Source organism: Ictalurus furcatus, chromosome 1 (genome assembly GCF_023375685.1).
Source record: "Ictalurus furcatus strain D&B chromosome 1, Billie_1.0, whole genome shotgun sequence".
In the NCBI taxonomy this organism is placed as follows: domain Eukaryota; kingdom Metazoa; phylum Chordata; class Actinopteri; order Siluriformes; family Ictaluridae; genus Ictalurus; species Ictalurus furcatus.
The window spans coordinates 32,936,153-33,080,331 of NC_071255.1; the positions used below are offsets into that span (position 1 = coordinate 32,936,153).

Sequence of the window (144,179 nt, forward strand, 5' to 3'; positions counted from 1 at the left end):
TTAGTACGTGCATTACTGTGCTCACTTAAACCTCAGTGCCTGTTGCCACCAAGTCTTGCTGCAGGTCTTCTGCAGTCATTCAAGGGTTTTTCACAACCTGCCTTATCAGAAATCTTGTTGCAGCCATTGAGAGCTTCATTTTTCTGACCTGTCAAGGTTATTTAATATATTTTCTGCCTCTAGCCAGTTCAGGTATTTCATGTGTTCCAGCTCAAGCACACCTAGTGCAACTAATGAAGCCCTTGATTAGTTGCATCAGGTGTGCTTCAGACAACACCTCTTTTGCATATTTGGGATTCTATTCAGAGGGTTGAATCATTTTGAAGCATTTTCAGTTGAATTTGGGGAAACCACTTGAAGCATGTGTTGTATTGAACTATTTCAATTGCTTTTGATTGATTTGTTCATTGCAAACAGCTGAAAGTCTATACATTTTGACTATAAACCTGATTTCCAATGGGGGTTGAATAATTTTGATTGCAACTGTATAACATCAACAAAACTACTTGTATAAAACTCCTGCAGAAGGTGTGTAGTCACAGCTTGGTTATGAGGAGAATTTACCTTGTAAAGAGAAGAATTCAAAACATGATTTTGTGAAATACACTATTGGTGTAGTGCACAATACCAAAATGTCATTACATAATTTTACATATTTGTATAAACAGTCTTAACCAGTTTGTGGATCATATTTTTGAGGGCTGTTTTCTGAATTGTGAAGGCGTCATCCTGCTTCCTGTAAAAGGTGAACTTGAAAAAGTTTTGAATGGATTTTACCAAGTTCTCTAGCTAAAGAGAACTCAATGAATAGGAACGTCTCTTACCATTTTCTTTATGGGATTACCACACTCCATCACATCACTTTTTTATATTAAATTGTACCCTTATGTTCCCTTTTGTACCTTTTTGGGTTATTTGTGGGCTCTTCCTGTGTCCTCTGTTGCCGCATCTCCACTTTTCTTTCAAGCACCTCTAGACACCGCAGACTCAAAAATGCAGAGTGGAAAACACATCTAGCCTGGAGGTCAACTGTTGTGATAAAGCATTCTGACCTGAAACCAGCTGCTTTATCAAGACATTTGTGCTGACTGGACTTGCTGTTGGTTATTGGACGACTTTGCTCAATTGAGAAGAAAAATTAAGATTTCTTCTGCATGCCATTGTAAAAACATTTGCGATCCCGAAATCGAACATTAACTGTCCTAAGTATGGAGAATACGCTATGTACTGCCGTAAACAATGGTGGGGATTTAAGTCCTGTTCTTTTTCGCAAATTTGAAAGACAAGCAAAAGTCTCATTAAGTACTGCCCCAAAGCGAATGAGTGGAGGGCATTCCAAGAAGAGCATTCCCATTGGGTGCTATTCGCTGGCAGTGCAGGAAGCAACCAGAGTCATGTTTGAAAATAATATCTTTGATAAAGAGTTAGAACACGGTCCATGTGCTGAAGAACCCATTGCATTGCCATTTAAAATGAGAAATGTGGACTTGGAGGATTATATTCTGTTGGGTAAGTACTTTAATTTACTGGTAATGTAAAAAGAAGTGGTATTTTGAAGGGTAATTATTAATTTGTTATTTAGCTGTGGTATGCTTACATAAGGGTTATTGTATTCATATTTTCAAGAAATCTTTATATTGTATTTATTGCAGCTTATAAACTTATGTTAGTTAAGTTATATAGGTTATAAGTTACCTAACAGAGTAAGACCAAAGACCAAACAAAAGGTCCTGACTACACATCAGTACATGCATATGATAACAACGTGCTCAACTGCAGGGTGATTAAGAGGTGCTCTCAAAAGATATTCAAATAATCACTCAAGGGCGCATGGTGGCTTAGTGGTTAGCATGTTCACCTCCATGTGTCTCATGCCCCCAGGGTCTGGGGTTTGATTCCCGCTGGGGCCATGTGTGTGCAGAGTTTGCATGTTCTCCCTGTGCTGTGGGGGTTTCCTCCCCCAGTCCAAAGACATGCATGGTAGGCTGATTGGCGTGTCTAAAGTGTCTGTAGTGTATGAATGTGAGTGTGTATGTGAGTGTGCCCTGCGATGGACTGGCACCCTGTCCAGGGTGTACCCTGCCTTGTGCCCAATGCTCCCTGGGATAGGCTCCAGGTTCCCTGTGACCCTGAAGAAGGAGTAAGCGGTAGAAGATGGATGGATAATCACTCAATCAAGGTGTAAAATTGCAGGTATTAACCCATGGCTTTACAACAATTGATATTGTTATCTTCTATCATAGTTGAATAACTAGGTACATAAGAAACTTTAGCTGATTCTAAATTTATTTTATTTTATTACAGGAAACTGTAGAAATCCACAGGAAGGGAATTTGTCCATGCCTAATGAAGACATGCAGTCAACTGAAGTTCCAGATCCACCAGGAGGTGTGCTTAATTTATCAACAACCACTGAAGGTATGCATAGAAAAATGTAGAAATGTTATTCCAAGATATAATGATATTACATGATTTTCTCAGTTGTTTCTTCTGTAATTGCTAAAATGCTTTTTTTTTTAATTATTATTGTGAAGATGATGACAGTGATGAGGTCATGCTTTTCCTGGAGTCCAGTGAAACAGATGAAGAGAATGATTATGACCATGAGCCAGACTTTGTAGAGGAGCAGCTCCTTGAACATTTGGGTTTAACAGCAGATGAAAACAAGGGGAGACAACTGGAAATAGCTGTGGGAAGTTACTTCAATCAATGATGCTTTTAACCTGGCAAGCTGCATTTAATATATCTGATAATGCCATCACAGTACCGCTGCTATGCCTATGGCGGTTTATGTGTCTCATGGGAAATATTCTCTGTGTTCATTCGATTAGCAGTTTTTCCAGTATGATTCCCAAGATTTTATATTCACTGAGAAAATTTAGTAGCATAAACAGAGACAACTTCCGTGAATATGTTGTGTCCTAAGTGTATGACAACATATACGCTTACTGAGTCTTACCACGTTACCTGGGATGGATCAGCAACCAGTAACACATGTAGATATGTTCCATTTCACAAACATCCACACAAGACATCTGCCCTGAGAAAGAAATGTGTCTCTCTCTTAATGACTAAGTTGATAAGTTTTAATGGCAAAGAATACTTCTACCCAATACGAACCTATTGCTATAAGAAAGTGGTTCAGTCTCTATAGGCCTTGTTCAAAGACCCAGGTTTTTGGAAAAGTGTGAAAAGTGGCGACACAGAAAAATTCCTAATGATGTTATGGCAGATGTATACAATGGAAAAATTTGGGCTGACGTTCAGTATGTTAAAGGACAGCCTTTTCTAGCAGAAACAAACAATTTTGCTCTCATGATGAATGTTGATTGGTGTCAGCCATTCAAACATTCCCCATATTCTGTAGGGGTCATTTATCTGGTGCAGCTCAGAAAAGATTGGAAGCACTCTATGATGCCAGATGGTTGGAACATTTTCACCTGAAATACTATGATGCCATAAGATTTGTTGTCATTGATTAAATGCACAATCTACTACTTCGAACAGCTAGGCACAATTTTAGGTTATGGATTGAGCTTGGTGTTTTAAGTACAGATTTTAAGTGTGTGAATTAATCTCTATTGAGTGAGCCGGTGGCAATGGTGGAAAAACTCCCTAAGATGATATGAGGAAGAAACCTTGAGAGGAACCAGACTCAGAAGGGAACCCGTCCTCATCTGGGTAACAACGGATAGTGTGAAAGTAAAAGAAGGTGTATTATGGTTTTTGCATGAAGTCTTTGTTGAACTAGTCCACTGTTCACTAAAGGAAACCTGAGTGCAAAAGTGTATGTAGTAATTGCAGTCCCAAGGCCATAGTAGCAACCGTAGTCCCAGCAACTACAGCGAGAATGTCCATGAAGAATTGAGGTCCAAAACCATTTCAAGGTACTTCAAGTGGTACTATCCTCAGCAATCTCCAGGCTGTAGCCTCCAGTTGATGAGGGATAAATCACCTTATTTTAGAAAAATAGTTCAAATTTAAATTTTGTGCAATGGTTGTCGAAAATAGATAAATATGTAGTTATTTTATAGCAGCACTGTTTAGTTAATTTTTGCACTAGGTTGATTAATTTAGTCTGTATTTCTTTGCAGTAATGTAGTTTGCTGTGACCTACAATACAGTCAGCTTTTTTCCCTCCCCTGTGCTCTAAGACTGCAGCAAACAACTAACACCTTTCTCTTACAGTTGCCAGTTATTAACATATGAAAGGCCCACACACAGCAGGACAGCCAGCAGTCCTCACAACTTGCTGAATTTCAACTGTAATTGTCCATCAAACTTCACAAATGTCCTCTGACTTGAGGTATATGGATGTTTGTGGACATTTATTGTTTTGTGTAACCTGGGTCTGTTTGTACCCTCGTACATCTGGCAAACTTGCAGTTAAGTGCGACTTTAGTATTTCCACTTACATCCAGATTCCACCCTTTTCATGCAGTGGTACAAGTTGCGACATAGACTTTGTTTTTTGTCTTTGGCAATCCCAAATGCAGACTACTGTTCCATTCTAGTGTGGAGAGTAATTACTTTTCATATGTGGAGTATAGGGGGAGGACAGTGATTATCATATTTGCCTCACACCTCCGGAGTTGCGGGTTCAATTCCTGCCTCCGCCCTGTGTCCACAGAGCTTGCATGTTCTCCCTATGCTTGGGGGTTTCCTCCAGGTACTCCAGTTTCCTCCCCAGTCCAAAAACATGCATTGTAGGCTGGCTGGCATCTCTAGATAAATTGTCCATAGTGTGTGAATGTGTGTGCAGTGCAATTGTGGGTTGATGAGTTGGCACCCTGTCCAGGGTGTCCCCCAACTTGTGTCCAGAGTCTCCTGGGATCTCCATGACCCTGTGTAAGATAAGCAGTACACAAAATGGATGGATAGATGGCTGGATGTGCAAGTTGGCCATTGACATCATCCATTGTCACATCTGTAATGTATTCACAAAAGAGCATCAGTTAAGTAATCCTAATGGTCTTGGTCGACGCTAGTTTGTCGCACACCATTCCCTGGTACTTTACTATTCACTGCATCCTTGAAGCTCATCTCAGAGTTATTCTGACTATGCATTACAAATAAACTTGGCCTTTCAAAGAATCTGAGCAATGAAAACTGTCTGCTTGCTCGATCACACCTCAGTCTCAGCACACACCAGTATCAAGCTGCATTCTGTCCGGTATGACGATGCATTCTTGCATTTCTACCTCTCGCCCAAAATGCCCAGCATCTGCTTTGAGACATGCTCTCGCATGCTAATGCTAGAATAATATTACGCTCATGAACTGGCACTGACTTCACATGTTAGCCAGCACGCTGTCAAATTAATGTCAGTTCCATTAACGCTACCGTCCATTTGCGCCCTCGTCGCTCCCCCACGGCAGCAGCTGAAAGTTTTTCTCGGTGGTGCCAGCGCAGCAGGTCTCCTTTCCCCCACTAAGATCTAAGAGCCAGAGAGTAATGGATGCCCAAGGACATTTGTCAAAAGCAGGACCCAAAAGTGCGGACGAAACTGCAGATGAAAATCGGTCCTGGGATGTGCCAGTGACAAATTAACTCCAATGGATCAAATCTGAGACCTGCACAGTCCTGAACATTTTATAATGTTCCAGTGTGAGCAACTGTAATGGAGCAATTCTGGGAAGAAAAGAGACACAGCCGAGGTTTAAAACATAGCATACCGCTCCAGCATATACTGCTTATGGTATACTATTAATTTCAGGACTATTCTGTGTTTACAGTAAACATTATTTGGTAGGTTACACTGCACAATAACATGACTATCTGTTTCTTCAGAATCACCTCAGACTGTTACAGTGATGCCAAAATATTTCATATTTTAGTCGCTAAGGCCAAAAATTGTGCAAACAGTGCCAGAAAGATGTCATATGGCAGCTTTAAGCCAGTCAAAGTCTACATGAGCCTTAATTGTGAACCAGGAGTGCGATGTAAACAACACAGTTAGTATAAATAGCTCATTTTCTATGCTGTATCAAGTAAGCCATTACAATCAACTGTTAGTGGTAATGTATCAATTTATTAATTACTGACATAATTACAACAACATATAAAACAAGAGAAAAACAGACTAAGGCTAAATTGAAGTTAGTTAGCCAATTTCAGAATCTTCTAACTAACTAGCTTAGGTTGCTATATAGATTAGATTTATTATTATTATCAGTAACAAAGATGCATTTGGTGTAGCTTTGGAGGCAGAAAATCGAGAAAATTAATCAAGAGCTGCTTGTACCACTTGACTGTATGCAGGCACAGTTATAGTACAATGTCACATCACGCACCTGTGAACGTCGCAAAAATAAACATGTTACTTTTAGCTACAATGTCACATTGCAACGTTGCCAAGTCAGAATTTTTATTCTGTCACAAATCTCTTTTTTTTCACTGCCACTTTGTCCTTTGTTTTCATGCTTGCCCCTCAATTTGCGAGCTGATTGGTCAGGAGGTTTTTTTGTTTGTTTGTTTTTTTAAAAAACAGGCGTTTGTTATTACTCAGTGCTTTTCTTTTTCAAAACTCTGCTGTCACCAAAAAATGCTGACACGGAGAATTTGTAAAAGCTGCTTTCCATAGGATTAAATTGAACTCATTTGGCCGTTAAAAAAAAAGGCAAGTGTGAAAGCAGCCTAACAAGCTATTTAGCAGTTGCTAATAGTTGTCACTTAGCATTCGTTTATTAACATCTGTTTTTACATACAGTGTATACAGTAGTTGCTTTTTTTTAAATCAGTTTTTTTTTCACAGGATTTTATTTATAAAATAAAATGACTGCATTGCATTGTGAAATACAATAACACAAATAGAGCAACCTCAAGGTACTGGGAACATTTGTGCTCACATACTGCATGCTACAATACACATTGCTTTCAGACAGTGTTTAGTATGAGTTGTGTGCACACGACTGTTTGTTGTTTCAAACATATCCTCAGATATAGCCCAGAGGCACATCGGTCAGTGGGTTGTCACGAGCTATGTTATAAATACGGCAACTCTTTAATGTTGTGCTTAAAATAATCCTGATAGTGAACCTGCTTCGTATGACCTTTATATGACCTTTCTATCACTGCCCAGTTTTACCAGGTGTCTAAATTCGACCCTAAAACCTGTTTCACTGTGCTGCTAAGAGCTTGTGAATCTGTAAAACTGCACCTCAGGGTGTATCGGTGTAGGATTTTAAGGACAGTGGCTCACTCCCTCTCTTCTCTCAGATGGATTTTTCCTGGCCTGTAGATATCCAATGACTGCAGTTCTGAGATTTCAGATATTTGGTGATTTCTGAGATATTGTTCTATATTATGTTCAGAGCTGATTGTAAAAAAATGGAGCCTCTTTACTCATAGTGTGCATCTGGTTTGAGGGAAAGAAGCGCTGCTTCTGATGCTATCTCCAATACGAGCTCGTGAAAGCGAGCGACTCTGCAGCCTTTAATCAATGAGGGAAATCGAGAGTCAGATACTGCGCACACAGTACAATACTGTACAGATCCGTTCAATCAGTTTGAGAGGAAAAGTGAGAGAAACTCGCATCCATCACAGCACTTCCTATTGAGCCACCACAGCTATGCTGTTACACCATTTTAAAAAATCTTTCCTATGGATATATACCATCATAAATATTCATTCTCTACTGTACATGTGTCACACAGTCACACTGTCTTGGTTATACATGCACATGATTTATATGAAAGAGAAATATTGCTTTTCTAATATCCCAGGCGAAGATTTATTGTCTCTCGTTACCATTGTTATTGCAATATCTTTCAAGTTTTTTTTTTTTTGTTTTTTTTTTAACGCTATGGATATTCAGCATTTAGTGCAGTCCGATTTCATCCAGGATCATACATCTTTCTCTGGAAATCCATACGTGCAGAATCAAAGGCAGAAATCTCCAACCCCAAGCATTCTCAGCTCACAAGCCCTGAATTAAGAGTCTGTTTAATGGAAAATAGTCTGTTTGCCAGGCCATTTGAATGCTTACTGGCTTTGAGGTTTAATTGGTGCAGCGCTTAAGGTGACTGAGGTATTAAATGAAGATAAAGTTGAGGAAGCACACATCTGGCTCAGCTATGTAACCACAAACAGCGCCTTCATTTACAAGCCCTAATCAGTCTGACGAGATCAGATCAGAGTCTGATTTAAGAGAGGGTAAGAAAGAGCGAGGGGAGAGATGAAATGGTAATTACTATTGATTCCCTATGTGCATATGACCCCACAGGCCTTGCTTTGCATTCTTAAATCAACTCAAATGATTGGATTTGCTAATTCTTTTGCATGCATCGTGTGCCATTAAGGATGCTGCTATGAAATACCACCATGAAAAAAATAACCACACACACACACACCTTGCCATATTTATCCCAGTGATCCCAGTGTTTGATTATTTTTATTCCTTAATCCACTCTAAAGGTGAAGGTGATGCCCACAGGGTCATGTTATCTTTCTTTTTTTTTCCTTGATGGTCTCATCAACACCACACACAAGATTTAAATGACTAGCAGATATAACAACTTATGATTCGGATCAGCATATATGTGCTGAGTAAATCCATTTAAGTGTGACACTTTGCTTCAATTACAAGCACAAACTGACACAACAAGCCCCTTGGGGGGTTAGAAAAAGGATGAAAAACAGCTCTGTTAAAGGACACAATGTATGCAGAATATATAAAACATGCACGGGCACACACACACACACACACACACACATGTACGTCCTGAGAGTAAGCGCATTTCCATTGCAGTCAGCAGTCAGGAAATTTGTCAGAAAGTGAGAAATGAGGCATTGCAGATTTTAAAGCATGCTGCAAAAGCATGGCAGGTCCATGCTGCAGAGCACGTGCAGAGCCCATCGCTGAGACAGAACTCTCACACCCTCTACTGGAGAAATCAAACAGCCTGCATTCACATTTTCATCCTGCTGTAATAAACAATTGATAAACTAAACGCAAAATTATGGCCGAAGACCAAAATCTGGGCACTTTACCAATTCTGTTTTACATTTCTGACTATTTTTTTTTGTACAGAGTTTTTAGAAGGAAGGAAGTAGCCATAGTTATAATAATGTTTCTCATTTTATATGCACATATATACATATGCAGTACAACATAATTGCAATTGCAACTACAAACAGGTGACTAAAGAATAAACTATTGGCTCTGTTATGCTGTGGGGGCCTTTTATTTATTCATTTATTTAGCTGGCCTGGTTTTAGAGTGAAGCATCACTGCAATATCAATATAAAGTTCTTCTGAGTGATCACCTTCCTATCCAATCCTATCCTATCCGATCTTATCCAATCCAATCTTATCCCAGTTGGTGTTGCGGGAATGCACAATTTAGGGTCACTTTCAGATCAACTGATCTTCTGTTTAAGCCATATCATCAAAGGAAATATCAGAGTGATATACATTGTTTACGGGCTTTCAAGATAGCATCTGCTGAATGGTCAGGTTGAAACTGAGACTTTACATTTAAATGGGTCTGCCTCTTTCTTTGATCACTGTCTGAGTCAAATGTGAATGCGGTACCCTAGGTGTGTATATAGGCCTGGTGAAACTCGCTGCATTCTCCTGTAGCTTCTCACTTCCTTTGTAACACCTCTAAGGATAGCCCACTGAAAAGTTATGAATACCTATATTACAGTGTGTCTCCCTTAGTTAGACTTGACGACTACGGCGTGAAACCACATATTCTGATGTTGTAGACTGATGCTCTCATCTACAGTAAACAATCCTGCTGAAGATACTTCCAAGTCTCTTCTCTTCTCTGCAGATTCCCAACAGCATGGTCTCTTCCATGATGACCCCACACACATGCACAGATCACAAGGTTCACTGAATGGTTTGGAAATGATGTACAGTAACTCATACTATGACCGTCATTCTCATCAGATCTCAACCCACTTGAGCACCTATGGGAGATTTTGGAGTCATGTGTTAGACAGTGCTCTCCACCACCATCATCAAAACATCAACTGTTTTTTATTGAAAAATGGTGTTCAGTGTTCCAGTACATTTCCAGAGACTTGCATAATCATTGGCAGTGAAAACCCCCTTTCATTCAACCACAACCACAGAAGAAGCATGATTATCATAATCACTGAATTGCATATAGACTAATATCACTTTAATATGTTTTTAATTATGCCAATTAGAAAATTGATAGGTAATTTAAAACAAAATTAAACTGACATGCATGTACAGTGCCTTGCATAAGTATTCACCCCACTTTGAACTTCTTCCCTATTTTGTCATGGAAAAAGTAGAACCAAAACAGACTAAATTGGGATTATATGTCATGAATCTACACAAATTACCTAGAAATACTGAAGTGTTCCAGTCTGTAAGAGACTTGAACCTGGGGCAGAATTTAAAAACTAAAGCCAAAGCTACCCTGGACTTGTTCAAAACCAAGAATCTGAATGAAATGGAATAGACCAGTCAAATCCCAGACCTCAATCTTATTGAGAATCTGAGACAAGACTTCAATACTGCTGTTTACCAACAGTTTCAATCCAATCTCAGAGTCCGAGTAATTTTGCAAAGAAGAATGGGCAAAAATATCAGGATCTAGATGAGCAAAGCTGATGGGAACTATACCAGATGGCTTGCAGCTGTAATTGTAGCCAAAGGTGGTTGTACAAAATGTTCACCCGAGGGTAGAACCTCCTTTGGCTGCAATTCAGCTCCCCCCCCCCCCCCCCTATTAATTGTAGCCAAAGGTGGTTCTACAAATTGTTCAAGTGGTTTTATTGTCATTTCAACTATATACAGTTGGTACAGTACACAGTGAAACGAAACAACATTCCTCCAGGACCACGGTGCTAGATAAAACAACACACTAACCACATGAGATGACACAGAACTAAATAAGATCTACAAACATTCTACATAAAGTGCACTTGCAGGTGCAAGTGTTGACCCAGTGATAGGTACTTGGTAGTACTTCCTTTGGCTGTATTTCTGCTTTTTTTTTTTTTTTTGCTTAATAAACCTTTGTGTCACAATAAAAGTATATCTTCATATGTTAGACATATTGCGTAAATTACAATCGAATCCATTTCAGTTTATAGCATGGCAGAATTTTGAAAACCTAAAGGGGTTGGGGGGCGGAGGGGCTGGTATTTATGCAGGAAATGTATTTTAAACCCTTTTTCTGTATGAATGGATTATTTCATAGTAGAAGGTAGGATGTTGAGGATTTAAATGCTGATTTTATTTGCCTTCATGTACATAAATATGAAAATTTGAACTGTGAAATTTGCTCATTACCTGGAAATATCTTAATCTGAATAATTTTCTTGCTGGAAGAAAATGATAACCAGTTAAAAATCCATACTGGATCATGATCAAATAAAATGCATGCCGAGCCATAAATAATTTTATAAATGTATAGATTAATGCGGTGTTCATGGTGCCTTGTAAGTGCTCATTTGCAAGTTGTAATCGCATCATTTCCCACCTTGGGACTTTCGACATGTGAAGTGGAAAAAACATGGACGCCTGCATGAAGACGTGTCTTTTGTTTGCTTTGTCAGAGCATGTAAAGCTCTTAAAAAGCTCCATTAAGTGTACTTTTACAGTTACATCAGTTCTGTTGTACTATGGTGAACTTCAAACATTCATGCAACGTTTTGGACTGAAATTTCAGCACAGTAACAACAGCAGACAATAGTGAGAAGCTTAGCAACAAGTGATAACTCTAATGTTGGTGATTATCTTCTCAAAACACTGATGATTAATGTGGTCGATGTTATAGAATTAACCAAGTACTGTGTCTGTATATGAACTGATCTAAAGTCAATACTGCTGTAAACTAATTTGAAAGTAGAGAAGGGGGACTTCACACTGTTTACAGTGTGAGCGGCCATGTTGGTTTGATGTCACTCTGTAAACAGGGAAGGAACTCATAGTTGAGAAGACTACCCCAAGTTGACGAGTTGAAATTCCAAGCTGACGGGGCGTTTTCGGTGTTTGTTTCCGGTTGTACGAAGGGAATTACAAGTTACAACTTCACCTTGAACTCAGCATAATATTAAAGATTAAAGATAAATAGTTCCACTCCTAAGGACACAGTGTACACGGATAGTGAGTTGTATCAAAAAGTTAAAATAACTCACAAGAAGCTTCAAGCAGTTCAACAAGCAGGTGAAGGTGTACTTTATTGTTTAAGCAATATGACAGTCACATTTCCACACTAAACTGTGCTCGAGAGACTGTATTGCACTCATAAATAAGTTACAGTATCTGGATACTAAAACGTGGATCTACATTACAGCTCCGACTTCACAGAGAGAAACATTAAGTTTACACAGCAGAGGTGAAAAGTTCAAGTCAAGGGACAGTGGCTTACACCATGGGCACACACTAAAAGCTGAGGATGTGTCCGACCTCTTGCTAAAAACACTCCGTGCAGCACATTCAGGACACAACCGGGGAGAGATGAGTGGGCTTTAACGACATTCACGATGAAGATGAACAGAAGCGTCTGTTTCAGCACACACACACACACACACACACTACAGGGTGACCTTTGACCCTGCTGCAACCTTGAGGGACTTCAGATGGAGGCAGTGACATCGGTCTCCTTGCCTCGGCTGCGCTCGACGTGTTCCAGCTGGCCCGAGTCTGACACGTCGTAGCTCGTCTTGTACTTGGCCAAGATCTTCATCAGAGGACGAAGCTTCAGCCACCACTGCTCCTTAGGAATTCTGTGACTGAACACACACAGACACCGCTGTTTTACTGCATTTGTTACAATAACCCTAACCTCATATGGAGATAAGTATATTATGAGATACACTCATTGGCCACTTTATTAGAAACACCATACTGATACTATATTAATCCAGTCCATTGCAGGGTACATACACACACACACACACACATACACTTCTTTATACCTAGGGGTAATTAAGAATAACCAATGCACGAAGATATTAATCACTCAACTACACAGTCTCCTCTAGAATGATTATTTCTATTTTCCTAGAATAAATGAACTTCAATTATAGGTTAGATTTTTTTTTTCCATCTTCACATTTTCAGCATGAGATTAAACCAATTACATTACAAAGACATTTTTCATTTCAGAACCTTTTGTCATTACCAGTCTTAACCAAGGGTGGTAATAATTCTGGAGTTGAGTACATTTTTTTTTTTGCCTTTGATTATATAAATATTATGAAAACTTGAACTGTAAAATGTGTTCTGACAGCCCTCTAATGCTAAGCCTAGTGCGTTACCAGATGGATAAAAATTATACTGCTTTAAAAACGCAGCAAGTGGTTATACTTAGACTGAAGAAAAAAAAAATACATCCCTAAGGGGACAGGAAGAACATAATTCACTTAAGTGACTAAATATATCTCAGTCTAAAAGCATAAAATGGCCCCGACAGCAGAAGCTCACATGTACCAGTGTGACACACACACACACACACACACACACACACACACACAATGTCAGTGTCACTGCTGTACTAAGAATGATCCACCATCTGAATCATTTCTGTGGAGTAGTGGTCTGTTTCCATTGAAGCACGATGAAAAGGGGACTGAAAAACCGTGTGCATCAACGGTAGAACCCACAATGTGACCGATGTGGTAGGTAATGTTGATAAAATGACTGCAGAAGCTATGCTGTGACATGAAAAGCTTCAGAAAGTGCTTCACAGAGCAAGTACTCGTACACATCAAGGAACATGAGGCATTTAGCCAAAATGTTCACAAGTAAAAGTAAAATGTGACATCTTAAGCATTCAACTCTATAGAAATACGGGCAAATTTATTCTACTATTTTGGGTTAAATGCTAAATTTCTCATGTTTTTAGGGTGACATTATCCTAATTTCCAATAGAAATGTTTTCCCTAAACTTTTTTCAATCCATCGTTACTAACGATCCCAATAATTTTGGAGCAGGCTGTAGATTCTTTCCTTTAAATATGTAATATGATAATCTGAATGTAGAAAACAGAGACACCAATTAGCTGGAACAGAAAAATGTAGATCAGACCAGTCTAGGGTAGTGTGGGAGGAGAATCAGCTTCATACGTACACAAAGTCAGTGTCATCCTTCAGCTGAACCACAGGCTGGAAGATTAGGTTACGGCGACGCATCCCCAACAAACAGGCTGAGTCCTCAGTGTTAGCAAACACTCTCCCTGAAGGACACAGACAGAGACACACACACACACACACACACACACACACACACACACACACACACACACACACACACACACACACACACAGACAGACACAGACAGACACAGACAGACACAGACAGACACAGACAGACAGACACACAGACAGACAGACAGACAGACACACAGCATTAGAGCTGACTCGAGTGATTTCGGTCATAATGTGTAAGAACATCATTGCTTGACATCCACGGTAACTGGATTAATATTAAAGGGTTGCTGAATTCTTGATTCTGATTGGTCAGAAGGTGTGTTTTTTTTTTTTTTTTTTTTATAACAGCAGTTATGACTGTAGTTCTTCCTGTAATTCAAATCACAGGTTTATAACTCATTCAATGTGTTCATTCATCCATCCATCCATTTTCTGTACTACTTATCCTACATAGGGTCACAGGAAACCTGGAGCCTATGCCAGGGGACTCAGGGACACCCTGGGCGGGGTGCCAACCCATTGCAGGGCACTCAATGAGTTCATCCTAATACATTATCGTTTCGATAGCAACGGCTAATTCATAATCTACTAAGTCTAAGTCTCATAAAAAAAATAATAATAATAATAATTAATTAACAAAGGAAAACAATTATTGATATTGTGAGATATCTAATGAGCTTATTTAGCATTTTTGGAAGGAGTCTCCAGTATCAGTGCTTGGTATCAGAGGTAAAGATGTAACTTGTTGCTTTCAGGTTTCTCATTAACATGACATACTGTATTATCTTTACTCCAAGAGAGAAAATAAAAAAAAAGAGATGTTGATGGAATGATGGCTTACAGCTGCTGTAACTTAAGTGACAAGTTGAACTAACTTGTTTCCCGGAAGTTCTGCAACATTCAATGCAACTACAAATGGACAAAATTTACGACACACTTTCAAATTGTAATCGTTGGCAACCTACTGTGGTATAAGAGGAATAAAACATTTCATGACGTGATGTTATAGCAGAATAATCAACTTCAGGGTGGTAACAGTAATTCTGCTATGCATCAAGACGCACCACACCATGCCATCGTTGATTACTTTCCTATAACAGCACACCCCAAATGCTGGGCTATAAAACATGTTAGCATACCTTGGTCAAGCGTATGAATTATCATCACAAACGTCACAAGTGTGCAATATGACTACAATATTATCACAATATATTATCAATGTGCTTTTCAGAGCAGGTATCAGCTGTAGGTCTAAAACGCATCAGAAGAACTAAATATTATTATATGAAAAAGTGTTAATTTTGAGAAGTAAAAATTTTGCTTCCATCCTGATTTCTTCTGTTTTTGTGTACATCTCATATTAAATAGTTTTAGATCTTCAAACGAAATACAACATAAAACAAAGGCAACCTAAGTAAACATTTTGTTTTATTGAAACAAAAAAAAAGTTATTCAACACCTATTACCCATGTGAAAAACTAATTGCCCCCTTAAACTTAAAATCTGGTTCTGCCACATTTAGCATCAATAACTGCAACCAAACACTTTCGATAACTGGAGATCTAGGACTAGGACTAGGACTTACTCCTATGCTTTGGATCATTGTCTTGCCGCATCATCCAGTTGCGCTTGAGTTTCAACTTACAGACTGAAGACCGGACAGTCTCCTTTAGGATTTTCTGATAGAGAGCAGAATTCATGTTTTCCTCAATTATTGTAAGTTACCCAGGTCCTGAAGCAGCAACGCATCCCCACACCATCACATAGCCACCACCATGTAGACCGTAGGTATGATGTTCTTTTTGTGGAATTCTGTGTTTGGTTTACACCAGATGTAACAGGACCCCTGTCTTCCAAACAGTTCCACTTTCGACTCTGCAGCCCACAGAACATTCTCCCAAAACGTTTGAGGATCATTAAGATGTGCTTTGGCAAAATTCAGACGTGACTTAAATGTTCTTCTGGGTTAGCAATGGTTTTCGCCTCGCCACACTTCCACAGATGCCATTTTTGCCCAGTGTCTTTCTGATAGTGGAATCATGAACAGTGACCTTTATTAATGAAAGAGAGGCCTGTATGTCCCTTTGATGTTGTCCTTGGCTCCTTTGTGACTTCCTGGATGAGTTGTTGCTGTGCTCTTGGAGGAATTTTGGAAGGTTGGCCACTTCTGGGAAGTTTCACTACTTTGCCGAGTTTTTCCATTAGGACTTAATGGCTCTCGCTGTGGTTCTTTGGAGTCCCAGAGCCTTTGAAATAGCTGGTTGTGTCTAATCCAGCTGAACCCCAGTATGAATGCAGTTTCATAGATTTGGGGAATTAGTAACTACAGGCCCAAATACATTTTCACACAGGCCCTGTTGGTATTGGATAACTTTTTTTTGCATCAATAAATAACTATCATTTTTTTTTTAATTGTATTTTGTGTTTACTCTCTATTTGTTTTAATTTCTGAAACAATTCAGTATGAGACATACACAAAAATGTAAGAAATCAGGATTTAGCAAATACTTTTTCACAGCACCGTATGTAGACCTACAGGTATGTATGTAATTTTATGTCTTTGATAGCATTCAATACATGCATGATTAAGAAATGAAGCCTATTTTGTGGAACAGACATGAATTACATTCAAATGAAACTGATGATGACTGCTCACTGATACTAATGATTAATCTCTTTTAAACGTAACGTTTCACTTCACGCATTGTGATATTATTTGAGTCATATCACCCACCTCAAATAAAAAAAAAAAAAATCCATGCCAGTCTAATTCTTGTCTAATGTTATACCATGGCATTCTATGATGTGGATGAAAGCCTTATGAATATTATGGGTGAGGTTTTAAATGTAAGTAAACAGTTACCTTCGTCTTTAGTCAGCCACACGCACAGCAAAAAAAAGGCAAAAACACACACAGTGGAGAAATCAAACACAAGACTTGTGTACAGTTAATAATCTCACTGATACTCTTACAAAAAGTATTAATAACAATGTTATAAATAAATGTACAGTATACATTGAAGTCAATTAGGGTGTCTCTTGTCATAAGAGGTTTTAAAATAGTAGCTAAGAGACAGAGTTATTTCAGCTTTTATTTACTATTTCAGACGTTCAGTGGGTCAAATGTTTACATCCACTTCGTTATTATTTGATGGCACTGCCTTTTAATCGAACGCGAGTCAAAGCTTCTCACAATACTTATACACTGCTACATACTAGCTGGAATTATTTGCTCATTCCTCCTGACAGAACTGGTGTAACTCAGTCAGGTCCGTGGACCTTCTTGCTCAGACACACTTTTTCAGTTCAGTCCACAACGTTTCTATGGAATTCAGGTCAAGGCTTTGTGATGGCTGCTCCAGTACTTCCACTTTGTTGTCGTTAAGCCATTTTGTTACAACTTTAGAAGTTTGCTTGGGATTATTGTCCTGCTAGAAGGTCCAGTTGTGTCCTTTTAAGTTTTACCTTTAAGGTGCTGCTTCGGTATTACTAGATAATCTTCCTTCCTCATGATTTGCATGGTATCAATGGCAAAAAACGGACTGGCTCTAAAATACAGCCACAGGTGCACTCCTAATTTTCTCCTAACGGTCACCACTAGCCAATCAGAATCTTCCCGACTGTTTAAAGAGACAGTCAAATTGATGTATTTAAACATTTGATACACTGGAATTCTGATATAGCGAATTAAAGCTGAAATAAATCTGTCTCTAATCGATTATTTTAAAATGGAGTGTGCAGTATACGCCGTAACTGACTTGACAAAAGAAATGTATGGAGTTGTGAAAAACTGTATGTAAACTTTTGGCCTTAACCGTACAACTTATACAACTGAAATGAAAACTGAAGTGTAATTGTGGGTATGAATCTACACAAAATCGCTCATAATAGTGAAGGAGAAAAACAATACATAATAATTTGGAAAATTATTTAATAAAAGATGTCAAATTTATGACTGCATAAATATTCACCCCAACTTTTATCATATTTATTTGTAAATAATTTCCCAAACTACTTTGATTTTCCTTCCACTTTAATATTATGGGAAGAGTATTGTACTGTATATTTTGGGTTGAACTGTCTGATACTTAGTTAAATTTGATATTTATTAGACTTAAAGTCACCATGAAAACAAAATTTAAGTTTTGTGGCTTTTAGTATGAATTTGTCTGCCTTAAGGTTATCTACAAAGTTAGTGTTGCTCCAAAACAACAATAAAATTCACATTTAGAAGATATATGCATTCAAAATGTACAGTTTCTCTCTACCACGATATAGATCAACAATTTTGATGACATCATTCTGCACTTCAGCGTCTCATCAGATTTTCTGTCCAATCAAATGCTCTCTAGAATCTGAAGTGTCCCACCCCCAACAGTTGTAGGTTTCCTGGCTGTGCTGTAAGCTACATGCTATAGGCTATTTAATAAGGGTGAGGGGCTACTCAATATGTCCCACCATGACTTCCTGTTTCAGTAGAAATTACGTCAACACATTGAATAACATTGTGCGTTTCAAGGCACTTCACAGGCACTTAAAGATTTTTGCCTAGGATTGTAAAAATGCAAAAATATGAAACTGTAATAAACTTGACGGGCTATTTTGTGTTGATGTTCATGGCATATAATCCCAATTAAGTCCATTTCAGTTCCAGGTTCTAACGTCACAAAAGTTCATAAGGGGGTGAATACTCATGCAAGCCACTGTATACTGCTATTCTTACAGTTGATTGTTAACCGTAACACCAACAATGGAAATATGTAGGTAAAAGAGGCAATTATTTATTGTGTAAGTGCCTTGGGCTGTCTGTGTGGTTGGTGTGTTCCTGCGTCAGTGCTGTGTCTGTCTCTGGTCAGAAGACTGTCTCAGCATGTTAGCAGCCTTTCAGAACACTCTCTGCGTTCACTTACCTTTCCTGTAACACTCATTCAGCTTCTTCGAGATCCACTGCATGGCCTTGGCTGAGATTTTAGTTCCAAAGTTGCGGTCGAACGGGGATGGAGCGCCTCCCTGAGGAGTGAGAGAGAAAGACGGAGCAAGAGAGAAAGTGCTTAGTGTCTAGATGTTTTAGAGTAATAAAATCAGATCGGTCTGTCTGAAGGAATTATTCCAATGTTTATCTATGGCATTTCCATTGAACAAAAATGATCATGTGGATGCGTGTATGTTTTTAATCTCTTTATGGTGACCAAGCAAAACCCATAATGATGACAGTTTTGACATAGTGGCTGGTCCCCATTAGGGAAACCTGCACTGTTAGAAAAAAAAACCCACAGGTTTAACTTAATACAGAAAAAATTAAATAGACAAAAATTTTCCTTTTAAAACTTTTCCTTTTACTGATGTAGGGTTATGGGTCAGTGTAGACAGCATTATTTAGTTACAATTTAATAGAAGTACAACACAAAGAGTTACAAAGGTGTGTAAGGCATGTATGTGTGTGTGTGTGTGTGTGTGTGTGTGTGTGTGTGTACCTGCTGCATGTGGCCAAGTACATTCTTCCTGCAGTCGAACACGCCTTTGCCCTCCTCTGAGTAGAGCTGATAAATGAAATCTGTTGTGTAGTTCTCGCTACTGTTCTCATTCCTGGAGGATTACACATGCAGAAAACAGACACACACAACCACCCACACACACACCCACACCGAGCAACATGCCTTGAGGTGCCAATCAAAACCTCTCCAAAAATATCCTCATGTCATGTGACGTGATCAGAGTGGCTGTTTAATATATTCAGGGAAAAACTGAACACAAATCCTGGTTCCAGTTCTGTTTACGAGGTGAGATCCACACACACACACACACAGATGGCTACTTTTACTTCTGACATTCTAACGGTGAAAATGTTTAGCAATGAGAAGGAAAATGAAGGTGTAACCTGAGGATGAGTCCTCGCTGAATGCTGGTCTTCATCTTCTCTGTTAAATGCTCCACGTTAGACTGGGATATAACACACAACACGTTAGCCTTTATATAACTGGACGATTAAACTACCTGAAAACGATGATAGCCCACTATGCCTAAGGAGTTAGCATCTCTAGTACTAAAACTGTACTCTACTACTTTTTTCTTTTCATTCCATAAAAATAAAAAAAACCTGAAAATGATTTGCAAAAATTAAAATAAATAAATAAATAAAGAAAATAAAATCAAATAAATCACACCATCCCATAACAACATAAAACAAATTGCATTTAAATGAGAAACACTTAAACATTTAGCATTTTAATGCATTCAAATACGAACGAGTCAACATTAGTGACAGCACTACACCATGTGAGATGCCATTGCACAGCTAAATATTTCTGTTATTTCTCTTTTTCTGTATGTTGTCTCTTTCTGTACTGGTTGTATTCCAGTTCGGAAGTGATAACGTGGGTTTATTTTAAAAAAAAAAAAGAAAAAAAAAAGGGGGGGTTTTATTTATTTACTTTTTGAATCTTCAACAGCAATATGTTTATTTTGCCTTACTGAAATAAGCTGAAATGGCAAACAACTGAACTGAACTGTCCAAACTGTTAACATGCAAAACTACCACTTAAATTGCCTTCTGCTTTAGGTGTCACATTCATACAAGCAGCTGGCATGACTTTCACATTAATGACCCCAACTGGAAAAGTTGGAGCTTATAGGAAAACGAGTTCCCGGGTTGTAAGTACGGCATTGTGGTTGCGTTCAAGTGCGCACACCTCGTAATTACGACATTTCTGACAGGACTTGAAGGCAGCATTAAGTGCATAATTTACCATCACGCATGAAGCAAGCAACACAAGTTAATTGAGTCGGTGATGGAGAAAACCAATTTAAGCATTTTCTTATCAGGTCTTGGACAAAATTTGTCCACAAGTATAGTACATTCAAAAAGTAGATAATATCAATCCTAACTTTCCCCAGTTTTGTAAAAACCTGTTATGTATGTTTGTACAGGGGAAGCTCAGGAGAATCTGTCTGTCTCCTTCCCGAGTCCTCTTTCACAACTAGACACACACACCGTGTTCTACAGCATACTTCTCTAACTAAAAAAAGTGTGTAATATAAGAGGAATAAACCCTCTCGCTGTCACTGATTATCTTCTTAGTGTTTTATTCTTTACCTTACATAGCATATTAACTGATAAGTAACAACACACTCGTTTTATCATACCTGCTGCTGTCGCTCGAGTGCATTAGCCTGATGAAATAATACACAGGGTTGTTTTGGTCGCTGGTGTGTATGAGGTGTACCTGAAGGTCTCGGATGTCGAAGGGCTCTTCATAAATGTAAGCGGCGTCAGCACCCGCTGCCAGACCGCCCACGCTGGCCAGATAACCACAGTACCCTCCCATCGTCTCAATGATGAACACACGCCGCTTTGTCCCGCTGGCTGACTGCTTGATACGGTCACATGTCTGAACACACACACAAACACACACACACACACACAGAGTTTGTCAGCAGGTCCTGCATTAATGCAGTGTATCTAAGATAGATCCTTGTTCCTACTGGCTCAAAATAATAATAATCAGCATGAAAACTGAACACTCTGCATTAGCACTCCCTGTTCTTAGTAACACTAAAGGAAATACTGCTGAGGAACAATAATGGAAATATCTTCCTCTAATGAAAAGACGTTTTAAAAAGATTCAGTTTTCGTCAATTGTAACTGTAAGCAGATTCCACCTCAGCGTTGTATATATGATGTAACTAGAGCAGGGTTGTGAATGAGCCTAATGTTTTATCAATTTTTTCACCCTCAATTAATTAAACTTAGTAATCTTAGCTAGAAAAACTAAAGAGCAGTAGACACTGTGTTGGCAAATAAAGAAGTAAAAAACCTCATTAATAAAGCGGTCATGTCTAATTGGTTAATAAATTAATTTTGAGTCTAACTGTTTTTGTATTAAGGGTTTAAATAAAGCAAGTCTAGAGCAGTTTCATTTTCATCTGATTTAAAGATCTTTCTGAAGATTGAAGGAGGTAATTTCTCTCATTTCATGAAAGCTGCATACTACGTTCTTAAAATGTTAAACATGACATACTAAGAGAAATAAAGCTTTAAATCGCAAAACTGTAAATTCAGAATAAAAGTCTAAATACAATACGTAAATAATTAAAAATAGAATTTATATTTAGGCTTTAGTTAGGTTTAGTGTTTGATCCTCGTACATATGTTTATATGTATAATTGTGTTTTCATTGTTTTTAATATATATATATATATATATATATATCTTTAGATTTGCTTTAGATCAGTTATTGATCCTCATGCCATTATTTATTTATTTATTTATTCATTCATCTATCTCTCTATCTATCTATTTACTTGTTCTGACCTCTGATCATCATCATTATATATATATATATATATATATATATATATATATATATATATATATATATATATATATATATATATATATATATATATTTACAGTTTACAATATACCAAATAAAAACGGTCAGGTATTTATTTTTTTTATTTAAACTGATAAGGTGAAATACAACCATTTTATTTCTAAACTGACTAACCATTTTAACTAACCATGATTTCCATGATTTAGTAAATTATTTGTAGCCATTATTATTCATATTATTTGCAGCACTATACCCTGAAATTCCATTTTTTTCCCCCCACTGCTTGTGTGTATTACTGTAGGCTGGAACGTTTTCTCGTATAAATGATTTTCTAATATGAACGAGGCGGTGTTTTTTCTCTTACCTCCACGATGGCATTAAGGGCAGTGTCTGCCCCGATACTAAGGTCAGTGCCAGGTACATTATTACTAATGGTAGCTGGTAGCATACACAGCGGGATGCAAAACTCCTCATAGTGGTTGCGAGCCTCATAGAGCTGCAGCAGACACTCAAGCGCCTGAGACGACCCCATGCACACACACACACACACACACACACACACAAACACACCACAGCACATTGCAATGCACACGTCAGACCAGCTGAGGCACGTTCTGGTACAGGAGTGGACCCCGTCGATCACACACTGACCGCATGATAGCAGCGCAGGCTTCCCATCGACCAGGAGAGGGAGAGAGGGTGAGGGGGAGGGGGATGAAAACATCATGCATGCACACGGGTCGGTGAATGCATATGCACAAGTGCACACTGTGTGAGGTGGGATCGCATGATGCTAAGAGACAGATCGGGGTGGGAAAACATACAAACCACCAAGCGCTTGTTGCCATGACAACAGCAGCAGGATGGAGAGTGCAAAACAGAGTTTGTGTTGATCTATCTATCCCTGTTTTCCAATCTATATTTAATTCTGCTTAGCCGTAAATTGTGTTGCATGGTACTGCAATCATTTCTAAACATTATTTTGTCTTTTTTTTTTCCTAGTCTAAAAAAATTTGTCTTTTTAAAGTGCAGCAATGACTCAGCTTGATTATTTATGCAAATGTTTGCCGCGTGTCAAGGCTTGATTACAAATTAAGAGCTGAAAATTATAACTCAATCAAGAATTTGGCAGGCTTCCTGCGGTGTGATGAGGTTAATCGACACCGTTTACATTACTGGGGTGTTTGCTCGGCTCCGTCCTGATCCTGAGTGCATTAAAGGTGAATTAGGACTAAGTGCTCTGTGGATTGAGTTAGATGAGTGATCATGTCGAAGTCCTCTCTGAAGGTTCGTGCTGCTTGCTGTAATTCAGGCTCGGGGAATCGGCTCTCTAATGAGGCTGAAAGTGGTGCGTTTACAGTCAAGGAACAAGACGGCATGCACAAAACCAGCAGAGTGCCTTCATGCCTCATAATCATCATCATCATCATCATCATCATCATCATCATCATGACTTACCTGTGAGCTAGAAGTAAGCCGTTGAGTTTACCAGCCTGCAGTCTCCAACAGCACCTAAATCTCGGTTACTGCTGCACTTATGATTTAATGATCAGTAATGGCTAATGGCTTTATGAGTAGTGCCGGCTCACAGTAACGACCAGCAGGCTGTTATGGCTCAATAATCAGCACGGAGTGTGAAATTTAGCGCGTGTTTATGAAAGACAAATGGAATCCTGCTATTAATGCCTATAATCTGTCGTTTAAATCACACCATTTACTGATCCTGTGTGCTCAGAGATCAGAACAGAGATCCACACCTAAAGTCTGAGTCTATAAGCAAGAACTGTTTTTGTAAGTATATTAGTTCCTAATTAATATTGGAGATGAGCGTCACGGAGCGGTAGCGTCATTGTCATCATTTTCAGCTGGACACTCGAGCTGTCAATCCAAATCTCACTAGCCAATGAGAATAAAGCGCTATTAAGCCCTACTCATACAAGAGATCTGTGCCAGAATGCCAAAAGTAAACTTTAAATGAAACATTTAAAAGCATAATGAAAACTCTGGCAGCGCATTCAGAAACCATGATTAGCGAAAACTAAGCTTAGAAAACTATTAACAAAGAATGCTGTTTATTTGAAGACCATGCTACATTTTTGCCACTGAGGTCACTGTTTTCAGTCTCAGAATATTTTTCTTCTCGCTCATTGTACATTTTTGTTCGTTTCTTGAAAATTTACGTAAAATACTTTTGGCACAAATTGAATTCCATATCAGCCTACATTTTACTTTTCCTAAATCATGACATTGCATTCTTTCTTTTGTGTATGTATAGGGATGATTGGCATAAAGCTGGTAAACTGAAGGCGTAGCCCCCGTTATGTCTGGCTAGTGTGATTGTGGGCGGGACGACCATCCGCACTTACATGAGTGATGGCGTTCAGAGCGGTGTCTGCACCAATGCTGAGGTCTGAGCCTGGTACATTGTTGGAGACCGTGGCTGGCACCATGACCATGGGCACACACAACTCCTCACATGTTCCACGGGCTGCGAACAACTCCAAGATCCCCAGGTAGGCCTGCAGGGTACGGCAGAGCCACGGCTTTAGCATTGCTGGGAGGTAGGAGGGCCGTGTGAAAGGAAGTGTGTCAGGGGAGTGTGCAGGGGGACAACGTGAAAGAGAGAGGAAGGGGAATGGGACGGAGCCGAGGGAAGAGCCAGGTCTATCACGACGGACAGCACGAGATGGACAAAGGTTCCACTCCAAAACACAGGAAATGACATACTTGTTCATGTAGAAGATTCATTCAGAAATCCTAATATGTCAACCACACAACACACACACAGATTGTAGGCCTGTCTGAAAAATGTCTTTGAAGAGAAGATGAGATTAGAATAAAAGGCCAGTTCACTAGAGACTTTATGCTCATGGTTCCTTTCTCATATCTGATGTTTAAATGCTATAAATCAAAGTGTAGCCACATTTAAACCTTTAAAAAGCAGAGGACAAAGGAACCAATGCAGGCAGAATAAAATGATCCACATGTGCATTAAACACTTCTGGAGAACAAAGAAGAAAGAGTCATATCACACATGAAGAAGAGACAGTCAAAGAAACATCTCTGTGTCATTCAACATGATTTAAAAAAAACAAAAAAAAACACCACGTTATATACAGATCTCCTTTATACCGACTTCCCTAGTCTAAAATTCCTTAATAATACATCCTGCTTATAAACTAAATATTGATAACACTTTATAATAATAATAATTTATAGGACATCTGTGTGCTCTTGCTTTATAATGAACTAATCTCATCGCTTGGCTATGTGTGCTCCATTTTTCTAAACTGTTGTTTAAATGTGGGAGTGTCATGGTTTTTTTTGTCTTATTACTTTCAAGAGAGAGAACCCAGTGAGGAAATTACTGTTTATAGCTGCTGAAAAGGGATGTTCCACAACATTACATATAACAATAAACATAATGGAATGGAAAAAAGTACTGTGTGTCATTCATTAATTAGTAAAAAATTGTAATCATTGCCAAACTGCTGTAGTATAAGAGGAATAAAACACTTCAGCACATGCTGTTATAGGAAAATAATCAACTTCAGGGCAGTAAAATTCACACCAACGATCATGTTTTATTTCTTATTTTATTTATGCAGTATAGGTTAAAGCTCATAAACCATCATTATTATAAAGCGTTACCCAAATATCTAGCAATTTGTGAAATCATTTTAACTACAGGATCATTTTATCTCTAACATGGTCTACACGTATATTCTGTGTCTTTCACCCACATACCTCAAATCCTCCGATGACCAGCAGTGCGTTTATGTTATATTTCCTCATCTGCTCAGCGATTTTTTCAATGTGCTTTCCGGGAAGCGTCCTGGAAAGAGGACGAGATGTCGACTCAGGTACATTCGTGGCAAGTTAATTAGATCGAAATCGCCAGAGCACATACACACATTGTCACAGGCACATGAACAAATGTCTGCACGGTGTAATAATTACCTTTTAGTTCCTAGCAGAGATCCTCCCTGGCCTGTCCAGCCCCCTACATCTCCCCATTTAATCTCTTTTATCTGAGACAAGGACAGAATGAAATGGGTTTAAATTACAAAATGGAAAGGAACACAAAAGCTGAGAAGCTATTAACAGCAGTACCAGCATGCTGCTAGCCAGATCCTGGTGGTTCTCTCTTTTTTTTTTTTAATGAATAGTGATGTTAGTAATTAAGTAGAGGGCAGTTAGGTTTAACTAAATGAGACTGTGATGCAAAAACAGCCCAATACTGTTTCCTTATACTAAGTCACACAGAATGTGTGAACACCCATACAGCGTACTTTTTAGTACGAGACACTAAGGCGCTTAGCAAGTCCCAGTCTCTTGATTACAATCTAAATCAGAGGCGTTCGGTCCAATACCAAGTGGACTGGAACAAAAAGAATCTGTGTAGTAGACCATTATCACGACAACTCTTCAGTGTGTTTACATTTCAGCATTTACCTGAAAAGTGCATTCTGCATGCACAAATGGTTTGAACATAGTGCATACAAAACAAATAAAATCGATACAATATATGAAAATTTGTACACACATATCCGATACGGATACCTAAAGGGGGCGGTACCTGCCGATAACAATAAATCAACCGACAGTTTTTAAAATTGATACCGAATGAAAACATAACACTCTAATTAAAATAATTCTGAACTTTATTATTTAATAATAATACTGTACCATGAAAATTTACTGTACTTTTTAAAATGAAAGAAATATATAAATATTAATGTACACTACCGGTCAAAAGTTTGGAGATACTTGACTGAAGTGTTTCTCATGATCTTAAAAACGTTTTGATCTGAAGGTGTATGATTAAATGTTTGAAATCGGTGTTGTAGACAAAAATATAATTGCGCCAACATAATTTCTTTAATTAGAAAACTAACATTTTATTTACAAAAAAAAATCTTTTTTTTTTCTTTTTTAAGCAACCGATAAGTGTCCGGCGTAGGTGGGAACTCATTTAATACTGTTTAAAAAGCATCTCAGCGAAATTCCTCAAGAAATCGGTTGAGAAAATGCCAAGAATACATTTCTGGAAATTCTAAGCAAAAAGGGCGTCGACTTCGAAGATGCTAAAATACTAAATTATTTTGATTTATTTCGTATTTTTTATCACAACATAATTCCCATAGTTCCATTTGTGTTATTCCAGAGTTTTGATGACTTTATTATTATTTTAAAATGTGGAAAAAAATAAATAAAAATAAAGAATGAGTGTGTCTACTTTTGACCGGTAGTGTATATGAACTATTAATAAATATTAAAGTAAATAAAAGATTTACATCCAAACTGAACCAAAATGTAACAAATAAAAATAGAGACCTCCAAAATGAATCAAAAACACTTCAAACACAACAACAAAATTGGTCAGTGATAGTTTTTATTTTGCCTCTAGAGGCCGCTCTCGTACTATATAACGAAAGAGGACCCTTCTCAGCCACTCCTGCAACAAACGCAACCGGGAAAAACTCTCAGTATGGCAAAACCGATCAATCGGTCGACCTCTATTACACTGTGGAACTGAAATAGATTTAATTGGGATTATATGTCATAAAAAACAACAGAAAAGCATGCACCCAATAGTCCAGAGAGCGCAAGTTCGATTCCCACTGATTCCTGGTTGTGCTCTCTGGGTGGGAGGGATGGAATACTCTCTCTCCATCAATCACAGTGACACTAGACAACATTAGGCGTCTATGAGCTCATGCATGAAGATGTCTCTGTTACACCACGTCATGCCACAACATGAGCAGCAGTTAAAAAAGATGCAGTTGGCGGTTTCACATGTCTCAGAGGAAGCCTGTGATAGCCTTCTCCCTCCATGGTTAGTGGATGTCATATAATAGGAGTGTAATTGCAGTTAGACAGTCTTATGGTTTTGAAGAATTATACAGTACATTAGCAGCACATTTTGTCAGCAACTAAATTAACGGTGCTGAGTTTATTCCTCTAATCTGCTCACTAAAATAATAATGATAATAATAATAATAATAATAATAATAATAATAATAACAATAACAATAATAATAATAATAATAATCTTTAGAACTCGTATTCTAAATTAATTCGGTGTGCAGGATTAGAAACTTTACCCAGACAGGGGTTTGTAACCCCTGCTCTAAATTGAAACAACACACAAACACATGTTCAAGGCAAACAGTGTCAAGTAATGGGGAATTGCATCAGACTAGTTAATTGACTGTGTTCAGCTGGGTGAATTCATCCGTGACTGGATCAAACCAACATTATCCACACATGCTGGATCAATATAGAGATCGATACTGGATGGAAAGTTGAAACTGGTAGTTAATGCAGGGTCTCGCTTAATCTCCAAACGCTCTTAATTCTCTTTTCGATCGGCCGTCCACGTCCAGATTCATGGTGGATTAAGATTTTATCTACTCCATTGACAAAAGTAATTAATGTAATCAGTAAATAATTACTTTGGACATGTTTATCTGTATGACCCTAACAGTTTGCACATGTTGTCTCTGGCAGTCGTCGCCCCCTGTCAGCTCAGAGCGGAACTGCAGCCTACACAGTCAGGTTTATTGGTTTAAACTAATCTGGTAATCCGTGTAATCTGTCTGACGCAGCAAAATATAATGAGCGTACTGTAAGATCAGAGGTCACAGCCCAGCATCTTTGGCATTTATTTGGCATTTGGCACTGTGATCCCCTGACCATGACACATTCACACGATATTACAGTGAGACTTTTCAGGATGCTCAGTGGGACGTTGATGCCCTCTAGTTTTCATATTTTACTCGTGTCAGTAGAATATTAAACACACTTTTTACATTCACATAATAAGACCACAGGATTCTTTTTGTATAGGCTGAACATGATATTTCCGTTATATGTGCTCTGTACAGTATTTATTGTGCTACATAGTAATATTAAGAGCTCAGTGGGCTTCAAAGGGCTTTAAAAACCACCAGTGAGATGCACCAGTACAACATAAACTCTATTATAGCCTAGTTTGCACGAAAATAGCCACTAGGCTCGAGTTTACAGTCTACTGAAAATGAACGGTTGCACCAAATAGCGTAGTTTTAACACTGCATTAACCTTTTAACTTAAAACGCACACCTCTTCTCTGTGAATGTGACATCTGCTGTAAAAACAAAACTACTCAATAATTCTTTAAGGAGAAAACGGTGCATGTTTACTGACTATACATGTGCTTTGATTTCTTTTCTTTTTAATTATTTCTGTGAAGCTGAATCAGACATTTTTTTATTTATTTATGGAGCTTGTTTTACTGCCAATATTGCTGCTATGCTTACTGCTACTACACTGCTCAATAGTTTACAGTTTACAGCCCATGTTCTGTGTATTTATTGTCCTGCACTCGTCTCACACTGCTGTGTATTTGCACTTTATGTACATAGTCCTGCGTACTGTTGTGTTGCACCACGGTTCTGGAGAAAACAATGTATACAAGCTATATAGAGACTCCACAATAAAAACCCACTTGATCTGACTTGATTTCTTAATGTGGGAAGTATTTTTGTGGTTTATGACAAGCAGACTTGGCCACCTCACTGAAATATCATGTTTCCGGCGTGCACAAGGTATCATAGCCTTTTTTTTTTTTTTTTTTTTTACGAGCACTTACGTGATTGCACAAAATGTCATGGGACAAATGATTATTGGCACGAAAATACATTACAATATATATTTAAAGCATTTTACCATTAATGTAATGTTGTATTTTATTCGTTAAGTGAATTCAAATAGAGATTTAAGATGTGTGTGTGTGTGTCTACCTGTCCCTTATAGAAGCCCTCGAAGCCGTCGTTGACGGCGAACATTTTGTGCCCCTCGGTGATGCCCACTCTGACGGCAGAGCGCACGGCCGCATTCATGCCCGCTGCCGGAGCACCAACATTCAACACTGCCACATTGAAGTTGCTCTAAAGAGAAACAGAAGAGAAAACAGACAGCATGATGAACATCTGACTTTTTAAAAATCATTTTAATCACTTTTGCATCAAAATTCCTCAGATAAAAAGCTACAGCATATGATCTATTTGAGGAATAGTTAATAAGCACACCAGGTCTCAGTGTGTCAACAGTTCATTTACTTGCATTACTATCCCACGTATTTCATTAGAAATAGCACCAAAACACAAGAAAGGCCAATCTGTAGTAATACTCTTCCGATGTGATAAAGTTTAGGTGTGGATGATAGGAAATGATTAAACTTTTGGTATCGCAACCTTCTGAATCCCCAAAAAACCTGTTAACATACTGTGTTAGTGGTCTTAGCAAGGACTTGTGTTGTGTTTGTTAACTTTTGGATGCTTGTTCTGTTTGGAGGATGTGAGTTAGAGTCAGTAACTTGATGTAATGATGTAATGGCATCAGTATTTACACAGGGAAAGTGTCATGCCTCTAAAACTGAATTTTCTCTTGTTTAGTGTTTTCGGTAGAGCACTTTTTCAGTTCTGTCTAGATCACTGCCTGTAAAGACAAGCACATTTGTTTATGCCCAAAAATCAGGGGACAGAAAATGCTGAGTGACGAAGCAGGTGCCATTTTCCCCCTTGTTGCCAATTGCAAAATGATTTAGCATAAAAGCAAGAGAATTTTATATATATGTTTATATATATATATATATATATATATATATATTATAATATATATATATATATATATATATATATATATATATATATATATATATTATAATATATATATATATATATATATATATATATATATATATATATATATATATATATATAGAGAGAGAGAGAGAGAGAGTGAGTTTAGATTAACATGGTAATACAATATGGTGAAATTCAAATACACGTCTAACATCAATTGTGTAATATATTACGGAAACTGATGATCGTGAAATGGATCCTAGTTGTGATAGTCACATGTTTCTTTGTTTAATAACATGGGTTGAATTCATTTTAAATTCTCGATTGTGATTGGTCAGAAGGCGTTGATTAATATTCTCGAGCAGCAGCTCTGACTGTAGTGCCAACTGCAAGGCAAATCACAGGTTTATAGTAATGCGCTTGTTCTTTTCATTTAAATTTAGGGCATTTTGACAGACTTACATTTATCATTTATACAATTGAGCAGTTGAGGGTTGAGGGCCTTGCTCAGGGGCCTAACGCTGGCAGTTTGGGAGTGTGAGGATCTGAACTCACAACCTTCTGATCAGTACTCCTATGTCTTAACCACTGAGCTACCACTTCCCACTGCTAATACATTATCATTTCTATATATTTTAAATGCTGAGCTAATGATAATCAAATTCACAGAGTAGCCTGGCAGGAAGTGTGCTATCGGCTGATCTATTAACACCCTCTGAGAGTTACTATTGCCTAAGCAATGCACTAGCGAGAGAGAGAGAGAGAGAGAGAGAGAGAGAGACTCTGACCAAAACAACAGCTCCTACATTCTCATTTATCAATCAACAAAGCTCATCTCCTCTCCAAGACCTGTTTACAAGTGCAACATGAGCCACAAGAACAAACACAAGAAAAAATACGTGCGCATATTATTACACCTTCCTGCTGCTGGGAAACATGGGAAAAAAAAAAGATGTGTGCATATTATTACACCTTCCTGCTGCTGGGAAACGGAGACATGGCCAATGTGACTAATGAATACACAGCCGTTTGTTCATGAGTTATAAATCACAAGAAAGCTCACACATGGAAGTTCAGATTCTGGTTTGCGGTGAGCCAGGAGCTTGTAGGTCTTTAGATTGTTCTCGAAACTCCTAAGGATGTGGAAAACAAAAATACAAAACAAAAAATGAAATTCATTTTCAGGATTTCACGTTGTACAGGTTTTTCCATCGTGTATCTGTTTTCCATCACTATACCTGCCACGAAGCTTTACAGCATCTTCAAACTTCTTCTCGTCCATGGCCTTCTGTACCTCCTGGGTCTGTTAGGACAAAGTGTAAGGTTTTGAATTACAACAGAAAGTCATTCTGGACTAGAGGTGTTTGTATTGCCATTAAAATATAAAATATAGGATCAATGTTTAAATCCTAGTGCTTATGATAGTTGTATTCAATGACTTAATATGTAATCTAACTATAGTGTGCAATATAGGTCACCTCAGCACTTACAGCAACACTGAATATCAAATTTAGCATCGCTATTAGTGCTTGTAATGATAAAATTTCACATTATTTAACCAAGTTGAGGCAGGAGGCCTCGAGGGAGGGGGATAAAAAAAGTAAACGACAAGGTCGGGGAGTTATGCCTAAATAAAAAAAAAATTGCATTAATCAAATAAATGTAGTATTAAGAGTAGCATTATGTGTTACAGATATAATCCGAGGTGGCTAATTTATAAATAATACAGCAGGTTTATGTTTTTATTGTAGTGAAGTGCAGTATCTCATTACAGTATACACCAAAAAGAAAAATATAAATAATTAAAACAAACCAGAAATGATTTCTAACACTTGTTGAAGTAATATTATAAGCTTTTTTTTTTTTTTTTTTAATCTCAGTGCTAACGTTTGCTTGTAAAAAAAAAAAAAAAAAAAAAAAAAAAAAAAAGTTAACATACAACACTGCAGTACAGTACAAAAAGCACAACACAATGGGAGCTTTGTGAGGACAAGACAAAAGTTCAAATAATTAAATAATCACTAATACATACAGTGGCTTGAAAAATGTCAACAGTGACAATATTGTGCGTTCATCCTGTTGCTAAAATGCATAGCACATCATTAACTGTCTGAAAGCATCACCAGGTGATTGTGTAGACATTCGATCCTTTTTGGTACCTTACAAAGGTCTACTCACACACACTCACACACACTCACAAGGCTTGGCCTGCATCTTAGAACATACCATCTGCACACACTCCATGAGAGGCAGTCTCACAGCCTGGTTTCCACACAGTGAGACGACGCAGGCCGGTGTGTTGGCCGTGGTCTCCAGCAGAGCCAGTACGGCCTCCACGCCCATACGACTCGCCTAAACAAACACACACAAACCTTACACCATACCCACAAGAAACACTCGGGCCTATTCTGCCACCATGTTCTTATTACACAGTAACACCTGTAACATAGTCAACAATTAGATCCGAGTTTTACAACAATCCTCTTGATACTATCTAAGCATGTTATAAAGTGTAACCATGACAATGGTCCTGACAACCTAAATCCACTTTCCTACTGCTCTGCAAAACAAAAACACATTCGTGTTATAGTTAACCGATTTAGAAATGTGAAAAGTCTACTGTTTGTTGAAATGTTTTAAGAACAGTATGATGGCTTTGACATGCAACCATAGCAACAATCTTGATATATACACCGAGCTGAAGAGTTAGCTAAATAAAACAAAACTAAATTTGTTATTTTTATAATCTTTCAGTCATGAGTCAAGCATTAAAAAAAAAAATAAGTGAGTAGCCATAATAAATGCCAGAATGAACGTTTATTAAAACTTTCTTCTTTGGTCATTATCTAAGACACATGCGAATGGGATTTCTTTACTATACCAATGCCGTCAAAGAGGGATATACAACTGAAATCAAAATGATTTAACCCCCATTGCAAATCAGGTTTATTGTCAAAATTTACAGACTTTCAGCTGTTTTCAATGAACAAATTAAACAAAAGCAACTGAAATATTTCAACACAATGAATGTTTCAAGTGGTTTCCCCAACTGTAACATATATTCGCACTGCAAATAAATGCTATTTTTGCTTAATAAAGCCAAATAATTCTTCAATTATTATATGCCAATCAAATATAAGATTATTCAGCCTTTTTTTAAACACTAATTTCAAGCTTAATTTTTCTTGTTCTACTGGCAAATATTTAGCTTCTTTCTAGAAATGCTTTAAATTAGAAAAAAATGTTTGCCAATAAAATTAGACTGATTAAATTTAGTAAAAAAAAAAGTCTAGAAATAAGTTTAATCCTTAATAATTTCATCTTATAGCAGGAAATAATAGATCAATTTGATTACAAATCAAGATATTTTCACTTGCTAACAATTTTAAGATTTTTTTAGAATCATAATCTAGATATTATAATAGAACAAATTATTATTATTATTATTATTATTATTATTATTATTAATAATAATAATAATTATTATTATTATTATTACAGATGATTTAACATGAAACATGAGGAAAACATTCACATCCCATCTGTGACTGTATACCTGTTATACAAAATTATGTTTTTTACATTATGACATTAAAATTCAACAAAAACATGACTATTAAACCCATATCTAGACATATTTAATGATTTCAAGTTTGAAATGATATGTTATTAGCAGATAATTTTCAAGAAAAAAAAGTTAGAAATTGGGGGGAAAAAAATACTTAATTAAAATAAAATAATAATCTTACAACGAAAAATACTAGTACTACAACAATCTTGCCTGTATTCAAGATCGTTTATTTTGCTAAAATGTAAATTTTTGCTGTGTAAGTATCGCCAGAGACAATCAGTGTTATAAAATGAATACTGATTACTACTGATACCTGTGATATCTAAGAAGAGATGTTAATGCATCACAATTTCAGTATTACCAGTCAGTTATCGCACTTCATATTCTCTAGTCCTCATGACCAAGAGATAAAACACAAGTCTGTAAAATCTAAACACTCCAAACCTTTTAATGTACTTAGACTAAAATGACAGCTCTTGCAAGTGCAAGTACGTCCAAGCAGGGATCACACACACATTCATTCTCTCACCAGGATTCTGTCGAAGGCTGACGGCGTTCCTCCTCTCTGGACGTGACCCAGGATAGTCACACGTGTATCAAAGCCCAGGCAGCGGACCACTAGCTGTAGAGGAGAATTTAATATATAAAAAAAAAAAAGAAAAAATTAGACATAAAACAGACTCAGAAATTTCCAGTAATGGATGTCTGATGTAGACAGTGAAACGTGGAAAATACAGAATCTTTCAAAGCAAGGTCAAACACAGTTAAATCTGAAACCAAGGGAACAGCAAGAATGCTTTAGGTTTTAAAGGGAACCCCGACTATGAAGACTTGTATGGCTTATTATATTAATGCTGACATCCGCTATATAAATCCACTATACAAAAACACTCTAGATGTCAGGGTTTTTTTTTTTTTTTAAATAATAAAAATCTTTGAACTCATAAGTCACCATTGCTGTTTACATCACAATGCATTCTGGGTAGTGACATCAAATGGTTGCAACGGTCTTGATTCTACAGCGACCCTACAGAGATATAAACATGTCTTCAGCCTTTTCAATTTGAACCCGAGCATAATATAAGCAAGGAGGCTAATACAGAAGACATTACTCAAAATGTACATCAAAATGAAGACGGTCATCGACTCAGAGTGCACTGCGTATGTCACGTAATGGCGGCCTCCGTAGGTTAAAATATGCATTCAGTATTAAGGATTTTAAAAGTAATTAACATATTTGATGTGTTTCTAACAATGTATTTTAGTAGGAGAGGGCAATTACTGCGTGTTAAGGCCTACAAGTCTTCATAGTCGAGGTTCCTTTTAATGATTTAACCAGGAAAACATCTGAGCAATCAGACAGCACTAGGCAAGAAAATCTGGGAATTAAATCTGGGAGTTTGTGGCATGCATAAGCAGACGTTCACTGAAGAGCTGCCATGCACGTGCAAGTCATCAAGGAACGAACAGCAAACGAAGCATGTTTACTATTAACAAGCGCGTACAGCGAGTGCAACCCAACTCCTGCAAGACCTGTTTAACTAGCGCGATGGCCAACTATGACCTTATCATCATTATATTCTTCACGCTTCTTTAGTTTTTCCACTGGAGCTACAAGGCTAAAAATGCCCAAATCTTCATACACATACTTACATAAACATTACGTACAGTATTTTTTTGCAAACAACAAAAATATCTACGAGAATGAATAAATTACAAGCTTTTAAAAGCATCCCAAATCTGTTACACACTTGTCTACGGCGCCTGTAAAGTTTTTGGGAAGCGGGCAAAATCTCACGCAAAAACCAGGCATTGCTAATTGGCTAAATTCCGTTTGAGTACATCAAACTGAATATTTAAAATCAGCCATACTTCCTGTTTCTACACATGTTTTTTTAAGGTTTTTGTGTGAACCTTCCTTAAATGAATACTTTATATATGAGGAAGAGAAGTAGACTTTGCTTGATGCTGCATGCATGGCTTTTTCACACAGAATGCAGCATAATTGCACATGAAAACAGTAAATAGCTTAGTACACCCGACCCACATGGCAAAAAAAAAAGACCAAGACTATTTCAAGCTTAAAATGAGTAAAAATGGCGAAAAATAGGTTTAATATTCTTATATTTTGTTTATTGTGCTCATATAATATGAAATACTAGATAAATTCTAATATATTTAAGATATTTTCACTTGATATAAATACATTTCTTGCAGTGCAAGGTGGACTCCAATCAGAAGGCAGCTTCCTAGGTGATATGTTGTCTGCATTTTGGGGACGGATCTGTCGATAAGCAGCATATTTGGTGCCAGCTTCGGACGTATCCTATGTAAATTTGTTTGAGATCACGGTTTTATGAAAATTTCGACAAGAGTGGATGAAACTGTTGATCCAATGTTTGAGCTAACTTTTATTTACTGATTTTAAAACATTTAAAAAAAAAAAAATATATATATATATATATATATATATATATATATATATATATATATTATATATATATATATATATATATATATATATATATATATATATATATATATATATATATATTGTGTTTATCGTTTGTTCAAAGTCGTTCTGTTGTTAAAATTAACTACTAATATCACAGCGTATACATAAGGGATAATCCATGGCTAGGTGTGAATTACACGATTTTAATGCACGACGTAGAGGAAAAGAACCACCCCCGTGATGCGGAGTGCATTAAAATCATGTAACGTACTCCTAGCCCGCTTATACCATGGTCACTTGCCAGCATTGACAAGTTAAAGCTGTCACTGATGTTTGCAGTGCAAAATCTGACTGAAAAGATAAAAATAACGGTTAATTTTTGTTAGTTATTTTATATACGGGTCGTTATATCTAGAATTACACCCGCTCTAAATCATAACAGAGATAAAGTAGTCCAATAAGAATACATTTATTTGAAAGAATTATAGTTAATAGTTATTAAAGAGCGAAAGAAAGAGAGAGAGAATGTGCACATGGGAATTACCTGCCTTTGTGCCGTGTCTCTACTAATAATGAAGCTGTGAGTGTAACTGTTTGTTACTATGGTTACAGTTGTTTATAGGCAGCGAATTAATTCAGAACTACCTGTGCATTAAACGGTTTGAACGCACACCTTCCAGCCAATCAGAATTGAGTAGTCAGACAAACCATGGTATAAATCTATTTAAGGTTCATCTTAAACATATAATAATTAAGCTCTGTTATTATGCGATGGACGATTAGGGATGAGGAGAGAGCGTATGACTTGCTGGTTAGCAGAGTGAGTTTACTACAGCTACTTTACCACACAGCTTCCCAAAGAGGTAACAAAGCCACACAGTGAAGCCACAGAGAAAGGCCGGGAGCGGTCAAAGGTCAGGTCAATGCAGGAGTTGTGTTGCCAACAAGCCTGATGTACTTACATCTTTCACACGATCTGTGGTTATAGGCTTGTTGCTACGATCAATGGCGCCCTCGGCTACTATTATGATATTCAGCCTTTTTCTTCCTGCCCGATTCTATGAGTGACGAAAGACACATTACATGAAATCGGACAAAACAAGGCGCCGGGGGGTCCCAAAGCTAGAGACCGTACGGTGGAAGCAGTTCAGCTCGTTTTTTTTTTTTGGTCGTTTGTTTTTTTGCATAAGGACCAAATATGAATTTTATTTACTGAAGCTGCTTTCATTGAGGTCTCCACGCATTTGTTCTCCCCTGGCTGCATGATCCAGTACTCACATCCTTCAAGAAACTAGACGTAATTGCTTTCCCATGTCTGTCAATGGCTCCCTCTGCCACTATGATAATGTTCAGCCTCGAACCTCTGGATCGAGTCTGGGTTCATGAGTGCATTTCAGTATAACATGGACACAAAACATCCGAGAAAGACAACATCAGGGGGAGATCACTTTCAGATAAATTACCCTGAAAAAGAGCTGCATGATCATGAACAAAAACAGGATCACAATTACTTTGCTCAAGAGTTAATTCACAATTATATAGACAATAAATTTAGGGATGAGTCAGTTTAAATTCGGAGCGGTTTGTAATGCTCGTAAACAGCCCTCTGTTGCAGAATTTATGTATACGATTTTAACCATAATAATATTATATAATTATATCATGAATATATTATTATATTTTTATATTACAGGTATACAAAATTTATTAACATTACAAACTGCACCTTTAATGAACAGAATATACAACATAAGCCAATACTTACTCACACTGCTTATAATTTGTAAATGATGAACACAATTACAACCAAAATAAATATATAAGCAATAAATAAATTAGTCAGTTACAGTATGGCATCATGGCTATGATTGGTCCATCCAATCTTGTCTTTAGGTTCAACTGCATACACAAATAAAATTCCTTTTGTCTGCAGTCTCAGTATAAAAAACAGAGAGTGGAAGACTAGCATGGAGAGCTGTGATTGGTCAAACAGGTTACCATATAAATGAGGTGCTCATGTGATTTCATAAGTGTCTGTAATTTCATGAGATATGTCTGCAATTGTCCACAGAATATATAGATAGATAGATAGATAAATCTATCCATCACCAGACTCGATCGAAAGCGATATCTAATATAAGCTTGTTAGATAACTTTAGCTATAATTACGTTGGTTATGTTTAACTAATGTTGTGATCACTATTAAAATTGTGCAGCTCTACTGTCTTACAATACGCATCAGATTCTAAAGCATATTTTCTCAAAGTCTACAATCAACTCAACCATATATTTTAACTACAGAGCCAAAGAGATACATTTAATAGAAGCTGTATTTAATGGAAAATATAAAAATGTGAAACTGTAGCTGGTCATATCTGGAGGTGAGGAAAAGCTCGAGTATGGTTTACCGCAGACAGTTTCTCACACATCGTCTCCTCCCAGCCGTCCTCCGGAGGCATCTCAGGAATCAAAACCCAGTCCGCACCGCACGCCAAGGCACTCACCAAGGCCAGGTAGCTGCACAGAGAAACAGGCGAACAACATCTCGTACACGTTACAATAAAGATTTTAAAGAGGGACTCTCGTTACTAGTAGATGGCTGTGATCCGATAACAAAAAGGGGCCGATTATAATTTATTACAGATGACTGGTTCTTCTTGGGGCGCACGATGGCTTAGTGGTTAGCCCGTTCGCCTCACACCTCCAGGGTCGGGGGTTCGATTCACGCCGTGGCGCTGTATGTGTGGAGTTTGCATGTTCTCCCCGTGCTGCGGGGGTTTCCTCTCGGTGCTTCGGTTCCCCCCCCAGGTCCAAAGACATGCATGGTAGGCTGATTGGCATGTCCAAAGTGTCCGTAGTGTATGAATGGGTATGTGAGTGTGCCCTGCGATGGATTGGCCCCCTGTCCAGGGTGTACACCGCCTTGTGCCCGATGCTCCCTGGGATAGACTCCAGGTTTCCCCGTGACCCTGAGAAGGATAAGCGGTATAGAAGATGGATGGATGGATGGTTCTCCTTACCCGCAGTGTCGACCCATCACCTCCAGCACAAACGTCCTCTGATGGCTGAAATCACACGCAGTAATTCCAGTTAGTATGGCAAATGGTCTTAAATTAAAGATTTTTAAAAAAGCATTAAATATAATGTTGTGAAATAATTTATTATTCTTAAATATTTGTCACCTTGGCTCTTGTGACCTGTTTGGTCGTTATTTTAATTTTTAATATCAGTGAAACAGAAATAATTTTACCAACATGAAATAAAATGTGTATATTAACGAGGTGATCATTTTTATTTCATATTCATTCATATTTATTATTATTATTATTATTATTCATAGTAGTAGTAGTATTTAATGTGCCCAGATACCTCATGGAACATGAAAAACACTTACTAATTATAACACTAATAAAATTATAATAAACAACAAGAAAAAAGTAAATAAATTACAATGAAGATAATAATAATAATAGTAATAATAATAATAATAATAATAATAATATGTAATAACACATAACTATGAGATAAGTAGGTAAGAAAACTAAAAGGTAGAGAACACAATAAGAGTGCATATTGAGTTAATTGGCCTGATTAATTAGTTAAAAGATTACTAATGGTATGTTAAAATCTTATTTAAATTAACTTAAAATTAAATCACAAAAATGTAAGAAAAAATTAACAAACTTCATGTCGAACTCAAGATCTGTATCTAAACCCTTGTATCTAAATTTTCATAAATATAGTTCATACTGCTAATAATTGTGATTTAGACACATTATTTATTTATCCATAGACAGCATCCATGCTTTAGAGGCTGTAATTTCTCAGCTCTAACCTCTGAGCAGTAGTCATGATGGCGTCCACCACTTCGATGATTCTGTGGAGAGCCGAGTCTGTGCCGATTGTCATGTCTGTGCCGCAGAAGTCATTGTCGATAGATCCCACCATTCCCACGATGTGCAAGGCTGAATATTTCTGTACAGCCTCATCATCAATCAGACCTGACAGGGACATCTCAGAATATAATCAGGCAGCACAGAAATGTTCTTCTCTTTCAGTGTTTAACAAACAGAAAACTCGTTTCGGAGACATTTTTTGTCAAACATTTCTGCATAGAGATTTGCTTGAGAATGTATAGAGTACTCCTTTGACTCTATTACAATTCTATAACCTTTAATGATTATCTATTACTATTCTATTATGAATTCGACTTCATTAGTGAAGTACTGTAGGCTGATTATCCAGAATAAATTTAATTTTGGTGTAAATTTTCACACACACACAAACACATACACACAAACAAACCTTAACCTCAGTAACCAAAATAAAAATATTGTGGCTCTGATTTTTCAGATAATGGATTGTCATATTTTTGTGAGGACTGGGTGAATGTGAGGACATTTGACACTGACTTATGATTGTGAGAACATCTGACATTGATGTATCTTTGTGAGAACATTTGTATTGACCTTTCACTTTAAGGACATTTGACACTGACCCATCATTATAAGGGCATTTGACATTAACCTATCATTGTAAGGACAGTCGTCATTAATATGCACACACACACAGACACACACACAGACACACACACAGACACACACACAGACACACACACAGACACACACACAGACACACACACAGACACACACACAGACACACAGACAGACACACAGACAGACACACACACAGACACACACACAGACACACAGCACTGCATACCTTGCTGGACAAGCTCAGCAAGCAGGTCGCTCCACTCCTCCCTGAAGAGGTTGGCGCCTGTCAGACTGCCGTCTCCGCCGATGACACACAGGTTGGTGATGCCATGCTGCACAAGGTTATGGGCCGCCTTCAGACGTCCTTCACGTGTCCTAAACTCTTTACACCGTGCACTTCCGATCACAGTGCCACCCTGATGATGGTGCATAGGATAATATTTCAAGGCATATGACATTTAAAAATGAAAAATACAAATAAATAAACTTAACAAATTAATAAACAGTAAAGGGCTACACAATAACAGCAAAATAATAAGAACAAAAAAGTTCTATGGGATGCCATAGAAGTATTGGAAGAAGAAGAAGAAGAAGAAGAAGAAGAAGAAATCATACAGGTGCTTGGCCTCCTAATTATTTGGCTCGGTTATCAAATATTCTGAACACACAGCATTTCTGCAGCGCTACAGCTCTGTCATTTGGTTCAGTTTGTGCATCAGGCTCAGTGTTGCAGCTTGCCTTTAAAAAGAATTTTAAAATGTTTAATTCTTCAAAGATTCAATTATGTAAGTTGTAGTGGCACATCTATTATGCTTTCTCTCTTTTTTTTTTAAATATATATGTATGTGTGTGTTTCGTGTTACTTATAACAGGTGTTCCGTGTTTCATATAACAATAACAATAAAAACAGCATCCCAAAAAAAAAAAAAAAAAAAAAAAAATCGCTATGACTCAAAACACACAGTGTGTTCAGTCAATTTTGCATTCAGATTTTCAAATTTAGAAGTGGCCTGAGACTTCCTCGCTCAGACGCTCAGTTTTTTCGCTCCACACCTGTGATTGCTGTATTTTCACCTGCTTAAACCACAACAGCAAAGCAGAACACACACCAACACCAAAGAATGCCAACAAATATGGACAGGTATAACATAAATATGGAACTCACAAAGGCACCACAATTAATAAGCAGCCATCTAACTGTACAAACGCTCAATAATAATAATAATAATAATAATAATAATAATAATAATAATAATAATAATACTGTTTATTGTTTCATAAAGTGAGGAAGACAAAAATGTCCCAGATTAAACTAGATTATGTGACACAAGTTTGTCTTTTACACACATCTGTGGCTAGCTAAGGGTTCCTAAATGGTTCTATTAATAACAACCTCTATTATGGAAATATTCTAGTGTAAACTTTACAGTTTCCCCCAGAAACAACCAAAGAACACTTAAGGGGTCTAGATCTGAATGTATATGTTTAAGAGTGTATATATGTATTAAATATGCTTCTTGAAAAGGTTTTGCTTGCTTGTTTTTGTGTTCGTGTGTGTGTGTGTGTGTGTGTGTGTGTGTGTGTGTGTGTGTGTGTGTTCATCACACGTTATGTCTTATCATAACACTCACCACTTGCAGCATGCTGGACACACTCTCCCATTTGGCCTCCTTTATGTTATCACCTCCATCCACCATACCCTGATATCCCTGTGGCACACAAGCACGCATGCGTACACGCACACGCACACACACACACACACACACACACACACATAATTCATCTTCCATGTCCCATATCCTTTTATGTCCTTTTTTACTATAATTTAATCATTTATTTTGCTACAATTAATCCTAATCGCATCAGACATTTAATTAAAAAATAAAAAATAAAAATAAAAAGTTGCGTGAGAGGATTGCGCGGATGGCGTGATACCGTGGAGGCTAACTGAGAGCCCGAAATCTGCAAGTCAGCTAATATGATATCAAAAGTTTGGGAACACTTGGGTTTTCACAAAAGAGATGGAAAACAGACATTGTAAACTCGAGTTAAAGCACTTCGGGAATACGACGAATCTCAGCAACAATTTGCGAAGCGCCACAATATTAAGACAGATATCTGGAGAAGGAGTTGCTAGTTCAAGTTCGGATATGGTAAGGTCTAACCCGCCTAACCTATCTGGTCTGAATTTTCCTGAAAACTCCACTCGAGCTCAAGCTATAACTGCTTCCATTGGCAGGTTTATATGGATGGATATGTACCCCGATAGCGTTAAATTCCTGACAGTTGTTTTAATTGCACTTTGCATTCCTGCTTTCCTATATCTTCAGGAAATTTAGGCAACGTTTACTTTTCCTGCGATAAAAACTTGGTTCATTTAACAGTTTAAAGTAGTTTGTCATTCTGGCTCGAGATACATTTGAAGTTAAATACTGTGAATAATAAATTTTAAAAAGTTACTGACTTGAATTACTAAATGGAATCGTTAAGTGAATCGCATCAAATTGAATCGTTCTGAACTGTGAATCAAATCGACTCCAAATAAGTAAAGCCTGTCTTGCAGCGGTGTCCTGCTAAAACTGTGCCATTCTTAGTTCCCATAATAGATACTGCTAATCAGTTCTGACCCAGGGAAGTGTGTGTGTGAGAGAGAGAGTGAGTGAGTGAGTGAGTGAGTGTGTGCGAGTGTGGTGGTGGGCTATGATTTTGTGATTTTGTGTTCGTGTTTATTCTTGGAGAGTGGAAGATAAGGCTGGGAAAGGAGATTGGATTAGAGGCATGTTGAGCCTAGACTACAAAATGTTTTCGTGTGTGTGTGAGTGAGTGAGTGAGTGAGTGAGTGAGAGATAGAGAGAGAGAGAGAGAGAGTTAGAAGGGTATGCGTACTGTACATGCATGATTGAACCTTTAGTCTGCTTTATAAGCTCACACACACTGCCCTGGGTCAGCACTGATTAGCAGTATCCATTTAGGGAACTAAGAATGGCAAAGTTTTAGCAGGACACTGCTGCGAGACAGGCTTTACTTATTTGGAGCAAATTTAATGGAGATAAAATCTTGAAAAAAAATATGTACACCATCAATATTATGGAAATATTTATAAAGACGTTACATCTATAAGAAGTAGGGGTGTGAATCTTTGGGTTGACAGCGAGTCGATTTGATCCAGAACGATTAGATTTGATTCATTTAACGATTCCATTTAGTAATTCAATTCAGTAACTTTTTTTAAATGTATTGTTCACGGTATTTAACTTCAAATGTATCTCGAGCAAGAATGACAAACTACTCTAAACTGTTAAATGCACCATGGTTTTATTGCAGGAAAAGTAAACATTGCCTAAATTTCCTGAACATATAGGAAAGCAGGAATACAAAGTGCAATTAAAACAACTGTCGGGAATTTAACTGTCAGAGATTCACAAAAGTTCATTTAAACCGCCACTAACGATTACTGAATCAAAAATCATACTTCGAGATCGATGCATACGAATCGGCAGGACTAGTAATCGATGCATCAGCAAAAGTGAGTGAATCGTAACACCCCTAATCAAAAATAAATAAATAAATAGTAATAATAAAAAGGTATTTACACTTATAAAGACCTTTCAAGGAATGAAAAGGATTCTTCAGGGGTTATTTTAGGGTTGACTGATAGGGTTCTTTTAGGGCTGAAGATATTTAAAAACTTCAAATAAAGTGCTACACTATTTACTATGAGATATACTCTAACAAAAAGTGTGACATATTCAGCAATACGCCAAACCATAACGGTTAGTGTTAAGTTGCGCAATGAATACCACATGCTGTGACTCGTGTGTCCTCAGATCACCGCTTATATTTCTTCCGTTCTGCTTTTAATAGACATGACACATGTATGGTCAAACCTAACTTACCTCATGAATGAAGTAGACTTTGGCTCCTACATAGATTCCCATTCGCACCACAGCCCTTACGGCTGCATTCATACCTGTGACACACACACACACACACACACACACACACACACACACACAAACACACAAACACACAAACACACACAAAAAAACACAGCAAAGATTAGCAGTGCATATGAGAAAGAGTCAACAGCCCCAGTGACTAAAGCATCCTCATCCAAATATTCATCCAAAATCCAAATACACTGATAGGAAGATGGTCACAGGTCCTTTGGATGGGTATCAAGGCTGGACAGTTATGAGGAGAAGTCCAGCTAACGTGTATATATAAATGAGAAACGGAAAGTGTACTACAAATGCTAAAAACACAAGCACTTGCATTGAAGAACCATCCATCCACCCATCCATTTTCCATACTACTTATCCTACACAGGGTCGTAGGGGAGCCTAGATCTTATCCCTGGGAACTCGGGGCACAAAGAGGGGGACACCCTGGATGGGGTGCCAACTCATTACAGGGCAAAAGCATGCACACAATATATAATGAGGCCATGAGATACAACATAATGGTCATGAAGTTGTAATGTGTCATATACAAAAAAAAAGAAAAAAAAAATAATACAATGGTGCCAATGGATCAGAAAGATAAAAGGGGTTGTGATGGTGTGCTCAATCTTTTGTTTAGTACTGCGCTGTATTCCTCTGTGTGTGTGTGTGTGTGTGTGTGTGTGTGTGTTACAGCTCTCTCTCACTCACTGCCATGTTTGGTAAAAGCTGAGTGTGTCCCGAATCCTCTCACTCCCTCGCTCTGAGGGTTTTGAGAGAGGTCGCTCAAATTCCTAACGTGGAATTGAGAGACTGTGGAGGAACAGAAATGCCAACCCATAATACTCTTTACTTTAAAACTCCTGTGTGTTCCGTCTACAGTGAAAACCTAAAAAACCTTAAACGTATTAAGGCCCTTCTTCACAGTTGTTTGCCAAACACTGAAATATTTGATGATTTAGAACGTAATGTTGGTACTAAGCAACAAGTCAAACTGAGACCAAACACTAGGACCACTACAGACAAAAAGCCCCCGTTTCTCACCAGCTATGTTTTATAGTGCTGTTGAATTCTCAGATCTGATTGGTCAGAAAGTGTAATTCAGGATGCAAGGTAATCAGGTTTATATCAATCAGTCCGTACAGGATTTTGCTGAGTTTTTTTGTGATAGTTGAATTGGAGAAATTGCAATTGCATGCTCTTTCGCAGTGATGTTTGTTGCTAAATGAGACCTTTTAGTTGTATTCAAGTTCAACGCACGTGAATCGAAGAGGGCTTTGCCTGAATGCGCATTGTGATGATGTCACATGACACGTCTTGGGCCAAATCTGTGGAAAATCTGCATGTTTTTCATCCCCAAACTCCTCAAAATTTTGTGGAGTTTGCTTGATTTTGCGTTAATTTCTATGACACAAAATGACAAAATCCTGGAGGGACTAGTTAATGCGCTCGGTCTGATATGATATCCTTTCAAACAAATTACACATAGACTTGTACGGCAGACGCTCCACATAAGTGCTGTGTAATTGTTGATATGGTGATGTTTTCTGTGATGAGATGTTTAACATTTATAGAAGTCAGAGGTAATGCTGTAACTTCAATGCTGTTTTCCGTCATGGGAAACTTTTCAAAACAGAGTATTTTACACTTTCAGGCTTCTCTGTACCAGGACAAGTTAATAAGAATGCATTAATAAAATGCATTTTTTTTGTCTTATTAACTTCAAGAGAGAGAAAGAGAGGCTCGTGAGAGAACGGCTGTTTATAGCTGCTATAACACAAGTGATAACAGGAAATAATTTTGTTTCATTGACACGCCCAAACATCACACGTAACTATAAACTAAAGAAAAAAAGTAAAACATGTCATAATAATTTAATTAATTAATTAATTGCTTAAAGTTTCTGTGTTATAATAGGAATAGAACAGTTCAGGGTGTGTTGTTATAGGAAAATAACAACTTCAGGGTGGTAACAGCAACTCTCCAAGAAAAGTTCCATCACATCTCTGCATCATTGCCCAATTTCCTTTAACAGCACGTCTCAAAGTGTTTTATTTCTTACAAGGCACAAAGTCACCCTCGTAATACATTTTTTCTAAATGCATCCGGTCACTATGTCTCTTCCTTGGTGATGAGTTTTCATGCTTTCTATCACCCTGACGCTCCATCCGAGGAACCAGCGAGTCTTTGCAAACCTGCTGGTGTCCTTCAGCAACATCATCACCAAACCCCCAGAGGGTTTAAAATCAATACATGTCACCTGATCCTGCTGGCGATCTTCTGCAACTGCAGAAAACCCTGTGGGTCTTATTAAATTGTGCTGACAGCATGAATATTGGCTTCTATATTTGACTATCCGCTGCTAAGGTAGTGCACTGAATAACCTGGTGTGTGAGCTTAAGAGTAAAGCAGGAATTCACGGCTTCAACGTCTCATTTTCTGCAAATGTCATAAATCAGAAGAGACACATTTGCTTTATTCAGTACAATTTTCATCATGATAATGCTGTGACAAAACCGATGGTCTTGAATCGGTTAATATGACGCGATCGCCAGTGGCATGTTTAGCGCCTTTGTGACCTAAAATGGCAGACAGTGTCATAAGTTTAGGAAAAGCGAACCCTGTTACGACATGTGCCCAAAACTCACCGGTAAGACCCACACTGCATTGTAGGACTACTATGAGAGAATCTATTATATAATCTGATGTCCAGCAAACAAATCGTACCACCTGGCACAGAATTCAAGATTTTACTCGCATCATCTCATAAAGTCCGAGAATATACACTTATAAATCCAGTGAGAAGCAGGTGTAAACTGTGATTTTTAAATTTGGCACTGGAGCCACAAAACTAATTTAGCTGCTATGTTGAGTAAGCTTCATGTAAATGCAGTGTCTACCAGTAATGAGGTTAATGCAAAACTCAAAACCACCCGGCATCACATCAGATCCACACACTATGATGGCGTAGTCAATAAGGATAATTCTCGCTTCGTTTTTATTTAATCGGTTTGTTATATACCATCATGTTTTGTTCAAAACTTTTAGATCTATCCCTAACCATCCTTGTCACTCTTGCTAAAAACTGTAGATGACCAGATTTAGAATACAAGTGCAGAAATGCTATTATTTATTTACTGTTATTTCAGTAATTGAAACACACTTTAACTGCCCATGTGCCCACTGTAGCCTCAGTGTGGAACCTAATGTGGTCTTCTGGTGTTGTAGCCCTCAAGGTTTGGCATGTTGTGCATTCTGGGATGTTTTTCTTGGTTATGTAAGTTACCGTAGCCTTTCTGTCAGCTCATACCAGTTTGCCATTCTTTTCAGCAGAACTACTGCTCACTGGATGTTTTCTGTTTTCTGCACCACTCTGTGTAAACTCAAGGAGTCTGTGTGAAATTCTTAGGAGATCAGCAGTTTCTGAATTACTCATACCAACTACTCCACTGGGATTTTCTGATGTTTGATGTGAACATTAACTGAAGCTCTTGACCTGTATCTGGATGATTTTGTGTACTGCGCTGCTGCCACATCATTGGCTGATTGGAAAACGGCATGAATGAGAAGAACCAGACTCAAAGGGGAACCCATTCTCTTCTGGGTGACACTGGATAGTGGGGTTACTGTATATAAGTGATTTAATAGTTAACAGTACTGTTTATATTATAAAGCCAACAGAAAGATATTATGTGTTTGACGATTAAACCGTCAGCATTTTTTTTTTTGGTCTGGCTTCTTTAAAGAAGACGGAAATTTGAATAAATCCGATTTCTCCCTCAAATTTAAACTAATACCTGAGCAAAGCATTGTGTAAGAAACCTCTCCCTGTTAACTGATTATACGTTATCTTGTGTTTCCTGATTAGCAACTTGTCACAAACAGCAATAAATTCTAGCTAACAGGAAGCTGACAGATGTCTCGTACCTTGGCATTGCCACTGCTGGCAACTCATTCACATGTACAGTTCCATCTGTTTTTTTTTTTTATGGTTTTATTGGTGCATTTCCAATGTGGACTTGGGTTATTATCTACCAGACGGGGGTCATGAGGAATGACATGTATATAATAAGATTGACATTGTTACAATGTGCCCGTGTGTGCAGTCCAAACAATCACAAGGTGAAAAATATGCTGGCATTTTTCCCCCAGACACGCTTGTGAACCAAACTGTTCAAACCGATAAACCACTGACGTCACCGGGTCAAACTGAGTAAATTATGAAGCATACATGTGTGGGTGGCGGGAAAGCACTTCCCCAAATGTGGAGACAGGTTATTTGTCTCCATTCTATTTTTAGGGCCGAAAGAGAAACAAGAGCAGCGGTCATCTAAATATGTCAATGACTCTCCTGTAATATACCAGATGGTTAATTATGACCTGTTCAACTATAAATTTCTACGTGTGTCACATATAACACGTCTGAGGCTGCTTTCACACCAGGCGTATTTTCCTCAACGACTGCTCGCTGTGTAACATGCAACGTGTGGGGAAGTGGCTGCCTTTTCAGAATAAGTACTGAATGGCTTCAGGCTCTTTTTATCTCCCAACCAATCAAATCATGGCTTAGCAGGGGGGAGAAACAACATGAAAAACAGTGCAAGTAGAAAACATATCTTTGTCAGTGTTTGGGGAGATTTAAGATCTGTTGGAGATGATTTGATTTTAATATTGCCATGCTATTAGAGATTAGTAGAGAATGTTTTAGAGAACTAGTGCTGCTGCCCTGTTTCAGAAATACACTGAATAGCCGTGGACCAACCACTATATTGCAAACGGTGACCTCATGAAGACATGGTGCACCAAGGTTGAAATGAAAGAACTCGAGTGTCCTGCAGAGTCATGACCTCAACCCCACTGAACACCTCTGGGATGAAGTGAATGCACAAGAGGCCTCCTCACTTGACATCAGTGCCTGACCTCACTAAAAGCCTTCCCAGAAGAGTGGAGGTTATTACAACAACAAAGAGAGACTAAATCTGGAATGAGATGCTCAAAAAGCACATATGGGAGTGTTTGTCAGGTGTCCACAAACTTTTGACCACATAGTGTACCTTTGGGGTGGTAAGAGTAACTGATTTATATTAGTCCACATAATACCAGCCTACTGTTGATGATTTTCCTATAACAGCACGTACCCAAGTGTTTAATGCCATACGTGTTGTAGGTTTTTGTGACGATTAGTGGATCACATTCCTATAACATGTATAACAGGGCAACACCTGTGCATGAAAATCTCTGTCAATACTTGATTTCAGTTTAGTTTCACAGGGAAAAGTTTCTTGTGGTATATCCATACCGAAGTACAGGGACGTCGCTAGGCCTATTTATATTCATCAGCCCTTCCCAAAATCTTCATTAGCTCCATGTAAGCAAATAAATATATCAGCCAATATATTTTCTTTTAGATCCCCCCCCGTTCCTGGGTTGGCACTAGGACCTGGGGGAGGCTGCTGTACGCGCTACACCTATTTGTCCGTGCGTTTTTCGGTTGACAGACCCACATCGAGTGGCTTCACCCTGGGTGCCTCCCGTCGGCGGACCTCCAGACAGTAGGCACGTTCACACGCGTGTTGAAAGTTCGATTTCAATCGAGGTAAAGCAATAATTCGCCTTTTTAAAACGTCATGTGACTGCCTTTGTCAGACTGAAATCGGGCTGAAATCGAACTTCCGAAATCGGACTTGTAAATCGACTTCGTCCAGCATGTATACACTTTAATCGAGCCATTCTGTTGGTCTGCGAACGATCCACACACACGACACAATTTACTGTTTTTTGGCTACATAGTACAGACATTTTTGCCTTTTGTTGGTGTTTGATAGATGAGGACAAAGTGGACTTTAATTTCTTTATTTTCATATAATTTAACTAAGTCATACTATATCAGTCTCCAACACAAATTTTGAGACAGGTATACCTCGACCAATTCCACATGGACATTCTCGCTGTGGTATCTGGGACTACGGTTGCTACTATGGCCTTGAGACTGCAATTACCACATGTAGTTTTGCACTCAGGTCTCCTTTAATGAGCAATGGACTAGTTCAAGAAAGACTTCATGTTAAAACCATAATGAACTTTCTTTTACTTTCACACTATCCGTTGTTACCCACATGAGGATGGGTTCCCTTCTGAGTCTGGTTCCTCTCAAGGTTTCTCTCTCATATCATCTTAGGGAGTTTTTCCCCTCACCACCGGCTCACTCAATAGGGATAAATTCACACACTTAAAATCTGTATCCTGTGTTTATGTTTCTGTAAATCTGCTTTGAGACAATGTCCATTGTAAAAAGCGTTATACAAATAATGTTTAATTGAATTGAAAAACAATTATTCAGGGGTTGAAGAAGAATAATCATGATTTTAAAAAGAGAGAAGAAGATCATGAGAATGGTTAGGAATGATGAGGTCATACAGAGTAAATTGGTGTTGTTGGATGTCTGGACGGAAATGGGAAAGTGTGTGTGTGTGTGTGTGTGTGTGTGTGTGTGTGTGTGTTAGTCAGTGTGTTTCCATGGACAACAATAATCCACTATTAACCCGATTAAGACAATACTCTGATTAAGAAACTACCATGTAAACAGCCATTTTAAATTACCTTAATCTGATTAAGGTCATACTCGAAGTAAACACAAATCAAATTAAGACATGTGGAGTATTCCTGTTTTAGTCGCAATATCGACGTGTATTACAGACATGTAAATGCCTTAATCACACTATTAACGTTGTGTGAGAGTTTTCACCGCATTTTGCGACAGGACACGTACGCACACAGGAGTGCTCAACCGTTTTACGGCAAAAAAGAGAGCACGGCTGCATCCCAAACCGCGTACTTACCTACTATAGGCCTGTAGCAGGAGAAATACATGCATCTCAGCTACTATATAGACGGTAAGTACGCGGTTTGGGACGCAGCCCACGGCTTCAAGCAGTTGTCCATTTGCACGTACAGCATGACAAATAATTAACCGCACTTGAAGCGTTCGTAAAAAAAAAAATTAAATAAAAACACCCAAAACTGTATACGGTTCCATAACGAAGACGAACTGTATGTTGATACGTGAAATTCTGGAGGGACGTCGGACGGCGTGGCGCGGTGACATAATGACGTGTGCTGTTAATCGAACTATGTTCTATAACATGTAAAACGGGTACATGAGAGGAGTATTCTAAAAGCGACTCATGTAAACAGCTTAATCACAATATTGTCTTACTCAGAGTAAGGTCAATAATTAGATTACTGCTGTCCATGTAAACGTAGTCAGTAATGTATCGTTCGTGAACGATTCGTTCATTTTGAACGAATCTTTAATATGACTCGTGAACGAGTTGTCTCAGAGTGATTCGTTCATTTTTGACCACGCAACAGCAACAACCACATAGGTTCTGTACCGGAAACAGAAATGATTAGTTCACGTCTCGAGTCTTCGGGTTCGAGTCGTTCGTTCTTCCGGTGGCCACCATGCAATACCAGAAACAGAAATGATTAGTTCATATCTCACGTCACAGCCCCACTGCATTCCGCCAATGAGGTGCTCACGGGATTAACGAACGACTCGAACCCAAAGACTCGAGAGATGAACTAATCATTTCTGTTTCTGGGGAACAGACGTGACAAATGTGACTGCATACCCTGAAGACTTAATGCTAAGCTATTAATTAATCATTTGTTTCTCATAATTGAGCCTTGGTTGCATTAGCCTATAGTTTATTTTTTATTCCATATGTGATCAACGTTTGCATAAGTACTAGATGTGTTGGGGAATTTAACATGTAACATTTTAATTATATTCTTCTTAAATAAATGAAATGACTCGAAAAAATATCCGTGCGTTTTGCTGAACGAGATTCAAAGAACCGAGTCAGTAAAGTGATCCGAACTTCCCATCACTTGTCTGTTCGTGTGTGTAAGTGTTTCCCACCGCAGGCTGACGTGCCTTCACTCTCGTACTCTTACAGAGAAACCGCGCGCATGACTGTGCGTTTCCGCCACTTGGGTTGCCAGATTGCCACATTTTTGCTATCATCACTACACCGGTGCACTAAACGTGGTCATGTGGTGTGTGTGTGTGTGTGTGTGTGTTACTAAATTAACATTCCTTGACAGGAATTGAAAGTGATATCAACATTGCTTGTATTTCCTCATTTGCAAGTCGCTTTGGATAAAAGCGTCTTCTAAATGAATAAATATAAATCAACAGTTAACATCCAACATGGCAACCCCACCTTAGACAGGTAACTGCAGCTCATCACGTAGCCTCCTTGATTATGTCATTTCCGCTGATATTTAAACCTTAACTTCCAATAAAATATTCGAAGATTATGACGGGTTATGAAGGGTTGAACTGAGCAGAACTAGGACGACTTCCTGGTTTGGAGTTAAAGACAGGAAATCAAACGGACAACTGGATAAAACCCGCTTTTATTGTGTTCATTTTTAACGGGGTGGCTATGGGTTGTCATGGCGATCACACGTTGCGCACTGTTTTCGCATACGAGGCGATTTAGTAAGCTAGTATGCGTTTTTCCCAACGCAGCCTACGTGATGGTCACGACTCCGCAATGCAGTGCTGGGGATTTTTAACCACCCGAGGCACCTCAGAAATGTCTTGTATTGTATTAAACTGTATTAGGATCTGGATAAACAGGCTGTAAGCCGAATTAGCTTTTGAAAAGACACAGGTAAATAAATCTTCTGTATATGCGACCTTTGCATACTCCAATCTACTCTGTGCATGTGCACATGATAGCAAAACTTGTTGACGTCCAGGGGATGCTATTAAATACATATAAAAATACATTTAAATACATCACACCCCAACAGTAAGTTTAGGTTTAAACCCACACGGGCTGTCATTAAGGTGAGCAGCTTAATTCCTGCTTCAAAAAAAATACAATGTTAGTTTCTACTTATATCCCGCTTTGAAATAAGCCGAATTTAGTTCTCAGATTATATTTAATTACCCTTAGTTAAATATTAGTTTTAGTTAAACTCTGTCTACGCTGTTATCACCAGAACAGAGCAGTCTGTGGTGGTTTAATTGTCCTTTACAATGTCACGGACAACGTTGTCAAATACTGGCTGCATTCCAATACAGCCTTAGTCCACTACATAGGGTATAGAGGCGCCATTACATTGGGCCCTACTAAGTGCGCATATATAGGGACTAGGCAGCCTTTTTTTAGATACATCCCTAGACACGGTACCTTGAGCATCTCCTCCGCTCGTCAGCACCGCTATGGCTTTCCCAGCTCCGGAGAGATTCTCAAAAAACTTCTTGGTGTCAGGCTTCGACATTTTCGTTCCACAGAAACAGCAAAACGGAAATGTATTTACAGAAATAAACGAAACGAGTTAAAATTGTGCCGTTTGAGTGACACCGTCCGCCCCCCTTTTCCCGTCTCTCTTATACACCGCTTTGGCACGTCCGCTAACTGTGCGAGAGCTCATTAGCATACCAGGACGGACTGAGAAATCGTCCAATGGCGTGGCACGTTATGGCTGACGCTTATTCGCGTCCCCCAATCAGATCTGTCATAGGTGGGATGCTTTCGCGTAGGATTACATGATGTGGGCGGGACAAAGAAGTACACCTCGACCGAATGGTGTATGATGGTGGATCGTGTTGCATCTTTAACCTTACAGGTCCTCTCTCTGTGTTTAAAATAATGTTTTATAAACATCAGTACAAAACATTCCCCCCAACAGCCTTTTTGAAAGTCACAAAATCACGCAGATATAAGTGTTTAATAATAAAAGATTAAAACACTCTAATGCAGATTAATGGGCTTGACATTCATAAGAAAAATACTAAGCCCAATACAAATACCATAATAGACACTTCATATAGTTACAAACATTTACATTTGTGGCATGTGGCAGATGCCTTTATTCAGAGCAACTTACAGAAGTGCTTTGAAGTGTCTATCAATAAATACATCCCGATACCAGTTCACTAGACCAGGGGTTCCCAAACATTTCCAGGGCAAGGCCCCCCAAATGGCATTACCATTTGACCGAGGCCCCCCTTTTGTAAGATGTCTTTAAAACACATTAAATATACAGACTTCTGAATATATCCCCCCTTTTTTTTTAATTAATAATTACATCTTGCATCTTTACATTACATTAGATTAGGAATTGATTGTGTGTGTGTGTGGTTGTCTGAGAGTGAGAAAGAGAAAATCATGTATTTATTTATTTTTCACACCAAATTGTTGAGGTCCCCCGGGCACCCCCTGGGCCCGCGGCCCCTACTTTGAAAACGACTGCACTAGACCACGGACTAAGAATACCATCAGTCCAAAAAACCTCTGTTGGGGAGGTAATATAATAAGAAAAGCACACAAACAACACACTTTTTCTGGAAGCGGTAGGTCTTTAGATGTCGTTCGATGACTGCCAGTGACTCAGTTGTTTGGACATCTAGGCAGGGGTGGACTGGGACCAAAAAGTGGCCCTGGCCTTTCTGGCACACAGCATCCCACCACATGCCACATCATAACACCACTCAAAGGATTGATACTTTATATTTAGCATTAACATGAATCCTCATCTGAATGGCATACTATTAGGCTTTCAGGTGTCATTAAACTCGCCTATGATTATTTCCACAGGCTCCAGGGCATCTTCTGGGAGCAGGTCAGCAGAGCTTCATGAGGAGGAGGAGAAGAGGGTTGTGTATATACAGGTGCATCTCCAAAAAAATTTAACATCGTGGAAAAGTTTGTTTGTTTCCCGTAATTTAATTAAAAAAGTGGAACTTTCATATTTTCTAGATTCATTACACAGAAAGTGAAATATTTCAAGCCTTTTTTTTGTTTTAATCTTGATGATTACGGGTTGCAGCTCATGGAAATCAAAAACCCAGTATCTCAAAATATTAGAATAATGTATTTATAATACAGAAATGTTGACCTTCTGAAAAGTATGTTAATTTGTTAATAAGCGGTATAGAAAAATGGATGGATGGATATATGAGAGTGTGTATATGTGGATGAGAGTGTATATTTGAAAGAGCTTGTGTATGTTTATGAGAGAGAGAGTTTGTGTGTATGAGAGATGAAATGATTCCTGTGAAAGAGACAAAAAACAGATTATTCAAAATGATCTCTAATAAGATATTTATTCATCAGAGAAAGTAGGGTAGGCAAGACAATATAGAAACAGGGTTAAACAGGCTTATCATACACCCATCTGAAAATGACTACCTTTTTTATTATTGATAAAATGAGTAACTAGTTAGCTAGCGCGAGCTAATGCTACTACTGATTACATTTAAGCAGCCGGTTTGATTTGAGTTTAATCAGTTTGATTGCCATCCTCCTCACTAGGCACAGGTAGGGAGGGGGAGAGGTGTTGGTCATCATCAGCAGCTGCAACCGCTGGTTCATCATCACTGACCTTTCTGGTGGATCCAGCCTCACTGTCCTTGGTTATAATGTTAGAGCTGTCAGAGCCTGCTGAACTGCAGCTTCCCTTCATGCCAAAGGCATAATCTGTTAACTTAAAGCATTTCACAGCATCTGCCTCTAATGCTTTAAGCTTTTTTCACGTTACTTTTCAGCTACACCTTTTCTTTTCTTCCCTTTTTTACCCATGGAAAATTATTTGTAATTATCTGCTCCGAAAATTCACTGTATCGAGAAGGGTTCAATATCGCTCTTTGTGTAAATTAGACATGAAAGGGGGCATGTTTCAAGATATGCAATGGAGTAGACCAAAGTAATTGATAGGGAGGGAGGGCAATACACACACACGCACATAAACACACACTCCTTGAAGTGGGCCGTGTGATCGACTCATTCATCCATCAGTGTAGAAAAGAGATGCAATATTATGGTTTCTGTAATTTTTTAAGTATATTTGCATAGTATATTTGCAGAAAACTCCCGGTGCTCCAGATGGCCAGTCCACCCAATGCCGGTCTTAGCTCATTTGGTGTCCTAGGTGAGATTCATCTGTGTTTTCAGTCTGATACAGGAAGCTACAGGAAGCCAATGGAGGGAGTGTAGCAATGGGGTGGTGTGGGAGAACTTAGGAAGGTTGAAAACAAGTCATGCAGCTGCATTCTGGATCAGTTGCAGTGGTCGAATAACGCTCAGAGGCAGATATGTCGGGAGCGAGTTGCAGTAGTCCAGTCTCTAAATAGAGTGGTGCAGGGATGACGTCATTTTGTACCGGTGCTCTGTGCTCTGTGTTCAAGAAAAGTTTACAATACTAACACGTTTTGTCCATCGAGATTATTTTCACAAATGAACACAACTTTATAAATACAATTGCCAGAAATAAAAAGCTAGCCATATGCTTTAAATGAATGACACCATGGCCGCTCGACTTCAACGTCACCACCACCAAGCTTCCGAAAATTTTCCAAACTTGATTTAAAAACATTTTCCATAATACTATAAATTGATAAACTGACAAATCTAATAACTGCAAGAACACGATACTGTAAACGCAGACTAGTGAGTATTATATTTTCCTTTTCGGGCATGACGGCATTTATTGTCCCAGGCACCGTATGTAGTCCCATTTGACAACTTATTAGCAACCGCCTTTTTCAATACATGTAAAAGCTTTAAAAAATCATGAGTGGGGTATTACAGGTGTATTTTATGTTGTAGAATAAAACGTGAAAATATTTTGAGCTTGTGTTCACCACAGACCATATTTCAGGCTTTTAACCAAAATCCCATTAAAAAAACCCACTCACTTCGGGACAATGGAAACGGAAACTCTAAAATGCTAAATTGTTTCTTAGAGAACATAACTAAACAAACTCTCCATAGACCTGCACTGGCTTCTGAGTGATTCTAGCCCCTGGTGTACGATACTAATTAGCAACAGTAGCTAATACAGGATCTAGATTTGTATAATATGTATAGTCGTTATTGTCATTACATCAAGGGAAACATCACATTCAGCTTTGTCGATGTAAATTGATAGATAAGAAATATCATATGATAGACTGTGCAGTTACGCAAAAACAATATGGGTGTGCTATGCAGCACAATGTGAAGTGTATGACCACATGGTCTGGAGTGTTATTCCGCTGATGCCACAGCAATGTTTTATTCATTAATGAATGACACATTGCACATTTTAATGGTTTGTAGTTGGATGTAATGTTGTGGTTTACCAATAATTTACGTTAGTGCTGGAATTACTGTAGGAGCCGTGCTGTACAAAAATAATGCACATCTTCTGATCAATCAGATTCGAGAATTCAACCATGCATTGGTATAAAGTATAATAATGGAAAATGATTATCATAAAACATGTTCTACTTGTGGAAATGGTTTAGAGCTTCTTCAGGAGAGACGTTATGCCGTTATGGCTGCCTGAAGTGCAGAAAAAGCTTTAAAGGGTAATGAAACCTCCCTCTTTCAGCTCAAGTCTATCTCTCAATGTTTTTGAAAAATTCAGCTTAAATAGGCGTGGTTGGCTGTGCAAAGAAGGGAGGGGGAGTGGGTGTGGCAGGGAAAGGCAGGGGAGGAAGAGGGGGGTGAGCTTTCAGAACATTCACAAAAAGTTTGCAGATGAGGCAGAGGACTTCTCTCCTCCTGAATCCCCAGGGCTAAATGGAGACACAATAGATAGCAGTACAGGTCCTCTGTCCTATCTATTTGAACCATTAGCCCTTAGCCTGACTATGGAGGAAAACATAAAACTAAACCGGGGGCAGCATGGATGGGAGAAGTGTCGGAATGGTAGCTAGATAATAGACTCAAGCTTTTCCCTAATAAAAGGAGGAAGGCTCTTCCTTTCAACGCGGACTCTCATTGTATAGTTTTGCACACGATGGCCTGTGGAGCTTAAATCGGTTTAATTAGCTCAAAAAGGCAAGTAAAACTGTCATGGTTAAAAATGAGACACATACCTCATTTGCTGTGTGACAGGCTTAACCTCATCCAAGTTTATAAGGTTTGAGGTTGTGGCAGCTGAAATTGAGACAGAGGGAAGACTGCATGCCAATTCGACTGCAGCATCAGCCATAGCATTACCTCAAGCTTCAATATTGTCGGGAGAACAATGTGCCTTAACCTTGACCACAGCCAAGCGTGTTGGATGTTCACATGCTGACAAAAGATCAGACACAAACAAGGCATGTTTGATGGGCATGCCTGAAGCTTTTACATTACATTTACATTTATTAATTTAGCAGAAGCTTTTATCTAAAGCGACTTACAAATGAGGAAATACAAGCAATAGTTAAAAAGGCATGTCGCTGCCAGATAATTAAATTCGATTCAATTCAATTTTTTTGTATAGCGCTTTTAGGAATGGACATTGTCTCAAAGCAGATTTACAGAAACATATAAACACAGGATACAGATTTCAAGTGTGTAAATTTTTTCCGTAATGAGCAAGCTGGTGGTGACAGTGGCAAGGAAAAACTTCCTAAGATGATAGGAGGAAGAAACCTTGAGAGGAACCAGACTCAGAAGGGAACCCATCTTCATCTGGGTCACATTGCATAGTGTGAAAGTAAAGGAAAGTTCATTATGGTTTTATATGAAGTCTGTTTTGTTGAACTAGTCCACTGTTCACTAAGGGAGACTTGAGTGCAAAATTGTATGTGGTAATTGCAGTCCTAAAATGTCCATGTGGAACTGAGGTCCAAAACCATTTCCATGGTACTTCAAGCAGCACCATCCTCAGCAATCTCCAGGCTGCACTGCTTGGGGTCATCTTCAGTGGCAGAATGTAGCCTCCAGTTGATGAGAGCTCCATCCAGAGGTAAGGCAACAGGATGGATCAGGCAGGTCCGGAGAGAAGAAAGGGACAGAATCACTGGCATCTCCATAAAATCATGTATGGCTCGAGAGAAGGAGAGAGAGAGAGGGGGGTAAAGAGAGGCAGAGATCGTTAGGTATGCTTACTATCCCGTAATGGATAAGACTGTGTACTTTGTGTAAAAGAAAGTTTATTCATGGTAAGCTTGAGTAAACAAATATGTTTTCAGCCTGGACTTAAACACTGAGACTGTGTCTGAGTTCCGAACACTAATTGGAATGCTCTTCCATAACTGTGGGGCTTTGTAAGAGAAAGATCTTTCCCCTGCTGTAGCATTCACTATTTGAGGTACCAACAAATAGCCTGCACCTTTTGATCTAAGTAGGCGTGGCGGATCATAAAAGACCAAAAGTTCGCTCAGGTACTGTGGCGTGAGACCGTTCAGTGCTTTATAGGTTAATAGTAGTATTTTATTATCAATGCGAAATTGTACTGGGAGCCAATGCAGTATGGATAAGATCGGGGTGATGTGGTCATACTTTCTGGTTCTAGAAAGGCCTCTTGCAGCTGCATTCTGGACTAACTGGAGTTTGTTTATGCATCTACTGGAACATCCAGACAGTAAGGCTATACAATATTCCAGCCTAGAGGTAACGAAAGCATGAACAAATTTTTCTGCATCCTGTAGTGACATTATATTTCTTATCTTAGCAATATTTCTGAGATGAAAGAAGGCAATCCTAGTAATATTATCTACATGAGCATCAAATGAAAGACTGGGGTCAATAATCACACCAAGGTCTTTTACTGCTGCACATCATGAAACAAGTGATGCCATCCAGAGTTAGTATGTAATCAGTAAGCTTACTCCTAGCTGCACATGGTCCTAGTACAAGTTCTTCTATCTTGTCAGAATTAAGTAAAAGGAAGTTAATAAGCATCCAGTGTCTACTGCCAGTGTCTTCACACATTCCTCAGCTTTATTAAGCTGCTGTCTGTTGTCTGGCTTTGCTGAAACATATAGCTGTCTATCATCAGCATAACAGTGGAAGCTAATTCCATGTTTACAAATAATTTGACCCAGAGGTAACATATATAAAGAAAAAAGCATTGGGCCTAAAACAGAACCTTGTGGTACACCAAACTTTACCTCGGTATGTGTGGAGGAGTCGCCATTTATATCTACAAACTGATAGCGATCGGTCAAATAAGACCTGAGCCAGGAGAGGGCTGTTCCCTTAATGCCAACAACATTTTCTAGTCTGTCAAGGAGAATAGTATGATCTAGAGTATCAAAAGCTGCACTAATGTCAAGTAACACAAGCAAGGAGACACAACCCTGATCAGAGGCCAGCAGTAGGTCATTTACTACTTTAACCAGCACTGTCTCTGTGCTATGATGAGGTCTAAATCCTGACTGGTACATTTCATGAATGTTATTTCTATGTAGGTATGAGCGTAGCTGCTGTGCTACAACCTTTTCTAATATATTGGAGATAAAGGGGAGATTTGATATTGGCCTATAGCTGGTCAGTTGACAAGGGTCAAGGCCAGGGTTTTTTAAATCATGTACAACACCAAAGGCATATCGTGAATCTGTGTAGATTGTAGCAGTACAACCAGTAGCTAGGACACAGGCATTTGTCAAGGCCACAAGTTCGGCAACCTGGGCTGAGAGGTGAGCAGGGAGGTGACCCTCAGGGGGTCATCTGTGTGATCAGGGGCTCATCTGTGTGATGAGCAAACAGCCCATCCAGCATGCCTGCATCCCTGCAGGACTTGAGCTGAACCATCTGTAAACAATATCATGTCTGGATTTTCCAAAGGAATTTCAGAAACGCTAAAAGGCGGTGAGTGTGAGCGCATTACACAATCATGATCACCCAATATCCATTCATCTTGTGTATCAGACATTGTAGTCATCATTAACAATGAGTGATTAGAGATCTTAGCCCTTTGCAGGGTAATGTTAAGTGCTGTGAGAACATTGAGACAATTGCCCCATCTCTGGGCAGTCACTGTGATCACCTGAGCTGAGGACAACAAAGAAAGAGCAGCATGAGGACAACGTACAGTCAAATGATGTGTCAACACTATTGGAGCACAAGCAGTAACAGCTAAACATGTTTCTTGAACAGCACATAAGCATGGACCAAAGCCACTAGCAGTGACGTCCAACTTATTTGAACAGTAGTGGACTGGACCACCGTGATCCTGCATTCGGCATGCCATCATGAACCCCTCATGCACAGGCACATACAGGGTGAAAAGCAGCTCTGGTTGCACAAAACCAAAAGCAGGAGCAGATGAAAGAGCAGCTTTAAGTTTTTTAAATGCAGTTTTGGCCGATTCAGGAAACTGAATACTCTCTGTCTCCTTGGGAGATCCTTTTAAGATGTCATATAGCAGCTGAGCTATTCGGGCATAATCTTCAATCCATGGGCGGCAGTAGTTACACATGCCCAGGAATGAGCGAAGCCCTCTGACTGTTGACAGTGCGGTTAGTCATGGATTATGCGGTTAGTTCCGCATGAACCAGAAGAATGGATCTCTGTCCAACTGTTATTGATTGTGCTAAAAATTTAACTGAAGTGGCAGCCAGTTGAGCTTTGGAAATATTACTTTATGACCATGGGCACTGAGATGTGTAAGCAATGCTAACAACTCTCTTGCACTTCCATTTCAGGTGAGGCTAAAAGAATATCATCGATATATATTGAAGAACCACTGAATCTTTAACTGGACAATCTGGCTCTGACAGATGGCACCTTAACGCCTGATGATACAATGTTGGGCTGTTGTGGAGACCCTGTTGGAGTCGTGTCCACTGATACTGATCATCATCAAAGAAGAAAACTAACCATGGCTGGATATCAGGATATAAAGGCACAGACCAAAAAATCATTAGCCATATCAATGACTGAAAACACTTTGTATGAATTTGGAATGCCATCAAAAATGGTGCTTGGGTCAGCTACACGTGGTGGAATACGATCAACAGAGGTGTTAGCGACACAATAATCAACTGTCAATTGCCAGAGTGATATTGGTGCACTTCCTGCTGTCTCAATCTTTGGCCCACCTTTCCTTACAGGCCAAGATGAGAAGAGGAGGAACTGCATGCTCTGACAAGAGTGCCTCGGTTTACCAAATCAGCAATTATAGGCCGAATTCCATCAATAGCTTCCCTGGAAATGGGGTACTGTTTCGTCATGGGAGGGGGTGTACTTGTAAGATGTACTGGTTCTATGTCTAGTAGCCCACAGCCATTCTTATTCTTAGCCCAAATAGGATGATTAGCAGTCAAAGGATCTGAGACCAGAACTGCAAGAACAGAGAATTGAGGTTTGGGTGGTTCAAAATCTAACTGCAGGTGTAATTGTGAAATAACGTCAATGCCCAAAATAGGAGAGGTACAAATCAGTGCTGCCATAAGAGAGATGCCAAGTGACTTAGGACTAAAACATAAACAAACAGGTTCACACATGTAAGTGTGAGCATTTTCTCCAGTCACACCAGAGATGATAACATTCATTCTGGTTAAACGAAGACCAAAATATCTTGCCATCTCAATAGGAATTACTGATACTTCTTTCATTTACAGTGATTTTCACATACAATCGGGTTATCTTGCTTGTGTGTAATTGGCTACAAAAAGGCAGTCACAGCAGACATCTTTAAAAATAATGACCAGCAGATGGAGGAGGGGGAGGAAACGAATCTGAATGGGACTCCCATTGTAACAGCTAAATTATTTGCCCCGCCGTCCATGGTGAAATAGCTCCACTCAGTGAGTCAGACTGAGAAACTCCAGAATTCGGTACGCATTTCTCACTCCTGCTCATATCAGTTTTCTTTTTTCGACATGCTCGCTCCTAGTGTCCTTGCTTATGACAGTAACAGCACACATCTTGCTGAACAGATTGAACATTCATATTTTGCATTATAGCGGACAAATGAGCTTTTACATTTGAATCTCTTTCATAAGCCGAAAGAGTATCAGCAAAATCACTGAGGTGTAAAGTAAGCCAGGTGGGTTTGCGTAAGCACCTTGCATAAGTCAGATTTCAAAACCATTGAATCCAATACTGTTCATTTTGACCCATTTTATACATTTGTGTAGGTTTTTGGGTTATGCATTCTAGGGTTAACCAAGTCAAAGATGTGCAGGTTTCCAAAAAAAACAAAAAAACAAGAAAGACAAAAAAGGCACACTGAAGAAAAATCTTATTAGTGGTCTCAGTGTGATGTGCATTTTCAGCTGTAATAGCATCTGTCCTTTAGTGTGTACACTCAGTAGGGAACTCATCAAGTCAATCTTAAATTCTGCCACATGAAGGAAAAAGAAGGCATAACAGAAACTATTCCACTGTAAGCACTATTAGGTGATATTAATTTTTTTAATATATATTTTCTAAATATCAAAAAATATATAGTGTTAAGAAAGAGATTTAAGAGCTGACACACTTATCATGGTAGACAAGAACATACATGGCTCCCATTTCTCTTGTCTTCATGGTCCATCATCTTTTCGACAGACTGTTTAAATTTTATTTTTGCAAGTTTGCTTGGACCAAATGAAGCAGCAGGACATGTTTTCCACCAGTTTAGAACCCTGTCTGATATGATAACCCTCTGTTAAACAGCTTTAAGAATTCTCTTAAAGGGAGAAACCAAGTAACCTCAAGGGTGCTAGAACTTTCCCTGAGAGTGTATAACTAGAAGATTATTTTATTTTATAGCATTTTTCACAACACTAATTGTCCCAAGTTGCTTTACATTTACTTATTTAGTAGCTGCTTTTATTCAAAGTGGCACACAGTTAAGTTAAGTATCTTGCTTAAGGGCCGAAGAGTTATCTTGGCAAGCTGGGATTTGAACTCAGAACTTGCTAATCAATATCTCAGAGCCTTAACCACTGAACCACTACTGTAGTAAGGCCCAAAGCTGCTATATAATCAGTGCTATGACAGTGAACAAGCCAAGGGTGACAGCAGTGACTAGAACCCTCTGGGGTGGCAGTGCTCAGGTAGTAGAGCAGGTTGGCCACGATGGTAAACATAGGGTTAGTAGTTCAATTCCCAACCCACATAACTCCACATGCTGAAGTGTCCTTGGGCAAGACATTGAACCCCAAGTGCTCCCAATGGCAAGCTAGCCATTGTGTGATAGCTTTGCTGATATTGGTGTGTGATTAGGTGAATGAAAATAAGTGTAAACTGCTTTGTAGAACTGCTAAACTTAAAAAGCACTATATAAGTGCATTTTTTATGCAAGAAAGTGTTGGAAGTGTAGTTAAAAAAAACATTAATGGTTATTGATTAATACTGTACGTCTGTATGTGTGACTTGTGCTATGGTAATATAGTGTGGTTGATCTATGAACAGTGGTGCAACTGTCATTCTTCATCCTTAAGATTTACTCCTAATATTAACTCCTTTCCTAACACATATTAATGCCTAAAATTCGCTTAAGCAATATCACACAAACAAGAATGCAATTCTACTTTATATTGGCACGTCTGTGATTTGGCCACAGGCACAAGCCCACAGGGGGAGTACTGTATGACTGTGAGTGTGACATTGCTTTTATACAACAGTTCTATGAACAAGAAATGAATATCGAGTAACTGACATTTCGGACACAATATGGCCAAACGTTCTGTTTATTTTTGCTCTCTAGCAGTAATAGATCCTGAAGAAGCCACATTCACTTTATAACACATCGGCTATCTGGCTAACTAGCTCACATTGATTTCTACATTCCCATTAAAGGTGCTTCCGGTGAAATTGGTGTCCCTTCTTCCTTTTTATCTTCATCTGAAACACTTTCATATTTTAAGCCAAAAGTTATATTCCTGAAAATTATTGTTTGCCATGTCTGCTGATGAGGTCGCTAACTCTACTCTGCGGTTTTGAGCCAGGAAATGGAATTTTCCATTCTGAAAACAAATGAGCAGAGTGTATACATTGTGAAACACCCTCTTATATTAAACATAAGCACTCATAGAATGCTAATCCTCCAATCAAATTAGTGGACTGGAACTAAAGGTTGTATAATAAGATTTTGTTAATTAAACTTCTGAAACTATTTCAAAGAGTAATTCTGAGACCTCGATGCCAAATCTATGCTTGAATGCTAAATGAATTAATGTAAAAAAAAAAAACCCTTTTATTTTGTTATGCACCACTTTTAAAATATAAATTTCTGAATTTCTAAATCTTTATAATTTGAATGGTGATGTGTATAATATTTAAAATGAAAAAATGACTCCACAAGTGGCAGTATAAAGTATAAACTCTGCAGTTTGAATAGCCTCCACAGGGTGGAAGCAAAGCTCTTTTATTACTTCCTAAATCCCCAGATATCTCACCGACACTATTTCCTGACACTTTTATCCAAAACAACTGAAAACCACAGAAGAATTCAAGCCAGGCATAATGCTATACATTTGAGAATTAAGGGCCTTACCTTATATTTGAAATCCAACCATATGGTCCACTTTGGTGACACTTTGGTCCCTGGGACCGTATTCACAGAGAATCTTATTTTACCGCAGAGTTCTCTTAAGTGGCATGAAAAGTTATTATCTAAGAGATAAGTTGTTACCTTAAAACATATTCACAAATCTTCTGATTGAAATTTGCTAAAAGCTAAGTTAAGAGTAAAGGAGGGGTTAGCCTCATTGCTGTCGTTAGGAATTTATCTGCCACTCATTACAGGCTGCAAAGTAAAGTCTTTAATCACATAATGACACAATGTCATGAATAACAAAATAAAAATGTTGCTGATTTCATACACAAAAACAAAAATCTAAATGCTCAAATATATGCACAAAGACTGTACAGTGGTGTGAAAGAGTGTTTGCCTCATCCTGATTTTCTTCTATTTTTGGAGACAGAGTGAGACAGTGAGAGTGGCACATGAGATGGACAGATAGATATACTTTATTTATTCTGCAATTGTTAAAAGGGAGAGGAGCTAGCAGAGGATGGTTTCGATCCATCGACCTCTGGGTTATGGGCCCAGCACGCTTCCGCTGCGCCACTCTGCTTCCCAGACACCCCAGATGGGACTCAAACCCACAATCCCTGGCTTAGGAGGCCAATGCCTTATCCATTAGGCCACTGGGACGCTGTCGGGGTTCATGCGGGGCTCTCTCGATAGCGGCTGAAGAAAATCTAGCGAGGGCGCGACAACAGCAGATAGCTATGCTCGGCGTGAAAATCACACAGTTGTCCACCACACCGACAACACCTATACCGATTATGGCGGCAACCAAACACTTGACTCTCCCGCTCATCGCTCGGCCGGACAAATATTCAGGTGAACCTGCTCAGTGTACAGGCATTCTTCTACAGTGCTCTCTATATTTCTATAAACAAGTCAGAGGTTCAGAACAATTTAAGGTGGCACAGTTCATAAACCTGCTCATCGACAAAGCACTGATCTGAGCAACTGCAATGTGGAACCAGGGTGGAGAGCACATTTCCTCCTCTGACCGTTTCTTCAATCTGTTTCACCAACTGTTTGATCATGCTCCAGAGGCTAAAGGAGATCAGAGAAAAACTGCTACCTGTCACCCAGGAAAATCGAGGATCCAGCGAATATGCCCTGGAATCCAGATCCATTGCCTCTGCCAGCGGGTAGCTGAACCTGCACTCGAATCTGCTTAGCATCAAGGACTGAACCCGGCCAGACTCTTCAAAATAGCATATCGCGACAAGCAGAAATCCGTGGACACGCGTATTGACCACTCCATTCATCTCGACCCCCTGCAGTGGAATTATCAGCCCCCAGGTTTCACGTAGAACGCACTAACTGGCATAGGCCAGTGGAAGAGTAGGCCAATTGGTCAAGTACTCCATTCTCGAACAAGAAAGGAGGAGTAGGGCTAAATTGTGTTTCTATTGTGGCAGCAACCAACACTGAGTCTCTCAGTGCCTAGTGCATCCTGCCCAAAGACAGCCATTACTCACAAAGAAGCGGGCTACACTCCGGCCACACCCACCTTAGATGAGTCCCTACAAAAATGTGTCTCCTCAAACTTTCTGGTTTCCTTTTCACCTTGTCCTTCTCAGTTCAAGCTGCTCAGCTCAGTGTCGCAAATCATATCTCTAAACCCCTGCTGTGTTAACCACCTCTACTTACATCAAAAGTCCAGAGTCAACCCATCCCTGCCCTGTTGACCTTGATCTCTGCTTCACGCTTTTGATTTGTTTGTTGTTGTTTATTTTTTAAATAAAGCATTCTCTGCAGTTTTACAGTATACTGTGCCATCAACATGGAGACAGAGGGAGTGGCAACATGAGATGGACAGATAGATATACTTTATTTACTCTGCAATTGTTATAAAAGAGAGAGGAGCTAGCAGAGGATGGTTTCGATCCATCGACCTCTGGGTTATGGGCCCAGCACGCTTCCGCTGCGCCACTCTGCTTCCCGGACACCCCAGATGGGACTCGAACCCACAATCCCTGGCTTAGGAGGCCAATGCCTTATCCATTAGGCCACTGGGACGCTGTCGGGGTTCATCCGGGGCTCTCTCGATAGCGGCTGAAGAAAATCTAGCGAGGGCGCGACAACAGCAGATAGCTATGCTCGGCGTGAAAATCACACAGTTGTCCACCACACCGACAACACCTATACCGATTATGGCGGCAACCAAACACTTGACTCTCCCGCTCATCGCTCGGCCGGACAAATATTCAGGTGAACCTGCTCAGTGTACAGGCATTCTTCTACAGTGCTCTCTATATTTCCATAAACAAGTCAGAGGTTCAGAACAATTTAAGGTGGCACAGTTCATAAACCTGCTCATCGACAAAGCACTGATCTGAGCAACTGCAATGTGGAACCAGGGTGGAGAGCACATTTCCTCCTCTGACCGTTTCTTCAATCTGTTTCACCAACTGTTTGATCATGCTCCAGAGGCTAAAGGAGATCAGAGAAAAACTGCTACCTGTCACCCAGGGAAATCGAGGATCCAGCGAATATGCCCTGGAATCCAGATCCATTGCCTCTGCCAGCGGGTAGCTGAACCTGCACTCGAATCTGCTTAGCATCAAGGACTGAACCCGGCCAGACTCATCAAAATAGCATATCGCGACAAGCAGAAATCCCTGGACACGCGTATTGACCACTCCATTCATCTCGACCCCCTGCAGTGGAATTATCAGCCCCCAGGTTTCACGTAGAACGCACTAACTGGCCATAGGCCAGTGGAAGAGTAGGCCAATTGGTCAAGTACTCCATTCTCGAACAAGAAAGGAGGAGTAGGGCTAAATTGTGTTTCTATTGTGGCAGCAACCAACACTGAGTCTCTCAGTGCCTAGTGCATCCTGCCCAAAGACAGCCATTACTCACAAAGAAGCGGGCTACACTCCGGCCACACCCACCTTAGATGAGTCCCTACAAAAATGTGTCTCCTCAAACTTTCTGGCTTCCTTTTCACCTTGTCCTTCTCAGTTCAAGCTGCTCAGCTCAGTGTCGCAAATCATATCTCTAAACCCCTGCTGTGTTAACCACCTCTACTTACATCAAAAGTCCAGAGTCAACCCATCCCTGCCCTGTTGACCTTGATCTCTGCTTCACGCTTTTGATTTGTTTGTTTGTTTGTTGTTGTTTATTTTTTAAATAAAGCATTCTCTGCAGTTTTACAGTATACTGTGCCATCAACATGGAGACAGAGGGAGTGGCAACATGAGATGGACAGATAGATATACTTTATTTACTCTGCAATTGTTAAAAGGGAGAGGAGCTAGCAGAGGATGGTTTCGATCCATCGACCTCTGGGTTATGGGCCCAGCACGCTTCCGCTGCGCCACTCTGCTTCCCGGACACCCCAGATGGGACTCGAACCCACAATCCCTGGCTTAGGAGGCCAATGCCTTATCCATTAGGCCACTGGGACGCTGTCGGGGTTCATCCGGGGCTCTCTCGATAGCGGCTGAAGAAAATCTAGCGAGGGCGCGACAACAGCAGATAGCTATGCTCGGCGTGAAAATCACACAGTTGTCCACCACACCGACAACACCTATACCGATTATGGCGGCAACCAACCCCTTGACTCTCCCGCTCATCGCTCGGCCGGACAAATATTCAGGTGAACCTGCTCAGTGTACAGGCATTCTTCTACAGTGCTCTCTATATTTCTATAAACAAGTCAGAGGTTCAGAACAATTTAAGGTGGCACAGTTCATAAACCTGCTCATCGACAAAGCACTGATCTGAGCAACTGCAATGTGGAACCAGGGTGGAGAGCACATTTCCTCCTCTGACCGTTTCTTCAATCTGTTTCACCAACTGTTTGATCATGCTCCAGAGGCTAAAGGAGATCAGAGAAAAACTGCTACCTGTCACCCAGGAAAATCGAGGATCCAGCGAATATGCCCTGGAATCCAGATCCATTGCCTCTGCCAGCGGGTAGCTGAACCTGCACTCGAATCTGCTTAGCATCAAGGACTGAACCCGGCCAGACTCATCAAAATAGCATATCGCGACAAGCAGAAATCCCTGGACACGCGTATTGACCACTCCATTCATCTCGACCCCCTGCAGTGGAATTATCAGCCCCCAGGTTTCACGTAGAACGCACTAACTGGCATAGGCCAGTGGAAGAGTAGGCCAATTGGTCAAGTACTCCATTCTCGAACAAGAAAGGAGGAGTAGGGCTAAATTGTGTTTCTATTGTGGCAGCAACCAACACTGAGTCTCTCAGTGCCTAGTGCATCCTGCCCAAAGACAGCCATTACTCACAAAGAAGCGGGCTACACTCCGGCCACACCCACCTTAGATGAGTCCCTACAAAAATGTGTCTCCTCAAACTTTCTGGCTTCCTTTTCACCTTGTCCTTCTCAGTTCAAGCTGCTCAGCTCAGTGTCGCAAATCATATCTCTAAACCCCTGCTGTGTTAACCACCTCTACTTACATCAAAAGTCCAGAGTCAACCCATCCCTGCCCTGTTGACCTTGATCTCTGCTTCACGCTTTTGATTTGTTTGTTGTTGTTTATTTTTTAAATAAAGCATTCTCTGCAGTTTTACAGTATACTGTGCCATCAACATGGAGACAGAGGGAGTGGCAACATGAGATGGACAGATAGATATACTTTATTTACTCTGCAATTGTTATAAAAGGGAGAGGAGCTAGCAGAGGATGGTTTCGATCCATCGACCTCTGGGTTATGGGCCCAGCACGCTTCCACTGCACCACTCTGCTTCCCGGACACCCCAGATGGGACTCGAACCCACAATCCCTGGCTTAGGAGGCCAATGCCTTATCCATTAGGCCACTGGGACGCTGTCGGGGTTCATCCGGGGCTCTCTCGATAGCGGCTGAAGAAAATCTAGCGAGTGCGCGACAACAGCAGATAGCTATGCTCGGCGTGAAAATCACACAGTTGTCCACCACACCGACAACACCTATACCGATTATGGCGGCAACCAAACACTTGACTCTCCCGCTCATCGCTCGGCCAGACAAATATTCAGGTGAACCTGCTCAGTGTACAGGCATTCTTCTACAGTGCTCTCTATATTTCCATAAACAAGTCAGAGGTTCAGAACAATTTAAGGTGGCACAGTTCATAAACCTGCTCATCGACAAAGCACTGATCTGAGCAACTGCAATGTGGAACCAGGGTGGAGAGCACATTTCCTCCTCTGACCGTTTCTTCAATCTGTTTCACCAACTGTTTGATCATGCTCCAGAGGCTAAAGGAGATCAGAGAAAAACTGCTACCTGTCACCCAGGGAAATCGAGGATCCAGCGAATATGCCCTGGAATCCAGATCCATTGCCTCTGCCAGCGGGTAGCTGAACCTGCACTCGAATCTGCTTAGCATCAAGGACTGAACCCGGCCAGACTCATCAAAATAGCATATCGCGACAAGCAGAAATCCCTGGACACGCGTATTGACCACTCCATTCATCTCGACCCCCTGCAGTGGAATTATCAGCCCCCAGGTTTCACGTAGAACGCACTAACTGGCCATAGGCCAGTGGAAGAGTAGGCCAATTGGTCAAGTACTCCATTCTCGAACAAGAAAGGAGGAGTAGGGCTAAATTGTGTTTCTATTGTGGCAGCAACCAACACTGAGTCTCTCAGTGCCTAGTGCATCCTGCCCAAAGACAGCCATTACTCACAAAGAAGCGGGCTACACTCCGGCCACACCCACCTTAGATGAGTCCCTACAAAAATGTGTCTCCTCAAACTTTCTGGCTTCCTTTTCACCTTGTCCTTCTCAGTTCAAGCTGCTCAGCTCAGTGTCGCAAATCATATCTCTAAACCCCTGCTGTGTTAACCACCTCTACTTACATCAAAAGTCCAGAGTCAACCCATCCCTGCCCTGTTGACCTTGATCTCTGCTTCACGCTTTTGATTTGTTTGTTGTTGTTTATTTTTTAAATAAAGCATTCTCTGCAGTTTTACAGTATACTGTGCCATGAACATGGAGTCAGAGGGAGTGGCAACATGAGATGGACAGATAGATATACTTTATTTACTCTGCAATTGTTAAAAGGGAGAGGAGCTAGCAGAGGATGGTTTCGATCCATCGACCTCTGGGTTATGGGCCCAGCATGCTTCCGCTGCGCCACTCGGCTTCCCGGACACCCCAGATGGGACTCGAACCCACAATCCCTGGCTTAGGAGGCCAATGCCTTATCCATTAGGCCACTGGGACGCTGTCGGGGTTCATCCGGGGCTCTCTCGATAGCGGCTGAAGAAAATCTAGCGAGGGCGCGACAACAGCAGATAGCTATGCTCGGCGTGAAAATCACACAGTTGTCCACCACACCGACAACACCTATACCGATTATGGCGGCAACCAAACACTTGACTCTCCCGCTCATCGCTCGGCCGGACAAATATTCAGGTGAACCTGCTCAGTGTACAGGCATTCTTCTACAGTGCTCTCTATATTTCCATAAACAAGTCAGAGGTTCAGAACAATTTATGGTGGCACAGTTCATAAACCTGCTCATCGACAAAGCACTGATCTGAGCAACTGCAATGTGGAACCAGGGTGGAGAGCACATTTCCTCCTCTGACCGTTTCTTCAATCTGTTTCACCAACTGTTTGATCATGCTCCAGAGGCTAAAGGAGATCAGAGAAAAACTGCTACCTGTCACCCAGGGAAATCGAGGATCCAGCGAATATGCCCTGGAATCCAGATCCATTGCCTCTGCCAGCGGGTAGCTGAACCTGCACTCGAATCTGCTTAGCATCAAGGACTGAACCCGGCCAGACTCATCAAAATAGCATATCGCGACAAGCAGAAATCCCTGGACACGCGTATTGACCACTCCATTCATCTCGACCCCCTGCAGTGGAATTATCAGCCCCCAGGTTTCACGTAGAACGCACTAACTGGCCATAGGCCAGTGGAAGAGTAGGCCAATTGGTCAAGTACTCCATTCTCGAACAAGAAAGGAGGAGTAGGGCTAAATTGTGTTTCTATTGTGGCAGCAACCAACACTGAGTCTCTCAGTGCCTAGTGCATCCTGCCCAAAGACAGCCATTACTCACAAAGAAGCGGGCTACACTCCGGCCACACCCACCTTAGATGAGTCCCTACAAAAATGTGTCTCCTCAAACTTTCTGGCTTCCTTTTCACCTTGTCCTTCTCAGTTCAAGCTGCTCAGCTCAGTGTCGCAAATCATATCTCTAAACCCCTGCTGTGTTAACCACCTCTACTTACATCAAAAGTCCAGAGTCAACCCATCCCTGCCCTGTTGACCTTGATCTCTGCTTCACGCTTTTGATTTGTTTGTTGTTGTTGTTTATTTTTTAAATAAAGCATTCTCTGCAGTTTTACAGTATACTGTGCCATCAACATGGAGACAGAGGGAGTGGCAACATGAGATGGACAGATAGATATACTTTATTTACTCTGCAATTGTTAAAAGGGAGAGGAGCTAGCAGAGGATGGTTTCGATCCATCGACCTCTGGGTTATGGGCCCAGCACGCTTCCGCTGCGCCACTCTGCTTCCCTGGACACCCCAGATGGGACTCGAACCCACAATCCCTGGCTTAGGAGGCCAATGCCTTATCCATTAGGCCACTGGGACGCTGTCGGGGTTCATCCGGGGCTCTCTCGATAGCGGCTGAAGAAAATCTAGCGAGGGCGCGACAACAGCAGATAGCTATGCTCGGCGTGAAAATCACACAGTTGTCCACCACACCGACAACACCTATACCGATTATGGCGGCAACCAACCCCTTGACTCTCCCGCTCATCGCTCGGCCGGACAAATATTCAGGTGAACCTGCTCAGTGTACAGGCATTCTTCTACAGTGCTCTCTATATTTCCATAAACAAGTCAGAGGTTCAGAACAATTTAAGGTGGCACAGTTCATAAACCTGCTCATCGACAAAGCACTGATCTGAGCAACTGCAATGTGGAACCAGGGTGGAGAGCACATTTCCTCCTCTGACCGTTTCTTCAATCTGTTTCACCAACTGTTTGATCATGCTCCAGAGGCTAAAGGAGATCAGAGAAAAACTGCTACCTGTCACCCAGGGAAATCGAGGATCCAGCGAATATGCCCTGGAATCCAGATCCATTGCCTCTGCCAGCGGGTAGCTGAACCTGCACTCGAATCTGCTTAGCATCAAGGACTGAACCCGGCCAGACTCATCAAAATAGCATATCGCGACAAGCAGAAATCCCTGGACACGCGTATTGACCACTCCATTCATCTCGACCCCCTGCAGTGGAATTATCAGCCCCCAGGTTTCACGTAGAACGCACTAACTGGCCATAGGCCAGTGGAAGAGTAGGCCAATTGGTCAAGTACTCCATTCTCGAACAAGAAAGGAGGAGTAGGGCTAAATTGTGTTTCTATTGTGGCAGCAACCAACACTGAGTCTCTCAGTGCCTAGTGCATCCTGCCCAAAGACAGCCATTACTCACAAAGAAGCGGGCTACACTCCGGCCACACCCACCTTAGATGAGTCCCTACAAAAATGTGTCTCCTCAAACTTTCTGGCTTCCTTTTCACCTTGTCCTTCTCAGTTCAAGCTGCTCAGCTCAGTGTCGCAAATCATATCTCTAAACCCCTGCTGTGTTAACCACCTCTACTTACATCAAAAGTCCAGAGTCAACCCATCCCTGCCCTGTTGACCTTGATCTCTGCTTCACGCTTTTGATTTGTTTGTTTGTTTGTTGTTGTTTATTTTTTAAATAAAGCATTCTCTGCAGTTTTACAGTATACTGTGCCATGAACATGGAGTCAGAGGGAGTGGCAACATGAGATGGACAGATAGATATACTTTATTTACTCTGCAATTGTTAAAAGGGAGAGGAGCTAGCAGAGGATGGTTTCGATCCATCGACCTCTGGGTTATGGGCCCAGCATGCTTCCGCTGCGCCACTCGGCTTCCCGGACACCCCAGATGGGACTCGAACCCACAATCCCTGGCTTAGGAGGCCAATGCCTTATCCATTAGGCCACTGGGACGCTGTCGGGGTTCATCCGGGGCTCTCTCGATAGCGGCTGAAGAAAATCTAGCGAGGGCGCGACAACAGCAGATAGCTATGCTCGGCGTGAAAATCACACAGTTGTCCACCACACCGACAACACCTATACCGATTATGGCGGCAACCAACCCCTTGACTCTCCCGCTCATCGCTCGGCCGGACAAATATTCAGGTGAACCTGCTCAGTGTACAGGCATTCTTCTACAGTGCTCTCTATATTTCCATAAACAAGTCAGAGGTTCAGAACAATTTAAGGTGGCACAGTTCATAAACCTGCTCATCGACAAAGCACTGATCTGAGCAACTGCAATGTGGAACCAGGGTGGAGAGCACATTTCCTCCTCTGACCGTTTCTTCAATCTGTTTCACCAACTGTTTGATCATGCTCCAGAGGCTAAAGGAGATCAGAGAAAAACTGCTACCTGTCACCCAGGGAAATCGAGGATCCAGCGAATATGCCCTGGAATCCAGATCCATTGCCTCTGCCAGCGGGTAGCTGAACCTGCACTCGAATCTGCTTAGCATCAAGGACTGAACCCGGCCAGACTCATCAAAATAGCATATCGCGACAAGCAGAAATCCCTGGACACGCGTATTGACCACTCCATTCATCTCGACCCCCTGCAGTGGAATTATCAGCCCCCAGGTTTCACGTAGAACGCACTAACTGGCCATAGGCCAGTGGAAGAGTAGGCCAATTGGTCAAGTACTCCATTCTCGAACAAGAAAGGAGGAGTAGGGCTAAATTGTGTTTCTATTGTGGCAGCAACCAACACTGAGTCTCTCAGTGCCTAGTGCATCCTGCCCAAAGACAGCCATTACTCACAAAGAAGCGGGCTACACTCCGGCCACACCCACCTTAGATGAGTCCCTACAAAAATGTGTCTCCTCAAACTTTCTGGCTTCCTTTTCACCTTGTCCTTCTCAGTTCAAGCTGCTCAGCTCAGTGTCGCAAATCATATCTCTAAACCCCTGCTGTGTTAACCACCTCTACTTACATCAAAAGTCCAGAGTCAACCCATCCCTGCCCTGTTGACCTTGATCTCTGCTTCACGCTTTTGATTTGTTTGTTTGTTTGTTGTTGTTTATTTTTTAAATAAAGCATTCTCTGCAGTTTTACAGTATACTGTGCCATCAACATGGAGACAGAGGGAGTGGCAACATGAGATGGACAGATAGATATACTTTATTTACTCTGCAATTGTTAAAAGGGAGAGGAGCTAGCAGAGGATGGTTTCGATCCATCGACCTCTGGGTTATGGGCCCAGCACGCTTCCGCTGCGCCACTCTGCTTCCCGGACACCCCAGATGGGACTCGAACCCACAATCCCTGGCTTAGGAGGCCAATGCCTTATCCATTAGGCCACTGGGACGCTGTCGGGGTTCATCCGGGGCTCTCTCGATAGCGGCTGAAGAAAATCTAGCGAGGGCGCGACAACAGCAGATAGCTATGCTCGGCGTGAAAATCACACAGTTGTCCACCACACCGACAACACCTATACCGATTATGGCGGCAACCAAACACTTGACTCTCCCGCTCATCGCTCGGCCGGACAAATATTCAGGTGAACCTGCTCAGTGTACAGGCATTCTTCTACAGTGCTCTCTATATTTCCATAAACAAGTCAGAGGTTCAGAACAATTTAAGGTGGCACAGTTCATAAACCTGCTCATCGACAAAGCACTGATCTGAGCAACTGCAATGTGGAACCAGGGTGGAGAGCACATTTCCTCCTCTGACCGTTTCTTCAATCTGTTTCACCAACTGTTTGATCATGCTCCAGAGGCTAAAGGAGATCAGAGAAAAACTGCTACCTGTCACCCAGGGAAATCGAGGATCCAGCGAATATGCCCTGGAATCCAGATCCATTGCCTCTGCCAGCGGGTAGCTGAACCTGCACTCGAATCTGCTTAGCATCAAGGACTGAACCCGGCCAGACTCATCAAAATAGCATATCGCGACAAGCAGAAATCCCTGGACACGCGTATTGACCACTCCATTCATCTCGACCCCCTGCAGTGGAATTATCAGCCCCCAGGTTTCACGTAGAACGCACTAACTGGCCATAGGCCAGTGGAAGAGTAGGCCAATTGGTCAAGTACTCCATTCTCGAACAAGAAAGGAGGAGTAGGGCTAAATTGTGTTTCTATTGTGGCAGCAACCAACACTGAGTCTCTCAGTGCCTAGTGCATCCTGCCCAAAGACAGCCATTACTCACAAAGAAGCGGGCTACACTCCGGCCACACCCACCTTAGATGAGTCCCTACAAAAATGTGTCTCCTCAAACTTTCTGGCTTCCTTTTCACCTTGTCCTTCTCAGTTCAAGCTGCTCAGCTCAGTGTCGCAAATCATATCTCTAAACCCCTGCTGTGTTAACCACCTCTACTTACATCAAAAGTCCAGAGTCAACCCATCCCTGCCCTGTTGACCTTGATCTCTGCTTCACGCTTTTGATTTGTTTGTTGTTGTTTATTTTTTAAATAAAGCATTCTCTGCAGTTTTACAGTATACTGTGCCATGAACATGGAGTCAGAGGGAGTGGCAACATGAGATGGACAGATAGATATACTTTATTTACTCTGCAATTGTTAAAAGGGAGAGGAGCTAGCAGAGGATGGTTTCGATCCATCGACCTCTGGGTTATGGGCCCAGCACGCTTCCGCTGCGCCACTCTGCTTCCCGGACACCCCAGATGGGACTCGAACCCACAATCCCTGGCTTAGGAGGCCAATGCCTTATCCATTAGGCCACTGGGACGCTGTCGGGGTTCATCCGGGGCTCTCTCGATAGCGGCTGAAGAAAATCTAGCGAGGGCGCGACAACAGCAGATAGCTATGCTCGGCGTGAAAATCACACAGTTGTCCACCACACCGACAACACCTATACCGATTATGGCGGCAACCAACCCCTTGACTCTCCCGCTCATCGCTCGGCCGGACAAATATTCAGGTGAACCTGCTCAGTGTACAGGCATTCTTCTACAGTGCTCTCTATATTTCCATAAACAAGTCAGAGGTTCAGAACAATTTAAGGTGGCACAGTTCATAAACCTGCTCATCGACAAAGCACTGATCTGAGCAACTGCAATGTGGAACCAGGGTGGAGAGCACATTTCCTCCTCTGACCGTTTCTTCAATCTGTTTCACCAACTGTTTGATCATGCTCCAGAGGCTAAAGGAGATCAGAGAAAAACTGCTACCTGTCACCCAGGGAAATCGAGGATCCAGCGAATATGCCCTGGAATCCAGATCCATTGCCTCTGCCAGCGGGTAGCTGAACCTGCACTCGAATCTGCTTAGCATCAAGGACTGAACCCGGCCAGACTCATCAAAATAGCATATCGCGACAAGCAGAAATCCCTGGACACGCGTATTGACCACTCCATTCATCTCGACCCCCTGCAGTGGAATTATCAGCCCCCAGGTTTCACGTAGAACGCACTAACTGGCCATAGGCCAGTGGAAGAGTAGGCCAATTGGTCAAGTACTCCATTCTCGAACAAGAAAGGAGGAGTAGGGCTAAATTGTGTTTCTATTGTGGCAGCAACCAACACTGAGTCTCTCAGTGCCTAGTGCATCCTGCCCAAAGACAGCCATTACTCACAAAGAAGCGGGCTACACTCCGGCCACACCCACCTTAGATGAGTCCCTACAAAAATGTGTCTCCTCAAACTTTCTGGCTTCCTTTTCACCTTGTCCTTCTCAGTTCAAGCTGCTCAGCTCAGTGTCGCAAATCATATCTCTAAACCCCTGCTGTGTTAACCACCTCTACTTACATCAAAAGTCCAGAGTCAACCCATCCCTGCCCTGTTGACCTTGATCTCTGCTTCACGCTTTTGATTTGTTTGTTTGTTTGTTGTTGTTTATTTTTTAAATAAAGCATTCTCTGCAGTTTTACAGTATACTGTGCCATGAACATGGAGTCAGAGGGAGTGGCAACATGAGATGGACAGATAGATATACTTTATTTACTCTGCAATTGTTAAAAGGGAGAGGAGCTAGCAGAGGATGGTTTCGATCCATCGACCTCTGGGTTATGGGCCCAGCATGCTTCCGCTGCGCCACTCGGCTTCCCGGACACCCCAGATGGGACTCGAACCCACAATCCCTGGCTTAGGAGGCCAATGCCTTATCCATTAGGCCACTGGGACGCTGTCGGGGTTCATCCGGGGCTCTCTCGATAGCGGCTGAAGAAAATCTAGCGAGGGCGCGACAACAGCAGATAGCTATGCTCGGCGTGAAAATCACACAGTTGTCCACCACACCGACAACACCTATACCGATTATGGCGGCAACCAAACACTTGACTCTCCCGCTCATCGCTCGGCCGGACAAATATTCAGGTGAACCTGCTCAGTGTACAGGCATTCTTCTACAGTGCTCTCTATATTTCCATAAACAAGTCAGAGGTTCAGAACAATTTAAGGTGGCACAGTTCATAAACCTGCTCATCGACAAAGCACTGATCTGAGCAACTGCAATGTGGAACCAGGGTGGAGAGCACATTTCCTCCTCTGACCGTTTCTTCAATCTGTTTCACCAACTGTTTGATCATGCTCCAGAGGCTAAAGGAGATCAGAGAAAAACTGCTACCTGTCACCCAGGGAAATCGAGGAGCCATCGAGGAGCCGAGCATAGCTATGCTCGGCGTGAAAATCAGAGGGACAGAGGGAGTGTCTCATGTAGACAGAGGGAGTGTTTTCTCTCCCTAAGGCATTTGGCCACCCAACTCACCCCTTCTCTGGTGTGTGCTGGGTTACCAAGCTCCCCTATTTTACATGGAATGACAATGCCAGAGATTGGTCTGCAGTGGATGAGTGGTTAAGGTAGAGCAAGCAAGTATGGGAAGCTACCCATCAGAGGCTTGAACAGGTGGCCTAAATCAACAAAGAGTTTTTTGACAGGCACTGCAGAGACATACCAGAATATCAGTCTGGCTTTCCACAGAGGGCATCTGCTTCAGTCATGGTCAATTCTGCAACACATCAACAACGTCACCTATATACTGGAATTAACAAGTCTCTGCAGACTATCTCCATCCTTTATTGTTTCCTGATTCAAACAAGCAATTAAAAATCCTTTAGCAGGAGGAGCCCCCCTCCCCCATGACACCACTGGAACTCCTGGGTTTTAAAGGACAACCAGCTTAAAGAGTTAAAGCAATTCAAGATTCTCATCATCAAGAAGGCAAACTGCAGTGCCTGAAATTGATAGACTAGGAGGGTTATGGCCCTGACAAAAGGTGCTGGATCCCTATGCATGACATCCTCGATCCACTGATCACCAAAGCCTTCCATGCTAGAGACCCCAAGAATCCAATGCCAGAGTCAGACCGACAGAATCCTGCTCCAAGAGTGAGAATTTGCCTTACAGTTTGTAATAAAGATATATTTGTGAATAAAGTTTTGAATTTTTTTGTTTTCTGCCACAGCAAGTTCTTTAGAGTAGATGAATTTATTATTATTATTATTATTATTATTATTATTATTATTATTATTATTATTATTATTATTTAAAAAGGTGCAGCTGCTATAACAGGAATTAACCTGTTTCTCGGATGATCCACAAAATACATGTAACTATAAATGTATATAAAAAAAATCCTTTTTGACTTGTTGACAAACTGATGTGCTATAAGAGGCATAAACACTTTGAGATATGCTGTTATAGAAAAATAATCAACTTCAGGGTGATTATGTCAGGCCTCATTACACCATCTTGGTGTGGATTATTTTCCTAGAGCAACATACCCCTAAGTGTATTATTACTGATGGTAATATGACACGATGTAATGGGTTTTCATTAATAAAGTTACTGTGATGACGTCTACATCAGTCACTTACTATCCGTATTCAGTTATGAAAAACTCCATCAACCGTATCAGTGATGTAGAGTAGGCATTTTTGATTAATTTGATGATGACACAGATGATATTTGAAATTCATCACAACTGCATAATACATGTGTAATTTTGTGTGACTGCACTTATAACTCGACAGTCATTGAGGTACAGTCATCATAATGTATGATAATAATATTTAAGTCACTTTGTCATTAAATATATCCAGCACATGAACTTGACTAACCCGTTGAATAGCCAGCAGCAGCCATCTTTGTGATTTGAAGTTTTCACAAGTATGAGCTGTTTTTAGTGGTATTTTTTTTAACCTTCTCTTAGACAAAAATAGGAGTCTTAATATAAGCATCAACATTCCATTTTTTAAAGAGTTTCTCCCATTAGGAGCTACCTTTAACCTTAAGATTGTTGCGAATATGGTGTTGATTCATACTTTTTAAACAATTTTAAGAGAAAGAAATGGCAGAAAGACTGGCAGCTTGTTTTCTGACTGCAACAGATACACCATCCAGAAGTGTTTAATAAAAACATATTTTATTTAATTTTTTTTATCACATAATTATTATTTGGCACATATTATCTACTTTTGTTTAAATATTAAAGTTGAATGAATACAAAGACATTGCTAACATACAGACAACTATCGATACTGCTTGAAAAGAAAGAAAGAAACAAAGGAAGATAATAGATGAGCTCAACGTCGTTTTCGGAGCATGCGTTTCTCCAGTCGCTGAAGGATTTCCCTCACTGTCACATTTACTATCTCCCATGCACAGCGCTCATGAGACTGAGAACAAAGAGAGAAAACAAGAGAGATGAAACTCTCTACGATTTAACAGATTCAATTATTTAACATGATTTTGGGGCTGAGTTTGGGGCTGTTTAATCATGTGTCTTTAATCATTTCTAATATATGAAAAGGATTACCATATTGTCCTGAATAAAAGCCTCCAGTTTGTTAAAGCACGAAGCTACAGGCTTGTGATCAATGTTATGGGAATGATGAGCCTGGAAAACAGCGCACATAGTATTATTATTAATATTATTACAATGTACTGACATACATGTAGAAAAACATCAGATTTTGTTTAGTTGTTCTTCAGGGGAAACTTTTAAAAGTTTTACATAGATCCCTTTCAGAAAGAGGTCCAATATAAAACCCTACAACTAAATAAACTCTTACAACCCAAATTCCAAAAATGTTGGGACACTGTGTAAAATGTAAATAAATTCAGAATGCAATAATTTGCAAATCTCATAAACCCATATGTTATTCAAAATAGAACATTGAAACCATATCAAATGTTTAAAATGAGTAAATGTACCACTTTAAGAAAAAATGAAGTAATTTTGAATGTGATGGCTGCAACACATCTCAAAAAAGTCGGGACGGGGCAACAAAAGGCTGGAAAAGTAAGTGTTATTAAAAAGAAACAGCTGGAGGTTAATTGGCAACAGGTCAGTAACATGACTGGGTATAAAAAGAGTATTGTAGAGATGCAGAGTCTTTCAGAAGTAAAGATGGGCAGAGGTTCACCAATCTGCGAAAAACTGCATCTACAATTTGTGGAACAATTTCAGAATAATGTTCATCAACATAAACTTGTGAAGACTATATATATCTCATCATCTACAGTATATAATTTCTTCAAAAGATTCCAAGAATCTGGAGAAATCTCTGCACGCAAGGGTGAAAATCAATATTGCATGCCCATGATCAATTCTGTATATTGGTGTTGTTACGTGACTAAAGAGTTATAACTGACAGATCAAAGGCTAAGAATAATAATTAAATAATGATGATGCAGCAGTTTGATTGTATACAAGAAACATACAAACATACTATATATGAGTTTGGAAATATAATTACATTCATCTTGGAGTAAGACACGATTGTGAATATTGTGATTATACAATTCTGTAATAATCTTTAGTTTTGGGACATTATCTATTAAAGTTAAATATTTCAAAGAATAGCACATGCCAGGCAGTGCAGATGTACAAAAAACATAGCTTGTCATTTTACTGAGATACCAGAATGCATATACATTTTGTGTGCTGGTAAACATTACAAAGCACTGTGATTGTTACAAAGCACTGACAACCGGGCCACCTTCCATAAAGGTTAAATAAATGTCTCCAAACAAACAAAAAAAAATGTCACCACATCAGTGATTATGCTTTTTCTTTATTAAACAACATGATTTTTAGATCCATTTATTATTAGTTTATTACAGCATCTGCCTTACAAGTCCCTCTGTATGAGTTAATAATAACATATTAGAATGAGTGCATTAATATAAACCTGTCGTTCATGTTACAATTGGAACTACTTTCCGAGCCATGCTGTTATACACAAACCTTCTGACAAATCAGATTCGAGAATTCAACTGTGCTGTGGTATAAATCTGAATATCCTGTTTATATACTACATGCTTAATTTGTGAAAACTATTCTGATCTACTCATTGTTAATTGAGGCATCTCTTAATGACTACTACTAGTTAATCTTAACAAAGTAACTACATATCTGCTGCATTCAGTCAGTAAATATGGATGACATAGTGCACTTTTTTTCACAATAAAAAAAACACATTCTCTGAGGTAGGACGCTACATTTTACTTACGCATAGAGTTAGAGTGCGTTGTGTGTGTTGAAGCATGTGGATGAACTGTTCAAGGTTTGGATTTTTCAGGTAAATGGATTCTGCTTCCTTCATGACATCAGACAGCAGCATGGCATTGAGCTCCACCTGAATGTATCAAAAACAAATTAGTACATCGTTAAAAATCAATATATGTATTTATTTGCGAGCATTTTTTTAACATATCTTTTCTCTTCACCCAATATTAGTCTCCCTTTTCTACTACTTAAAGGTGTTTAAATAAATAAATAAATGAAAATAAATAAATAAATAAATATATTAGTAAAATTAAATAAGGCAATTTATAAAGAAGATCTAAGGATATTTGTCCTGGAAATTTTTAGATTATCAGAAGTTTATTTCAACACTAGGTACCTAGTTCCCTCCTGTTTCAGGGAACTGTTTCCCTGAAACTGCAGCATTCCTGCAACAACACATTTTCAATGCGGCTATGTTAACACTCACATTTCCATACCATTACTGTTTGTCAGTACAGTAACACGAACATGGCATGAACAACATTCTCACATCTTTATGTTTTTAGAATGTTGCAGTAATGTTATTTCTGGAATATTTGTCTGAGTTACTAAGAACATGTTGAATGCATACTGAATGTTCGAATAACACTCTCTGGGGTATTTTTTTTTTTCCAATGGCAACATCAAAAAATAAATATGCACTGAAAGCTTCTTTAGGGAGCCAAACTATTTTTATTTTTACTATGGTACCTTTTGATTTGTACTACAGATTTATGAAGAATTAATATGTTAATACTTCACCTGATGTAGCATTTTGGATGGATCACAAAGCTTGTCCTTGTTATAGTGATGAGCACATGTTTCGGATATCCCATTGCTCTATTGAACACACACACATCCACACATATGGGTATAAATGATCATTTCTGTGTAAACTTTATTTATTGATTAAAGTAAAGTTGAAACATAAGACACTGTTAATTTACCATGCTGCTTAAGGCTTGGAGGAGGTGTCCCCATTTTATCTGCTGTGTGCAGTGTTTATGAGCTTGAAGTAGAGCCAACAAGCTGCTCACGATGAGTACTCGGATCCAGATCATCTTTGATGCAGCTGTGGGATCGGGAATTTTAGAAATACTCAGTATCTGTTGCTTTACATGACAGATCACAGGGGTCAAACATACAGCCTGTGGCAACAATAATGCTTATAATCCAGTCAAATTAATTTGATCTAAAATAACATCATTTTGTGAACCGTCATTAAATAGACAGATGTTTTTTTAAAGAGCTAGTCTCTGTTGTTCCACTAGGGGGAGCTTCATTTCATTAACAAGCTGAAAAACTAGCACTGTAACCATGTCTATTTCCAAAATAATGTATTTAATTGTTTCACAGTAATGGGAGACAGTACTTGGGAGTGAATGCACATCTTTTACAGGTTTTATGTTTACTGTTACTGTAAATAATTTTGCAAACTATATTGATCCTCCTCCGACACACAATATTATGAGCTGTTTTTTTGTAGATTCATAACATATAATCCCAGTTGAAGGGGGTGAATAATTATGCAAGTCACCGTATATATACAGAACTGTGCAAAAGTATAGGCCCTAACTTTCTTACATGTTTATGACTACTGCTTTATTGGATCAATTACACACACACACGCACGCACACACACACACACACACATATATATATATATATATATATATATATATATATATATATATATATATATATATATATATATATATATATATATATATATACATATATAGGTCACTAAACTCTAAAATTTGTCTGGTCAAGCCTACTCCACTAAGATGACTTTAACACTCCTGATTTAAATGATAAGATTCTGAAAGCTCTCACTAACAACATATAAATCTGTCTGTCCTTAGAGATTAAAACAAACATTTGCATGAACTAAATAAAAGTATTATTTTTGGCTTACCTGTGGTTGAGTTCTGTCTTGTTCTAAGCCGTGTATTGAGGATGGAGGTGTGATGCTGAGCCCTGCAGCTCCATGGTGCTTTTATAGAGAAAGGATGCTGCAGCAGGTACACCACACCTGTCACTCTGACCTAAAATGAAACCAGAGGATTCCTTCATATTCCAGTTTGACATCTGGGAGTCCCCTCAGTAGAAAGTGTGGAGGTGTATAATTGTTTACCGGAATTACCTTTTGAGGCTGTGTCTTGAGAGGAAGCAAGGCAGTTAGCAGTTCTTTCTTATGACAAGCAGATTAAGGGACAGGAAAACACGCCCATTTATTACCACTCCAGTACCGGAGGTAACCTTTTCAAAAGCTCATAATGAAATGGTTGAATGTGTGTTTATATATTTCAATAGTTAAAGATTTAAAACATCTTTTAGACTATTATTAATCTGGTATTCTTTATTTATTTATGCATTATATGTTTCATATACTTTACTTAGGAATAAGCAAATCTTATATCTTGTAAATATGAAAGTATCACCCATGTTTTACTCTATTTCCATTGGTTGCCAGTCCACTATGGAACTGATTAAAAAATTTTAGTATTTGTTTTTAGAGCCTTAACATTTGAAATCCTCTGACCCAAAGACTTTTGATGGTCCCTAAATCTAGATCAAAGTGATTGTGCTTTTGCAACAGCAGGCCCAAAATGGCTGGTATCTCTTAGAATAATTTCATCAGAGTCAGAATTAAAATTGATCTTTTTTTGATCTGGCCAATAACTAAACCCACAGTGTGTCCTTTGTCGGATTTGTTTAGAGTTCATTACTATGGTATGATATGGTCACATGGTAGTGCAGTGGGTAATGTTGCTGTCTCACAGCTCCATGGTCCCCAGTTTGATCTTGAACTCAGGTTACCATGCAGACGTTCACATGTTCTTAACATGTGTGTAGGTTTCTCCAATTTCCTTGGACCTTTAAAAACAACTATACTATAACTACACTAAATTGTCCTCACATGTGAATGAGTGTGGATGGTGCCCTGTTGTCCCATTTAGGGTGCATTCCCACTTCATACCCAGTATTCCCAGGATATTCTCCTGACCCACAGTGACCAGGATAATGCATGAATAAATGTATTTTCCTTGTGTGTAATTTCATTTGAAGTACTTTAACATTTTTGCATACCATCACCGCAAAGTATTAACTGTAATTTCAAGCACATTTTTCTGAGTGAACAGTGTTGAATAAAACAAAAAAAGGAACAAATTTCACTAACATTCTTTCATTACTTCAAATTAAACAGACACTTTTTACAATGCAAATTTTCATTAATTAATTAATTAATTCATATGATAGTTTAAGGACTGAGACTCACATGCGTCAACAGCATATATATATATATATATATATATATATATATATATATATATATATATATATATATATATATATTGTCTACTTAAGTACACTTTCTAGAGTCGACAAATCTAATGCGAATTTAATACCACATGTCAAAGATTGGGAAAATGTGCAATGTGTGAGTCTCTGTAAGGACTGGGTCGTTTTGGGGGAATCTCCTTCAAATTCGTTGAGAGAGAGAGAGAGAGAGTGCATTTTGCACACCTCTGTGGATTATTGTGGTTTCCTGCTGGACCAGATCTTTGTTGCAATAATAATGCAGGTATTACAGTCACCTCCAGGCACTGCAGGTAAACCCGCATTCTTCCTGAATTATGTTATTCTTCTGGAGAGGAAACTGAAAGTGGAAGCAACCCGTTAGGTAATTATAATTAGTGGCTGTTATTCATGACTGTAAATAGGGAATCCTTTTGTAATATAATGTGCAAGTTGTTACCTAATGTAATGCATTATATACAACCATACATTTATAGAAATTATTTTCAACAGTTCTATTTTTCAGTCAATTTGAAGGACCATTCTAATGTACTATCTTTCATTTCCATGAACAGTTCTGTTTAACTAATTAAATTCAAATGAAAAATCATTTGCTCAGAAAAACTGGCTTAAGTAACTTAAAAAAATTTATGTATGTTGAACTCTTCACATTTGAGCAGCAGGTAGCATTGCTGCCTAACTGCTTGAGGGTCTCTGATTCGAGTTATGTGTTAGACAGCATTCTCAAAAGGCTAACTGAAAATGTTTTGGAAGATAAATCAAATTTTGTAAGTAAAAGAAGCACACTGATGCCTACATGGAAGTGCTAAGCTACAAAATAAGTTATATAGTTCTATTCCAAAAACTAAGAATATCAGAAAAATAAGATTGGTGTGATGATTTGAAGTTGTTAAGTCTTCTTGTTGAATCAGTTCTTAATAATAGACCAGGTTATAGGAAAAAGTTTTTAACCATGTGGGTGTTGGCCAAGAAACAGAAACCTTTAGATACAATACTCAGAAGCCAGGAAAAGGGTGTTGTTTGGAAATCCTTGACACATCACATATAGTTGCAATTAAAATTATTCAACCCCCATTGCAAATCAGGTTTATTGTCAAAATTTACAGACTTTCAGCTGTTTGCAATGAACAAATCAAACAAAAGCAATTGAAATAGTTCAACACACCGAATGCTTCAAGTGGTTTCCCCAAATTCAACTGAAAATGCAACTTATAATGATTTCTCCAGTTCCAAAATTATTCAACCCCTCCATGGCAAGCATTTTTTGTATTTAGTAGAGCACCCTTTTGCTGTTACGACCTGCTGCGCATGAGATGCATAGCTTCTGGCAGCGTTCCTGAGGAATGTTAACCCCTTCCTCATGAGCAATGGCGTCCAGTTCAGTAATATTCTTGGGTTCATTGCAAACAGCTGAAAGTCTGTAAATTTTGACAATAAACCTGATTTGCAATGGGAGTTGAATAGTTTTGATTGCAACTGTATTTTAATAGCTCAGTGCATTGTGTCTATGCCCTGCCTTAGGCATGCTATGGTATTACTGTTTGATGGATTTTACATTACAGAAATTGTGCACTCAGAGACAAGAAGACAGAGTGCTACAGCTCGCTAAATGTGCATAAATTACATAAAAGGCCATTAAATTTTAAATGACGTTGTCTTGTGATAAGTAAGATGTCGTGATACACTGTCCGTTTCCAACTGTTGCAGTATGGCATGACTAGAATGTGTTCTGATAATAAATGCTGATAGGTTTGTAGGGAAAGTACATAGTGTGAGTACACAGTGTGAGTACACAGTGTGAGAACAGAGGCTGTGACAACATAGGCTGTGACAACAGAGGCTGATTCAGTTAATATAAACCCATACATTGCTTACTCATGAGTTTTCTTTAACTTATTGTTTTGATATTAATTGCTGTCAATTAAATCATCAAATCCTTTACATGGTTATATTATGACATTTTTAAAGCTATATATTCAACCCCAATTCCAAAAATGTTGGGATGCTGTATAAAATGTAAAAAGAAAAAAGAATGCAATGATTTGCAGAATTCAATGATCTCATAAACCCATGTGTTATTCACAATAGAACATAGAAAACATATCAAATGTTTAAACTGAGTAAACCATGACTGCAACACATCTCAAAAAAGTTGGGACGGGGGCAATAAAAGATGGAAAAGTAAGTGTTACTAAGAAGAAACAGTTGGAGGTTAATTGGCAACAGGTCAGTAACATGATTGGGTATAAAAAGAGTATCTTAGAGAGGCAGATTCTTATAGAAGTAAAGATGGGCAGAAGTTCACCAATCTGCGAAAAACTGCATGTACAATTTGTGGAACAATTTCAGAATAATGTTCCTCAACATAAAATTGTGAAGACTATGAATATCTCATCATCTTCAGTACATAATATCATCAAAAGATCAAGAGAACCTGGACAAATCTCTGTGCACAAGGAACAATGATGAAAATCAATACTGCATACCTGTGATATCGGGCCCTCAGGCGGCACTGCATAAAAAATAGGAATGACTGTAATGAAAATCACTGCATGGGCTCAGAAACTCCTCCAGAACTCAGTGTCTGTGAATACCATGCCAGCCATAAATGCTGGTTAAACACTATCATGCAAAGAAGAAGCCATATGTGAACATGATCCAGAAACGCTGCCGTCTTCTCTGGGCCAAAGCTCATTTAAAATGGACAGAGGAAATGTGGAAAACGAAATTTGAAATTATTTTTGGAAACCATGGACGCTACATCCTCTAAACTAAAGCGGACTAAAGAGAAGAGGAACCACCCGGATTTTTATCAGCGCTCAAAAGCCTGCATCTCTGATGGTATTGCGGTGCGTTAGTGCCTATAGAATGGGTAGCTTGCACATCTGGAAAGGCACCATCGATGCTGAAAGGTATATACAGGTTTTAGAGCAACATCTGCTTCCATCCAGATTCCATCACATCTTTACTTCTGAGAGACTCTGCCTTTCTAAGATGCTTTTTTTTATACCCAGTCATGTTATTGACCTGTTTACAATTAACCTAATTAGTTGCAAAATGTTCCTCCAGCTGTTTCTTTTTAATCACATGTCCTTTTCCAGCCTTTTGTTGGCCTGTCCCAACTTTTTTGAGATGGGTTTGCAGCAATTAAATTCAAAATTACTTAATTTTTTTCTTAAAATGGTACATTTTCTCAGTTTATTGCATTCTGTTTTTATTTACATTTTACACAGCATCCCAACTTTTTTGGAATTGGGGTTATACTTATGGAAACTACAGATTTTCCTGAAGTGAAATTTCCATGTATCTCTACCATGACAAAGTACTTTGCTGGTTACAAAGTACTGCACTATTCTGGTTATCCTTAAAAGTGAAAAGAAAGAAAATCACATTTAAGGATTTAATTTCAAATCCACTAAAATATACCCTACATACCTACACTTAATACCTAATCTACTTGTAGAAAAGCAACATTACTGCCAAATTGTAAAGAATTATAAGTTTTAAGTGGGGATAAATTTTATGCCCTTTGATTATCAGCATTATCCCCATAAGTCTGTGTGATATAGTTTTCTAAAAACTTGATCAAAACCTGATATTAACTGTGAGGAAATCACACTTAACTAGCACTTGTTAACAGTAATCGTAGGTTACAACTGAAGATTCAAAAAAGACCAAGCATTGTTTTTGCAATTATCAACTGATCAGTCTTGGTGAGCCTGTGCCCACTGTAGCTTGAAATTCCTGTTCTTAGCTGACTGGATTTGAGCCTGATGTGGTCTTCTGCTGTTGTAGCCCATCTGTCTCATGGTTTGGCATATTGTGCATTCTGCTTATCACAATTGCAAAGAGTATTTGAGTTACCATAGCTGTACTGTCAGCTCAAACTAGTCTGGCCATTGTCCTCTGAGCTCTCTCATCAACATGGCATTTCTGTTTTCAGAACTGTCACTCACTGTATGATTACTGTATCTGTAGAGACACAATAGGAGATCAGCAGTCTCTGGAATACTCAAACCAGCCCATATGAGACAAAAAATGCCATGGTCAAAGTCACAGAGATCACATTTTCCCCATTCTGATATGTGATGTGAACATTAACTGAAGCTCCTGACCTGTGTCTGCATGATATTATTCACTGTGCTACTGCCATATCGGTTTTCCTAAAAGTGGCCAGTGACTGCACATTGCTTAATCCTGTAAGTGTCTTAAATGCACGAGGGGTTTTGTGGTGGTGGGGGTATGGTCAGGCACCATTTATGAATGGAGGGCGGAGTCTTGAAAAAGGAGTGGGTGATTTCATGAACAAGCATAAACCTGTGTCTGATTAATGTTGCTCCTTTTTTCACTTTATCTTGCAGTGAGAGAGGGATGCTGTGCAGAGAAAAAGAATGCTGAAGTGTGACTTATCTTGACAGTGCCCTGAAGAACGTGTGTGTATCTGACTATTGGAGGGTTTTTTTTTTTTTTAAATTTAATTAATTATTTCATTAAGATTCTGAGGTGAAAAGCTAAGACAAAATAAACTTTAATACAATTCTCTTTCATGCCTGCTCCCCAATTCCTCACACCAGCCAGGGTGTCAAAGGACTGATATGCCCCTATGGAGACCTTATCCCTAGCAGAGATCATCAAGTCTTTTACAAACCTACACCATTCATCAGCAGGCCATCCTCGACCTGTGCATGGAGCAAGCCCGTCCTCTCTTACTTTCTCTCTCTCTTTATGCCCCTCCCATTCCTGCTCCAAGGAAATGATAAGATCTGTTTTTTCCCTTCTTAAACTTCTTCACCAGGTCCAGGCTCTAAACCAACCCTCTCTTTCCCTGGCCCTTTCACCCCTCCTACTTCCTCTGTTACTCTCTCTCCACAATGGTGGGCACTCAAGGAGCTGTGGGTTCAGAGTTAAGGCCTGGGCAGGTACACTGGGCCTACAGGAAGCTTGGGCATTTCCAGGACCAGTCTCCAATTATGGAAGTAAAAGCATTGGTATGGTTCCCTGAGGTGGAACAAGCTTCCCTTACCAAGCTAGGATGTATTGCATACTTTGTCCAAGAGGGTACATATAATGTTTTGGTGGATTCTGGTTGCAATCAAACCTCGATCCACCAAAGTCTGATTCAGGGTGTGGCATTGGAAAAGGCATGTTAGGGGAAGGTGATGTGTGTATTAGGGTTATTCATGAATATCCACTGCTGTCTGTTATTATTCAATTCAAACAAAGGTAGAGATGTAGGTTACTCACCCATCCACTGATTTTGGGAACAAATTGTCCAAACTTTCATGGAATCTTAAAAAGTATGCTAGTATATGGATACTGTTGTATTGAAGTGAGATGTGGGATTTGTGCAGCACTTACTAGGGAGGCATTACCTGGGCCATCTACCTGTTCTCTGTGCCCCTACCCTCCATGTGGATTCTTCTCAGGGATTTCCCCTGGCAGCAGTCCATAAAGCTTATCTTTGGCAAAGGGAAAGCAATTAATGTTCATTATGTCCAGTCAAATGCTGCACTGTCCTACCCATATTTTTGAGTGATGCTGGTGCTGATGATTATTTATAGTAACTAGCAGCAGCATATTCAACATTCGAGGGCTGACCTGAGGTCCTTTATACAGGCAGGTATCACAGCAAACCCAAAGAACGGTGCAATTGGATAGGTGGAAGTACAGCGGGCTTCCACTTAATAAGACAGCAGTGATTGTGACCTGCCCTCTCACAGACCTCCCTAAAAATGGAGTACCAGATCCAGAAAAGTGTCAGCAGGCCTTTTCCCAGGTTAAAGCTGCACTTTGTGGTGACCCACTCTTACATTCTCCCGACTTCTTTCTCCCTTAAGTTTTACAGACAGGGGACTGAGGGCAATGTTGATACAGGTGGTTTTGGGGAAGGAGACCCCTGTGTTATGAATTAGCCACAAGCTCTCATGCTGGAGAGCAGATACAGTACATATGAGGGAGACTGCCTGGACAGTCCTCACAATCTGACAATATCTGTTGAAATGGGCCTTCACTTTTTGTTTGGACCACACACTGCACCAATGGCATGAAAGATCACAATGCAGAGATTACTCATTTGTATCTAGGACTTTAGCCATTTAATTTTGAGGTGATCCACAGGCCAAGACTGCAGATGGTTGTGTGCTGGACACTGCAGATTTCCTGTCTTGCAGGTTGCACAGTTACCCAGCCTGACTTGGCCAATAGGGGCGTGTGGAAGCAGGGGCTTGGTCATATGCCCTGAGTGAGAGCCTGTGGTGCAGAGCAGTGCGCCTTTTCCTGACAGAATTCTACTGAGCCTTTGTGTGCATGTGAAAATTTTGGAAGCTTTCTGTTCCGAAGATTGCTGAGCTGAAAAGCCCAGACAAAAAGGCTTTTCTATGCAAAGCAATTTATGATCATGGTTTCAAAATGAAACATGCTATATAAATAAAGAATAAATATTATGTCTAAACCACAAATTTCTACAATTACGTTTAAGTGTGTAGAATAAATAGAATGTTGCATTTATGCATTAAGTATTTGAACAAGTGGTCAAACCATAAAAATCAGTGTCTGTGTGCACATGTAACTTTCGACTCAACGTTAGAGGATGACAGGAGGAAAACCTTGCCACACCTGTTACAGACTAAAGGTGCGTGATTCCTGTAAGCAAATCTACGGCACTCCTGTAGTAACGGTTACTTTGAAAGAAATGGTATGAGGATAAATCCCTGCAGCTAAACAGATAAAATCCCTAAATGATGTTGCCAGAGGCTGTTTTTTGTAAATTCAGCTCAGTTACTAAGTGACAGTTATCACGTAGAATCAAGGACAAAGCTGTAGTGGATGGTTCTCTTTAAACTGTGTCTTAAATCCGGTTATTTTTTCCAATGCTTTGTTTATGTTTTGAAATTATCACGCATATGTGATGAAATGTTCAGAAGGATAGAGCGCAGAACTTTGAGGCAAGAATGATCGGGCACTGGACTCAACTTTGTCCCATTCTTATACCCAAGCAAACTTTTCACAGATTCATTTGCCAGACAAATGCCCCCTTACTGATTCATTATGTTCAGTTAAGATGCAACCATAAAACTAATTCACATCCACAGTAATTTACTAAATATTTTCAAAATTTGTATGCCTCAGTGTACTGTTTTATTGGGTTTACTAGATCCAGGGGGAAATCACAGGTGTTACACACACCATTATTAATTATCGGAGTGTGTGTAAGTCATTCAGTGATCTAAGTGATTTATCCTGTTCAGTGTGGCAGGGTGGTTCCAGAGCCCATCCTGGGAACATTGGGCATGAGGCAGGAGCACGAGTACACCATAGATGCCACGTCAGTCCATCGCACTGTCAGTCTCATTATTTACTGCAATTTTTTAAATAATAATAATAACTAGATGAATATTTCTTAATGCTGTTTTTGATACAGAATTTGCCCAACATTTATTGGATAATATATATATAATACAATAAATTGAATGTTACAGAAAACATGTGTATGTCAGTAAAGAAAGCAGCATATTATGTAAGAGACCACTTTTCACACAAAAAACATAATGAAGGCTGCTGGGATTTTCTGCAAAAATAACAAGAAAGTGCGACATTCAACGTCTTCAAAAGAACTGTGGCTGGTTCTGCTTAATGCTAAATAAATCTTACGAATTCATTTCCTTATAAAATACCTGAGAGAGTAAGAGAAAGAGAAAGAGAGAGAAACTGTTTTCTTTTGTTTTTTAAGGCAACAGGAAATACAGCATAAAGGTGAGATTTTCTTGTGAAGGGCTTGTTTTGTAGTTTCAAGATGAAAGTTCTTTCACAAAATCAGATAACATCTCTTTACAAGCAGTAGTACAACTATGACTTCATTAAACAGACCCAATACACAACACAGCATGAAGAAGAAAGAATGATGTAAACTTGGCAAAATATCAAATCAGTGATAGGGGGTGTGTGTGTGAACGTGTGTGTGTGTGTGTGTGTGTGTGTGTGTGTGTGTGTGTGTGGGTGTGTGTGTGTGGGTGTGTCTGAGGGCAGGCACGTGCATGTATTCAGAAATGTAGACTGACTTGCTTGCACCTGTTAGTATTTGCATTTAGCAGTGTAGGACATTTTATAGAAGAGCCTGGATGTGTACATGGTCTGTACCAAATGAACTATGCAGGATGCAAATTTGTTTTGATTAAATCAGTGCTGCCAGCCAATAAATTAAAAATGAAAGTGAAATGTACTCTGTTTACTGGAATTCAGTTTACCTACTGATATTATCAAAATGCGGTTACCAGTGTATATGTCAACATTGTCATTAAACATACCCCAAACATTTTTATCCAAAGAAATTAAGAACTATGAACAAAATGTTTCTCAGTGCACCTAATTTATTTGAACTATGTATACTCTGCTCATTTATGCAAAGGTGTTCTTGTTACTTTAGTTTGTGGAGGTACTGTAGTTTCAATTGTGGTAGTCAGCCTGACAGTTCATTTTTCAAGCTTTGCACAAAAACTGTGTTTTCTTAGGAATTTCCTTGTTTCCTTGTTCCTTTCCATGTGCTGATGCTGAACAGTCCTGCACTGATTCAACTTCCATCGAGACTAAATAATACCAAATTAAACACAGATTTTTTTTTTTGGCACAAAAACAATATTTTCTAAGATGTGTAACTGAAAAAAAAACTGTATGAATAATTATCCATAACTAAAAAAAATATTCTGTTTGTAAACACACTCCTGAGCCCAAAAGTAATCTTTGGCACTGTTAGTAAATGAATGCTCCAAACAATCCTTTTCTGTGAAACTTTTCTTAGTGATCTAATACAAAAAAAAATGATTCATTTTGTAGTGAATGTGAATTCTAAATGCGTTCTAATAAACCTGACCACTACCATCAAATTTGTTCTCTGATCAGCAATTGCAACTCTGGTAACACATGTTGATTCATGTTTTGGGATTCCCGAGTGTCGTACAATGACATCATAAAATCACAGCATTCAAAAATGGATACAATAGTAGATATTTTGAACATACTCCCCCAACTTGACACCCATTATATATATATACATATATATATATATATATATATATATATATATATATATATATATATATATATATATATATATATATATATATATACACACATATATATATATATATATAAGCAGTTTGTTTAGGTGGAAAAAGACTAGATGGGGTGTGTGTGGTTTGAAGCCTTTGTGTTCAGATAAAAAAAAATATATATATATAAGAATTATGATGCTAGTTGACTATTTCAACTTTATATCCATTTAAACAGGAGTATGCAAATGAAGCTGCCAGAGTTTAAGATCACCATCATCATCATCATTTTTCAGATCACCCTGCAGGAGATTGAAGTTTGGAGTTTCTAAATATAATTTTAATGACTTTTTCATTAGAGGGATGATAAACACCAAAAGGATTCTCTCTGTCCTAGCAGTGGATTGTGTAGAGGTCAGTGCATCCATTCTCTCAATAGTGATGATATAGGCCAATGTCATGATCTGTGACTTTCTGAGGGAATCCTCAATTTTCTCTCTTTTTTTTTTGAGAAATTCTTCATCCCCATTGCTGTGAAATAACTAAGCTTCTTCAAACTCTGTTAGACTAAACCTCCTGGCAGCAAACTTGGTTAAGCACCTACAGGTCCTTACTGACCCTCTACCCAATACATATGACTGTGGGCACTATTCAACATGAGATGGTTCCCTTTTTGATAATAACATTAACCTGGATCATATAGAGTGGCTCTTGGGTTACCTTGGTTACAACAACACAACCCTTTATTATGCTGGCAGTTAAGGCAGTTCACAGCCAGGTCCACTCAGTGTAGGCCATCCCATTTCACATACTGCTCAAAACCATGCTAAAGGTGGATGTTGTTATTCAGACTCAACTCCTGCCTCATCAGATGAGAGATACCACCATAAAGATGTTAAAGGGCACCATGGCCTTAAAATGATATCAATCCTCTGTAATGGGAAGAAAATCAGCCTATGGACAAACATATAGAAGAAGCACTTCAACAGTTCTTTATTGACCCCTTCTACTTCAATAGCTTCTGCTGGGCTATTTTTTGTTGAGAAGAAACAAGGGGCGCTACAGTAAGTCCTTGCATAGATTATAGGGGTTTTAATAAAATGGTGAATTTTAATGGTGAATTACCAATACTCACTCCCCTTGTTTCCCTTGGCCACTGGGCAATTAAGTATTGCATATAACCTAATCCACATGCAGAAAGGTGATGAATGGTAGATGACTCCAACACTCAAGGGAACTATGAATAGCTTGTAATGCCATATGGAGTGATCACACCCCCCCCCCCCAACAGCCCACTCATTCTATATGTTTTGTGACATTCTGGATAAACAGGTAATAGTGTATGCTGATGATATTATGCTGGACTCAGCTATACTGTCTGAACATATCCAGTATTTTTGAAAGGTTTTAACATGCAGGGAAATGTCCACCAGTGACCCATCGCCTTCTTAGGCTATGACATTGATGTACAGGGAACCAAAATGGATGGAGTTCTGCTGCTAAATAAGCTTTCATGAACTTTAAAAGACATTTCACCTCAGCTCCTTTTCTAAAGCACCTATAGTTACCTTTGTTGTGAACCTGGATGCCTTGGAGTAGGATCTGTTCTTTCACAACAACAAGGTAACCATTTCAAAATCTATCCATGTGTCTTTTAGTCACATAGATTGTCCTCCACATAGAGAATGTTATGATTCTCTCATATAATGTGAGAAATAGTAGGAAAACTTAAACCATTGCTCTTACAGCATTAGCCTCGGTCACACCTAGCAGGGCTCACCACCATTATGGCAGCCACTGACTTATTTTTAAAATAAGTCAATTCTTTTCAATCCTTCTCAAGGCTATGTATTATCTTTAATAATCAACTAATATACAATAAAATATTAATTAAATCCAAGGATTCAAGGTCTGTCTGTAGTAACAGTAACAGAACAGTAATAATCTATACATTATTACTATTATTACTGTACAACAGAGGTCTGTTTCATAAGTTTTGAATTGACAAAACCAAACAAATCTGACCCAGGTTAATTAAAGTTAACAGGTTTCATGATGCTCAGTCAACCCAAGTTTTATTCCTGAATCAATGTTTACTCGGTATGCAAGGTTTAATCTGTTTGACAGTCAGACTTCGATTATGCAGAGTTTCTGCAATACAAGTCTCTGTGAATGAATTGTTATTATAACGAGTGCATTAAAATAAACATGCGATTTGCAGATGCAATAGTGTCAGAGCTGCTGCTAGTGAAAATTAACTTTTTGTATTGCAGAATTAATTAATCAATTGTGTTGCAAAAACCCTGCGTAATCTAAAGCTAATTATAAACAGATTAAACCTTGTTGTCATTAAACTTACAAAAATGCTAAATTGTTGATATGGCATTGCTATGTTTTCTGTGAGTAGATGTTTATTAAGTGTGTTTATTTTTGAAAGGCATCTGTTCTATAACAATAACAATAACAATAATAATAATAATAATAATAATAATAATAATAATAATAAACATGTAGCATTAATTATTACTGTATTGTTATAGTTATGTTCTGACCAATCAGAACTCAGCAGCATAGTGGTGTAAATATAAATATAATTATAAACTTTGTCTTAACAGCAAGCCAATAAAAACAACTTTAAGACAAGTAAACTCAACCTCATGCCTGTATGAAATGTTATTCTGTGATTTTACTGAGACTGACAAGGCTGTTAGTTGATTCTCTCCCTCTTCACTCCTGAGATCTCCCAAAGTTGTAACATATCCTTCCTAGCCCACACTGCACCATTTATCTCTCCCAGTCTAATGGCAGTCCCGTTATTAGTTTGATGATTATGCGTTGCAAGCCATTTAGCATGCCCAATGACTCATGTTCCATTTATTTGCTGCAGAACTCAGGTCAGTATTTTTCTTTCTATTTTTCTTTAAGAGCAGTCAACAGCAGTGCTCATGGTGAGCAGCTTAATCACATGATGTATTGTTGTTGTGCAAAATTAAATCTCCTAAGACTAATGTATTTAGTACCTTACAAATAATTCAGGCTTTATGATGCATTGTAATTTAACATTTGTTTGGTTAATGAGCAGCGTGTGGCTTGACCAGCCATCCACAAGAACTTGCTGGCCCATTAAATAAACTATTAGCCCCTGGTAATGAGAAGTGTGTGACACCACTAGTGTATCTGATAGCTATGTGTACGTACTCACACTTGTCGGAAAATCAAATCAAAATTTTATATGACACAATTCATGTTAATTATGACACAATGACATTGTTATATACAATATACTGCTAAAAATATATCAAAAAGCAACTTCAATTTTGTTACATGTTTTCATTAATAAAGACAAATATCAGCAATAATAAAAACTTTGTTCACAGAGGTGATAATGGATAGAGGCCTTTTATTATAAAAAATAATAATAAAAGAAATAATTCAATATCAGGTGCTAGTCACACTCACACTCCACAGCCTGTCTGTGAACATTTGCTACATCTCTCACTAGCTGATTATCCCAACTTTATTTATTATTTCATGGTGTCTGACCTACACATTGACCTTTGTCTAAATATATTTTGTTAAATTTACAGTAGCTCATCTTGTAGAAGCCTGTTAGCCTGTCAATTAATACATGTCTTTTACCACTGCTGTATTCTGTATAAGAATATATTGCCTATATTCTTAATATTGATATTCTGAATATTCTTATATTTCTTAATAAATTGAATTTAATTAAATTTCTATTAACTGACATTAACAGTATGCACATGAAATTATTAAAATCTTGTCTCTTTTTCTCGTACAAGAATGTCTTCAGGATGGAGGGCTTTTTTGGTTTCTTGGTAACATGACAAGCGTGACAAAATTATTTTTGTCCTATTAACCTATTAACTAAGAAAAATAAGAGGTTGGTGAGGGAGTCACTGTAAAGAGCTGCTATTACACAAGTGATAACAGGAGCTTGTTTCATGGATGCTTCACAACATTAAATGGACCAAAAATTAGAAAAAATTATGACGCATCATTCATTAATAAATTGAGATATAATATATTGAAGCAAATTGTAATTGTTAGCAAATTGCTGTTGTTTAAGATACTTTGGGATGTGATGTTATGAATTAATGAATTGTCTTCAGGGTAGTAATATCAACCCATAAAACATGATGCGTGTGTCTTATTTTGTATAAGAGTTAAGAATATTAAGGTTAGGATTAGAGACAGGGTTATGAAAGGGTCATACCTTTCATAAGAGAAAATTCAGTTACATCACCATCACTCGGTCAAAATGGTATATATTTGCAAGAGTCACTGGAATCGGCATGAATGTATTAAACAAAAATGATAAACAAAGCTTTTTGTAAAGATCTCTCTCTCTCTGACAGGGGCAAGGTGACTTAATGTTTAGAACTGTTGACTCCCACCTCTTGGAGTTTACATGTTCTTCCTCTTCTCCGGTTTCCTCCCCCAGTCCAAAGACATGCGTTGTAGGATGACTTGCATTTCCAAATTGTCCATAGTGTGAATGAGTGTGTGATTGTGCCCTGATATGTGTTGTCCAGGGTGTCCCCTGCCTTGTGCCCCGAGTTCCTTGGGATAGGCTCCAAGCTCCTTGTGACCCTGTGTAGGATAAGAGGTATGGAAAATGGATGGACTTCAGACTTCAGGACAGAGGATTTTGTACTTCGTCGTTTCTATAAATATGTTAGAAATTTGTAATTTCCAGTTCACGGTTAAGTGAAAAACTGCATTTTTTGGAATTAGTAACTTCAAGAGAGAGAGAGAATAAAGACAGAAAACAATGTAATGTAACTGATAATAGGAACTAACATTTTTGTGGATGTTCCAAAATATTAAACGTCACTATGCATGGACAGAATGTATTATATATTGTTCTTTAACAAAAGTTTAAAAAGTGTAAAATTGCTATAAACTACAACACATGCTGCTATAGGAGAATAACCCCAATCCCCCCCCCCCCCCCACCCCCCATGGGAGATTATTTTCCTAGACCACAATGCCCCATGGTTTTTTATTCCTGACATATTTCATTGTTTTGTCTTACTGTATTAGGTTCTGTGTTGGTGATCAAAGGGTTATAAGTTTAAATCCCAGGACTGACCAATGAGCCACATATTTGAGCAAGATCCTTCATGCTCAGATGCTCACGGATTGTATCTGGTCTCACTTATAAAAGAAAACAAATACATGTACTATAATAACATGTATGTGTATATACTATATCAGGGGTTCCCAAACGTTTCCAGGGCAAGGCCCCCCAAATGGCATTAACATTTGACCAAGGCCCCCCTTTTGCAAGGTTTTACAGACTTAAAACACATTAAAAATACAGACTTCTGAATATATCCCCCTTTTTTTTTTTATTAATAATTACATCTTACATCTTTACATTACATTAGGAATTGATTGTGTGTGTGTGTGTGTGTGTTTATCTGAGAGTGAGAAAGAGAAAACATACTAGTGTGAGGGATGGGCTTGGTGGCTCCAACACAGTTTGTCAAGCCTGGCCAAATTGTTGAGGCCCCCTGGGCGCCCCCTGACGGCCCCCAAGGGGGCCGCGGCCCCCACTTTGAAAACCACTGGATTATATGTCTGTTTTACAGTTGTTGTTGTATGCTACTCAATTCTCTGAACAGCAGAGGGAGACAACAGCACACACAAATGAAAATTGTCATCCCCCTTTTATTTTTTCTCTTGCAATATGGCTTATTAATTTATTTGTTGTTTTATATAAAATGTCTCAATATACAGTGCCTGCCTTAGTAAATACTACTTAAGTCTTGAATACTGGATCTAGTAAATCATGTAGTGAGCAGAAATGAAAATCCTTAGTGGTTACCAAGCAAAAATAGACAAACCATCATCGGTACAGCTTTGTTTATGAATAAAAAAAAACAACAACTTATATATATATATATATATATATATATATATATATATATATATATATATATAATGAAAAAGTAAATCTTTATTTATACTCACTCCTTTTTTGTAATCGTGTTGTTTCTCTGTATGTTGTGTATTATCAGGACCAGCACAATTAGACAATTAGAATAAATTAAATATTACTCACCATTAAATTAATAAACCTTGAAATATTGTAATTAAGTTTCTGTATGTATTTTTAACAGATGGTAATGAGGAGGTTCTGTGATTAGGACCTATGAGCATATGAAATGAAGGTTATCATAATTTCAAATGAGTGTAAATGAGGTGAAAACCAACTCAGCCTGGCGTGACTTAAAACTGGCTTCATGCCTCATTTAAACCGTACCAAATAATAGAGGAGTCCATAGAAATCAGACTTAAGAAAAGATCAGAGTTGCTGTAGGAGAGTGAGAGAGAGAGAGAGAGAGAGAGAGCGTGAGCACAATGTGGTGGGCGAACACGCACTTTACACTGTCCATGGGATTGAATCCAAGTCGCACTTTTCTTCAAAGTGAATTTAAATTGGCGGAGTTGAGGAGTTGAGCCTGCCTCTGCTATAACAAGCCTGGTGGAAAGCACTCTGAACTCGAATATGATCCAAACACCGAGCGCTAGAAACAAACTTCTGTAAATATCTGATGCAAATTTATGCGTATGTACGTCTTTCCTACAGTATTAAGGGTGGATATCAGTGTGGTTCAAAAGCAAATTGTGCCTTAAAGATAGACACAAAAATAAATCATTGGATCTTCTAAGAGATACTGAGATTACAATTTGCATTGATGTTTTTTTTCTTCTCAAATTAATTGTACTATTGTCATATGAACACAGACAGATTTCAGCTTTGAAAGGTAAATTAAGTTGGACCTAAAGGATTAAACTCCTGATTTCCTGAATACAAGGCAAACATTGACATTATTTCAACACCACACAGGTATTGTAGCTAAAACCCTTCAGTCAGTTTCACTCAAAAATGATAGAATTTAAATGATTAGATTAGCTTTAAGCATTGTCCAGTCTTTTTTAAAAATTACTATTTAAAAAAAAAAATGCTATTTTTGCTATTTTATGGTTTGCTAGTAGCTATCTATCAGAGATTTGTAGAGGAAGGAGATGCAAATGCAGATTACTTATTGTGGAAATTACAAAAAAAAAAAAAAAAAACATCCAAGAGCATGCACAAGAACCATAAACCTGAACAGTGTAAATAAGGCAAAAACATCCAGACTCCAAGAGAGACTGTTGTACACACAGGACAATCAAGGTGAAATGAGACACAGGTGAGAGTGATTGGAACATGTGATGGGCTGGGGCTGATGGGTAGTGTAGTTCTGCACCTCTAGCTGCCATAAGCTGAAGGATATGACTTGGTGTGTCAGGCTTATATGCTACAAAGATAATTACTTAATTTTCAGTTTAAAGCTATTTATTCATATAGGTATTACTCTTTATTCTGTTACAACCCGCTATCTGTGGGATGGGAAGTTTTTTTTTCCGTGTGCTGTGCCATATTTTGTGTGCAGGTCCGAACTCCCTCCCAGAGTTTCCAGCCTGCCCTAGCTTGCCTTGCTCCCGCCTTCCTGGATGACATCGCTGAATGGCGCCCATATTTAAAGAGGAAGAGGGAAGAGAGAGAGAGGGGAGGATGTTGAAGGTGGTTAAGTGTGAACTGGTGTTAGGAGATTGTGTTTGGTTCGTGTTGCTTGTCCTTGTGGCTATAAATATTCTGTGTTCTAACTGCTATTCTGGTTTTGACTCTTACCTGGTTCTGACTGTTAGTTTGGTTGTCCCTGTATCTGTTTATGTGCATTCTCTTCACCACTGTATATATGTTTCACTCAGTTTACCAGCAGTAGGGGTGTGGCTGCCATTTCTTTTGGGAGAGGGGTCCTTTTGTCTCTGCTTTCGGCTTAGGTAGTTAGTGAAGTATACTTGTATTGTCTTTGTTATTTTCCTTTTAGGTAAGATAGCTACCTAACAAAGAATTCTTTTGTTTATTATTTTGGCCTTGGCCCACCCTGACGTTATGCCTGGTGTTGGTTCTCTGTAGATATATGTGTGTGTGTGTGTGTGTATATATATATATATATATATATATATATATATATATAATTTGTGTTTTACAACATACCACAACATTTTCAACAAACCTGTTTGTGTTTGTTATTCCTGGCTTCCCTTATTTTAAAGGTCAATTCCATTGAAACGCGAGTTGGTTACTCTATGCGGCCCAGCCTAGACTGGGCCATAACAATTCATAAAGACCATAAAGAAGTATTGCTACATACCTGGAGATCTGTTATGTAAAAATGACTAATAACTACATTATTAGTTGTCATAATATAGCTATTAGTCTTTTTTATTGCACAATAAACACCTAAAACCTTGCAATGCAAACTACTGAGCATGAAACAATTTAATAAATTAACATTTTATCTGTCTTAATTGTCCAATTTATACTTGCAGGTTCTATATAGCTTAATGTAACAAATAACGTGCATCAAACAGAGCTTTATCTCTTTTTTTTTTTTCAGGATCTTGCCTAAATATTTTAGTTGACCCGAGTCAAAATATGTTTCTTGTGCATTCAAATAGGTTAAAAAATGTGTCCAGATTCATTTTAGTTAAATTTAGCATCAACTTATACCATATATAAACTTAACTATAAATTATATAATATATAAACCATAAATATACGTTTGAAAAAAGACTAACTAGACCAGGTTTTCTTTATATGGTGAAATATAAAACAGTTTAATGTGGAATCCATTGAAACTGCTTTACATGCATATTAGTGGTCTAAATGGGAATTTTTGTAACAAAGGTTTTCATCAGATAAAGAAAAAAAAAACATGACTACACAAAATGGCAATTTATAAAAATAATATTTATTGATTTATAGTTCATGATAAATGTTTTCCTCAGTGATTTTGTGGAAATATGTATGAAAAAGAATTCCTACGTTCAATATTATCCATCTATTACTTTCATCCATTACTTTTGATTCAAAGATTCTTTGAAATCTCGTCCAATAACTCAGTAACACCAGAAACAAAGGCATTAGCTCAGCACGATAAACAGTACTTTGGAGCCCAAAGGGCTGAAATTTGTTTGCTGTTTGGATGAGCATAATTTGAAACGCATTATCTCTCAATAACATGTGGGCAGACATTTAAAGCAGTGCTGTTATGCTGAAAATCAGCACAGCTTGAAACAATGAGGCGAAACTTGAATGTTTTATAATTACGGATAAACTTACAGGCTGGAGTTACACCTGAGACTTGCAAATGAAGGACTGTGTATAACAGAGGGAGAGAGAGAGAGAGAATGAGAGAGAGAGCGTGAGAGAGACAGAGAGAGTGAGTGAGACAGAGAGAGACCGTCCTCCACACTGCGCTTCTACAGCACAGCCTGCCTGCTTAATGGCCTGTGAGATTCTCCCCATTTATCCTCAGCAGAAATAAAAGACGTCCGGTTGGTGCTCGGGAAAAAATGGCTAGCTCCAGTTAAATCCCAGAGCGAATTGGAAATTAGAAAATGATAAGAACAGCAATCAATCTTGAAATTTCTGTGCTGGAACGCAACTCTCCTGTATTTGGGCTGATGGGCTGCGACAGGGTGGGAGGAGGAATGTGGCTATCACTCATCAGAGACGCAATCTCCTGCATCATCTCCTGTCTCATTTAGTTAACTACAGACAAACAGAATCTTCCACCTCACGCTTACAGTGAGTGAAAAACCAGGACCATAGAAACTAGCTATGATAGCAGGCTCAGGATAAACGACAAATTTGCAACTTGATAGAACCAATGTAATTATTTTTTCTTTCTTCTTTATTCACTGATATTATTCATTGTTCAATAATCAATGGTATTGTTCCACATACTCTTAAAACTGCTATAATAGCTCCTGTACACAAGAAGCCGGGTGCTGACCCAAATAACTTATATATTAACCAAATAATTTCAAACTTGCCGTTTCTATCTAAAATTCTGGAAAAGGTTGGTGTGGCTCGGGTTCATGACCATCTCTATGATAACAACTTATACCAACAATTTTGTTTATATCATAGTAGTACTGAGACTGTCTTTGTTAAAATCTCTAATGACCTACTGGTAGCGGCTCATTCAGGGCTTCTATCTATATTAATTCTTCTGGATTTAACTGCGGCATTCAACACTATTTCTCACAATATCATATTAGATAGATTACAATCTATAGGAATTGTTGGTACTGCCTTGGCTTGGTTCAGATCCTAACTCTCAGGTCGCACTCAATCTGTACAATTAAGGCAGTTCTGATCAAAACCAGACCAAATCACTCCTGGTGTCCGCAGGGATCTGTCTTGGGCCCTCTGCTATTTATAATGTATCTCCTTCAGCTCGGTATTATTTTTTCAAAATTTGGCATCCATTTCCCCTGTTACGCTTATGACACCCAACTCTACTTGTCTTCTAAGCCCATTTGTGTTTTTCCTCCGCCCTTTCTTTCTAATGTCTGTCTGAAATTAACACTTGGTTTTCAAACAACTTCCTTAAACTTAATAACAACAAAACTGAAATTCTACTGGATGGTTCAAAAAATAATCTTGCAAAGTTTCTCTATGTCTATTGACAATGCTCCAGTCTCCCTCTCTATGCAGGTTAAGAGCTTGGGTGTTATCTTTGAAAACACTCTGTCACTTGAAGCTCACGTTAATAGTATTACTCGGATAGCATACTTCCATATCCGTAACATTAACCATCTTCGTCCAGCCCTCTCAACAAGGAGCACTTCCATAATGGTCCTTGCCCTAGCTACATCATGCATTGATTACTGTAATTCTTTTCTCTATGGTTTCCATCGGTTGAACACATTTCCCCTATCCTTCAACATTTGCACTGGCTTCCTGTTAAACAACGCATTGAATTTAAGATTTTACTTCTTACCTATAAGACATTACACAATTTGGTTCCTTCATATCTGCCTGATCTTCTTTCCATATACACTCCCACCCGTACTCTTAGATCATCTTCTTCATTTAATTTAGTTCTCCCTGGCATGCGTTTGTCCTCTATGGGGCCTCGAGCTTTTAGTTACACAGCCCCTCAATTATAGAACCTGTTTTGGCAGGATATCAGAAACTGTGAAACTCTTTCTGTTTTTAAATCTCGCCTCCTAATGCACCTTTTCAGACAGGCTTTCCAGTAACTGTGTCTATGCATCTTTTAATTGTCTGTGGTGTTTTTAAGCCTGCATTGAGGGCCAAACTGATGGCCTCCTCTCATTTTATGTTTTATGTGTTTTATTGCTTGTAACGTGTCACGTTTTCAAGGTCGAGACAGATGCAAGTGCAGATAATAAGTTTTAATAAAGACCAAAACAAAACACAAAAAGACACTATGACCTTGTGGCAAAACACTACGGCAAAGAATACACATAAAACAAAGACCTAAACAAAGACCTAAGGAAAGAAAGACAAACGCAAGACAAGTAGTGCAGTGCAAACTGTGACCACACACACACACACATAAGTGCTCCTTAACAGGAATGTGATTCAGGTGCAGGTGGTCATGTGACAGTGATGCAGCGGTGCAGTGGCTGCTGGGAACTGGAGTCCAGAGTTCCTTGTCTGATACATGACATAAGGTGTCCTTGAGTGCCATGAAAGGTGCCTATAAATAAAATGTATTATTATTATTATTATTATTATTATTATTATTATTATTATTATTAACAACAACAACAACAACAACAATAATAATAATAATAATAATAATAATAATAATAATAAAATTGTGCCTAGCTCCAGGTAAATCACAGAGTGAAACTGGAAATTAGAATATCATGAGAAGTGGTACAATTGTAACACCACTCAAAAATCAATGCAACCTTACATCAGGAAAAATCTAATATTATACATTAGGGATTGAACCGAATACACATACATTATTTGGAATGTACAGATATAAATCCAAACATGTGTGAGAGGTGTACTATGACAAAAAGGTCATGAGCAGGAGGTTTTTTCTTTCATGCGGATCAGGTATGAAGCGCACAGGACAAAGGAAGACCACATTCATTCATTAATGTGAACATGAGTGATATATTTACAGTACAGTATTCATTCATTCATACTTAGTAACTGCCTGATTAGGGTCATGCTGGTTTAAATCAGGCTACTAGTTTGTTTAGAGCTATATTTTGGGAAATAGAAATCTTCCTGTGTCCCTGTGGGTTTTCTTTGGGTTCTCCAGTGAATGAACTAAATTAGTTAGAAAATGTCACAGCCAGGTCCAAACAAACAAACAAACAAACAAAACTGTGTAATCAGGATTATTGTGTACATCTCTCTAAAAATGGGCTACTTGGACTCAACTGGCTATGACATATTTCCTTTTTGAAATAGCATGAATCTTATGTCACCGGTAGCACTGTTTACATTTGGCAGTACAGCGAGACAGCAACGTCTAACGTTTGTTTTTTTTTTCAGTCTTACAATAAAGTCATAATGTTGCGCTAATGTTAACTTGGGCATTCATTTATTAGTTCATTAGATTTGTTTTTTTGTTTTTTTACCTTAAGATGATTATGTATGACAAAGCATACAGTCTGATGTCTTTCTCCAGCTTACTAAAAGGTGCTTTGCAAATGTTTTTACATATATTGTATGATGAACATTGTTAATGTTCATTTTTGAGAGCCCTTGCAAATAATGGGCATGAGCTGGAAGCAGAAGTAGCCCATAGAGATAAGAATATTTAGAGCACTAAACAGATATAGATACAGATAGTGCCTATGCTTTACACCCCTATTATACATATGCCACCATTCATTCATTAATCTGTGTGTTATATGGTACCTTTGAAGGTGGCTTGGAAAATACGTAGTAATTAATGAACTTTAAGATCACTGGATATCCATTATGAACATGCAGAGGAGTACATGCAGAATAATCACTCATTTGAATGCTGATGTAATAAACAATTGAAAAGCAATAAGTATTTTTTCGTAGCAGATGCTGTACTGTGTGAACAGTGCAGCACTAATTTCCATGCTTGTAAAGATGTATTGAGATTAATTGATGATGCAGAACTCATACAGATGTTATTAAGTATTATTGTGGCATATTTATACTTTACTTGAGTGTTACAGAAATTGAATACTGGTACTTTTACTTAATTACATTTCCAAGCAAAGATATACTATATATTAAAAGGGCTTAGTTTAGCGTCCAATCAAGTACATCAATGTAGGAAACACTATCAAGATCGTCACTGTATATGACTTTTTCTTGCTACACAATGTAGCTAGCTCTACAGCTATCCATGTGTGTTTGAAGATGAATAATCCACCAGACTGCAGTATTGATCTTGAGGATGAGCGCTCCAGCTCTACCGTAGTAAAATGTTTCATAAAGTAAAGAATCGTATAAAATGAGGTGTCTCCTTTACCTTCCTAGAAGGTATTAACTCCATCTAATTTAAAATGCATGTTGAGCTAAGTTTAGCTAATTTGCTGGGTTTTATATTTTGCTAATTTTGCTAAGTTTAGCTAACATTAACTGGCTGGATTTATTTTCTAGGCAGCAAGTCAATTTCATGCTACTGGTAAATATTTCAAATGTACAGAGACTGAATGATGTTTTCAGGCTAAACGGTATAGTTTCTTTAAAATAAAAACATCTTCTAATAGTTTTAGATAAAAGTAACTTTTTTTCTTTTCTTTTTCACTTCAGCACCTTTGTGCCTGGATACCTCCACTTATAATTGAGTAAGGTTTTGATGCATTTTCTGTACTTTCACTATACACATTTCTCAGTACTTTATCCACACCTGTGTACACTACATCTTGTAACCAAAACAGAAGTGGGTTCTATTGTTAGCATGATTATTCTCACCAGTGAATAATCCCTCAGGTAATTAAAATATCTTAACTGAAATACAATAACACTCCTGACCCCTATCATCCACATAACACTTTTCTATTTTTGCTGTGTATTGTTAATTATGTCTTTGCTAGTGTCATAATTCACACCACTGAATAATATGTCATGTGCAGTACATTTTGTATAAGTGGAAAGTGGGCATCACTCAATAACACCTCAGATAATTAAAATATCTCATTTGAAATACAACAATGCTCCTAACCCCTATCATCTGTACAATATTTTTCTAAATGTTCTATTTAAAAATTAAATATTGCTGCTGTGCTCATTATTTCATGTTAACGTCATTATTCACACCTCTGAATATGTTGTGTGTATCGCTCAATAACACCTCAGGTCATTAAAATATTTTAGAATAGTTGACATGCAGGAGTGTTACTGACCAACATTATTATTATATTATTATAATATTATTCATATTCATATAATATCATATTATTATAATATTATTATAATATAATTATAATAGTACACATTGTGTACTATTGCATTTATGTAATTTATGTAATTTTGCTGATTTTTTTTTCCTCCATTATATGGTCACATTTCACTTATTTAATGATTTTGTCCTATTCCATTAAGCACATTCTACAAGTTATATTCTTTATTAAAAGAATTTATGAAAATGAATTGCCATTTATAGCTATATTTATAATGCATTATGAACTGTTAACATGATGCATTATAAGTAATATTCATAGCACATTACATCGCTGATACCAAAGATACAGAGCCCACCTTTGTATAGTGTATCATGAAACATAATTTTTTTTTACACACACACACACACGCACACACACACACACACACACACACACATGCACATGCACACATTCTACCCACCAGTTAAGTTGTATTTGGTTATGAATTTGAAGTGTAAAAATTGTAAAACATTTTTAAATATATTTACACTAACGTGTTCTTATGTGATGAATATTCCAGTGTGACAATGTACCCATTAATGGGGCAAAATTTCCCAATGGCACACCTTCTATTAACTGTCTATATCCCCATACTGAAATATAGTATAGATATAGATATATAATAGATATAATAAATACAAATATGTGCCTGAAACATCATATTGTCAACTGCTGTGGCATTTACTGTAATAGATCATGCCCCCAAAATGTCATAATACAAAATGTCTGCAATGCTTGCAGTAATGTTGCAATACATCATACAATGTCTGCAACACTCTCTAAAGGTTATATCTATAATAAACTATAAACACATTTATATCTTGTTATAATGCCTTCATAAGCCAGTATCCACGTTATTATAATTATGTATGAAAATGTATTACACGTTATAGCTCTCTTTATTATGCTTTATAAATTGTTAATATGATCTATTATAAGTAGTGTTCATAACACGTTATTCCACCAAGCCCCACTTTGCATATAACATCTGTGATATCAGGGCCTATTAGGGCGTTCCACAACATTAAATGTAACAATGCATTTTCTATACCGCTTATCCTACAGTGTCGCTGGTAAATGTAACAATAAATGGATAAAAAGTATGATGTCATTCTTTAATAAGAAAAATAACTCAGAAACTTATACTGTATAAACATTTTGTAACGACTTTAAGGTGGTAAATTTAATGATTTCACATCACCCTGTTGTTGATTATTTTCTGATAACAACATGCACTCAGATATTTAATTCCTAATAGCGTTCAGTATATACTGTATGTTATAATGTCTGTCTGTCTATCTATCTATCTATCCCCTCATCTCTTTACATAGAATGTGTTTGCACTAAATGTCATAAATGTAAAATATAGTTCAAATATCAAAGCATGACTTATTTAATACACCACATAAAATTTTTTAAAAGTGACATTATGCAGATATTTTAAAGCACCCAGAAACAATAAGCAGTTTCATCACTATGCCTCGGAGAGATGGCAGAGCGCGTGAGGACGTAAGAGCATCGAAATATAACGCATCAGCAGCAAGGGAGTAATCAAACTGTCGTTTGGCTCTCAGCGGGCCCTGCTGTTCAGCTGTGTTAGCTGCAGTGTGTGATGGAGAGCAGAGAATAGCTGCAGAGGCCAGACCATGTGTGTGTGTGTGTGTGTGTGGGAACACTGAGAAGCTTGCTAGAAAACAAACTGTGCTAAACCAGGACAGCACTCAGGTGGAAGTATGCTTCCTTTATGTGCCTTGACTAATGTGATTCGGAGTGTGTGTGTGTGTGTGTGTGTGTGTGTGTGTGTGTGTGTGTGTGTGTGAAATATGTGTCTGATACCGGTCACTATCTTCCTGATAGCAGGTGTTTGTGTTAGCACTTTTATTTCAAGTGTTAAATTTTAAACAAGTTGAACATTATATAAGTAATCTTCCATGAAATATTAATTATTTCTAATACTGGGTGGTGTGATGCAGCCTGATGTGAAGCAGAGGTACTGATTATTTTCCTAAAAGCATGTCCCTAAATATTCTATTCCTCTTATACCACAGCTATTTCCAACAGTTTTTAATGTATTATTGAATGACATGTCATACTTAACTAATTTATAGTTACATTAATTGTGTGGAGCAAGTTAGAACAGTCTTTCTCTCAACAGCTTCTCTTTTTTTCCTCTCACTCTCACAATCTATATATCATGGTACAGAGAAACCAGAACATCCTAAATTGTCCTAAAGTTTACACCTATTTACTTCAGTTCTCCTACAATACCAAAAACATATCAGTCATTTTTATAGTGTAATTGATATCTCTTTACATCACATATAGTCGTACCCAGTAATCTAGATTTTACACTGAGAAATATAGCTTTGTAATGAATATATACAATTCAAAGCACCTGTAGCAAGTGCCTTGTTCTTCTCTGGTTTACAGAAAGATATATAGATGTACTTTATTGTCCCTGAGGGGAAATTTGGGAATAAATTAAACAGGGATTAGCAAAAGATGGTTTTGAGCTATTGCCCTCTACATTATTGGTCCAGCAAGTTTCCACTACACCACTTTGCTAACCATTCACCACAGATGGGATGTAAACCAACACGCCCAGGCTTAGGAGTCCAGTGCCTTATCCATTAGGCCACTGACATATAGTACTCAAGTTGGTCAACTGAAATACTTTGCTGGGCCTTAAGGGTATTTTTTTATACCCTGGTAGCATTTTTTTTTATATGGTAGCATTTACACTGCCAGTAATACTCAGAGCATCACACTGGTAATTACATTGCTTTCTATGTGATACACAGACACCCATCAATTCCACTGATCGCTGAAAATCAGGCCTCGTTATGTACAGTTTTAGAGGTCAGGCAGTGGTATCTTATATATGTGGTTAATTTATAAATGATAAATAAATCTACAAGTATAAATGATAATCATCTATATACTGTTAACAACCTGTCAGTTGACCATCACCAACCAGCCCATCAAGTCATTTATTATTTACTATTCTAGTATTGTAGTATTAAACTAGAATTTCTAATAGACATGTAAATAGTCTTTCGCTTCACATTATTATTATTTTTATTTATTTATTTATTTATTTTTCTTTTTTTCACCAGAGAGGGGGAATAAAGTGAAAAATCTTTCTAAGTGTTTGAAAACTATAACTTATCTGACCTAATGCCCGTAGCTCTGTAGCTAGTTTCTTGTTCTTCTCTTGTTTACAGTAAGTTAGGTAGATGTATTTTATGTGTGTGATCCCTGGAGGGAAATTTAGGAATACAATATAACAACATTAGCAGAGGATGGTTTTGATCCATCGACCTCTGGGTTATGGGCCCAGCACGCTTCCGCTGCGCCACTCTGCTAACTGTTTGCCTTCGATGGAAAACTACTGTCAGTGAATAATGGCTAGGGTTTATTTATTGTCTCTGTTAGAGTTTTTTATTTTATAAGTACATAATTTGGTCAGCTGAAATACTTTGCTGGGTTTTAAAGATGTGGTATTTTATTTGGTAGCATTTATGCTGCCAGTAATACTCAGAGCATCACACTGCTTCCGCCAGCTTGCATTCTTTCAGTAGTGCATTCTGGTGCTGTCTCTTCCCCAGGTAAGCAACACACACACACCCAGCCATCCACATGATGTAAAATATAACATGATTCATCAGGCCAGGCCATCTCCATATATTGCTCCAAGGTCCAGTTCTGATGCTCATGTGCTTTCAGCGGTGTACAGGGGTCAGCATGGGAACTCTGACCGGTCTGCAGCTTCGAAGCCCCATACACAGCAAGCTGTGATGCACTGTGTTCTGACACCTTTATATCATGGCCAGCATTTTTTTCAGCAGTTTGTGCTATAGTAGCTCTTCACTTTTGGTAGGTACTAACCACTATATACCGGGAACAACCCACAAGACCTGCCGTTTTGGAGATGCTCTGACCGAGTCGTTTAGCTATCATAATTTGGCCCTTGTCAAAGTCGCTCAGATCTTTACACTTGCCCATTTTTCCTGCCTCCAACAACTTTGAGAACTGTTTGTTCCCTTTTCTATTTTTACTTACCAGCATTCTTTCTTACAAAAACTGCTCTGATATCTGAGTCTTAGATATGGGTAACATACTGTGATGTGGACTGGAACTGGTACTGGGGGCAGGTCTTATTTTATTCCCATAAATTCTATGTACTTGTCTGTGATACACAAACACCCATCAATTATATACTAGTGACAGATCAGTGAAAATCAGGACTCATTTTACACAGTTTTAAAGGTCATGTGCACACCAAGAAACTTGGAGCCTTTGACTCTCTCAACAGTTGTTCCGTTGATGTGCAGTGGTGAGTGGTCCGCTTGAGTTCTCCTGAAGTCGACAATCATCTCTTTAGTCTTAGGAACATTAAGAGATAGATTGTTGTCTCTACACCATTCTGCCAGTTGGTTCACCTCCTCCCTGTATGCTGACTCATCATTGTTGCTGATGAGGCCCATGACAGTAGTATCATCAGCAAACTTGATAATGTGATTAGAACTGAACTTTGCAGCTCAGTCATGATAAAGTCAGGGTAAACAGGAGTGGACTGAGCACACAATCCTGGAGTGTGCCGGTGTTCAGTGTGGTGGTTCTGGAGGTGGAGTTGCCAATCCTGACTGACTGTGGTCTCCCGGTCAGAAAGTCCAGGATCCAGTTGCAGAGAACCCAGAATGAAAAGCATCCTTACATAATTGTCATTTTTGTCTAGATGGGTTAGAGGTCTGGATGGTAGCAGATATGGCATCCTCTGTTGAGTGGTTGGGACAGTATGCATACTCAGGTTGGTGCAGTGTGGTGGGAAGACTGCTCTTTATGTGTCTTATGACTAGCCCCTTGAAACAATTCATGATGATAGGTGTGAGTGCAATAGGCCGGTAGTCATTCAGGCAGGACATGGATGGTTTCTTTGGCACAGGGTTGATGGTGGTAATCTTGAAGCACACGGGGACAACTGCTTGGCTCAGGGAAATGTAGAAGATGTCTGTGAGGATATCTGCAAGCTGATCAGCATATTCCCTGAGCACCAGGCCAGGTATCCACTGTGTGGATCTGCTGCAGTTTGCATACCAGGCTGAAATCAGTGTGGAGGATGCCATCATCTACCTATTTCACAGAGCTTACACACACACCTGGAGAGGCCAGTGAGACTCATACCATTGCACACACACTAACCCAGTATGACTCAGTACTACTGCACACTGCACTTTACATACAGTAGCTGCATCAGTCACTTTAACTTGTTTTTGCTGCCAGCATTGCTGCTATACTTGTGCTGCTACATTACAAAATAGCTACAGTCCATGTTTACAATTGAAGTCCATGTTCTGTATATCTATTGTTAGTGTGCTTAAGATCATTATACTGTTGAAAGTTCACTTTTGATTCACCTTCAACTTTCAGACAGATGGCCTCACATTATCTTCAAGCACTCTTTGATAGGATTTAGAATTCCTAGTTGAATCAATGAATGCAAGCCCAGTCCGTGAGGCAGTGAAGCAAGCCCAAACCATGACATTTCCACCACCATGCTTCACAGTTGGTATGAGGTGCTTCTCCTGAAAAGCTGTTTTTGGTCTATGCCAAACATGTCTGCTATTACTTGTGGCCAAACAACTCTATCTTTGATTTGTCTGTCCAGAGCACATTATTGCCTACATGGTAAATGGTCTGCACTTAAAATAATGCTTTTTTAACCTTAGCAGTTCCAAAGCACTTTTTTTGTCTCTCTCTCACACACATAGCAGAGCTGCCATGCAAGGCATGGCACTAACTTGCCATGGGAGCAACTTGGGGTTCAGTGTCTTGCCCAAGTACACTTCAGCATATGGAGTGATGTGGGCCAGGAATCAAACCACCAACCCTATGATTAGTGGACAACCCGCTCTACCACCTGAGCCACAGCTGCCCCTTAAATGATTATTGGCAAACTGTAGTATTGCAAAGGCTTTTTCCTCGTATGCCTCACATGCAGGTCAAATTTGTGCAATCTCTTTCTGATTGTAGAAGCATGCACTTTGACACCAACAGTTGCAAAACTTCCTAGCACATGCTGTGATGAAATTTTAGGGTTCTTGGAGACTTCTTTTTGAATCAGACGGTCTGCTCTTGGGCTGAATTTGCTGGGACAGCCTGTCCTGGACAAATGGGCAGTCATTTGAAATCTGCACCATTTGTAGATTATTTTCCTTACAGTGAAATGATATATTTCAAATAATCTTTTTAAATCCCTTGCCAGACTCATATGCGTTCACAACCTTTTTTCTGGAGGCCTTAAAGAACTCTTTAGATCTTGGCATGGTGACACCACACACCTCAATAGCAAAGGGAACACCAGACACTAGATATGAGAGGAGTATAAATAAGACAGGTTCTATCTGCACTCCCTAAGCAGGTTCTAATCACTGGCACCCAGTCTTGAACACCTGATTCTAATTTTATGGATTTGAAGGTGTGATAAATGTAGGGATGTACTGATCTGTTTTTTGTTCATTTAAATTTTGAAAATTACTACCAAATGCCAATTGTATGTCATTTGGTAGAGTGTATCCCCTTTATTAATAGGCACTGTTTCAAAGAGGATCAAATGTTTGCTTGTCCAAATATGTAAAAAAATAAATAAATAAATAAATAAAATTTCATGGGGTGTACTTATTTTTTCACATGACTGTATATATACAAATTGAACTCTAGAATATGTACATACACACTGATCTATTTCATTGTATTATTTTTATTTCTATATTATTTACTTCTGATGTATAGGTATTTATGGAAATTCTCTTCTTTTCTTCTTTTCTTTGATGTTACGCCTCCTCCTACTGCTGTCAACTTAAATGACCACTACGGGGGATAAATGAAGGCACATTTTATCTTATCTTATCTTGTCTTATAAAGCCATCTATAAATGATAACCATCTAAAGACTGTTAACAACCTGTCAGGTGTCCATCATCAACCAGGCTATGAAGTAATTTATTATGAACTATTATAGTATTCTATTAAGCCAGAATTTCTAGTAGGCATCTAAATAGTTCCAGCTGGAGACCACATTTACCTTTTAATGAACCATTACTGATTAGTTCATGACTATAAATGAGACAATCAGAAGCGATTATGTTTTGTTTCACTTCATTTTACTCTTTTTTTTACCAGAGAGGGTAAATAAAATGAAAAATCGATGCAAGTGTGTGAAAATTCTCCCTTGTCTGATCTAATGCTTATAGCTCCGTAGCTAGTCTTTTGTCCAATGAGCTGCCTTCAGCTAATACATTTTCAGTAAGATAGATAGATGTACTTTATTGTCCCTGTGGGGAAATTTGGGAATAAAACTGACTGGAACTAGCAGAGGATGGTGTCAATCTATCAAACTCTGGGTTATGGGCCCAGCACACTTTTGCAGCACCACTCTGCTAACTGCTCATCCCAGACAGAGCTCAAACTCAGGCCTAGTTTCAGGCCTAGGAAGCCAGTACCTTACCCATTACACCACTGACACATTAAACTTTTTAGAATTTTAGAATAAGGATTTTTTTAGGGTTATTTTTTGAGGGTCAGGCTTTTCATTTCACACCACCTGGGGCTCTTAGAACAGTGATTCACTAACACCTAAAAGAACCCACCTCCAGGGTTGGGAGTTCGATTCCCACCGTAACCCTGTGTGTGCGGAGTTTGCATGTTCTCCCCGTGCTGCGGGGGTTTCCTCCGGGTGCTCCGGTTTCCTCCCCAGTCCAAAGACATGCATGGTAGACTGATTGGCATGGCTAAAGTGTCCATAGTGTAGCCAGGGTGTACCCCGCCTTGTGCCCCAGGCTCCCTGGGATAGGCTCCAGGTTCCCCGTGACCCTGAAAAGGATAAGTGGTATAGAAGATGGATGGATGGATGGATTACTCAATAATTTAAAATTATTTATCATAGAAACTTACTTTAAAGGACATCTTGCCTCAAATATCTGTTGCTAAACACACATGATTTCACATCCACTCATACCTTCACAGTTTAGCAGTATTTGTACTGCATTGTTAAAATGTTTAGATTATAAAGATTTAGCATTTTTATTAATTTGCTGTTCAAAGGCAGAATTTTTTTTTTTTTTTTTTTTTTTTTTACAGTAAACAGTAGGTCCACAGTTTTCAAACTAAACATTTTGGTCAGTCATAGACTTTGCTACGTATTCATTACACCAATAATAATCTGATTATTCAGGAACAGGTTTGTGGACATCATCAACGTGTCTGTGTTAAAAAAAAAGGCACAAATAGGCATAGAACTATTAGTATTTAAAGGGTTAAATGAGTTCATTTGCCTCAACCCGAGGCACATCGAAAGCCTTGAATTCCCACTGCTGGAGCCAAGATGTAATTTGTCCCTTTGTTCCTGCTTAATAGTGAGCTGGTGGAGTGGCCTAGTGGGATAAGTGTCATAATCTTTTAGCAGTGTATGCTTCAGTACATAGCCACCCATGCATATGGGGACAGAAACGACAGTAAAGCTAGCCAAAAGGGAATACAATTCCACCCAGACACAAATTCCTGTCCCAAATGGATTATTTCAGCCTCGCTGGTCACATATTTGCTAGTTTCCTACCGATTCATCTTACTATTAATAATGTCAGGGGATTTTTAGGCTTTCAAATAAGATAATGATAAATCGGAGCACAGGCTAGGCCAGCACTGCTTATATCAGGCCGAAAAGTTCTGTCAGGCCTGATAAATCGGATTCCTGAAATAGTTTGTAAAGTGCTGAATTGATGTGGCGGGGTCGGCAAAGGGGGCGAATTAATGTCATGAAATGGGCTTTGCTACCTGGGCTCTGATGAAAGCCAGGGGAAAGTCTTTCATATAAATCGTCTGTGTGGGGAGATGGAGTAAATGGGACGAGGGGGAGACACGGGGAGAGATAATGGTCAGCGAGGCGTGGGTCAGCCTGAGAGAGAGAGCGAGAGAGAGAGAGAGACTTCAGTTGCGGCTAGGAGCTGATCATTCATAATAGCAGAACTGAGGCCAGCCTGTAAGGAAGAAAAATGAAAACTATTAAAGGGCCCTGTGTGCAATGTTGGCTTTGGTGTGTCAGCAATTATTATCCAGGAACACTGCTCAGATCCTGAGACAGAAGAAGAGAACAGAAAACTGAGAAAAAGCAGCTAAATAGACAGAAATGGAAAAATATAGAGAGAGGGTACTGTAGGCAAATGCATAGTTTAGCATGACTATATCATGGAACTGTATGATGCACTGTTAGCAATAAAATATCCAGTAAGTCAAGTCAAATTTATTTATAAAGCACATTTAAAGACAACAGCAGTTGATCGAAAGTGATATATAAAACATTAGAATTCATCACATTAAATAACATTATAACACAAAGAATAAAAATAAGTTTTAAAAATAGCTAAAGATGGAGTGGACCTCACGTGAAAAGGGAGACTGTTCCAAAGTTTGGGTCCAACCGTAGAAAAGGCTCAATCACCCTTTGTCTTAGTACGACAACGGGGGAGAGATTAAAAAAGTTGATTACATGATTTCAAAGCTCTAGTAGGAGACCAAAGGTAAAGAAGGTCAATGATGTACTGTGGAGCAGAACCAGAAATAGCTTTGTATACATAAATTTGAATTTTAAAATAAATTCTAAAATTGTCAGGTAACCAGTGAAGAGATGCCAGAATAGGGGAAATGTGATCCCTCGTTTTGGTCCCTGTTAAAAATCTAGCTTTTTCACATCTGCATTTTGCACAAGCTGCAGACGTGATAATTCAGATTGAGGAAGGCCAACATACAAAGAATTACAGTAGTCCAACCATGATGTAATGAATCACAAGAGCATGAATCAAAGTTTCTAGGGGTTTTTTTTAAAGAGAGAAACTGTTCTAACTTTGCAATAGATCTTAAATGAAAGAAGCTTCCCTTAACAACAGAACTGATTTGTTTATCAAAGTGCAAGTTTGAGTCAAAAATAACTCCAAGATTTTTGACATATTCGTTAACAGAGAGAGGACCTAATTGGGCCTCAAGAGCAGAAGAAACAGTAGGGGAGCCCAAAATAATGACTTCAGTTTTGCTTTCCTTTAACTGTAAACAATTGTTAGCCATCCAAAATTTAATGTCCTCAAGACATTTAAAAAGGGACACAAAAGGACTAATGCCATTTGCCCTAACTGGGAAATATAATTTGGTATCATCAGCATAGCCATGAAAGGAAATATCATATTTCTGAAAAATAGAACAACAGAGGACCCAATATGGAGCCCTGAGTAACACCACACAATAGGGGGCCAATGAAGAAGAGAAATTCCCTAGGTAACATTGTAGACGCTCTTCGAACGGGCAACAAGCCATCTATAGACTATTAACAACTTGTCAGGTGACAGTCAATAACCAGCTTAACAAGTAGTTTATTATTTACTATGCTACACAGCAAAATCGCTGGTGTTGATTTAACACCCAGAGTGTTGAATTTACACCCTGCAGTGTATATATAAGTCCATTGGACTCAAATGAACACTCTGGGTGTTAATTCAACACTAGGGATTTTACTGTGTAGTATTAAAAAATGATCTAAAAAGTTCTAGTTGGAAACCACAGTTACATTTTAATGCCGAACCATTAGTGATTCGTTTCTAGCTATAAATAAAACAGATAAACGTGGTTATGTTCTGTTTTGCTTCACATTACTACTTTTTATGAGAGAAGTTAAATAAAATGAAAAATATATGAAAATTTTCCCTTATCTGATCTCTTGTTCAATGAATTGCCTTCAGCTAATAAATTTACAAGAGATAGATAGAAGTACTGTACTTTAAGTGGGTGTTCACTGAGGGGAAATTTGGGAATAAATGAGACAGGAATTAGCAGAGGATGGTTTTTATCCATCGAACTCTGGGTTATAGGCCTAACATACTGTGATGTCAACTGGTACTAGGGTCGAGGCTTATTTCACTCCTGAAATCTCTATGTGTTTGTCTATGTGATACACAGGCACCCAGCAATTCCACACTAGTGACAGGTCACTGAAAATCAGGCAGCATTGTAAATTATGTACAGTTTTAGAGGTCAGGCAGTGGTGCGAGGTTTATGGCTAGCTTATAAATTATAAAACCATCTATAAATGATAATCATCTATAGACTGTTAACAACCTATCAGTTGACCATCATCAACCAGCCTATCAAGTAATTTATTATTTATTATTCTAGTGTTCCAGGATAAAAAAGGCAATATGGTCTCTTGTTTGATGAGCTGCCTTCAGCTAATACATTTAAAGTAAGATAGACACATGTAGTTTAATGTCCATGAGGGGAAAATTCTGACTGAAATCAGCATAGCAAACTTCTGCATCCACCTCAAGGTTATTGGTACAGCACACTTCCACTGCACCACTCTGCTAATCACTCACCCAGATAGGACAATCACTGGTTTAGGAAGCTAGTGCCTTATCCATTACACTGCAGAATTACAGCTAATTTTGTTTCCCCATAAATGTATCTTCTCTGCTACAGTATTTTATTTTGTAAGTACTCGGTTTGGTCAGCTGAAATACTTTACTAGGGTTGCATCTCTAATAATAATAATCTATATCTATATGAATCTATATGATACTGGAAAAGGCCAATCTGGATCACTCTACTTAGACACTTGTAGCACAAGACATATCATCTTTAAAGGTACAATAGTTGATTTTATCTTTTATTTCTTACTTGTACAAATAACCTGGAATATGTGTGGAATATGATAAAAAAAATAAAAGTAGCCGATACCTCAGCACATATGTGTTACATAGCTGAGAAAACCCATTTGGAAAACTGATTTACAGTCCAGAGTGCTTGTTTGTGTTTGGATGTGCTAAACGTCAGTCATTTTATTGACACTACCCAAATTCTTCACTCCTCCTCCATCTTGGTCTGAAATCAATAAGTGCCCAGTATAGCCAGATACTGTAATTCGCATGTTAGCAAAAAAAAAAAAAAAAAAATCACTCTGTGCTTCAAAAAAAAAACATAATGACAATAAACACAGTAAAACCAAAATAAACACAGGTAAAACATTTCATTGCCTACAGTGAGTAAACTTTTTTAAATATGAAAATACTGCAGGTTGTGAAAACTTTTGACTAGCAGTGTATGTGCAACTGGATTTTTAAACCAATATTTCTACTATAATGGTAAAAGTAAGGTAGTTAATATACAGTAGATATTTGACATAAAATATCTAGAAACTCACATTTCTGCCCAGAGGAAAAGGAGAAAACAACTCTCTTTAAATATTAAAAGGCCAAATTTCCCAGTATCCATTAGCAAATCATTCTGAATCTCCAGATTTATTGTACTGTTGGTACTGAATATTACTGAACTGCTTTAGGTTGTACATTAAGCAAATCTTCACATGTGGTACTAAAACTTATTATATTATATTATTATATTAATATCTATAATCACTGCAAAGTTTATTCTGTATTCTTTTATTCTTAGCCTCATCTGGCTGTCAGGACCCCAGTGGTGCCCAAGTGCATTATTTGCTTGTGCTATTTTTGTGATCTTGTGAATTATCAGGTGACACATTAGCAATTTGCCTAGATGTCAGTCAGTGTAACTATATAACCTTTCAGCATTTTGGTACAAAATCGAGAATACATTCAATTTCCGCTCAAGTCCCAGGCTACCCCAAAAGTCTATTTGAGATACATCAACAGTTCATATAAATAGCATTTCCTCTCTATGGTTATGGCATTTAATGCACACACTCTGAGAGACATATGCTGAAGAGGGTCCCAAGGTACGCAGCATGACTGAATGAGTCATAAAGTTGGTATAATAATGAGACTTCTGTCATGCAGGTCACACTGCACTAAACCATATGGCAAGAAAGTGACAGAAATAATTCTTATAAGATGGCTATACTTAATTAATTATTGTAAATCATTTTCATAATGCGCCTTACATTATATAATTAATCTTTTATATATCAAGCACTTTGAAAGTTCATTAGAGTTTGTATTTGTGAGGAGCTGATTTTTTGAAGCACACAGAGGGCACAGTTGGTGAACATTTTTGCAATCTTCAACTGTCCAGTTTCAGTGATCCTGTGTCCACTGTAGCGTCAGATTACTGTTCTTGCCTGACCGGAGTGGTCTTTTGCTATTGTAGCCCATCCACCTCAAGGTTTGAAATGCTTTTCTGCTCACCACAGTTGTCAAGAGTGGTTATTTTCAGTTAGTCAAAAGAGTCATATGATTTTTAAACATTTTAAACATGAATTATGTTGTTTATTGGGTGTAATAAAATAGAACAAAATGCTATAATATTCAAAAAATGCATTCTTTGTCAAATAATGTAAATTATTGCAGTACCTCTATTCCCAGGCTGCCTAAAACGCTCCGATTTATTTAAAGCCCCTCCTTCTGAAAAGCCCAGAGTGCTCTGATTGGCAAGCTGACCCATTGTGTTGTCATTGGCCAAAAGCCTTGCATATGTCAGAAAAGTCTCGCCCTTTAGTTGTAGCTTTAGCCTCCAAGGTTTCTAAAGCAATTCTAAGCTCCTAAGCAACATGTCATTGTTTTTTTTTCCAAACGACACATTTCGGGCAGGTCTGGAGCAGTGTTCTCTGTTAGACAGAATAAATCCCTTTGGGGAAAATATGAGTTTTGGGACTTTGCAGAGCTTATACATGCACAAACAAATAAAGTGGGGGAAATAAGTATTGAACGCCTCAACATGTTTTTCAGTAAATATATTTCCACTGAGGTTTGTAACATAAAATTTTCACCAAACATCAGTATTAACTAAAGAAATCCACAAATATAAAGAATTCACAACATGAAAGTCATTAAATAAAGTTATTTTTAATAAAGTGGAATGACACAGGAAAAAAGTATTGAAGACACTAAGAAAAAGCAGTTCTCCAAGGCAAGGAACCAGGTGAAATCCATAAGTAGTTAGAAAGTAATTATACCTCCTATCTGTGCAAATTAATATGAGCTGGGTTAGTAAATTGATGGTCTATAAAAAAAGTCTTTTCATTACCAAGGTATAACACAAGAATCATCTCATGATTGGAGGTGGTATGTCACTGCACATCACCCTAAAAACACTATACCAACAGTGAAGTTTGGAGGTGGAAGCATCATGGTGTGGGGCTGTTTTTCATCGCATGCTACTAGCAGACTTCATATAATTGAAGGAACGATGGATGGAGCCCTTTACCAGGAGATTCTTGAGAAAAATCTGCTGCCATCCACCAGAATGATGAAGATGAGACATGGGTGGACCTTCCAGCAGGACAAAGATCCAAAGCATACAGCAAAGGAAACACTTAATTGGTTTCAGAGAAGCAAAATCAGGGTGTTAGAATGGCTCAGTCAATCACCTGACTTGAATCCAATTGGACATTTGTGGAAAGAGCTAAAGATCTAGGTTCACAAGAGGGCCCCCCCAGAATCTTCAAGATTTAAAGACAATATGTTTAGAAGAATGGGCCAACATCACACCTGAATGCTGCGGCCCATTAATTTCTTCATAGAGGAAGCGTCTTCAAGCTGTCATTGCAAACAAAGGCTTCTCTACTAAGTATTAAATATATTTCAGTTAGCTTCTACTACACTCTTTTAGGCATTCACTATTTACCACCTTTTATTGAAATGAAATGACTCTCCTGAAGTCCAGCTGGTGAACCTATTCCATAAGAACCATTAATCTGAGTGTATAATGTAATCATTCCTGCTGACATATTGTAATAGAGTGAGCCCAGTACTGCACTTAGACTTCATTTTTAATTTGTCACATTCTTATACTCCCTGCATTGCCTCATGACACTCTACAGTAATCTGAATTTAATTACTTGTTGCATTGGTCTTGTCTCCACCTCTGTCTCATCACTGAGATGGTTCCTGTTTTCCCATGTGTTCACATGAACTATGTGTTCTCCTGATTTGATAAACTTACATGTTTATTTATTTATTTATTTGTGTATATATATATATATATATATATATATATATATATATATATATATATATATATATATATATATATATATATATATATAAGACTAAGAATGGTTCAAAGAAACCCAAATGAAGAAAGCAAAGAGAGGAGGAGTTACTCTGCCCGGAGGAAGCCCAGGGCCCCCGTCTGGAGCCAGGCCCAGAGGGAGGGCCTGACTGCGAGCATCTGGTGGCTGGGTTTGCCATGGAGCCCAGCCGGGCAAAGCCCGAAAAAGCAACGTGGCACCCCCCTCTCCATCCTATGGGCCCACCACTCGTGGGGTGAACCGTGGGGGTGCGCTGCTACATGCGTGGCAGTGAAGGTCAGGGGCCTGGACGGACCAGACTCAGGTGGCAGAGGCTGGCTCTGGGGACGTGGAACGTCACCTCTTTGTGGGGGAAGGAACTGTAACTTGTGCGGGATGTGGAGCACTACCAGTTAGATCTGGTGGGGCTTACCGTCAGTTTCCCTGGTGGAAGTCACTGAGGTAGTCAAACAAGTACACAGTGGCAAAGCCACGGGGATTGATGAGATCCGTCCAGAAATGCTAAAATCTCTGGGTGTGGAGGGGATGTCTTGGATGACACACCTCTTTAACATTGTGTGGAAGTTGGGGACAGTGCCCAAGGAGTGGCAGACCAGGGTGGTGGTTCCCCTGTTCAAAAAGGGGCACCAGAGAGTGTGTGCCAATTATAGGGGTATCACATTTCTCAGCCTCCCTGGTAAAGTCTACTCCAAGGTGCTGGAATGGAGGGTTCGGCCAATAGTCGAACCTCGGATTGAAGAGGAACAATGCGGATTCCGTCCTGGTCATGGAACAATGGACCAGCTCTTTACTCTCGCAAGAATCTTGGAGGGGGCCTGGGAGTATGCCCATCCGGTCTACATGTGTTTTGTGGATCTGGAGAAGGCGTATGACCAGGTCCCCAGGGGTTTACTGTGGGAGGTGCAGAGGGAGTATGGGGTGAGGGGTTCCCTTCTTAGGACTATCCAAGCACTGTATGCTCAAAGCGAGAGCTGAGTCTGGATTCTCCCAAAGCGACAGCTGTGTCTGGAGATTGGCCGGAGAATCGGAGCAGCGGGAGCGGTATTGCAATCGCTTTACCACACCGTTGTGACAAAAAGAGAGCTGAGCTGGAAGGCAAAGCTCTCTATCTACCGGGCAATTTTTGTTCCTACCCTGACCTATAGTCATGAAGGCTGGGTAGTGACCGAAACAACTAGATCGTGGGTACAAGCGGCCAAAATGGGTTTTCTCAGGAGGGTGGCTGGCTTCTCCCTTAGAGATAGGGTGAGAAGCTCGGCTATCCGAGAGTAACTCAGAGTAGAGCCGCTGCTCCTTTGCATTGAAAGAAGCCAGTTGAGGTGGTTCGGGCACCTGGTAAGGATGCCCCCTGGGCGCCTCCCTAGGGAGGTGTTCCAGGCACGTCCAGCTAGGAGGAGACCTCGGGGAAGACCCAGGACCAGGTGGAGAGATTATATCTCCACACTGGCCTGGGAATACCTCGGGATCCCCCAGTCAGGGCTGGTTAATGCAGCTCAGGAAAGTGAAGTTTGGGGTCCCCTGCTGGAGCTGCTGCCCCCGTGACCCGATAACGGATAAGCGATTGAGGATGGATATATATATATATATATATATATATATATATATATATATATATATATATATATATATATATATATATATATATATATATATATATATATAGATATACTGTATATATATAATTCTTGCATATTCCTTACTGATTTATATCTTATGCTTTAGGCTGTTTATTTGGACACAATGTGTAAATGTCCAGGTCCACATGGGCTGCAATTTTGTAAAGCCCATGCTGAAGTTGATCTGGCAATTAGCAGGCTGCAGCAAAAAAAGATCATCGGCAGAGTCCAGACAGGAAGGACAGGTATTGGGTGGGGAGAAGCTCCACAGGTGTGGTCCAAAGCCAGCAGGAAAGAGAGGAAGGAACTGGAAGTGTCTGAGGTGACAAGGATGGAGGATGAGCACAGGGTAAGATCAAGGCTGAAACACAGGGTTATCATGGGGGCTGGACAATGTGGGAAGGCATTGTTGGCAGAAACATCAGCATGTTGGACCTGTAGGAAATCCCACAAGCAAGGCTTAGTTTTCTTATCAGGGTAACATACAACACACTCCCTTGCGCATTGAACCTGCACCAGTGGTTTGGCCAGGAAGAATCCTGCAGCAGTCCAAATGCAAGTCTCCAGCACATATTGACAGGCTACAAGATTGCACTCTCCCAAGGGTGCTACAGGGGCAACGCAATCACGTCCTGAGCAGATTGGCTGAGATTCTGGAGGGGTGTAGACAGGTCGTTAGCAGAGGTCATACTCCACCTGTGTGTCAGTACATGCAATTTGTCAGAGAAAGTGGGGACAACACAAGCACCATGCTAAGAGTTCCAGCAATGATAGTTCCTTTCACCAAGGACTGGAGAATGAGAGTCGAGCTTAGTATGAAGCTCCAGTTCCCTAGTGAGATCACCAACACAAGTCTCCACCCTGATATAGTGTTGTGCTCCTCATCAAGCTAACTGTCCCATGGGAAGGAGGAATAGAAGCTGCCTTTGAGAGGAAGAGGCTGAAGTACTCAGATCTCGTCACTGAGTATAAGGAGGCTGGCTGAAGAACCATCATCTACCAGGTAGAAGTAGGCTGCCTTGGCTTTGGTGGAACATCAACTGTTCACCTCCTGAGAGATATGGGAGTAACTGAAGCAAACCAGCAGAAGGCGCTGAAAGACCTGGCTGAAGAGGCCAAGAAGAGCAGCTTAGGTTCTGGGTGAGGAGAAGTGTTGGGGTACTAACATCTAACACACGGTCTAGGTGCAGGGGGTTCTTCCACCTGGAGACATTAAAGTAGCGAAACGTTATTGAGCAGTGGTACCTGGCTGATGACTCTGCAGCTGACCTATGCCATATGAAACCAGTGGCACTGAGCAAGCATTAACAGTGCCAGTGGTGCTTGTCACAGCCTTAGCCCCTGGGAAGGCCTGTATGGCTCCGGTTATGCTAGGCAAGCATGCCTGAGTGGTAAAACAGAAAACCATATGGAACCAGTGGAACTGAGCATGCATTAACAGTGCTGGGGAGGCCTTTATGGTTTTGGTTGTGTTAGGTATGGTAACAAGGATGAAGGAAGAGTGGTAGTCCTATGGGCACTGGAGGAGGTGTGACAGGCAGTAATGCTATAGCAGTTCAACATCTACCTACATTTACATTTATTCATTTAGCAGACACTTTTATCCAAAGCGACTTACAAATGAGGAAATACAAGCAAAGCGATAAATCAAGTGGAGAAAAATTACAAGTAGTGTAAACATACAAGATTTTTTATTGATTTCTAGAGAAACAAAGACAGGCAAACAAAAACTTATCCTTATTCCACCTTGATTGCCCGTGAACCTGAAACAGGTAATGTGGTAAAAAAAAAAGGAGAATTCGAATGCTGGGAGGTTCTTCATGAAGATGGACTGACACTCTTGGTGTGTCTAGAATTTCAAATGAAATGCTTTTTTAAAAATTATGTTTATTATATGATTATTTTAAATGCAAACGTTTAGGTTATTAAGATAGAAATTGCATCAAGAACTGCTCTAAATTACTTGTAGAAGAGGCACTAAAACATTTAATTACACACATGCAGAAATAAAAGGTTGAATTCCACAATAATCAAATAGCACCAGGGATTATGCAAAGCTTAATCAAATTCACTCTGGGGGCATTACTGAGTGTAAATTTCACTTATGGTTGTTTGTGTGGGAAAAAGGTTAAGTCAAGAGACTCATAACGCAGAAAGAATTTCCAGATATCTGATGCTGAACAGCACAAACAAATAGATTATACATTAGAGGAAACACATTGGCTTTGACCAGTACCTGTAATGGACACTAATCTTTGAATAGAAAGATTTATTTATTAGTTGAATGATGTAAATGCAGTTTTCTGTGAAGAAGTTATTTACTTGACTGCTTTTTTTGTCTCCTGCAGGAACTAAAATACCACAGAGATGTAATCATGGCATCTCAGCATCAGACACGCTCCTGGAACAGAATCAGCAAGACGGACGAGAGTGATAAAGAAAGAAACAAAGAAAAAACAGTTCAGTTGCTCAAGGCAAGACTAAAAATGAGTAATTTACAGTTGTAATCAACTGCCACACTCCTACAGATTTAGAGAGAGAGAGAGAGAGAGAAAAATATGAAGCAGCAGAAAACAGAATTAAGCAAAGAAGTAAAAATGCCTTGAAGCCTAAGCAACAGTGAGAGGCAAAGGAAAAGAGTTAAAAACGGTGGATTGTGAAAAAAGTTTTTTGGGAAACTGATAAGAGAGAAGGAACAGCATCTTTTTTTACTTCTCCAGAATGTCAAACCACTCCGGCGTCCCTGTTAAGTTAAAAATGGCTTCAATGCAAATAACATCAAAAATCCAGTCAATCCTGTTTCAGGAAACATCACAGGTTAAATAATCTGAGAACCTGCAAACGAGAGAAAGTAAAAAAGCACTGTTGTGTGAGAATGGTGCAGCTGGAAGATTTCTAAGTTAAAACCTTACTGCAAATATAGCACTGTTATGATTACAATGAAGTCAGTACTCACACCGCAAAAAAAAAAAAAAAAAAAAGAAAATGACACCAGGTGAATATATGTTGAATATAGTCAAATATATTGAGCATTTCCTGTTATAAGATTACAATGAACCAAATGTACTGTAAGATTAAACATATCTATGCTAATTTATAGCATTTATTTCTAGAAAGATACAATACAAAATTTAAAGCTTGAAATTTGTAAACAAAAAAGTCTAGAAATAGTTTTAATAATCATATATTTGGTTTATGGGCACACGGTGGCTTAGTGGTTCGCCACGTTCGCCTCACACCTCCAGGGTCGGGGGTTCGATTCCCACTGTGGCCCTGTGTGTGCGCGGAGTTTGTATGTTCTCCCTGGGCTGTGGGGGTTTCTCCGGTTTCTCCAGTTTCCTCCCCCAGTCCAAAGACATGCATGGTAGGCTGATTGGCATGTCAAAAGTGTCCGTAGTGTATGAATGGGTGTGTGAATGGGTATGTGATTGTGCCCTGCGATGGACTGGCACCCTGTCCAGGGTGTACCCCGCCTTGTGCCCGATGCTCCCTGGGATAGGCTCCAGGTTTCCCCATGACCCTGAAGGAAGGATAAGCAGTATAGAAGATGGATGGATGGATATTTGGTTTAAATTAATGTTATTAAAATTCAATAATTAATATTATAATGTTAATTCAAATAATAACTCAAGATAATACATATCTTGAATTTTATCAGTATGGTATTTTTGATCATTGATGAAAAACTTTGAGGTACCCTGCAAAAAAGAAAAAAAAAAAAGTTATCTTAGCAAGTAAAAATATCTGGAATCAAAGTAAATTCAACTAATATTTCTCTTCATTTGATTATTTTTTTAAAATGTACATTTTACATTTACAAATATACATTTAGATTTATGGCATTTGGCAGATGCCCTTATGCTGTGCGACTTACAGAAGTCTCTATCAATAAATACATACTGATACTGGTTTACTAGATCATGGACTAAGAATACAATTGAAAACATTGAAAAACATTGAAAATATAAGTAAGTAATAGAAAGAAAAACAAAGAGACAACACATTTTTAAATTATTATTATTAAAGTGCCAATTTAAGTACTTCCAGAAGAAGTAGGTAGATGTGACTGTTTGGGCATCTAGAGGACATTCATTCCACCACGTAGGTGCCAAACAAAGAAAAGTGCTGATGTATGCCTTCCTTGTACCCTGAGAGATGGTGGGATGGTGCTAGAGGAAAGGAGGAAGTGTTGTACAGTGCAGGGTGTCATAAGTGTTTTGAGGTAAGAGGGTCCTAGTCCATTTTTTGGCTTTGTATGTGAGCATCGGCGTTTTAAATCTGATACGGTAATCTACAGGAAGCCGGTGGAGGGAGCGTAGCAATGGGGTGGTGTGGGAGAACTTAGGAATTTTGAAAACAAGTCAGCTGTATTCTGGCTCAGTTGCAGAGGCTGAATGGAGCTCAGAGGCAGACCTGCCAGGAGCGAGTTGCAGTAGTCCAGTCTCTAAATGACAAGGGACTGAAAAAGCACCTGAGTGGCCTGTGTGGATAGAAATGGACAAATCCTTCTGATATTGTAAAGGACAAATCAACATGAGCGTGTCAGATAAGTGACGCGAGAGGAAAAGGATAGCTGATCGTCCATGGTTACCTCGAGGTTGCATGTAATGACTGAAGTTGAGATCAGAGAGTTGTTCAAGGAGATCACAATATCCTGACGTGGGGATGAATCATCTGGAATGAACAGAAGTTCAGTTTTGCTGGGATTATTAAGTTTCACATGATGAGCTGCCATCCATGCTGAGATCTGAGCAGAAACATGAGTGTCTAAGGGAGGGAAGGAGAGGATGAGTTGAGTGTCATCCGCATAGCAGTGTTATGAAAACCCATGTGAGGATATGACCTCACCAAGAGATCGAGTCTAGAGAGAGAGCAGAAGAGGACCAAGTACTGAGCCTTGTAGGACATCAGATGAAGGTCTGTGTGGAGCAGATCCCCTTCATGTCACCAAATATGATCGACCTCCCAGGTAGGAGGCAAACCATTGTCAAATATAAGAGTATTAATTCTATGTGTAGATATTTTTTTACTCATTTCAGACCTAAAATTGTTTTTTATCCCATTTCAATGCTTATTTCCAGCAATTTATTTCTAAAAAGAAGCAACATTATCTAACATTTAAGTAAGAAATGAGTAAATGTTAGAAATCTACAGTAATATTGATGCCCAAGACCAGTATCGAGTCAAAACCAACAAAAATGGTGTATCCTATATTGTAGAAAATAATCTGACTGGAACAAATAGAAAAGATTGAAATTGAATTGGGAAAATATTGGAAGGTGATAATAATGTTAATGATAATGATCAATTGAAAAGTTTGTACATTTTGACTATATTTTTAAAATTCAGAAGAAAAAAAAAAAGCAAACACTACAGCAGAACAGTCGGGAAAAATGAAGGTTTAGGAATCCAGAGTTCACAGTTCAGATCCACTCTGATGGAAACTAATGACTTTAAAATGTTGATATTATAAATAATAGCTCAGATGATGTGGTTCAGTTCTGTTGTGCATGTCTCAGCTTTGATCTATTACATTTTATGTGCTAATGTACCAAACCCAGCAAAAAATGATTGATGATAGATGATAGCTCTTTTTCTTAAAGGTGCTGGCAAAGTACAAAGGTGCAATTAGGCATTACCCAGCTAACAGGGAACATTCTCAGAACTTTGGTCAACATTCTCTAAAAGTTCTCTCTCAAAAAAAAAACAAAAAAACAAAATAAATAAAAATAAAAAATCTTGCTGTAACGTTAGTAGAATGTTTTTTTCAGTGTTACATGTCTTTAGTAAATGTTCTTAAAACATTAGCATAAAAACATTATTATTACATGGAACGTTTTTAAAATATGTCGACATAAAATTATTTTAAAAAACCCAGATGTAGAGCAGAGTAATGATTGATAAAGACATAAATAATAAACAAAAAACTAATTCACAGTTATTTATTACATTGTATAATTATTTGTACAATATGTCAAGAAGTAAACAAGGTTATAGAAAAATAAAATTAGGGGCTTCGCAAAATTCTTTAAAAAACATCAGTATAATAACATTTGCAATCACACTGAAGGAGAAAGTACGGAATGAAAGGTGCAATCTTTTTTTTTTATCATCCCCACATTGGGTGTGGTTTTGGAGCGCATGCGCACATCAATCAAACACAGTGGGACGGACCAACCGTTGATGAATTCACTAAGCAAGACAGTGCCTTTCAGGTAAGTTGAGTGACTTTGTTGGTTGTATGAATAAAATACTTTTATTATCACAATGCTGATTAGCTTAGATTTGCAGAAGATGCTTATTTTTATTCGTATCCTCTAGTTCGCTCTTTCAACGTACAGTAGCAAAACTGATTTTCATGACAATGTCTTCTTAGAATTGAGATTCACCTCAAGTAAATCGGCCAGCTAGATTAGCTAGGAATGTCTCGCGTCCGCGCAGTTTTCCCTCCAGTCTACTGTTTCGTGTGTCGGTCAGTCCATCACAGTGAAATCCATATATGTCCTTTTGCCGTGTCAGTTGACCACAGTGATTGCAAATTTTACATGTTAAACAAGCTCCATTGTCGCATTTAAAAAAATGGATATCAACTCGTCTTAAATTTTCTCCTTATGACAACAGTCATATAACAATGGGAAATAATTCTGTTACAGTTCCTATGAATAAAAACTAAAGAGTCTCAAACTCTTTTTCATGAGTTTCATCGGGGTTCAAACAAGGAGTTTGAAGTACTTGAACTTGGCTTTTTTAAATTTAAGTACTGGAAAACCTTGAACATAGCCATATTTTATCTCATGATGCTTAAAAAACTTGAATTATTAAAAGTCAATTTAATTAAAAAAAGTCAGCGCAAAATCTCTAAATAACTTAAGTGTTTATTTTTGATAAAACACAAATACAATCCTTTCACTCAAAAAGACTCCCCTCAGCAGCTCCTCAACCTCCCCTCGCTATTCACTCACTCATTTTAACAGAGACAGCTCCAGTCCACTTCTCAGAGCAATTTAGCGACTTTTTTTCACCTATCTAGGGACTTTTTGGACAAACTTTAGCTACTTTCTGTAGAAGAGAGTGGCCAGTACCGCCCTGCGAGCACGAGGTCCTGCTTTCCCGCCGCAGATACACTGCCATTACTCTATTCAGTGAGTGGCAGAGAAGAGCAGCACATTCATTCACTTCTAACTTTCTCTCTGAGTGATCATTTTACATGTAAATATAGCTGAAATCACAGCGCAGCCGTTGTCGTTAACGTATGTGTATGATGATTTTGTCAGAGGTTGTCATGGTTATAAATCAGGATTTTAGCAGTGCAGAGCAGCAACTTGGAAGTGACTGCTGGTTAACATGTGATCCTCTAATGCGCCGGGTTTCAGTCACTCTTTCATATTTGTTCCATTGTCTCAAAACAGAAACATATTGGGAATTTGGCTGTATTAAAATACAGCATGTGAGCACAGAGAGCAGGAGAGAAGCAAACATGTAAAGGGCTGAATGAAAATACGACACAATGATGTAATTAATATGCTAATTAACATATGACATCATCTAGCGACATTTAGCAACTTCCTATTGAAAGTTGTTGGCAACAGTGCTCCTGTCACTCACTTCAAGTATATTGACCTTATGCTGAAAATGAAACAGTGCCTGGGAAATGCAAATTTAGTCCAGTATATATATATTGGAGTGTAAAAATAAGAAATAAAGAATAGGTTTGAATGACTTCTCTTGTATAGTCTTTGAAAACAAAAAAAATTGTGCTTGAAAAGTCCTTGAAAGTCCTGGAATTTCATTATTAAGCACCTGTACGAACCCTGCTTACAGGACTCTTTAGATCTTGGCATGATGACACCACACACCTCAAATAGCAAAGGGAACACCAGACACTAGATATGAGAGGGGTTTAAATAAGACAGGTTCCACCTGCATGCCCTAAGCAGGTTCTAATCACTGGCACCCAGTCTTGAACACCTGATTCTAATTTTATGAACTTTATGAAGGTGTGATAAATGTAGGGGTGTATTTAGTTTTTCCATGTGATTGATCTGTTTTTTTTTTTTTTGTTGTTGTTGTTGTTGTTGTTGTTGTTAATTTAAATTGTGAAAATTATTACAAAATGTAAATTTTATGTGTCATTTGAATGTATCACCTTTATTAATAGGCACTGTTTCAAAGAGGATCAAATATTTACTTGTCCAAATACAGTGTCCTCCACTAATCTGTGTACCCTTGCTAAATATGTGCAAAGAAGGCTGTGAAAAATTGTCTTTATTGATTAACCTTTTGATCTTTTGTTAAAAAAAAATTCACAAAAATACTGTGCTCTCATAAACACAGGTTTATTAAAAAAATATTTGTTAGGGAACAAAATATATGTGTGCCACAATTATTGGCACCCTTTTATACAATACTTTGTGATACCTTCCTAATGCCTGATGAGGTTGGAGAATACATGGCGAGGGATCTGAGACCGTTCCTCCATACAGAATCTCTCCAGATCCTTCACATTTTGAGGTCCATGCTGGTGGACTCTCCTCTTCAGTTCACCCCACAGGTTTTCTATGGGGTTCAAGTCAGGGGACTGGGATGGTCATGGCAGGACCTTGATTTTGTGGTCAGTAAACCATTTTGTGTTGATTTTGATGTACGTTTTAGATCATTGTCCTGCTTGAAGATCCAACCATGTTAAGGCAGAGGCAGTCAGGTTTTGATTCAATATCTGTTGATATTTGATAGAGTCCATGATTACATGTATTCTAACAAAATGTCCAGGTCCTCTGGCAGAAAAACAGCCCCAAAACATTAAAGAGCTACCACCATATTTAACCTTGGGCATGAGGTACTTTTCCATATGGCTACCTCTCTGTATGTGCCAAAACCACCTCTGGTGTTTATTGCCAAAAAGCTCTATTTTGGTTTCATCTGACCATAGAACCCGATCCCATTTGAAGTTCCAGTAATGTCTGTCAAACTGAAGATGCTTGAGTTTATTTTTGGATGAGAGTAGAAGCTTTTTCTTGAAACCCTTCCAAACAACTTGTGGTGATTGTAAACATCCTCTTCACAGTGCATTGAGACAGTCTATATTGTTGAGACACATCCAATTCCAGGTTGTTGCATAACATTTCCAGTTGACTGGAACTTCTTAATTATTGACCTGATGGTTGGAAATGAGCGTTTTCAATGCTTGTGCTATTTTAATGCAATGCAATGCTTGTGCTATTGGCTGGCTCATCTGGTTCCGGACATTTGAGTACTTCTTCTAAATGTTGTACCCACCTGGCAGCCTGGTCTTTCTCTGTTGTTATTAGCTTGCCTTGTTTTTCCTTCACTGGTATGGAACTATTTCTTTGACCGCTCAACTGCTTGGTGATCTTGTAAACCATACACAGTTCTCCTCGTTCTGCAGCCTGTTCAGCTTCATGTGTCAATTTCTAAACAAAGCTTTTCTTATCATTATGAGCACTCCTCTTTACTTCTCTATATTTGGTCTTATACTCTTCTTGCACTCGCTGAATGAGTCTGGGTGATCTAGCACTCAATAGTTTTCCTTGGCAACTCTTCTTTCATCTATATTCTTCCAAGTACCAGGGGTTAACCATGCCTTGTCCCTCTTTTTCCTGTAGCCAATAACTTCTTTTGCAGTCTCTGTAAGAACCGCCTTGATGTTACCCCATATTTCTTCCACATTCATCTGCTCTTGTCTATCTCTGTCTGCTAGTGCTTCAAAGTGGTTCCTCAATTTGACGGAAAATGTTTTCACAATTTCTGGCTGACATAACTTGCTGACATCAAAGAACTTTTGCTGCTGTTGTTTGGTGCTTTTTGTGGCCCACAGTTTTAGCTTCATCTTAGCTATAAAATGCCTACTTTGTCATTCATGTCTCCTATCATCAAAAGCAGATCATGCTGTGGGACATCTCTGACGGTCTGTTGTAATTGCTCATGCCAGTCATCTTTGTCTTCATCTGTTGCCTCATTGGTAGGAGCATAGCACTGCAGTATGGTCAATTTACAGTACTTGGAATTGAATCTTGCTCTGATTAAATGTTCACTGATGGGTTCCCACTCTAGAAGACATTTAGCTACATCCTTCTTTATAATTAGGGCTACTGAATGAAGATCGTCCTTGCCAGAGAAGTGGATGGTTGATGGTTGGTAACTTCCCTTGTTACCTTACGACCCGAACCAGTCCATCTGCTCTCACTAATACCCAGTATGTCCAGATTATATCTGTCCATTTCTTTGATGACCTGTGCTGTTTTGGATGTCTCGTACATGGTCCGCACGTTCCAAGTACCAAGATGGACTATAGACTTAGGCCCCAGCAAACTCTCATTCAAGCTTCTGAGTTCCCTAGCAGGGCTTTCATCTGAAGCTGTCATAGTGTCACTTGAGTGACTAGAGTCTTCTGTCGGGTTTGATGATGGTATCTGTACTGTTGCAATTGTTTCTAAACTTAGTCATATTTTTTATGGGGTGAGGTAGTTGGCCTCATGCCCTTCCCCCATCCTGGTAGACCGGGTGTTGTCCTTCGTCTGGCCCCTCACCGGAGAACTGTTCAGCATGGTTAGACATATCAGGGACCAAGTTCCCTCCAACATGGCTACTCAGGGTCATAAAGGCATGAAACCCATTGTAATAAAGTTTTGAAGAATGTTTTCATAACCTTAGAAAAACATTAAGAGGGTGTTTATATAATGAGGGAATCGAACACTCTAATAATGTTTTCAATGTTTTTATAACCTTAGAAAAACCTTTATATAATGAGAGAATGGAACGTACTAATAACGTTTTGAATAACGTTCTTATAACCTAGCAAGAACGTTAATACAACGTCTAAAAACTGGATGTTTTGAACATTCCTACAACATTCAGAATTTTTTTTTTTTTTTATAACTTAATGTGAACGTTAGGGAAACGTTCTTGTAACATAAAACTGTTAGCTGGGTAGGAGGTGCTGTGGATGACGTCAGCGAGGTCATGATTGCAGTGTTTCGACCATGTCATTACCTGTCATAATGCTTATAATTTTATCACCACTAAACACACTTTTAAGTCTGCAGCTAAACCTTTAAAGAGTGCATGTGCAATTTGAAATGCCTCATAAGATACTTGAATGACTTAAGCTTTGAAATGCTAAATGGGATGGGAAAAAAACAAATTAGCCTGCAAAGCTAAGCATCTATAATTAATGACCAGAATAAGTTCCAGTAGCCAGAAAAAGAGCTGGACGTCTTTGAGTCTTTAACAGGAACAGTCACATAGGGAAAATGTGAAGCCTGTCTCTTTTTATCTGCTTTCCATCTCTCAAACGTCTGATGGGTCTTATCTTCACAAAAACAGAAGTGCATACACACCTGAACACACACACACACACACACACCCGCTTTTGTCAAGCTATATGTCATGCTCAGCTTTCAGTTATCATTGTCACACAGCCAGGCCTGCTATCACATCAGGTAAGCAGGGTTAAATAAAATGAGATGGCTTTCACTTTCTCTCCTCTTTCACTCTCACTGGGAAACTAACAGGTATGAGAGATCAGACGGACTTTGAGGTCTCGGACACAGACTGAGACTGCATGTTAACACACTCTCCTTTATATGCAAATCTCTACGCTTCCTGTCTTAGTCCAATGACAACAGTGTCAAGAGGGAAAATAAATGAAACAAAAACCCTGCAGGTGATGAGAGTGACAGCACAGACACTGAAGGCTGATTTATACTTCTGCGTTGATGCGTCTTTGCATCCATCAATCCATGATTAATAGACATATTTAATGATTTAAACACTAGTTAAATTGAAGTGCTTTGACACCAGAGCCACTTATACTGCTGAATACAGATGCTTCAGAATTGCTTTCAGTGAGAATCACTTGGTTGATGATTAATCATGCGAGGTTTCTGTTCCCAGCACTTTACAAACAAAATGATGTTTGTGTTCTCTTCTATTTATTATCCTACAATGAAACACAGAACTCGCATTGTTTTTCAGCTTTTCTTCGCTGTATAAATAAGTCAACATTGGTGTGGTTCATGCAACGGAGCCTCCTAGGACATGCTTACCTTAAATGCAAGTACGAATACTTCACTCTGTGCGAATGACCATTTACGATGTCCTGCCATGCTCACGGAGACACACTGAACATGGCCCTGACACACTGAGCATGCTGAGAAAAATCTGACATTGATATTTAAAATTCATTTTTCTTTTTTTTTTTTTATCAAAATGTATGAGTGTTTGGGAAGTAAAACATTCTCTCCATCTAGCATACATTATTTATGTATTTATTTATTTATAATTACCTGCTTGGAGACCTTGAAACTATAAGGTTTTAGCTAATCATAATGTGATTTTGAGATATTTAGCCATAACGATCAATAACCTAATCAAATGACCTCCAGTCAAATTTGTGACGCTCACCTGATTACTAATCGCATTCACCTGTTAGCAGTCACACTACTGCCTTTAAATAACTCAGACTCTCAGTGTTATTCTCACTCCCAGCATTGTGTCTGTGACAAATCCAAGCCTTACTTATCTGACTCTATTGATTGGTGTTTTGATCGCATCCTGCTTCACATCACTGATTTAATCGTGTCTAGTTTGAACATGTTTACCTGCCTTCCTCATGTTACTGAGTATTGTCTAGCCCTTTGATTTGCTTTGATCATTTTTGATAAAACCAGAAAACCTGCACTTGCATCTGTTCCTCTGCTTCATGACACACAATAAGGTCAAAGCAGATGCAGCTTTTCAAACTGTGTTGAAAATATTTTGTCTTTTATACGCACTTCTTACGTACAGTATACTTAGCATCAAATGTAATATTTATCACATTAGCTCCTTAGAATTCCAAGGTCTTGACTTAGTTCAGTTATATTTGCATTTAAACCTAATAGGGGAAACCTACACTCCCAAAAACGTTTATTCCAAAATGCCTTACAGTTTCAGAAACACTGTTTTGAGAGAAAAAAAAAAACACACTTTCAGACAAAAATCTGGAAATACATACTTTCATAAAAAAAGGTTACATCTAGAACTTTTACAATTTCAGTAAAACAAGTCTAGAACCCTTACACTTTTACAAAAAAAGGACTAATTCTAGAACCTAACAATTTCGGATAAAAAATTTGGAAGTAAATACTTTCATAAAAAAGGTTAAATCTAGAAACCTTACACCTTCAGCAAAAAAAAAGAGCAAGTCTGGAACCCTAACACTAGAATAAATTCTGGAAATGCATACTTTAAAAAAGGTTCAATCTAGAACCCTTACACTTTCAGTAAAAAGATCAAGAGCTCTTTCAGAAAAAAAAAATCGAATTAATTCTAGAACCTTTACACCGTCAGGAAAAAAAGAGTACATCTAGAACCCTTATACTTTCAAAAAAATTCTAGAACCCTTATACTTCCAGAAAAGCAATATAAAACCATTAAGTCTAGAACATTTAAACTTTCAGAAAAAGCTTTCAATAACACATACTTTCATTAAAAAGGTTAAAGCTAGAACCCTAAACCCAACTTTAGTATAGAAGTCTAGAACCCTTACACTTCCAGAAAAGAAATATTATATCTAGAAACCGTATAATTTCAGAGGCACTTTCAGAAAAAAAGGTTAAGTGAGAACCTTATACTTTCTGAGACACTTTTAGAAAAACAAACCATTGAAAATACTGTATATTCAATATAAAACACATAGATTTTTCATTTAGTTCCTCTGGCGGAATCTTTAACCCTTAAACTACCAGGAAATTTCCATCAGCAGGTAACTACAGCCACTGTAATTTGTTATAATAATAATAATAATAATAATAATAATAATAATAATAATAATAATAAGTTTATTGTCTGAAATGAATGTAAATAGAACCCCTTTAGGAACCATTGAAAAACTGCAATGACTAGAGCGGTGAAAGGTTTTAGCCGTCACTCTGTGTGTGTGTGTGTGTGTGTGTGTGTGTGTGTGTGTGTGTGAGAGAGAGAGAGAGAGAGAGAGAGAGAGAGAGAGAGAGAGAGAAACCCCTGATTCAGGAGGATGTTTAAAACAAGGCTCAGGCTGTAATGGTTTGATGAATCCCAATGTGCTTATTGATTAATAAACACTCACAGGAGCCCATTTCACAGATGTACTGCCGCCGCCTCTCTCCACTAAAGCTCTTTCCTGGACAAATGTCTTTCGGCTTCAGCGCTCCAATCTCGGCCGGGTTGTTTTTATGTGCCAGTGTTTTGCACCCCTTGCTTTTGTGTCTCTGCTTGATTATCTGTCCCTCTGCCTATGAATAATCATAAATCACGCACCTAAAGGGCTTCTCTATAAATTTCATTACCAAAGAGTGCCAAATGGAGGAGAATGTATGTTATCAGCATACTCTGCAGGAGAATGCAGTTTAGATGGTCGTTTTCATCTGTAGGCTATCAGCACAAGTGATCACGGCAGTAAAAAACTGTATATATATATATATATCACCCAAGTGTATAATATATTCAATATTATGCAGTCTTTATGCAGAACCTGGTTAGGAGGGTTTGGGATTAACCCTTCCTGCAGAGGTGGCATGGAATAGCGGATGAGATGAAAAGTAGCACAAAATAAATATTGAAATGGTCATCTCAGATCTGCTAACCTTTACACATTTTATGTAGGAGCTTCAGATTTTAACATTTTGGCACAAAAATATCCTAAAAGAGCATTTTTCTTGTTGTCCCTAATAAAAACAAATAAGCCAATCGACATATGAATCCGGGATGACTGACAGCTGTAAAGGTGTTTTGAGGTTTCCACTTGAAAGATGTGCTCATACAGCATGCCCACTTTCTGTCATAGTAAATGGAGATTTTTTTAGTGTATAAAGTATATAAATTTATACTCAACTTAACTATCATTAACTGCTACGTATATAATAATAGTTAACAATATTTATTATGGATGCGACCAAAATATTTTGGCTGAAAGTAATAAAAAAAAAAGGTTGAAAATTTTTGTTTAGGAAAAAAAAAAAAACATTAAATGTGTGGCAACGTGTCATAGATAATGATGCTGCCACACAGCTCCAGGGTCCTGGGATTGGTCCTCAGTGATGGTGTCTGTGTGAAGTTTAATTTTATTTTAAATTATCTTAAATTCTTTTATTTTAAATAGACCCGATGCAGTCATGTTGGCTGTACAGAAACAAACTGTGTTAATGCAGATCAATTCATTCATCTGGAACTGATGGACACATTTGAATCAAGTGATGTACACATTTGAAGTCAAACACACCTATTGTCTTGCGTTTGTGTTGTTGTCGTTCATGTTGCTTTTGTGTTTTGCCTCGCCTTGCCTTCCATAGTTTAGACCATATATCATATGTTTTGCTGTTTTGTATGTATTCTCCTCTTTAGTTGTTATTTTTGGTGCATAATAAAAGGTCTGCACTTCACCTCCATTTTGTGGCAGGTTCCACACAAATTTTACTACAACATAAATTTATCACTTGCACTTAACTTGTTGGTTGCATGTGAACTGATTTACATGGAACTGATTTACTGATTTACTGATTTACATTTGCTTCATCCATAACACAATTACTGTACACTAGAAAAAGCAAAACTGTGCAATAACAGTCCAGTTTACATGACATTAAATGCACCGTTATCTTTGTTAGATTTGGCTTACTTGTTTGTAATGCCCACTGGATCGTATGTTGGTTACTCAGTTTTTTGGATGTTTTAAACGTTTCCTTTGATATTTTGATCTGACGTTTTCATCTGAAATATATGACTTATTTGAGTCATTTACTTCAAAGTCACTTTAGCAGCTCTAGCAATACATTTCGGAACACCTTCTTGTGTATAAATAAAGCAGATTGTCACATAATGGACGTAATGGAGGTTAAGGCGGATTCAAGTGCAGTTAAAGACTTTTATTTGAGAGGGTCAAGCGGACAAATTCAAATCATGAGACAGTAGCGTGGTCGAAATAACAGGCAATGGGTCAGGCGATCTACAAACAGGCATAAACTGGGCAAGGCTAGAATCAGAAACGAGAAACGAGAAACAAGGTAAATAAACATGTATCAAAAACAAGAAACAAGCGCTTGGTAAGGAGATAACACTCAATACTACTCAATGTACAAAGAGACACGAGGGGTTTAAATGACAAACGTATTCAGGGGTGAAACACAAGACAGCTGAAAACAATTATGGTACACTTATGGGAAACAACCAGTGACGATACACTTATGGGAAACAACCAATGACAAGACAGGGTCAGAGACAGGACAAAAACCATAACAAAAGCACATGTAGAAAGTAAACAAAGCAAATGTCACTGAAGACCCAAAAGCGTGAATTTGTGATATGCTTTTTAATTAATTTTAATTACATAATTTATTTATTAACATATAAATCTTTTTTTTTTTTTCCTAATTAGGATCTTAAGGCTGCAGAAATGGACAGACAAAATACATTAAACTGTAGGAGGATGTGCTAGACATTTACATGAAATTTAAAATGCTGTCACTCTGATGCTGTGAATGGCAATGAAAGAGTTTTGCAGGAT

The 144,179-nt window shown here is 38.8% G+C and overlaps 1 protein-coding gene and 14 non-coding genes across 20 annotated transcripts; all 15 read right to left on the minus strand.

Annotated features, from left to right (window-relative positions):
- Positions 1–12,142: 12,142 nt before the first annotated feature.
- Positions 12,143–55,037, minus strand: pfkpa (phosphofructokinase, platelet a). Of its 6 annotated transcripts, XM_053636481.1 has the most exons (23): positions 54,779–55,029; positions 45,525–45,598; positions 43,260–43,337; positions 41,855–42,044; positions 40,968–41,133; positions 40,153–40,197; positions 39,541–39,649; positions 38,095–38,190; positions 35,207–35,299; positions 33,333–33,458; positions 32,345–32,409; positions 32,170–32,239; positions 30,264–30,410; positions 26,437–26,507; positions 26,224–26,311; positions 24,843–24,995; positions 22,841–22,993; positions 21,367–21,531; positions 20,022–20,083; positions 19,618–19,729; positions 19,054–19,153; positions 14,064–14,169; positions 12,143–12,723 (listed from the first exon to the last, which is right to left on the minus strand). In XM_053636481.1, the coding sequence occupies exons 1-23, from the start codon at positions 54,867–54,869 to the stop codon at positions 12,567–12,569; spliced, it is 2,517 nt and encodes an 838-aa protein (XP_053492456.1). In that variant the 5' UTR covers positions 54,870–55,029; the 3' UTR covers positions 12,143–12,566. The 6 variants fall into 6 exon arrangements, with proteins under 6 accessions (XP_053492456.1, XP_053492438.1, XP_053492415.1 ...); XM_053636463.1 differs by lacking the exons at positions 22,841–22,993; positions 38,095–38,190 and adding an exon at positions 38,411–38,506 and having other exon boundaries at positions 54,779–55,034; XM_053636440.1 differs by lacking the exon at positions 22,841–22,993 and having other exon boundaries at positions 54,779–55,028.
- A 12,256-nt stretch (positions 55,038–67,293) lies between these two features.
- On the minus strand, positions 67,294–67,365 carry trnam-cau (transfer RNA methionine (anticodon CAU)). The gene has a single exon. It is a non-coding gene; the product is annotated as a tRNA-Met (tRNA).
- A 1,314-nt stretch (positions 67,366–68,679) lies between these two features.
- Positions 68,680–68,751, minus strand: trnam-cau (transfer RNA methionine (anticodon CAU)). The gene has a single exon. It is a non-coding gene; the product is annotated as a tRNA-Met (tRNA).
- Positions 68,752–68,758: 7 nt separating this feature from the next.
- On the minus strand, positions 68,759–68,831 carry trnar-ccu (transfer RNA arginine (anticodon CCU)). The gene has a single exon. It is a non-coding gene; the product is annotated as a tRNA-Arg (tRNA).
- Positions 68,832–70,072: 1,241 nt separating this feature from the next.
- trnam-cau (transfer RNA methionine (anticodon CAU)) lies at positions 70,073–70,144 on the minus strand. The gene has a single exon. It is a non-coding gene; the product is annotated as a tRNA-Met (tRNA).
- Positions 70,145–70,151: 7 nt separating this feature from the next.
- trnar-ccu (transfer RNA arginine (anticodon CCU)) lies at positions 70,152–70,224 on the minus strand. The gene has a single exon. It is a non-coding gene; the product is annotated as a tRNA-Arg (tRNA).
- Positions 70,225–71,537: 1,313 nt separating this feature from the next.
- Positions 71,538–71,610, minus strand: trnar-ccu (transfer RNA arginine (anticodon CCU)). Its single transcript has one exon. It is a non-coding gene; the product is annotated as a tRNA-Arg (tRNA).
- Positions 71,611–72,922: 1,312 nt separating this feature from the next.
- trnar-ccu (transfer RNA arginine (anticodon CCU)) lies at positions 72,923–72,995 on the minus strand. The gene has a single exon. It is a non-coding gene; the product is annotated as a tRNA-Arg (tRNA).
- Positions 72,996–74,231: 1,236 nt separating this feature from the next.
- Positions 74,232–74,303, minus strand: trnam-cau (transfer RNA methionine (anticodon CAU)). The gene has a single exon. It is a non-coding gene; the product is annotated as a tRNA-Met (tRNA).
- An 8-nt stretch (positions 74,304–74,311) lies between these two features.
- On the minus strand, positions 74,312–74,384 carry trnar-ccu (transfer RNA arginine (anticodon CCU)). Its single transcript has one exon. It is a non-coding gene; the product is annotated as a tRNA-Arg (tRNA).
- A 1,320-nt stretch (positions 74,385–75,704) lies between these two features.
- Positions 75,705–75,777, minus strand: trnar-ccu (transfer RNA arginine (anticodon CCU)). Its single transcript has one exon. It is a non-coding gene; the product is annotated as a tRNA-Arg (tRNA).
- A 1,241-nt stretch (positions 75,778–77,018) lies between these two features.
- Positions 77,019–77,090, minus strand: trnam-cau (transfer RNA methionine (anticodon CAU)). Its single transcript has one exon. It is a non-coding gene; the product is annotated as a tRNA-Met (tRNA).
- A 7-nt stretch (positions 77,091–77,097) lies between these two features.
- Positions 77,098–77,170, minus strand: trnar-ccu (transfer RNA arginine (anticodon CCU)). The gene has a single exon. It is a non-coding gene; the product is annotated as a tRNA-Arg (tRNA).
- A 1,312-nt stretch (positions 77,171–78,482) lies between these two features.
- On the minus strand, positions 78,483–78,555 carry trnar-ccu (transfer RNA arginine (anticodon CCU)). Its single transcript has one exon. It is a non-coding gene; the product is annotated as a tRNA-Arg (tRNA).
- Positions 78,556–79,875: 1,320 nt separating this feature from the next.
- trnar-ccu (transfer RNA arginine (anticodon CCU)) lies at positions 79,876–79,948 on the minus strand. Its single transcript has one exon. It is a non-coding gene; the product is annotated as a tRNA-Arg (tRNA).
- Positions 79,949–144,179: the final 64,231 nt, after the last annotated feature.

What these genes read in the sequence shown, in the direction of transcription:
- pfkpa (XM_053636481.1), bottom strand. Translation starts at nt 54,869, where the DNA reads ATGTCGAAGCCTGACACCAAGAAGTTTTTTGAGAATCTCTCCGGAGCT. An exon ending in TGCTGAGCTTGTCCAGCAAG is followed by an intron (nt 41,134 to 41,854) that starts GTATGCAGTGCT and finishes TGTCCCTGTCAG; the next exon opens with GTCTGATTGATGATGAGGCT. An exon ending in CCACAGATCGTGTGAAAGAT is followed by an intron (nt 35,300 to 38,094) that starts GTAAGTACATCA and finishes TCTCCTCTACAG; the next exon opens with CTAGTGGTCCGCTGCCTGGG.